General features: G+C 39.9%; 1 protein-coding gene across 3 annotated transcripts; it reads right to left on the bottom strand.

Moving 5' to 3' along the window:
* Positions 1 to 68,990: 68,990 nt before the first annotated feature.
* Positions 68,991 to 133,962, bottom strand: trabd2a (TraB domain containing 2A). 3 transcript variants are annotated; one of them, XM_086152500.1, is made up of 8 exons: positions 133,919 to 133,962; positions 133,549 to 133,658; positions 130,497 to 131,057; positions 105,274 to 105,420; positions 104,387 to 104,561; positions 82,487 to 82,577; positions 75,670 to 75,939; positions 68,991 to 70,265 (listed from the first exon to the last, which is right to left on the bottom strand). In XM_086152500.1, the coding sequence occupies exons 2-8, from the start codon at positions 133,651 to 133,653 to the stop codon at positions 70,067 to 70,069; spliced, it is 1,548 nt and encodes a 515-aa protein (XP_086008626.1). In that variant the 5' UTR covers positions 133,654 to 133,658; positions 133,919 to 133,962; the 3' UTR covers positions 68,991 to 70,066. The 3 variants fall into 3 exon arrangements, with proteins under 3 accessions (XP_086008626.1, XP_086008625.1, XP_086008627.1); XM_086152499.1 differs by having other exon boundaries at positions 133,549 to 133,953; XM_086152501.1 differs by lacking the exon at positions 75,670 to 75,939 and having other exon boundaries at positions 133,549 to 133,953.
* Between the last annotated feature and the right edge of the window lie 10,217 nt (positions 133,963 to 144,179).

Here is a 144,179-nt window from a genome sequence, read left to right as displayed (position 1 = left end):
TTTTCTGTCCAACAGGGAACTAAACCAGACTGAATAAACTTGGGGCGAGTGTCAGGTTACCAGTCTTTAATAAAAAGGTTCAAAGAACAAAAATAATCAAACGTAGAGAGTGAAATATATATTTATAAATAAATATTTACTTATATTTGTTTATTTTCTGGTTACTGCTCTTTGCACCTTTAGTGAGGACCATTTAGCCAATGCTAGCCCTGTGTCGTATTTTTGGGTTGCAGACAGGTTTAATTACTTAAGTTAAACCAGTAATTGATTAAATAAAAACCCCAAAGGACTGGCAGGATTCTGGCAGGACATTGAGAACAAGGAAACAAGTCAATGAGAAAACCAGTACCAGCATACTCAAAATATATGTAGTAATCATTTATCCTTTATTAATCTCTCGTGGAGAAATTCGTTTTTTCAAATTTCTCAACAACACTTCGACACACCGGGAGGAACCGGGAACGTTCGGTTCCAAAGACGACCGCTCACGATTGAACGGGAAATGGGTAAAGACAATAAACAACTGGCTGAGGAGAAGAAAACACCAACTCACTATTTACACCTTTTCAACTCTCACGTGTAAGTATTCACTCAACACTGTGAGGATTCGAAGCTCGGTGTAATTTGCCAACCGCCGCTTCCTTTTTGTATCCCCATCAAGTAGGCCAGTTGTTCTGGGATGGCAAACCAAGCCCTCATTTCACACGTCTCTCAGAGGAGCAGATAGTGGACTCCAAACACACCGCGCTGGTGGTTGTATTTATCCTGGGCAATATAATCTACCATTTATTTTGCACCTTTTGGTTTGGGGGGGAAAAATGGGATTATTGTTAAGCTGGCTCCCGTATTTGTTACGTAATCATGTCTGCAAGATTATTTTCAATGAGAGGATCAATTATTATCTTTAAAATTCTCTCTTTAGGTGTTATCTGAACAATACAATAAAAGGGCATAGAATTGGACACTTGAAGAAATTCAAGTTTTTTCTGCTTAAGAGATGGGATAGAAGTATCCATGAATAAAGATATTTTTGTATTGTAAAGTCCTTTATCAATCAATTAGTCTGAATAAAATTCATGTTCTGTATATGACTACTTTCTTTTGTAACCCTGTGTGTCTTTGCTTATCAGAATGCTAAAGCAGAAATGCCTTTTCATGCTTTCCTAATTATCCAATAACATTATGACCTCATAACAATCTAAACATTAATATTTCTTCTTGTGCCCTCAGCATTACTTTCACATCTCTAAGACAAGATTGTCAAAACGCTGTCTGGATCAGAGTGTATCTGTCGTGTCTGTCGGTGACCTGCGACAGTGAAATAGATTTCTGAGTTGGAAAATTGTCCGACATCCTTAAATAAGACCGAGCCGAGCACTGAGTGGACTTTTATTCTCTATAAGCAGTGAAACTGTATCAGTTATTGTTATTTATCTTACCTTAACCAATCAGGACCTGGCGTCAACCTGATTTGACATCACATGTTTGGTGGACTTTTGTGTCAAATTCACACAGGGTGTGAAAAATGCTAAAAGAGATATTTTAAACCCATTTTTTCCCAGATTTTGGAACAAAGCTCCTTTTCTTAGGAGAGCAATTTTTGATGGGCATCTGAAACGGCCAACACAAATTCAGCATCTCATATCACAACAGGAGGGTTTTGAGCGATTCAGAATATGTCTGTAAGGTATCTTTAATGGTGTATTGGATCACTAGAGGTTGCCTGCATATATATATACGCATATACATATATTTTAAATTTAATGTCTCAGGCGCTTTGAATGTTCCAATAGTTGATATGCGTCATTTTGCAAGTATGGGATCAAAAAGGTGACTTTTCATTTTCAGGCTCTTGTATTAGGCGGGAATTACCTCGACTGTTATTGCCGTTGGGAGTCCGATAAACCTCTATTTATTTGGTGTGTGTTTCCAGCATTTTTAGCTTTGCAGGAAAATGTAAGAATAGAGTTCAGATAGAGATACGGGGTCAGAATGATCAGTTACAGTGGAGGTTTCATTCATTTCAGAAATGGTTTTACATGATCCTTGTCACTCAATTTGCAATTGAATGTGCTATGATGTGTTCGGAGATCTTTATGATAGTGAAAAAAATAGCAAACAAGTAACCTCTCCTCAAAAACACATTGAAACCTTGCAAAATGGGAATTTCAGTTATAAGATGTTAAATGTATGAAAGATTCTGTGCCTGTCCATTCTGTACAATTCTGAAACATTCTCCGCCGTATTTCTCATTGTAATGAAACATGATGGTCCGAAAAAGTTATATCGCGCCTTGACGAATGCAGGATTGTAAAATAAAAACTTCAATATGAGACAATACCTATAGGGGCTTACAAACTCATTTCTCCCTGAACAAAACAATGAATAAGCCGTACTGTTATCTATTCCCTTAAACTTTTTGTTTTTGAAGAATATGCATCGTGCAGTGTCATTTTCTATGCATTTTTTGAGAGCACCTCTACATTGCCTGACCTAAAGAATTTTCTTTTTCTATCTCTTCTTGTAATTTAATTACCGCTCTTGTTTTGAACAGTGTTTTTCTTTCTGTTTTCTGTACTGCTTCTTGCATGGGAGACTAGTCTGGGTTGTTTTTTTATGCGATCTGGCAATCATTTGCCCTTGCTGTTCGCGGTTGCCTACCCGCAGGCTTAACTTTTAGACACTGTCTCTCTGTGCCGCATAAATAAGACAAATTGAGCAGCTCTTAATTCTAACTTTTGGTGAGCCTGTGGCTGATGTATATTTCTTCCTCTCAATATTTCATTGTTTGGTAATTAAAGGCAGCGCAGTTCCCTCGCAGCATCACCAGAGGGAAAGACAAAAGACTTCACTCTCAGAATATCTTCTATTGATCATTTATAATGATAATGCAGAATCACAGGGTTGTTTGTCTATTAAGGAGGAAATTGTTAGTGTTTTTATTAATGCTGTGGAATAAACCAATACAGTTTCATCGTGATTGGTTTGAAATGTATTCAAATTTTACACATTGAAGTGTCTTTTTTTTAAGATGCATTTGAAAAATAACTTTTTTTTTAAATTGCATTTATGCAGGCTTAACATGGATGGAAAAAATCACCGCAATCCGAGATGCATTAATTGTAAAAAAATGATTGAACTCTGCCACTCATTATAATTCCATTTTTTTTTTTTTATTTATTGAAGAACTACCGATGACACCCCGATCTCTGAGATAGTGTCTGCACACCTGTTTCAAGAATTTTTGCTTTTACATACTCTGTCTGTTTGACAATTTTTTGATCGCTTGATTTTCATTGCCTGAATACCTATGAATATGAATATGTCAAACACTACTTAATGCACGATAATGCAGTTTGGTTTTAAACCGTCACCTCAAGGCAGACAAGTCAACTAGAGGATTATTATATGCTAAGTGGCAAATCAGTCAAGAGTAACAGCCAGGAGGACAAGACCTAACAGAATCCTAAATGTCCGTGTGTGTCAATCAGCAACATTTTTATTTTGAAAAGTTGATAAAGCCTTTTTTTTTTTTTTTTTTTTTTTTCAGAAAAGACATCCCAATTCTAAAGCAGAAAAAAAAAAAAGATTTTCAGTGAATCTATCCAGTGGAATGTTGTGGGTCTGTCTCTACCCGTCCCCTCCGATCTGCCACCTCTGGGCTCCCGTCCACCCCATCACTCAGAGCCCACGGCTGCCGATCGAACCGGTCTCGGCTCTTCTCGGTCTTGGCACCTCAGTGGTGGAACGAACTCCCGAAAAAGGTCGGAACAGCGGGGTCGCCGCCTATCTTTCGCCGTGAGCTGAAAACATACCCCTTCTGTATATATGTCTATGGTTTTGAGATGCTTATTTGGTAGAGTTGTCACTTCTTCAGTGACTGAATCGCACTTTTTGGAAGTCGCTTTGGATAAAAGCATCTGCCAAATGACCCTAATGTAATGTAATGTTTCTCCTGGAGTTAAATGCTGTTGGTGTCTCAAAATACAAGCATTCTCAACTGGATTCGACCAAGCACTTCTGGTTTCCCCGGAGCCTGAAACCTCTTACTTTATTCCCACCCATCAGGTTCTGCTGTTTCTGGATGCCGACTCTCTCTCTCTCCGGCGTCTCTCCGCCTTGTTTAAGACCAACCCGAGTTGCATTCTCTGCTTGAAATGACCATCTTAAAAGAGCGGACAGTGCTATTGTGTGCAGCCGCTTTTTAAAAATGCGTAACGAGAGAAATATTACTCTAAGTTGCGTTGGGGAAGGAGCTTCCTCTCCCGTGTGATCCTGAGCAGGCAGGCTTTGTGGTGTGGTCTTGAGGGCTCTGTTGCCTTCATGAAGTTTGTCATCTTTTGTGGGTGGTAGTAGTATGATCTGTTCATTATGGTGTAGGAGAGCCATCAGGACAGCAATAATGAGCAGTGCGGAATTTATATTCCCTGCTGCTCATTATTTTTAATTAGGCCCACTCTTAGTTTGTTACTGCTGCCCTAAGATAAGACTGTTGTGTTAACAACCATTTACACCTGCCGATAACACTAAATGATACCTCCTGAAAGAGGGGAAGAAAACAAAATAATGCAACATGAGAGAGGAAACTGCATTTAATCGTGTGGCTGGCGAGAATGTTTTGGGGAATCATATTTTATTTGGCATAAAACAAACCGTATATACAGACGGCTGTTAAGAAGCTGTTATCTTTGCAGGCTATTCTGCTCTCAAAAGACAAGGAAAAATAAACCACATCTTACAAGATCCACCCATGATATTTTGATTTTTTTTTTGTTTTAATTGCCATAAGACAACAATTTTTAGGATCGCCATTTGCTGTGGGCAGCCCATAGTTCCAGCCTAATATATATGCCGTAATAAATTATGCTGCTATATTCACGAACCCAATTACAAGTGTACCAAGAAGTATGATTTTTTTTTTTCATGATAGTATTCAGCATTTCTGATCACACTCGACAGTCCTAATATGTTATCCAAGATTCCTGGCACCAGGATAATTACAGGGAACAATACTTAGTTGAGTTGTCGCCATGTAGCCGTGTACATCGGATCAGCTGTACGACTTTGGACATTTTTAGTTTGAGTTCATATTAATTGTTCCGTTACTGACTTCTTGTTGGATCAAGAGCATTTGGGAAATATGAAATTCATTCACTTCAGTTACAGGACCTTTCATCCGATGGGACAAATCATTGGTGTGTTCAGGGTATTGAATGAATTGCACCAATTAGAGCATTTTCCTCCTTTGAGAAGGGTTTTCCTATGAAGTCCTCTCTGCTCTGCTACGCTGTGCTTATAGCTACAGTTTGTTTTTTTTTTCAATTCTGTGAACTATGAACTTTTGGATATGTTTTAATAATATATAGAATTATTCACTGATGGATCATATCTGTTAAATTGGATTACAATGAACGCATTCTGCAGGGCATAAATATAAAAAGCATATCTCTAAATTGCTGTAGCTTTGCAAAAATGCATTATATATTCCAGAATCAGGCAGATTTAGCGTGGCGGAAAGTACTCTGAGTAAAGAAGCTGACATTTTAAAGCAAATATAAATAGAATAAGGCATCTCTGCATTATGCAAAAACAATTAACTAAAGTATTTCCGATTAGATTGTAATGCTTATGAGCATGTTTGTGTACGGGAGTGCCAGACAGAAAGTTTAAGCCTTACCCACCCGTCTTAACTTTTCATAAATGGGCGTCATTTATCTGTTTCATCCCAGGCTGGTCAAATCAGTAAATGATATACAGTGAAATAAACATGTTTTGGATCCTTCCAGCTGGTTTTAAGCTTTTCAGCCTAGTTTTCTGTGAATGTGTGAAACAATCTGTCATGTGAGCTAAAGGCTGTTTCAGAAATCCTGCGTCTGCATTGCATCAAGTGACTGGAGCTTTTTCTCTTGATCTTGGCGTTCAGAGAGACACAATCTCTGCCACATATCTGCTTCGCTGCTGCCAGCCCTTTACATCGACTTAGTTTGCCTTTTGATGATTGCCAAAGTTTGTTTTTGTTTTTTTTTTTCTCCAACTGAAGGTCTGCACATGGTTTCCAAATATATGGTGCCACATTTTATACTATATTATCCTGCAAATGATTCGCTATAACAAGGTGGGCTTTGCCCAGGGGTGCTCTTCCTACAAAACAAATTGAAAACAAGTTTTTTTTAAATGGGCAAAATGACTCCTGTTGTGGATGTCCCGCTGTCTGTAGCATACAAACCGTTGCGAGGTCTTATGACCACGCAGATGCGTGAAACATAATTCAACATAACAGTTTTCAACATCTACAATGTTTCCTAAAGATATATATATATATATACAGGACTGTCTCAGAAAATCAGAATATTGCGATAAAGTTCTTTATCTTCAGTAATGCAATTGCTAAAACAAAAATGTCATACATTCTGGATTCAATATTGCAAGCCTTTTATTATTTTGATATTGCTGATTATGGCTTACATCTTAAGAAAACTCAGAAATCCTATCTCAAAATATTAGAATATCATGAAAAAGTACTTTTTGTTTTTTTAAATTGCAATACAGAAGATAAAGAACTTTATCACAATATCCTTATTTTCGGAGACAGTCCTGTATACATACTGTATGTCATAGGTATTCACCCCCTTGCATGTTTTACCCTTTTAGTACTTTCATAAATCAATCATGGTCAATAAAGTTTGGCTTTTTTAACACAAAAGATATTGAGAAAACTCCTTAATGTAACAGTGAAAACAGATTTCTATGAGGTAATATCAATGAAATAAAAATATAGAAAGAAATATAATAATTGTTGTTGACATTAAAGAGTTTTTTCCAATAAATTTTTGTGTTAAAAAAAGCCAAATTTTGTAGACCATGATTGATTTATGAAAGCACTAAAAGCGTAAAACATCCAAGGGGGTGACTTCTTATGATAGACACTGTATATGTATATACATATATATATATATATATATATATATATATATATATATGTGTGTGTGTGTGTGTGTGTGTGTGTGTGTGTGTGTGTGTGTGTATATATATATATATGTATGTATGTGTGTGTGTGTGTGTGCATATATATATATGCGTGTGGTTGTGTATATGTGTGTGTGTATATATATATATATATATATATATGTACACACACACACACACACATACATCTACATTTATATATATACATCTTGTCATATATATATATATACATAAAAGAGCGACGCGTTGGCACAGTAGTCAGTGGTTTGATTTATTCAGCATTGCTTATCCTGCAGTTATGGTTGCAGGGGCACAGAGCCTGTCCCGGTCACTGGGCAAGAGGCTGGGGTCACCTTGGACCAGTTGATCAGAGGGCCACATTGACATAAAAACATTCATTATTATTCATACATTGGGTCTCCAATGAAGTTACTGCATGTTTTTGGATTGGGAGAGGAACCTGAAAGGGAGAACATGCAAACTCCCACAGAATCAAACCAGAGTCCTTCTCGCAATGAGGCAGGAGTAATAACAACTGTGCCACCAGAATGTTTTTTTTTTTAATTTATGATTTAAATATGTCTCGTCCTTTTTTTTCCCTTTAAAGGATTTTGAGTGGAGCTGAAGTACAGTAGGTAATTGTAAACGGAGCTCAAATTGAGTTGGAGCTTGTAGAGGACGCCTGCACACTCTCGTATCGCTTTTTTTGTCCTTCAAATTATTACCGCAATCCTTTTTGACATCAAAACACTCCACATCTTGTCATGCATATTTCTCACAAATACCTTTACACACCTTGTGTGTGTATATTGTAGCATTCAGCCAGAGCCGTCAAGCTTTCATTAAATGGCCTTGAGTCATGAATCCTTCAGCACAGGAAAAAATAAATATGTAATTGATTGGCTCAATCATCTTCAGAAATGCAGGAGAGAAATGACATTCTGAAAGTTTACCTCAATTTTGTTGACCAAAGAAATTCATTTTTATCTTTAGTTTATTATTTTTGTTATTTTGTTACAATATACAATGCTATACATGAATCTAATAATTTTGACAGCCAGAGTGAAACTGAATGGTATACCTTTTTACTTCTAGTTCCTGTAATAATTTACTATACTTTAGTATAATATATCACACACACACACATACACACACACACACACACCTATACACCACAAGCATGCTGCTTATTCCAATGCCTGAGTTTATCTCAACATAATAAGGACATGGCCTTATATGAAATTCTTTTATTCCTGAAAGTTTAAAATGTGGTCCAAAATCCAAATTTTGTCTTTATTCTAAATTTGCTCTCATACTCTCCCATAGGTGCACAGGAATGATTCTCTATTTATCTTGTCACTCTTGCCACCAATTTTGGGCTTCGGCCTCTTCATCCCGCCTGGCATTCTCTCTCTGGACTCTTTCTTACGTCTCATTCTCTCGCCTCAAGTGTTTCAGACTTTTCTCTTGTACTTTGAAATTCTATTTCAAATGAATGTAGGGATTTGCAAAATAAGCACTCTTTTTATAAATTTGGTATTACATAGACGCATAAATTCTCAGTTCAACACACAAATAATGTGACTAACTTTAAATTCTGCAGAATAAGAACAAATTCCAGACTCAACGGTGTCGTATTAGAAATTGGAAAAAGTGCTGACTAAGTTCACAGCGGGTCAGCTTTGGTAATTGGCGGCTGAGCCAAATGTCACAGTTTTTCTCAGGTTTTTCAAATTAAATCAAAGCGATATGTGCAGCCTGGCTTTTAATCGATAGGCGCTGTGGAAAAAATCTGAGACCAAGTTTTTTGTTGATTGTCAGGTTTAAAAAAAAAATCAATTCGGTGACACTTTTGAGAATATTTGTGCAGAGATGGAAGCTACGAGGAACATACAGGACTGTCTTAGAAAATTAGAATATTGTGATAAAGTTCTTTATCTTCTGTAATACAATCAAAAAAAAGAAAAAAATACTTTTTCATGATATTCTAATATTTTGAGATAGGATTTTTGAGTTTTCTTAAGACGTAAGCCATAATCAGCAATATTAAAATAATAAAAAGCTTGCAATATTTCAGTTGATTTGTAATGAATCGAGAATGTATGACATGTTCTCATTTTTGTTTTCGTAATAGCGTTACAGATGATAAAGAACTTTATCTCAATATTTTAATTTTCTGAGACAGTCCTGTACAATGTATGAAACAAACACAACACAGTGCGCTCTTCACTTGCCCACAAAACCCACAGTGCGACCAAGACTTTGCAGTGAAGTAACCACAAATGCACACAGGTCATTTAAAACAAAACAGAGCTGGTTTACAGCACTTCGAATTTTCTCATCACAATAATCTAAGGTGAATGGAATTGAACTTTGAGTTACATTTGTCAGAGGTCAGAGCAGCGGGGGTCGCAGCCCATCTTTCGCCGTGAGCTGAAAACATACCTCTTCACCAAGCACTATCCTACTAATCGCACTCAGACCCCAAACCCCCCCCAAAAAAGGATGAAAAATGAATGTATGTATGTATGTGGTTCTGAGATGGCTATTTGGTTGAGTGGTCACTTCTGACTACTGGTACTTCGGATCTTCGGTGACTGAATTGCACTTCTTGTAAGTCACTTTGAATAAAAGCGTCTAACAAATGACTGTAACATAATGCAACATTTGCAAGATTATCTTACATTTGCTCACTCTCCTTATCAAATATGGTTGAAGAACTCTCTCTGAAAAAGAACAAATTCCAAAGCCAAAGGAAAAACAGTGGGAGGTTCCTGCTCACTCGCAGTTTGTCTCAGACTTTGTTTGTGTCAAAGCTGGACAACTCATAATTGGCTGTCGACAAAATATGACACAGGGGGTGTTTGACCTCGATGGCTGAAGACGTCTGAGCGCCAGCAACCGAGCAGCACTGTTCAGGAAGACAAGATTAGTAATATCGTCATGACTGTACATGGACAACCTCACAGGAAGACCAGTATACAGTTAAACAAAGAGGAACAGCCCCAGGCCAAATGCTGCTTGATTTTAGAGCTCAAATGACATCACTGAGAAAACTGTGGATGGGATGCTAACACCCAAATTCAGTTGCATGAATTTTGAGATGAGATTTCTGCAGCAAACGGTTCTTCTCTGTGATCAGTGGGCCAACTCCAGGTCCGTAGTGAAAATCATGTATGCGTGATCAAAGAAGAATGCAGTGGTTAATTTGCTTTAAATGTGCAAACCATCCAATACACTATAAATACACTATAGTTCACACAATCAGTCCAAACCATGGCTGGTTTATTTTCACATCAGTAATCTTTGCCGACAATGAGCACACAATGAATCTCCTGTTTGATTGCTGACAAGTCTGTTTGTGTCAAATATGGAAGAAAGGTGTAAATTTTCTTGTAACACTGAAAACTGTTGTTAACAAATATGGACAACAAATGGCTTGTTGTTGTTGTTTGTGCAAAACAAATTGGCGTGGTCCAAGATCCCTTCATAGCTCCTCTCCATTCTTCACCGATACATTCCTGTTAACATTCCTGTTATTTCTCGTTATCATTGTTATCTTACCTCGGTTTCCCACCTACTCTTTTTACCTCAGTTTGCAGAGACGACAGCTGTGGTGAGGTCTCTTCCCCTCACACAGTTGCAGATTTTGGTCTTTACCATTCACACACTAACATGCTTTGCGCCGACTAGCAACGCCAGCTATCCCCAACTAGTGTTGACTGGTGAAGACCCTGCCAAACTGCAAATCATGTGTAAAATCGGGCAAAAAAATCCACAGCATAAGGTTCTAGTTGAAATCGCATGGGGAAGAGTCTTTTAAGTTTAAAGAATACATTTTTCCAAGAAGAACAGACTGTTTCCTAATTTAGTTAACACATGCGTATCTGAGTTTGCACAATGAGATATCACAACATTCGTTTCATCTTGACGACCATATGAACGAGTACACTGAGACATTATTCCCATATATGTGTTTTCTGCCATTTGGCTGCTCAGCAAAGCAATTCTGCACCCCAGGTGGTATTTCTGGTCCGGGAAAAAAATCAGGAAGGGTTTGCAGTCATGAATCGATGAATCAAATGTTGCAGCGACTCAGAGCATCTGTCCATCTGTGTGGCGATCAACCCTAAAACTCGATAATGGACACAGCGATAAAGACAAGAGACAAATAGGATTAAGAAAAACTGAGACTCATACAGGACTGTCTCAGAAAATTAGAATATTGTGATAAAGTTCTTTATCTTCTGTAATGCAATTACAAAAACAAAAATGTCATACATTCTGGATTCATTACAAATCAACTGAAATATTGCAAGCCTTTTATTATTTTAATATTTCTGATCATGGCTTACATCTTAAGAAAATACGAAAATTCTATCTCAAAATATTAGAATATCATGAAAAAGTTTTTTTTTTTTTTTTAATTGTATTACAGAAGATAAAGAACTTTATCACAATATTCTAATTTTCTGAGACAGTCCTGTATGTTGATGAAACAGATTAACACACAAAACAAGAGAATATTGTACAGGCAGATGGCCAGACAGCATACCTGAGGCCCTTTCCGATATCATTTGAGCAGACGCAACTATATGTGTGTGTGTGTGTGTGTGTGTGTGTGTGTGTATGTGTGTGTGTGTGTGTGTGTGTGTGTGTGTGTGCGCGTGCATTAACCACAAACTTCTTAGATACTCTTCATAATGGCACATATGTCAAGCTCTGCAGAACATCTTTATTACATTGTGACACTTGGAAAAAAAAAAGGGTTTTGCACATTTTACATTTAAAAACAATATCTGATTTGCTAGATTTTTCATAATCTGCCATCTAGACCAATCTGCTTCGAAGTTTCATCAGATCCGTCTGGCCCTCCAGCCCATTCATGGTGATGTGCCAATAGTTGGTTTGGGTTTTATATTTAGAGATGCAAGATATTTACTAGTTAACGGGGGTATGTGATGCCAAGTCACACCTTCCCTGAGGCGTTTTAGGAACCCGCTGTGACTGCTGCTGCCGTAGTCAAGTAAGTGAATTGGTGGGTAAATCTGGTTTTAGAAATTTAAAACACATTTTCATTGTGAAGAAACATTCATCGGATGAGTATTCAATGGCATTTTGTAGCTTTGTGTCTGGGTTATATGTTCTACATTTCAGTCACCTGTCTTCTGTTGTTATGGCTACATCTTTTGTTAGGGGTTTCAATGATGACTGGTCCTTGTGTTCTTCTTTTTGGACTGTTTGTAAATCTACTCAAGTTTTTTTACTCAAGTTTACTTTGTCTAACGTGGTTTTCATTGGACTGTGTACCTTTTGCTTCCATTTAAGAATGTCCAGTTGTACATTGCGATGCAAGACTTAAAGCTTCAATCAAACATGTCAAGATGCCCATTTATAGACAATATATTGGTGATGAAGGGGAACAAATGTTAAAAATAAATCATTCTCCCAAAGACCTTTGGGAATGATGCTGACAATGGTTGATATCAGACATTACAAACTACACAAACATTTTCCTTGTAAGAAGGAGGCCAAGAGCAGTCCGTGTGGACGTATCAAACTTTAAAACTATTTGTGTTTCTAAACAGTTTTTTCTAACGCCTTATGAATTGAGATCTGTTAAGAGTTGCCAGCCATTTTTTTTTTTTTTCATTTTTTGTGGCTCAATTCTAAGTTTTATCCTATTGTCAGGAAGTCCAGACACCTCTTATGGAGATGTCAAATTTAAGACAGGGGCCAGAGCTGGCGGTAGCAGAAATGAGAAAAATTGAGGTTCTCTCTGAGAGTGAGGAGGATGGATAGGATCAGGAATTAGTCCATCAGACAGACAGCACATGTTAGATGTTTTTGTTGTTTTCTTGATCGTTTATTTTCACACAAAAACTTCAACTGATTTTTTTTTTTTTTGTCTCAGATGTGCTCATTTTGAAGAGCTGATCCGAACCACTGGGATTGCAGGTATGCAGGGTATGCAGAAAATAAATGAGAATTTTTGATGGGAATTTTTCTATCACAGACAGATCAGGAATGAGACTAAGTAAGTGAGCAGAGGTTAGGCAAAAGGCATACTCTTACATGCTCGACTACACTGGCATTAAGTAAAATTAAACGCTCTAGTCCAGTAGGAACATAAGCCTGGTAGACCTAATTTGAGCTGAAAATGAAAAGTGTGATTAAATTTGATCTGAGTATGTGTGATAAGCAGGTGTAAGAAACTCTTAGTGGTTTCCATTCTGCCAGTCAGAGAGAATTAAATCCTGTTCAGTCCCCAAGTCTGGCAGCATCAATAATACATTGGCATGTCTAATAGCACTGAAAGATTAATATAAGTGACAAGAGTGCCTTTAATTTATTTGACATCACTTCCTCTATGTGACAGGGCCTGGGAACATTGCTGCATGCAAAAGTAAGTAGATTATCTTTTGCAATTCAAAAGGAGACTTTAAAAAAATGTTGATGCTGAGTAAAATGGTGTCATGACTGCTGACTTGTTTAGGACCACCCAAGAACTAACTACATTTATTTTAATCAATATGTGTCCTTTTGGCAAATCAGTAAGGTTACTGATAGACCACTGTGTTTCAAAAAGTACCTACAGCTTGGGGCAGAATCTTTCAAAAGTCCTCCCTTCTATGAACTACTCTGATAATCGGGGGAATTGTTTTACACCCAAGATTGCCTTCCCTTGCTTTCCCATTCACATCTCCTTTTTGAGACAACAGTTGCTTCTACGACATGTCCATTGGCACCATGTACTGATAATAATAATAATGCAGAGAAGAATTTTTCCATCATTATGAACACCTGACACATCAGCTTGGTTCAGCTCTTAACACATGGTTTCCCACGCTGTCAAATCCATTTCATTCACAATCACACTGTTACCTTCTAAGACTAGTCTCCTACTGATTCATTGCTTCAAATCGAACCGCTTCCCCACTAGTGATTCATGTGATTCCCCCACTTTCCTTTCAGAAGTTTATCTAAGTGATGCAACCCACCCTTTACTCAGTACTTTCTATTATTCCATGTCTTTCTCATCTGAGTTTTATCTTAGTCTGTTTGCTCCACTCCACAAGTATCAGCATCTGCACCCAACAGTTGCAATCCTATTTTCTGACGCATGACTGAGGGACAGAAAATTTAAAGCATAGTTATGGTGTCTTATGGCTTTTCTTGATTCCACATTTTAGATGTCCATTTTCAACCCTGCCCAATTTTTACTGTTTATGCAGCACAATGTTTTGTCAAAAAATGTAACTAATAGCAAATGTATTACACATGTCAATAGGTACTACAGAATTTTTCCCTCTGGGCATGTAATCGAATGATTACAAAATGAAAGCTGTTAAATACAGTTGCACAAATTAAATGTCAACCTTTATCTGAAGAGGCTGTTTTTAAATTAGATTGTTCATTTTGAATACTTTTAAGCCGACACAGTTGATTATTTTTTTAAAATAAAACAAAGCGTATTTTCTGACATTCAGTGGACAGTGGTTCAAATACTTTGTCATTGGAATAGTGGTGGATACCTCTTGTTCCCCCATATCTCTTTGAAATGATGAAAGGGGAAAAAAAAATGTAAAAAAAAGTAGTCAATCAGTCTCGAGCACCTTTACATCTATACGGTCTTATTTTCAATTGCAAAATATACCAAGAAATGATTCATACAATCTGTTGGATGGAAAAGTAAACTTTGGTCTAGTCCCACCAGTCTCTTGGCAAAAAACAAGCTCCAGAGAACATTGTGTACTCTTAAGGTAACAAAGCGCATCATAATTTTCCTTTCCTTTCCTTTCCTTTCCTTTCCTTTCCTTTCCTTTCCTTTCCTTTCCTTTCCTTTCCTTTCCTTTCGTCACCACAGCAAACCCAAATCCATCTAACCCAATATCTGTATCAATAACTCTCCCTTCATCCTGATTGCAATTTGACAAAAAATAAGTGTTCTTAGAGCTGAATCCTGAAATGAAATTTGGGTCAAAAGAATAGTCCACTCAGAAGCCAAAATTACATTCTTACACTGTCTGCCATAGATATGATTTAAAAAAATAATGAAAACAGGTGAAAAAATCCCATTTGTATTTGATGTGCTAGGTTCCTACAGTGGATATTTTAGCATAAACATGATATCTATGGGTGTTTACAGTTTATTTTGCTTTATTTCTGCATGGATTTCATCCGGGTTCTCTCCTCCCACAGTCCAAAATCATTCCGTAGTTTCATTGGAGACCCTAAATATTATGAATGGCAGTGAATAGATGTATGTCCATATATGCAGCCATGTGATGGACTGGCAACCTGTCCACGGTGGAACATTCCCTGCCCAATAACAGCTGGGATAAGCTCCTGCTCTGTCACTACCCTGACAGAAGCATAAGTGGTACAGATAATGAATGAATGAATGAACTGCCAAGCCTATTTTCAGTTGAATGACCTTTAGGAGTAAAGATCCTTCAGGGCTCCATTTCCTAAACGCTCAAGCCACCTATTCTTCATGACAAGTAGCTGAGTGTGAAGCACGTAAACATTTTTTGAGAAAAGAACATGAGTAGAGGAAAAACCTATGTTTTCAAATTGTCCGCCCATACAAGTGACAGTTGGAGAAACAATCATCCTTTTTGTCCTGGACTGCTCCATCCCCATGTGGAGCAAGGAAATTTAGCGTCAACTCAAGCATAAGATTGTCTTGTTGAAGGCAGCAACGTGAGCTCCGGTTCCAGCCTCCCCATTGCGAGCTTCATACCGAGCAACAATTGGTTAAATCAGTGTTAGCTGTTCCAACCGAGAATGTGATAGTCATTCGGCAATAACAGGCTCACCTCAGAGAGGCACATGGAGTGACTGTATCCTTCTTTTTCTCCCGGGATGTTACAAAGAGCAACATTTGGGCAACGTATTGTCGAAAAAATGGATAATAACATGGGACATGATGTGTGTTCTTAGAGTGGGTTCCTTCTGCTCCATGACAGTGTTAGCTTATTGTATAATGGAGGTTGGTTGTTAGGTTGGTTTGTTGTTCAGTTAGAAACTCACGTCTACCTGGCTTTCAGGTGGATGCCTACAATTTAAATTGATTTTAATCGGACAATCTTAATTTCTCTTAACTATTTTTTGCCAGCTATAATCACTCAATGAATGAATGGTGATTGAGAACGCTCCATGTAGGATTCATCGGAATTAACACATTTCGGCATTTCTAACATTCTATTCACATGATGGTGATATGAGAACGTATGCTTTTTATTTCTTTATTTATTTATGTATTCGAAGGTGAACTACTTACTTATGAGAATATAACAAGCAGCAACTTAGATCTTTTCTTCTTTTCTTTATTTCTTGGTGTAAATGCAAAGGTTCCTGAATGACCTCTGGCATGTAGCTTAAAGGTCAGTCAAACGTTATCTCATGTTTCTGTAACACAAACATGGCACTGATGATAAATTAACCAAGCCAAATGTCAAACCATTGCTTTTATTGGCCCTGTGTTTGATATAGGAACAGGAATGCCGTATACTTTTAGAATTTTTTTCATTGGATGTTGGGTAGAACTGTTACTAACAATGAAACATTGATCTAAGATGAGCTGCAGGATAAGTCCAAGGGGTGTCCCAGACAATGGGGGAAAAACACAATCCTGGAATATTTCATCCACAAATTTTTTGAAACGCATTATATTTCCTGTTTTTTGGTCCACTGCAGCTGTAATGAAGCCCATTTCATCTGACACCATGAAGAGCAAGACTGCTTTGGAGAATACGGCTCCCCTCACATCCTGCAGTTGTAGGACAGATTGTATCCAGAGTTTTGCAGCCAGTTCTGGGATGTTTATCATATAAAAGATAACTGTTTCTCCGTGGTGTGGCTGTCTGAAGCATTTAGAAATTATCTTAAGTTATCTGAAGTTGTGGCAATATCGTTTCCCAATAAGGCAACACAAAAACAAAAACAGATTCGTTTTTTTTTTTTTTTGTGTGTGTGTTTATAGTATTTATATCTATTTTCATTATGTGCCATAGAAAGTGTGCTGCATGCAGCGACCAGGCTTTCAGGAGGTCAGCCATGGTGTTCATCCATCTGTTATTTGATCACAGTAATGCGAATAAGGGTCACCCTATCTCAAGATCTTTAACAGGATACGTCGTCACAGAGCTTCCAATTTATATTTTGTCACGCGAGAGGTGAAACAAAACTAGATTGTTCTCTTGCTGAGAAACATAAGAAACCGATAAAGGTTGATAAAGAAATGGATCGGGAGATATCGGGATGTGGATTTTTTTGTATGCTACCTCGCTGCAAAAGTATATTGTGATTCCAGATGAATCTTGAACCTCCTCTTCAGTCTTCGGCTGGGCCTCCTCCCTGGAAGTTCCCACATTAGCATCCTTCTACACAGATATTCACTCTCCGTATTCCGTACATGTTGAAACCATCTCAGTCTGACTTCACCTCCAAACGTCTAACCTGTGCTATCCCCATGATGGCTTTCCCCCCTTTCCATCCTCACTCTCAAAGATAACACAAACATTCTCATCTGTGCTACCTCTAGCTCTGCTTTTGCATCTTTTCCTACATGCCGTTTCAGTTTTGCATTCTATGCAGAGCCATAGAATTGTTATAATGCCTCCGGCATGTATATATATACACATGCATGAGATGACCAGGTTTTGGGTGCTTCTGTGAACGAGGAAAAATTTGTTTTTGTTGTTCGACTCAAGAAATGACTCTATATTCTACTCTAAAATATTTATTCCACTGATATTATTGTTATGCTTTTATTTTGAATCTTTATCCAGGACACTATGTATTTGGTAATTACTTTATCACCTTACTTTTATTATTAGTGCTCCAAAGTCAAACATAGCAGAGTCCAAACTCCGACTATCCATCAGCAAATGGTTTTGTGGGATGTCATATTAATGTGAATTTTAGTCAAATTTATTTTTGGTGTTGCAGCTTAGGGAGTACAGCATCCCATTTCCTTTCCCACCCTTAATCAGATTAGTTCTTGTTTGTCTTTGCATGTTTGGTCACGTAGTGTTGATTCAGAGCAACATTCATGAACACAGCGACTCGTGCCCCACAAGCCAAGCGCACAACTTAACCTTTGACTTCTGCAAAATAAATATTTATCAGTTCATGTCATGTTAACACATGGCATTCGGTGTCTATCTTTCTTTTTTTTCCCTGTGCTGACATTTTGAGGGTTTGGCCGGCCTCTGTCACTTGTCACTGTTTATGCGATCCTGCATGGCCATTTGTAAATTACAACAAGAGCAAAAAAATAAGTAAACACCCCCCGGAAATCAGAGCAACACAATTTTATTGTGTGAACGGTGAAAATAATTTTCATGCAATTTTGAACTTTGGATTCACCTCGTGCAGGTCAGACATGATCGACTGAGTGGCTTTGCCCTGCCTTCAGGCCATGAAATGCCCCAGCCTGCTCTGGTTGTTCTACAGCCCTCTGTGAAACTGTAATCCATCCCATCTGACCACCATAATTGTTTCCAGGGTACCCCAGAAGCAATGATTTGGTGATATAGAGATTTTCAGTAATGTTAATCACTTCAATTTTACAGTCTGTCTTAAGTAATTAATTGCAATTGAGAGACATCCTATTTTATCCTTTACATCAATGTTGCGATTCTTGTTCGCACAGACTTTCCAAACAGATTTCTCAAGCCCACTGCCAAATATTTTGCTGAAATTATAAAGAGCAGCTGTGGCTCTGTTGGTAGAGCTAGCATCCCTCCAATCTGAAGGTAGGTGAGTGATTACCAGCTCAACCTGTCAGCATGTCAAATATCCTTTGGCAAGACTCTGAACCCCAAGTAGCTCCTAAAAGCCTGGCCAGTACCTTGACTGTTCTGCCACCGTCAGTCTGTAGGCATGTGTGTGTGTATGAATGGGTGAATGCAACCTAGTGTAAAACACTTTGAAACCACCGGGCCTGAAAGTTCAATATAAATATAAATATAAATATGAATATGAATAGACCATATGTATGACTATTTAAGTCATATGTATATATATATATACATATATGACTGAGGAAGAGTTTTGTTAAAAGTGCCTGCAATTGGAAATTAAGAATGACGAGTAAACCACTGAGTGATGGGAGAAGGAAGGCTAATCCAATGAATCAACAGTTGGTTTGAGAACGTGTATTGCCTGCTTGGAGAACACACACCTCTGGGAAGTCAAGGCAGCAAAAGCAATGTGATCTGCTGGGAGCCCTTCGTGTCCTGGCATTCTTGTATATGTTTAATTCAATTAGAGCCATCTGTAAAGTAAATGGAAATGGTGTCTCTGAATATACAGTATACTGTGGTTGTGTGTGTGTGTGTGTGTACGCACATACGCGTGCATTTAACTGTATCCTATTTAGTATTTATTTTCTTAGTTACTATTATTCATTATTATTATTTATTTATGTATTTGTATTTTATTTATTATGTATTATTATTTATTTTTATTTATTTTATTATTATTATTTATTTATTTGTATTATATTGAGATTTAACTGTATATCATGGCGTGGGGGGGTTAGAGTGAACATCCTTGGTGCCGAATGTTCCTGGTTCGATTCTGGGCTTCTCCAAGTGTGTTGAAGTGTTGAACCCCTAACTGCTCCCATGGCGCTGCTAGATTGCAGCCAACTTCATATGATTTACCCATGATGGGTTAAATGCAGAGAGAGATTTTCTGCAAGGGATTAATAAAGTATTAATTAATTAAAGTATTATTAATTAATTATTAGTTACCCATAGAAGTAGAAATATAACACTGAAATGTTTGTTAGTTTAGTGGTTGTGGAGGTAGAACATCTCCTTTTTGTGAGTTTTCAAAAAGTCTTGATTTTGTTGTGCTCCTGGATTTTTTTTTTCCTCATCTTTTCTGCCAGCAAGTGAAATCATACCTGAGAACAAATTATCCTCAGTTCAGATGGTGCAGCAAGAATTTTCCATAAATGCTGTAGTTCTATAAAACTGAAGTTTTTATGAACCAGAATATTAAAATGATAAACATTCCTCTTAAAACAGAGTTCCTCTCACTGCTTTGATAAGTCTTGTAAACAACAGCATCCTCTGTTAGCTTACATGTTACATCTAGAGCCCACATAGAAGCGCCACAATCTTCAACATGAACGTCAGTAAATCAGTGCTGACATTTTGGGGAGATGATATACAACTTTGACATGAAGTTTTGCAAAAATTTAAAGCAATTGCTAAACTGCTCTCATTTGGCTATTCTTCCAGCCGGGAATGATCCGGGTCGTCCTCGACTTTGACCGAATTGGCGGTCTTGTGTTTCACCCAGTGCCCCAGCATGGTGTACATGATTGTCGAGATCCATATCTGTGCCGTTTGTTATGAGCGATCCTTGATCATGTCTTTATAATTACAGTTGCTGTTGGGCACTTTTATCTAGGAACCCCATCAGCACAATAACTGGTGAAAGTTTTTATCTAGCTGTAGTCGCATCTAGATAAAACTGTCAATCCGACACACACTGTGGTTTTATTCAGTCTCAAACCCAAAGCCAAATATTAAATTGATGCACTAACTCTGTTTCCTTCTGTTGTTTTACATTCCACTTCTAATGCATCAGCTTTGTTTTCCCCCGTTCCTCAACTTCTCCAAAGTTGACCAAATTGCTTTCTCGATTCCATCGGGTTCTATCACCCTATTGATGGCGTGATCTTAAACGTTAGTGATTTGGCCGATGTTTGTGTTGCACATACCATTCTGGCCTTCTTAGTAACTTAGTGCTTCTAAAGTAACCCTATTGCTTGTAAACAAGTCCCTTGACACATACTTGGATTTGTCTTCGGACAAAATTAACATCCACAAAAGTTACAAAGACTTTTTAACTCTTTATGTACTATCACAACTTTGATTTTAATGTCTCTTTTGGACCAACATGGTAGTAAAAAGTACTCTACGCTTCTAAAAATCTGTGTTTGAAATTGTTTCCCATGCAAATGTATAGTAAATAAGCATTATCGTCATGTTCTATTCAAAAGAGGTCTACTTTGCCGTTAATACTTTTATTCGCCGAAATTGATGTCACATGCTATTAAAATAATAATAATACAAGGAAAAAACAGACTAAGAGGCTTTCATCCTCTCATTCTCTTCTCAGTTGAGTGCACCTGCTCAATCGAGCTAGAGCAAAGTAGACCAAAACATCCGTGACAAGATGCAATAGCACTCGAGGAAAACGAGTTTACATTCGAGTAAATACTTTCTGTTCCTGCCTGAATTGAAGGATCTTGGTCTCCGGATGTTCCGGTTGTAATTGAGCAGGGTTCATTAACTGAAAGAAAGAGAGAAAGGAGAGTGAATGGTGCACATTAAATAATTGGGAGCCTTAAGGAGTGCAGGCTGATATTTGCAGCCTCTCTCGTTCCACCTTCAAGATCACGGTCCTGAAATAAAAATGCAGATGATTAGTGTATATTTGGCCAGCAGATGCAAAGGAAACACTGGATTAATTACCCACTGCATTTCCAAGTCAAGTTAAGATGCTGAATGAAATACTGAAATAAAATTCTGGTGTAGTTGTAGCTACATGTCATATCTATATTGGTCTTCTTTTGGATTAAGTTAGTTCCAGCTTAGCCATCTGTAACTGTCTGCTGCAGTTCACCCAAAAAAGGCCTCAGTGCAGTGACAAATGTACCTTGGAGGGAATGCATGTGCTAGCTTAGCAAAACTCCCATAAATGTGTAAATACCCCTCTTTTTTGGCTTTCCATGTGCAAGCAGTATTCTAGAACTAAGTATATGATGTTAATAGCCAAAGACAGGAGATATCTGGCCGTTACGGACACATGGACAGTCCATAGGATAAATATGGGCTTGAAAATGCAAATGTTTTGTAAATGCAAAGAGGGCCTGATGCATGCTGAGCACGTATTTTAACAGCACCCAAGATTTAAGGAGATTTGTCTAAATAGTGTTCTTGTTGGCAGACTTCCTTTGCGGCATTTTTGTTTACTGCTGCTGTTGCATCACACACAGCGCTGAAGGCAATGGGTAACACAAACAGACAAGTGGGCAGTTGGCAGATGTGTGCAATCTATTTCAAGAGAAAGAAGTGTATAGCTTTCCCTGCTGCGGGGCAAAGTCCCCCTAAAACTTTATTTCCCGGGCATCTGAAAGTCTAAATTTAATCTAGAGTCTGTTCCATTTCTTTTATGACAGGTTCTAACAGCTGTATTCTTTTGCAGTTAAAAGCATGCGCGCTGTACTGTTGCTGTTATGATTGTAGATGGATTTATTTTTCCGCATCAAGGATTTGCCAGCCTTAATGTCCTTAAAGACCCTCTTTTTCAATACATCCTAAAAAAAACCCTCAGAAAAAAACATGCATATAACCAGGGGTAGCCCAGGATGGGAGACTGGGATAAAGTTCACAGGAGGTGATTTCTTTATTTTTATCCCTGAGATGTATGTGGATACTTGATGAAATCAAACTAATATGTGGCAACAGTTTATCTGTATGTGTTTTTGCACATATCAGTCAGCTCCTACTTAAACCGTAAAGGTTCTTGTCACAAATGTCATTAAATTTTCAGACAGTTAATGCATATCTGGGTTGTGGACATTCTCTGTCAAGACGTTCCTCACCTCGTCATGAAATTGTTAAAGTCCATGAAAAATAAAAACAAAATTTTAAAAAGGAAAAAAAAAAAATTCAATCACGCTTGATACACGCGTTCAATTTTAATCGGAACGATCCGCCATATTCAGCACTGAATCATTCGCTCGTATCCTTACTTTCGAAAACGATGTTGACACAAAGCAAAGAGCGTCGTGTTTCCTTTCCCCTAAACATTCATAAAACTCAGATATAGATGAATTTGACTCTTGTGGAAAAAGACAGGAGAAATAGCTAAGGCAGTGAAGTGCAGCCAGCCAAAATTCATTATGTCTGCATTGGCTGACTGGACTTGGAATAATGGGGTCGGACAAATTGAAAATTGCATTGATGATGTTCAGCTTTCTGTATATTTACCTTGTTAAGACTCTTTTATTCTATTTTTTTTTTTTTTTGTTGTGGGGCTTGACCATCTCAACACCCTTGTTGCTTTTTTAGAAAAAAATCGGAGATTTCCTATTTCTCCGCACATTTACATTTGGAAGATCCAGAGCTTAATGTTTGATATTTCAAATGCATTTTTTTTGTCTCCATATCTAATATTCCCAGCTCAGCAATCTGTCAAATGTGGAAATCTCAATTCTTGCTATGTTCGGCTGTCACAGTCGGGTCACTACTGAACTTCCCTTTTTTCTTGTTTTTTTTTTTTTTTTTTTTTTTTTTCTCATTATCCCAGAAAACCTCTAAATGTCAATCAATCTAAAACCATAAAAATGTTCGGGCGCCCGAGGAAGGGGGCTTGTACTCAAGGTCATCTGGAACAGTCACAAGGTTATACATAATTAAAACCCTGAGGCACCCCAACACAGACAGGAGAAATTGCAGCTGTTATTTTAATAGTACAAAAGTGTATTCTAGAAAAGAATTTATGCCACAAGGATAAATCTTTTAAATACAAAGCTGACTATGGGTGGCACAGCGGAGACACTGTGCAGAGCTTATATGTGGGTTTCATCCGGGTTCTCTAGTTTCCACCCACAGTCGGAAAACATGTAGCAGGAGAGAGTAAAAGGTTGTATGTTTCAAAACATGGCCCTGTGATCCATTGGCGACCGATCCGGGGTAAAACCTGCCTCCTGGCTGGGACAGGCTCCAGCCCCGCAGAGACAGTGAGTCCACGTTAAGCGGGAATGGATAATGAATGAATGAGTGAATGAACAATGCTGACTAATCTTCCAAAACGGTTGACAAAAACCAGTAAAATCCCACAATCAGGAGATCATTTCCCCAGACTCACTTCCAGTTCCAATGAGTTTTATGTTCAATCCAACCCGCTATGTCAGCTGGATCGTGTGTGGGTGCAGCTCCGGTTGCGGCCAAGTTGACCGATCAGTGGCCTAGTTTGTGCTCTTCCCACTGCTCCGCTTGTTTTCAGCCTGTAACAATAGGTGTCAGATAGCCATCCACTTCACTTTTCCATTTTTTTCTTTTTTATATTCCAATTATGGCTTTCACAGATTTCTGAACCTTGCTGAATCGCCTCTGTCTCATCACATACCCTTTGGCTGCAACACAAGAGCGCCAAATTACTAACGCAGAGTTCAAACGGGGGATGTGGGACTGACCAGTTCATCAACCGTGTAACTGCTGTTCCCGCATAGTCCTGCACAATCCTTACATAGGGCTAAAACTGCAAATTCACATCAAATTCAAAATTAAATACAAACCAAATAAGCAAAAACAACATAAAATAAGTTAACCCCCCAATTTCGTTTTCACTAATTGATCATTCTGATAATCTTGCAAAGTTTTTGGGGTGAAATATGAATTCCATGGAATAAATTAATTATATTTATGTATATATACTATAAACTGAATTGATAAAGTTCTGATTAAATAAAAACAGTTTCCATGTGACTGACTCAGTGGACATCACAGGATTAGCTGAATTATATCAGATTTTTCAATGCAGCACATGCAGACTATTATCTGAACTCACTATTGACACTGAATTCGATTTCGAAAATCAAAACGATCTTCGCTCATCAGGAACGAAAGAAGGGATCGCAATAACGCCAACCCATGTGCCGCAAACAGGACGCCTCCAGGAATCCGGTCATGAACGGCAGGCATCACAGTAAATCCGGGAGGACAAAACCGGGGGTGCTTCAGTGATCTGAAGACGCGGTTTCTCTCAATTCCAGCTATCGATTCGATTGGCACGAGATGATGTCATGGAAGGGTGTCATCCCGGTGATGCGCATGTGCGATGTTTGTCGAGACGGTCAATGAGCATTTCCCGCAGAAGTCGAACCGCCTTAATTAATCACGCTGAAAAATGGGCAAGACCTCCCAGTGATACATCACATTTGCCAAGGAGCAGGGGTAATTGATTTCTTTTGGAACGAGCGCAACACTCATCAGATGCTCTGACTAAAACTTAATTCTACAGCGCTCACCTGGGGCTTTTTAAGGCACACACAAATGCAAATCCTCAAACCAGTTCCTGTTATACTGCTAATATCTCAGCAATGCGGTAGCAGAACTTAAAACTTTGGTTGATATATTTATCATTCTCAAAACCAAGGCAAAAGTAAATAAGTAAAATGAACGATTCGCTATGAAAGAATACGTGAATGCCATGATTTATTTAGTCCATCACCTCATCTTTATACTCCGACGACATGCTCTGTCGTCAGTTATCAATCTCACCCCGTGAAAGTAAAAAAGTTCAAAGTAAAAGCTTCGATTGAACATGCATCGCACACTTTGCACGAGGCCATATATCCAGACATGTAGACATTGAAAGTAATCCCTTTAATCTGGGAATACAGAAGCACGAGCTCGCCGTCTTAGCACACATGCACCGGGCCTCCTGACAACTGAGCGATATGCACTAATCTCATTCACCTAATAAACATTAAATGCATGCTATAACAGACTTGACATGCATAGCCAGAAGCTGTAATATAGTCCGCGGACCCAAATAAGTCACACACACCGGCAGGTTAACAGGTGTTTCTTTTACTTTCCCTGTGAAATGACAGACTCCCGCCGCATTGGGCAATTTAAACTGAAAATATCTGACGTAGTGGTTGATGCTTCCATTTCACAGCAAGGAGATTCCTTGATCAACTCTGACAGGGAACATTTTCAGTGTGCGGTTTGCATGTTCTCTCCGTGCATGTGTGGGTTGCATCTGGAATCTCCGGATTCCTCCCACAGGCCATCGAAATATAGTAGGTAAACTAAAGACCCTAAAATGCCCAAATGTGTATATAAGAGAAAGAATGATTGTGTAAGTTGCTGAGTGAATGACAAATTTCACTGTTCCATAGTATTTTGCTTTCTTTTCATGTGTCGATCTGGAAGTTTTTTGGGGAGCAGGCGGATGTGTAGGGTGACACAGTGGCGCAATGTTTAGCACAGGGGTGGGCAAACTACGGCCCGCGGGCCACATTCGGCCCGTTGGACTTTTTAATCTGGCCCGCCAAAGATTGGTACAAAATTCAAACTTTATGTGAATGATTGAATGATTGAATGAATGAATGTGGGAGCTCCAACAGGAGATGATTTCATTTTTGGAGCTACTTGAGAACACTTGAGAATTTTCTCAATGACACAGATTGCCTTTGTGATTGAGCCTTCACTGTGGACATACTGACACACAGGGATGAGCTGGATGTGAAGCTACAAGGGAAAAAAACGGTTTGTGCATGAAATGCAAGCAAACGTCAGAGCCTTCAAAATCAAGCTGCTTTCATTTTCAAAGCAGATGTCAGACCAGTCTGACACGTACTGTTAACAAATACGATTTTTTTTTTGTATGTATCGTATCTTGTGCTGACCCATCTCGTCTGTCAAATTTTAAAAGTTAATGCGGCCCCTGAGTCAAAAAGTTTGCCCACCCCTGGTTTAGCGCTTCAGCCTCACAGCATGAAGCTGGTTCGTTTCCGACGAGGGGACCTTTCTGTGTGGCGTTTGGATGCTCTCCCCATGTCTGCGTGGGTTTCCTCTGGGTTTTCCGGTTTCCTCCCACATTCAAAAAAACATGCAGCAGGTTCATTAGAAAATATTGGGAAAATTGCCCCAAACAAGTGAGTGAATGTTGTCTGTCTTTGTATGTCGCCTTGAGATTGACTGGCGACCAGTCCAGGGTTTACGCTGCCTCTCACCTGACGACAGCAGGGAACGGTGCCAGCATCATCCGCGACCCTGAGTGCAGGATAAGTGGCAGAAGATGGATGGATGAATGGATGCAGAGGTAAGTCCTTGAGGGCGGTGTTGCAAGTTATGCTCTAATGCAACTATCGAAAGGAAGAAAAAGAAAACAAGATAATTGGTGCCACTCAAGTCAAATTCAGTTGGAGCCGCATGGTAGATGCATTTACTGCACTGCCTCTGTTCTCTATTATCACAAGCTCCTCCACCGTCGCCATGATTCCTATTGTACGAAACAGAACTCCAAACTTGGAAGAGAACTCTGGGCTCTGTTCTGCCCTCTGGCGAAGAATTGTCAATTAACCATGGCAACATAAACCACACGGGGCAAGAACATTGGCATTGACAACGTACGAAACAGATGTACCTAAGGGACCTGAGGAGGGAGGTGGCGAAAAATAAAACAGGCTAATTTCTAAATGCATGGATGGATTTCGTTTAGAGACTTTAAATTTGAGTTTAACAGTTTGTTTGGATTGTGTTTGTACAATGTATTTTTTTTTGTTTTATCCAAAACATTTTTGAAGCGAACTACTCTGGAAGAAGCATTTTTTTTTTTCAAATCAGACATGCATTCACTAATAGGTTTTATTGGGAAATCCCATATTTGCATTCTTTGTGATCCATTTATCATGGTGTTCTTATGCACCTGTGCGACTCCTTTTCAATATCTGTTCACCACTTTTGCTCGCCAGGAAGTACAGGCAGACAAGCAAATACACACACACACACACACACACACACACACACACACACTTCTTCATGCAACAGGAAAGTCTCTAATTTGAAGAATTTCATCTCACCTTCAATTAACCTGCTAAAATACAACTGTTGTTGAAACAGGCGAACATATGTCAACTTGTATGCAAGCAAGTAAACAAACCATCCATCCATTGTCTGCCATTTATCCTGCACTCAGGTTCACGGGGGGATGCTGGAGCCTGTCCCAACTGTCATCTGGCGAGAGGCGGGATACACCCTGGACTGGTTGCCAGTCTATCGCAGGGCCACCCAGAACAAACTAATTAGATAAATATAAACTTGGAATAAGTAATGTATACAAATAAATTGGTCAAGCATTCATGAATGTGCTGCACATTACAGTGAGTCTCAAATGTGCATATCAAAAAACAAAACAGTTTCTCAACTTTATTGTCTTACAACATTAATATTTCATTAGAAAAAATTGTCATTTTGCATCTAAAATTTGAAAATAAATAAATAATGGTAAATCATGACAAGCAACAAATTTTCAAATGCAAATTATATTGGAAGTGTAGGAGCGATAACCTCTGGATCATGAGGACATGCCAATGCAGTTTATCTTGCACCGGAGTAAGCTTTGCTCTTCCGGGGCCTCATTACTCAATTGCAAGGAGAGGTAGCCAAAAAGCACATTTCAGCAAGTTACTAAAACTATACACTACAGGTGTACTGAGACATCATTATCTCACCAACCAGACGCCAAGTGTCTGCGTGTTCAGACAGAACACCAGAGGCCAAACATACGAAATTTAAGATGTGTGTATGCAACTTGAAAAGATTGTCCTTTATTAGCGGGGACGGAAATGCGCATCGGCCCATCAGATTTGCAGTGTGTGTATAAATGCTTGCATTTACAGCTTTTCAATGGCCCAGTTAGGTTTTTTTTTTGCTTATAAATGGTAAATGCACCTGAAAGTGATGGAGAGGTTGTTGTTGCTAAACTAATGATTATTGCATGATGAGCATACTAAACAAAAGTTAATTTATGAGGAAAATGAAGGAACCCAAATGAGAACCGGAGTCACAACAAAAGAGATTTGTTGGTATATTAGCAGTATTCCTGTACATGATTGCATTCTCTTTCGGAAATCTAAGTAAGTAGCGGAGATGTGGTCTTTCAGATGTTTCCAAGAGATAATGCCGTGAAACACTTCCTCCACTTTCTGAGAATGTTGAATGATTGAATAAAAATATGTATACATCGTAGGGAAGCGTAGTGTTATTCTACACAAGAAATGAGTAACGGTTCGAATAATTGTGTCATAATCCTCTCTGTAACCATGATCATCTTAGTTGGCACAGGACTGAGGATTTCATTGATGATTTAACATGAACCGTCTCCACTGAGGGTACATGTAGCTTTGGAGGATCTTACAGAGGAAGTTACTATATTTGCATGTATTTTTGTTCATTCATTTATAATCGTGATATATCAAGGTGCTTTTTTTGGTTTTTAATGCAAATTGAAGCTTGGGCAAAAGAAGTCCATATAGGAGATGGATGTACTATAATGGTAGCTGGGAAATGGAACCATCTATATTAAAGTAAACTTTCATTCAAAATGGTGCTTGGTAGTAGAATTACAAAGTGGTCGGAGCACAAGTCAAATTAATCGAGTATTTTCTATTATGTGAAAGTAATTATTTTAGCAAAGTACATTCCCCGGGTCAAGTTGCAAACTTCCCCATGTTCTTTCTCAATGAGGAATTAACTAAATGTGGCTGTAGTGCATTGTTTAATAATGCAGGCAGACTTGGACATAGGTATACAAACGTTTGCTAAATTTCAGTTTCCTGAAACCAAAAAGATTTTGCAGATAATTTTAGATTGGAGATCCAACTGCACTTTTTTTCTTTTTTGAAAAGTTCTACTTTTACTGAAGAAAAATATTCCCCAAATTGGAGGAAGCTCAGGGGCATCACTTCTCTCTTGTTTTACCCCCCACCCTCTCTCTCACACACACACACTGACAAACATACACAATTATCACCAATGTTTTTAATTCAAAAGTCCAACCTCATTCACTATAGTTATACCCCATATGTGACAATAAAAAAAGTGAAACTTGGGTTTAACTCAAACATTGGTTTTACGTCAACTTCATTATGACTCTTATGATGGAAAAAACTCTTAAGTATTGTATAGACTACATGTAAATAATGGACTTACTTATACTCTTGTTCTTGTTTTTCGTAGTAATAATAATAAGGATTAGCATATTATATTATCATCTTGATGATTATCATTTGGAAAGTTGCTAATAAGTTATTTGAACATCAATTACAGTTTAATTTAACTTAAAACAGTCAAAGATCAAATGTTCCATTACCTTTTTAGCATACAAACACCCTATGGCTTTGTGATAATTAAAACTTTAATTAATATAGCATAAAAGTGGAGGCTTATATAAAATGCACTGAGCTCAATGTGGAGTAACTGCATGCAATTTGAACTCTATTTCACAGCTGAACAAACAACCGAGCTTCGTCCCTTAGCTTGCAGCTAGTTGTTTACCAACTGCAATTTTGTGCATGGGACCGACGTGAACGGGTGAATTTTCATTCAGGTCCACTTCTGGTTTAGCTTGGTGTTAAAATGACTCAATGTCTTCATGTGCCACGCTCCAATTAATTAATTATAAGCAGTTACTATTAAATGAACAATGGATTAATTAAGAAGTCCAATGCCGCGGGGGCTGAGGATGGCATGCAGTTGCATCGGAATCAGGGCCCTATCAGAAACTTTCTGATTTATTTCAGTTTCCATAGGTTCTCCAGCCTTAGCTAAGTTATTTTTTTATCAGTGAACTATAATTTTATTAAAATGAATGCCCGTATATGAATAAAATTTCTGATTATTCTGCAGCACTTGCTTTTAATCGCTGCTATCAGACATTAATGTTTGCCGTACTTGTATTTACATGCACTGTTTCTGTTTCAGAGAATGGGAATGTGATGTGAGAGAGAGGCTAAAATCAGCACATCAGGCTTGTCGAGCTAGAATTAAGTTAACTAGGTTAGATTTCTGCAAGTAACTCAGAGAGGATCAGCAGGACCTCGCTCCCCTCCATCCAGGACATTGCAAAGAACTGTTCTGTGTCTTAGCCTGCCGTCACTCTTCACACCCACACCATGGACTATTTACCCTGTTGGGCTTGGAAAGAGGTTCTGCAGCATTTGATGCAAATACTGAATTATGACAATACACACTGCTTCCGACACATTACTGCAGCACTGCAACATATGTCATTCATCTGCTGTAAATATTCACTTTCATTGCTGCTTCATATGCGTACAGTTCAGCAGCATTTTTGTTACATATTTATACATTTAGATATTCATCTGTTTATTTATCTGTAAATGTATATTTCACAGCTGTTAAATGTTTCTCTTTGTATTTACAAACTACTGTCGCAAATAAATTGCACTGCTATATAACTTCAGTGCTGCTGTTAACTTCTGTACATCCATACAAAACAACTGTCACTTACACCTTACTTACCTGCTCTTTACTCTCATTTAAATTTGGATACTGAAAGCTGATGCCCTTGCAAACCAAACATCTCCCTGAATAAACCCTGCAGCACGCAGGGTAAAATTTACCTAAAATACATAAAATGTTTATTAAGAAACAAATTGATGCATATAGTGGCTACAATGGGGGCAGCAGAGCTGATATTCAGTCATGTTTTAAGCAGAATATAAAGACTAACACATCTAGCCAGTGCGGCTGCTGCCATAAAAGTTTAGTCAACATTGTTTCTGCAGCTACTTGTAATTATATAGTGTCACAAAGGCATTTTCATATGTATGCTGCAGATCCTCTTTGAAATTGTTCTTTAATTTGCAGCGCTGGTTGAATAAATCCCGGGATGTTGTGTGGCTGCCTGACTATGTAAAAGGTCCTGGCTTTTAGGTTTACGAGTCCTTGCTGATTTTTCTCTTCATAAATGAGTAGTTATCCTGCTCAATAAATGTTTAGTAGAACAGACAATCCAAAATTTGTAGCGGGGAGGTCTGTAGCTCAGTTGTTAGAACAGCTGTCCATCCAATCAGTTAGCAGTTAAATTCCCGACTCCTGCTGCCTGAATGCTGCAGTGTCTTCAGGCGAGGTACTAAATCCCAAGTTGTTCATGATGGCCTGGTTAATACCTTGCATGGCAGCTCAGCCAAAATTGGTGCGTGTGTGTGTGTGTCTGTCTGTGTGTGTGTGTGAACGGGTGAATGCTATTAAGTGTGAAGCTCTTCACAGCCACAAGGTATGAAAGTGCTTTGTAAGTTCAGACCATTTACCTGGCAATTTCTTTTTTTCTAACTCTTTGGATTCCCAGTTCAGTCAGGTTGCAGAGAGAACACGGCGGGTTATTAAATTCCAGATGTGGCAAATTTGTGGCAGACCATATAGCACTGAACTGCCCTCTAGCCTTAAATGAGAAGAAACACTAATTCACTGTGAAATTGAATGGGAAATAAATGTATGGCAATCAATTTGTCATCAGACAGAGGCCACAATTCTAATGAAAATACTAATTACATTTGTAATAATTCCATTGGGCACAATAGCCATGACCAAACTGGGAAACGAATGCAAAAATTGTGCTCTGGTGCAAATTGTAATTTGGAAGCAAAAACATGTGGGACCGTTCTACTGTGATCTACTTAAAAAGGAAAGAGATCAAGTGGGGAAAAATGGCAAGGGATGAGAAAAGAATCTCTCTTTTAAAAAACTCAAGCAAAAAAAAAAATAATAGTAATAATTTACCACATGCTTCACTGCCACAGCCATTCATAAACATGCACATTGGTACCTCTTGTGCTGTATTTGACCGTGCACGACAACGTCGTGTGTTCTGGTTCCTCGATGAAATAAAGCAAGCGCAGAAATAAATCTGCCCGGGTCACATTAATACGGCAGGTTAACCCGGTCAACCTGGTTAAAAAATGCTGAAAGAGGACATTGTGAAAACATAAAGGACAACAAGTTAAACATAAAGATATCACACATTCTATTCTGGAAGTAATTAAAAGGAGCATCAGCAGGGGACTGCATAAAACAAACTACCCTACCATCTTATTTAATGGCACTCAACTGTTTACAAGCTGAAGGAAATAAATAAAAATAATTAAAAATGCTGTATCTCAGCCAGGACTAAACCAGGAAGTCACACATAATGTGAACGCAAACGTATCACTTGGTGACCATAAACTACTCCACAACAGTTCGACTGTCCAATTTAGTTTTAATAAATATCATTATTTTCTTTATCGATGCTTTGAACTGTTTTATTATTGTTATCATTTTATTATTTCTGTGTCGTGTTTGTCGTAACAGCAGAAGTGGAGGAGCAAACACTATCGTACGAAGGCGACAACCTTCTGGTTTGATTCCAGCGATCGTCTGGGCGCTTTCTATACAGTTTCTCCATTCCCTCCTACGTTGGTTCTTAAATTTCCTTCCACAAGCCAAAAAAAAAAAAAAGGGAACAGGTTAAATGAAGGTTTTAACTTTCCTGGAGTCGTGAATGAGAAAGTAACCGGGTGGCGGATTTGACCTTGGATTGATTGGCGAGCGGTCTGGGGTGAACCTCATCTCACTGTCAGCTGGGATTTTCTCCACCATGTAGGCAGGATAAGTAGTTCGGGGAGTGAATGAACAAACGCATAAACAGCGACGCTATCTTGCCTTATCTTCTAAAGTAGCGCATGTAATTAAAGCCTGGGGAATATATCTGTCTTCAAAGCAAACTGTCGCAGGCTTTTGCTTACCGGTACTGTGCCTTGATCCGCGTACTCGGTTCGGACTATTTAAATCGTCCCGGCTCAAAACGGGGCCTGTCAACGCGCCGCCCATCGTGCCAACTGTACTTTATGGACGATTGCACACAGGGATGTAGAAACATGACATCCTGTTGCCGCGCGTCTCTATTACGTGTCGTTTTATGGGGTGAGAGTCATCAGTGGCCAAAACGAGAGTTGATTTTTCCATAGAGGAATGAATCTAATGTGGCAGCAAAGCCAATTAGTGACTGTTTGGATCACATTCTTCTAACCAACATTCGGAGCGCTGCTGTCAACATCTCTGTGGCCCCGGCTATTTTCGCATATATTCTATTAATTTTAATGACTACGTGATAGACAGCGTGATTCCCTAATTGTTCCACTTGGGATTTCTCAACCTGAATGGCATGGAGTATGTTTATCATCGTATAGCCCAGAGAGGTGTCTGGAGGATACAGTCAAATAATGTCATGCAACTACAACAACTTACAGAACAACACCTAAACAAAATAATCACTTGTAAGGGCAACTGCTGAATTAATTCCCTAGTAGTGACTGGGAAAATGTTACTAATTCATCATTACGCAGTTGTAATGATTTACATAATATAACAGCTTCCTGGACATCTAATGTTACACTGATCTCTTCGGGGAAGTGCAACAGTATGAAATGTTATTATCACAGAGACGTTTGCATGCTAGATTTTTTGCGAAGCTCTAACTTTAACTAAACCCAGGGGGCTTCAACACTTCATCAGGTTGGCGGCATTTATTCAATTTATACCCTTGAATGTTTCCCAAAGGATGATGCGCTGCAGGTTAACGGCTTGATTTAACAGCAATAAACAAGGGAGGGATGGAGACGGCACTTTGACTTCACAGACTACGAGAACGTACGAGTTATCTTCTTCGTCGTTATTTTACTTTTATCCGTCTTTGCTGTTCTTTTTATTCCTTGTCTCCTTTTTAATTTCCCCCTAAAGATATTCTTCTTTGATCACTTCTCCTTTGTTGTCCTTGCCTTATTTTTACCGGCGTCACTGTTTCCGTCTTCTTCAGTCGTCCGTCCTCTGAACTAATTTGCCCATTTGCTTTTTGATCTCATCCGCCTCCTTTGCCGTCGTCTTTATGATCTCCGTTATTGTCACCGCCGTCTTTTTCTTCGGCTCTAGTTTTGTGAGATTAGATTTAAGACACAGATCCCTGAATGAGATGTCTGGTAGAAATAAGTAAACCTTGGTGGGAGCACGGCTTGTTCCTTCTAAAAGACAGTCAGCGGCACTTACGTACCATCATCTACAGCTCCGCTCCAGTCGCAACATTTATCTTTTTTACCATGCATTGCTGTTGGTGTTAAAAAATACCAAGTGAAACTATGCTCTGATATGAACATAATCCTTTGAATAATCCTCCTTAAGCCCATCCGCCTCACAGCAAAATAAAGATCCGCGGTTCGATTCCGACGGGGGGGCCTCTCTGCGTCGAGTCCGCATGTTCTCGTCGTGTCTGTGTGGGTACCCTCCATTTTCCTTTTAAAAGTCCAAAAACATGCAGGAGGTTCATTGGAAACCCTTAACTGCCGTGTGAATGAGAGACTGAATGGTTATTTGTCTGTATGTGTGGCCCAGGGTGAACCCGGCATCCCGTCCAATCACAGCTGGGATAGACTCCAGCCGCCGTGACTCCGGGATTACCGGTATTGAGAATGAATGAATGGATGAAAATATAAATTTCAGATAAAACTAAATTCTTACTTGTTCATAATATGACATTTTATATAAATTCCCACATTGTAGAGAGGTTCTGACTGTGTGTGTTGGTGTGTATGTATGTGTGTGAGTCATCAATATCATTACCCTCGGTCAATAAAAAGAAGATAGATGAAGAAAACTGAGGGGGCTGAGATGGGGGCCTGAAAACAATATTTTTTTTTTGCAAATTCTTTCTTGACAAGTTTCACAGTGTATGTTTTGTTGTGTTTGTTTGTTTATTCATCTTAGTTTGTATTTTGGAGAAAATATCTCTTCCTATACCCCCTCTGCATGCATTGTAATGATCTAATACATCCCTCCGTGTTCTGTCCCTGACAATTTCATTTGAGATAAACAACCACCATGTCCTGGTTGCAAAACAAAACAAACACATTTTAATTTATCTTTTCTTACTTTGATATCGGCCTTGACATGCAGTCTCATGTCCTGAACACTCGGTTGAAGAGAAGGGCGGAGCTTTCAACTGATGGTTCCGACATTGGCGGAGGATGCCGGTCAGACCTGGCAGAACCAAACGTAACGTGAGGGTCTGCTGGGAACATCTAGCAGAGTCCCATGTCAGAAGGAGTTTCAACTCCCGCCTCCAGCAGAACAAAGTCCCGTCCCGAGGGAGGCGGGGGACATTGAGTCCGAATGGGTCACGTTTCATGCTTCCATTGTCGAGGCGGGAGACCACGGAGAAGGACTTCCGGCGGACGTCGAGCAGATTCTGCTCCACCATCCACCGGCTCAGGGGGGGAATCAGTGCGTGGTAGAAATTCTTCCGAGACCTCCTCAACCACGTTGAAGCGCCTTCCGATGAGGACCCCGGAGCAGACACACCTATTTCTGAAGAAATAGGCGACCCGACTCTGGATAAGCGAGGGAAGACGGATGGATGGACGTTGGCCTTGAATGACAAATTCTATAAATGTTGACATATAACTTGAAACTGTCTGTGTGTTTATGCAGTTATCATCGTCATCGATCTTTTAATATAAGAAAGGGCAGCTGGAATCGAGAAGACTATCCCTGCATTTTCATAAACATTTCATCTGATTCTCTCTCTGAAAGGTGAATTGAGGATGCAGAGTCACATGGCTGTGACCACAACTGTATTTGTTCTATTTTTTTTAATTTATTTTACTATCTCATTTTCTTTAAATACACAAATATCTTATTTGCAAATATACATTAAAAAAAACTAGCACTATCAGACTCCCAGGACTGGTAAACAATCCTATGAACCCACCATCTGAGTGTGTCAGACAACCACACTGGAATATGAAAACATAGCTGCATACCACTCACAAACAAACCACATTTCTGTTTCGACGTGAAAAAGCCCTGTCTTGAATACTTAGAGTCTGAACAGCAAATAATTTAAAAAAAGGAAACAAAACAAGTATCTGTATGTATATATATATATATATATATATATATATATATATATATATATATATTTTTTTTTTTTTTTTATACAGTATATATATATATGTGTGTGTGTGTGTGTGTACAGCATATGTGTATATATATATATATACAAATATTTTTTTCAATATGTATATTTATATACAAACATGTGTGTGTGTGTCTACTCCTTGAAAACTGATTTTTTTTGATTAGCCAACATCGTATCACTTGTTGAAGTAGCTGAAGAGACACACAATAAGTTTTTGAGTTTTGTGTTGGAGAGGGAAATAACGAAAAATACCAAACTTGAAAAGAAAAAGGAGAGGGTTGGGGCTGTAAGACATAAGAAAGACATAAAATTCAGCTCACTACTTAATTCTGGCCCAGAAACCTAAAAGTGTATAAAATGTGCATGAGAAGGCATCTGAAGGATTACAGGATTAGGATTTCCCATGCAAGTGGCTGCGCACAAAGTGTAATAATGCTGCCAGATATTCGCTTATAACAAGATAATACAGGTTTTCTAATACATCTAATAGCACTTAGCAGACACTTGGACAACATATAATAACACACACTGTGTTTAAGAATATGCCAACAGTGCAGCGGAGGGAAAGACACATAGAGCTCTTAGCCCAGAGTCTCATGTCATCTAAGGATAATATATATAATTGCGATTGCTATTACCATTGTTTTCATCTCCCATATGTTAAGTGAGAAATCATCGGCTCGCGCAAATGCTGAGGTTTGGGACAATATAATATCACTGCTTATGAGAGGAGGTATTATGCCTATGAGACAATTTTGTTTCGGAAAATCTGAGTTCATGGTTGGGTAAAGGCGGATATGCTGATTGAAAAAGTAGATATATTCATAAATTTGATTACAACTGAGGCTCTGTTTCCCAATTGTCATTTTACTTGCACAATCACAAGGAGAGGGACAAAATTAAGTTTACCCTTCTTGAATTTTGTATTCACTTAAAGTAAGAGCGGGGCTTTTTTTGTCATTTGGAGATGGAGATTTTTGGTTCTCATCAAACCACAACCATGTAAACAGCTTTTCTGCAGGCGACATTTTAGTGGTCATCCCTTTTCACGGATTTGGTTTATTACGGTGCCTTAGTCCCAGCAGAAGTCAGATTATAAATATCCGTTTTACTTCACTTGCCATGTGTGAAACAAGCCTACTCCACTCTCACAGTTCAAGATTTTAATTGGATAGTAAATAACAAAAGGAAATCTTGCCAGGATATCTGTGTATACAGCTGTATAGGGTACTGCTACATCAGCAGTTTCTTGGCCAATGGGTCCTGCGATGGCTTCAATCCGTCGGTTCAACTTTTTAATCAAGTGTCATTTTTCAATGAAGGGGCAGTTAAAACACACATCGATCCAGAGTAATTCCAGTCAAAGAGGATTAATTATTGTCTCCCTGTACAAATATAAACACGACTGAAGGACTGAAGTGTCAGCAGAGAAGGGTGCGTCTGACAGTGCAAGCAAACAGAGATAGATTGCTAAGTATTAGGAAAAGAGACATCCAGTGTTACATTTCTGACAGCTGGAGACACGGGGTAACTGAAAGGCTGCTGTGTGCCGGGAAAATATTTGCATCAACGTCTCCTGCTAATCTGCAGTACCCTCGCCTCTTTAAATACCACTATGGCGATGTCGGTATCCGTCTAAACGGTTGGCACGTGAGATATTCCTGTTCATCAATATCAGCACTGAATGTTGGCAAGCTTGACATGAAAGGTATTTCATTTCAATGCTATTTATTGGAAGAAATTTTATTGAGATGTGGGTAATTCATGTCATAGGACAACAGGCTGTCGCTTCAGATTCTTGTGAAATTCCTCTATGAACTTGCACTTCTATGTGAATTAAGATTTTTAGAGGCAACCGCTTAATACACCTGTGAGAAACATATGGATACCTTTCGGCACGAAATGGATATCTTTTTCAATCAGTCCGCATAATGAACCGTTAACAGATAAACTGAAAAACCGAGACAATTGTTTCATCTTGGCTGTGACCATTTTAGAATCCATGCCACACCTAATCATTTTCCCTTTTTTCATGCTCCAATAGATTTTACATACCAATATTTTAATTGGTTGTGAAACCCTTGAAAAAACCGAAAGGTAGCAATGTTGGAATGTTGATCATTTGGGCAAAAGTTCACAGAAAAGCAAGTAATATTTTACCCGTCCACTCAGAAACAGCATGAGACCAGAAGCTCTCCTTCCATTGCCGTCAACTTTTCTTCAAAGTGAAAGGTTCTTCCAAAATTTGCTTAAAAGACCGATGTCATCCATTTATTTGCATAATATAAAATCTACATATGAAAGCTGTTGGTGTCAAAACTTGTAGTGGCAACTGAACTTAAACATTCTTCTTGAGGTTCTTCCTATTCTCATCCGTGAGGCGGCAAAGGAATTACCCTTTTTTTAGTATGCAGACGTTATGGCTTTGGTGGCCCTTGTGACTGATTCCAAAAAACTACCCTCAGGCAGCCAACAAACTGGTCAGGACTTTCCAAGACAGCTTCTTTGTGCTTAACATCCTTAAAACCAAGGAGCTGTGGTGTGGCAGCAGAGGAATAGTGGGCCATAGCATTCTCCATTTTTTCAGCATCAGCGGTCACTAGGTGGAACAGGGGTGCTCACTTTAATACCCGGGGACTGAGAATGATACATCTCTAACCTTCAATACACACACCGAATATCTATGAGAAACCTCAGCAGTGTCTCCACCTGCTGAGGAAGGTCAGGTCTTTCGATGTTCGTCGGGACACTTAAAATCTCTGACAAAAATTTGTTCTCACCTCCCTGTTATGGCATCCTGTTCCAATTCAGTCACCGCTAAACAAAAAACAAAACTTTACCAGATAATAAAACAGGAAGGAGAAATAATTGGATCCCCCCAGACACCCCTCATAGTATTTTACATTCAGGTAGTTAGCAAGAGAGCCACCGTAATCCCATGGGACTCCACACACCCATCGCCCCAATCCCTCTAGTTACTACCATCAGGTCCCTGTCGCAAAGCCCCGGTGGACTGGAAAAACAAATACAAATTATTTTTTATTCCCACTGCCATCACTACCCTTAACAATTTAAAATAAACAAACACTCCAGTCAAAACCCAACCAGAATCGTTGCTTCATCAGCCATCATGGTGTATCTCTGTAAATGTTAGCATTGTGTTGATTGGGACCCCTAGATTTTTACGTACCATTGCGAAGCAGATGATCTGTATCCTTAAATGCCTTGAACTACAGATGGTACACATACACTTGGTAACTGTCTGGCTGCTGTTAAGAGCTGTTTTGAACTCAACATAGAAAGGAATGATAATGATTGGACTTCTTGCAAGGCTGTGTCATCTGCAGGATAATTTCACTCTGTCCTTGGACAACTGCATTATTCAGTGCAATGACAGAGTTAAGAATCACGGTCTGTCCTTTGACTGGATGCTTTGTTTCAACCTCTGTATTGAAGAAGTCACCAGAGCCACCTTATTCCACCTAAGCAAAACATCACTAAGCTCATATAGCACTTATAGACTTGGACCTGTAAGCACTGAACATCTACCTGGGTACAGAAGAGAGGTATGTCTTAAAAAAAAAAAAAGAGTCAAACAGTTTACAAATTTATTGACTACATGAACAGGGAAAAGAAGAACTCTTCAAAGCAATAACAAAAATAATTCAGTCCTTAGTCCAAAAAAAATTCCATTCATTTTTAAAAATAGCCAGTGGGATTGTATTCTTCTATCTTTGAGATGAGGTGAAGCCATGTGTGCCTGAACATGCACTGCACTCCCAGGGTTCTCGTATTTTGTACGTCCCCAAGTTCCAGAAAAAGATTGTTGGCAAGAGTATATTTTCTTGTCTCTAATGCAATGCTGAAGGACCTACATGTTTGTCGGTGTTTAAGAATCCCAAGTTGTGTTTTTTTTTTTGTTTTGTTTTGTTTTTCTTGGCGCATTGGTGGCACAGTGGTTAGCATGTCCCCCTTGCAGCAGGAAGGTTCCTGGTGAGATATGGATAGCGGACTTGGAGTTTGCATGTTCTCCCTGTGTCTGTGTAAAGGAATGGTAGAATAAATTAACTGAAAGTGTCTTTATTCATTTTTTGTCCTACTCTTGACCCTTCTCACTGGTACGCCACTTTGATGGAAAGCACTCTATGAATATATTTAAAGTTATTATTTATGACATATTCAGATCCTATCAGAGAAAATGTTCCGTTACTCGTGATGGACAAAAGGCTCTATCTATCTCGTTCTAGATATACCCTAATAGCCATTACCTTTTTAGCAGGATAATTTCCCCTGCCAACTTGCGGAAATGGTTCAGGAAAGGTTTTAGGGAACACAACAATGAGTTTGAACGGTAAAAAATCTCAACTCACATCTCACTTTTATCAACTTGCTGTTCCAAAGCACTTCATGCTGGATTATTGCCTTCACCCATTCATATGCATGCTCACACGATAATGGCAGCAGAGCTACCATGCAAAGGATGCAAAGGGGTCAATCTGAACATTTGGTGCAACTTATTGTTCACGGAAACAGGGGAATTTTGATCGCAGGGGCACCTGCTCTACCGACTGAGTCATGACTGATCCAAAGAAACTGGCAAATGTACTGAATGGACAATTATCAGCTATGGAGGCTTTATGTCGCAATTTTAAGGGTTCAGAACACTGCTCGTGTATGTATCGATGCAAGATTCAAGACCACAACTTTATAAGTACTATAAAATGCAATCCATGTCTCAGCTGATCTGACGGCAAAAAGAGGGCAACGACGCAAAATAACAATGGGATTTTTTTTACTTTGCTTTTTGCCTGATTTGCCTGAGTGCTTCACCTTCTTTGTAGTATTTCACCGTGTTTTGGATTTTATCCTGCTCATATCATCAGTTGTTATTGTAAGATTCTTTCTTTTTATGGTCACAGGGGTTTAGACACTGTGAAACTGGCACCTTCCTATTTTCAACCACCATCTTTTTGAAATAAGTCACAACTTCAAAGGTGCATTCAGACTCAGATAAATTGCTTGATCCAGATTAACCTTGGGTTGGTTGATAGATGCCACCTCATGCTGGAGTAGGTAAATATAACCTCCCCTTCTTTTGAAGATTCGGCTCTTTATTTTGCGGGGTGTATTCTGGACAAATCTAATGCTAAGGTTAAAGTTTGATCAAAGTACGGCCTCCAAAAAATGGGACAAACAGATCATGTTGAAAGAAGATGTATTGATTTCTAAACCTGGTTAAATGCTGTGTTAGAATCCATTTCAAAGGTGTGGCCCCTGATTACTCTGTGGTCAATATCATGAAATTCAAAAGTCCAGACTTAATAAAGTTTAATTCACTTGGTCACGACAACTTATTTTGGGCTGTTCAGACTGGAAGTGCTCAGTAGTTGAAGGCAGACTTGTATTTTTTTGTAATACCAAACCCCACTTAATAAAAAAACATCTAATAAAAAAGGTATAACCCGAACAGGTAAACAAACCCCTTAGGAGAGCCCCTCTGCTAAAAAATGACTTGGTTAAGAGAAGCCTACAAGTAAATATGGAGGACACAGTACATTTGAAATCATGTATTTGGACAAATCAGAGTCAGAGCTCAAACATGCAATCAAAGCAGTAAAAATGGTTTGACAACAAAATTCTTTTCACGATATCAAGCTACTTGAGTGACTGTATCTTGAACAGTCATGCCTCAACATGTCTATTAAAATGTTATGGGTGCTATTAATTCTATGCCTTGCACATTTATTTCTTGCCATTCTATGACGCTGCTTAGTTTTCATTCACTTATGAATGAATGAATTTGTTTCTGAAGCGCTTTAGTAAAGAGAGAATGGGGGAAAAAACAGGATAAAGCGAAATAGAATGACACAGTACAACAACAAAAGCTCTTTCTAAATGTAAGGGATATACATGAAGAAAGTGCGATCCTTCTCATTTAACGTCAAATTACTGCCAAAAGCTAAATTCCTCCATACACAGGTTTAACGCCGCTGATCAGATTTTGCTTCCAGTATGTGATCACCTTCGTAGGATGTTCTCTAAAAGTCAAGAAAAACTGTTTCATGATCAGAATAAGTCCCTCTCATCTTAGAGACACCAATTTTTATTTTTTGATACGGTCTGATAACTTTTTCTCAGTTGGCAAATTGTGTCTGTGTGAGACTGAGGGTGATAAGATAAGTAAGAGAGAGAGTGACAGAGAGAGCATGAGATATAAAATGACTTATGGGTAATTTTGTTTTTGCAGAGGTTATGTCATACAGTAAGTGTCGTCTCCTAGCCTGCACCATTGCCAACAGCAAAGCTTGACTTGACATCCTTAAAAACCTAACTGCTTTGATGCAGACGCTTATTCACAACAGCGAACCAAAAACATAATATTTAAACCCTCATATGCATTTCTCCCCTCTAATGTCCCACTCTTTCTCCCCGTATGGTCTAAGCTCTTAGTCAGCTTCTCGGCGATTTTTCAGTTATGTAACATGTTCGGAATTCATTAATTTCAGCAGTCTGTTTGGTTCCAGCCGCCGTCGTCAGATAGGACGGCGCATACGCGAAACAATCTCACCCTGCAGTCGGGAAGTGGAATCCATATAATTGCAGCTGCTACACCGCGATATCCACCTTGGATCAAGGGTTTGGAAAGTTTAGTCTTAAATGGGACAAAATAGCATACAACACAATTATACTGTGTCCTATGTACTTCATACTGGACAACACACCTCGAAAGTGCAACTTTTTCGACAACTTTCTGGGCTGATGTTTGGCCATGGATATTTCTATAAGGGGCGGTTTAAAGAAACAATGGAATGAGATTTGATTGGTCATCTCTCAGGACTAGAAGAAGAGTATTCTGGGGGCTTCTAGAGTAATCCAAGACATAATCTTCGATGTATTATGCATGCAGATTTGGAGTGATCTTAATCTTTATTTATTGTCTATTTGTGATCAAAAGTTGTCACACAGCTAATATCCTCATGCCCCAAATGAATCATTAAAATACACAAATTATCATTTGCTTGATGTTTCCTTGTGCTTTTGGTCTGACATCATATTCAAATTGCGTGTCACCTACAAATGCACTGGTCGCTGCAGCATGCAGTTGTATTACATGCGCACACGTGGGATCCCACAATGGGATGCAAAATTGTTCCCGTTGGTCAAGTGATTAAAAATGCACAAGCAACTGACCTGCTTACTCTACAGCGTCTGAATTTCTGGCCAAAACTTTGTTGTATGGCCAAATATCTGTTGCAAGCTGGGCATCATTATTTCTCCAGTTCCATTCTTTCCCAAACAAGTGCCTCAACGTCTTTACCGAAGTCAATGGCGGGGCTTATTCCACTTCTTTCCCCAGGGGTGCCCTGATCAATACAAAATTGAAAGTTCTCTGTTGCTTTAATCAAGTGACCAATTCCAAAAGGTTAAACTAAGTTTTTCCTTTGAAGTTTTTCGTTTTTTTTCTCCATGTTGTTTGTGCAGTCTGGGACATACCCCTGAGGGGACGACGTACCCATCAGAAGTGATGTTTTGATTGCTCATCAGACATAAAGAACCGCACAGGATTCCAAAAAGCAGATCGTCTAAAGAAGAGAATGAACCTCCGCTGTGGTTTTAAAATGAAAAGCGTGAAATTATAATGAAATCTCTTCCCATTGTTGTTGCTGCAGATCACAATGTGACATACCCACTGGGAAACCATCTGTATAACCAGATGGTCAGTTTGCCATGTAACTGAAAAATGCAATGATTACTTACAGAGGCCTGTGCAAAAGACCTGATGGGAACATTAAAAGGAATATTTATTACTGATGAACTAATAAGGATCACAATAATTAGACACTGTTTCTTTTCTTCTTACCAACTGAATTTTCCAATCCATATGTTACAATAACAAATTGCTATTGTCAACTGAAAATTCACCATCATGGAGTAAAAAGGTTTCAGCAACCTATGAATCTAATTTTACTTGAAGCCAGAAAGTGGCCTAAGGCTGCACCACTGTCCTTATCATTTGTCAAAGTGAACAAATGTGAGGAGAGGGACACTGTGGTAAATCTCCTATTGGACTTGGAAGAATCAATACTGCCACCAGCAGGTCTTCGGCTAATATGAAAGCGATACTCGGAATTTCACTTCACCCTCTGTAGTAATAACCATGGTGGTGAAACGCTAAATGGCTGCAAGCTTAAGATAATAAATTAATAAATATAATTGTAAGAGAGAATCAAAGATAATGATGATTGTGGCAGATGAGGGCTATAAGAGAATAAATTAACATGATCACAAAAGAAATTAACATTATCAGCGCGCTATGATCACCTGCGGTAAGGAACCAGTGTTCTACCCTTTCTGCCTCAAATGTCTCAGCTTGTCTCAGGTACAGTAGAAAAGTTTTATGTAAAGGGAATTCCTAAAAATATTTGGTATTGTTCTGTGTGTGAAAATAAAATACGATGTACCTGTTATGTGACTCTCACTGTCTCGCCAAGGTTTGTGGCAAATCAATCCTTTTTGCTTCAGACTTCCTTTGTTCCTTGGTGATTCTGCCAAATTAATATTCATGGACGCAATGTTGACTGAAACAAGAACACATTCTAAACTAGCAGTTATTTGCATTCTGATGAAATATATCCATGAGTGTTAGATGAAAAGGCAAATAATTTATTTTTTTTTTAATTTATCTATTTTTTGTCACGTCCTCCTGGCACACTTGTCCCTCCAGGATTTCCAGCCAGATGAGCTTTTAGAGTTTGCATTATCAAACCTCTTCGACTACAATGAGCTTTTATCAAAACCGTGCTGTTTTCGTCTTGTTATTTTTTTTTCAATTTCCATGTTTGAACCAAGCCTTGACATGAGAGGGTCACCATTATTTTGAAGCATCTGTTAGATTGTGACAGACATTAAGCATAGATAGGAGACAAATGACTTTGCATGCATACACTGTTGCATATCGCCGAAAAGTACGAGATTGTCGCGGCCGATTCTCATCACACTGCTCAGATACAAATCAGATTTGTCGCCCTTAATGCGTTACAATAGATATATTGCACTGATACTGTCACTATCAGTGACATACAGAAATGTTTTTCCTTGCATTTTCATTGAATACTCTCTGACACCTGAGACATTTCTTTTGTATTAGATGAAAATTAATAAAACTAATTTGCTTTGATTTCCGAAATCTTAAGCTCCCATTCAGCCTGAATATTATTTCGTATTAGTGTCAGATATAAAATAGCATAGACACCTCGGGACAATTGAGAAGTGATAAGACTTGAGACACGATTGAATGGAGAATGAAAGCAGATAGCTCCGACCCTTGTTATCGCATTCCAAACAAGGTACAGAAAACAATATATTCAAAGGGATGGAGAAATAATTTGATTTTGTTTTAGTAATGCACTTAATCATTGTTTTCCAATATCTTAGAAAAAAAAACTCACATATCTATTTTAAATTGTCTATATATCCATACCACTCTGTCTTTAACTGCCACCTAGTGTTAGAATATCTCAGAAAGGCGACGTCTCTTTTTTTTTTTTTTTGTTTGTTTTTTTTTTTTTTTTTTGGATCTGACAGTCGACAAGTGCAAAAGGTCTCCTATTTTTATTGTCATGAATCACAGTGGGATTGTATAAGTTATTAGTTCTTGACAGAGGCAGCCATATATGTTACAGTGATAATCGGCTTTGACGTTTGTCTCATACCTCCTGTTGTGGTGTTTTTTCTGGCTCTCCAGCAGTGTCAGCATGATCAGTGATGCTTTCAGGAGTCGATCGGGTTCATCTGCCACAGCTTTGCCTTGTCAATGTCAGTTATTTGAGCTTCCCTTTTGAATACCAGAGAAGCCTCCAGCTGAAGAATAGGGCTCAGTGGCTTTAGTCCTGAGGTGGAAGAAATAAAATGCACAGAGATCATCTACAATAAAAGATTCAATTTTGCTCCTTGGTTAAGCCCATATGGATAGGCAGCAAATAATTAAGCTGTTTGAAATTATTTCTATTGCTTGGATGGATTACCTTGATTCTTTTTTGAAACTTTAAGCCGTCCGACATGAGCTGAATACTTTATAAGTGCTATACGGCTGCTTGTTAATAGGATTTTCAGGTCAGGACAATCTCTGGTTATATTTCCGATCCTTTCAAAATTATCACCGAGCAAATTAGTGTCTAGACAGTCTGTTTGTAAAGGTGAGGATAGGAACTTAAATGATCTGTCTATTTATATTTAAAATGAAGATTTGGTGCTGAATGACTGAATCAATTTAAAATGAATGTTAATTATCTCACTTGTCTAATGTTACTAATGATCCTTTCTCAGATGGAAATACCCTTGCGAGGACTATCATTATATAACAGCACAAAAATGTATTCTAATTTGTGGAACATCCCGAACTTTGTGTTGTATATCTTTTTATGTTCTAATTTAGCAACAGGGCTTGTTGTGCAGAAAGACGACACAGGGTTACTGGAATCTAAAATTGATTGATTTCTGAATTGTCAGATTATAGGCTTTTTTCAGAACCCTTTGACATCGAAATAAATCTGAAGTTTCAATCCTGTACTAAAATAACACCAATAACAGGAAAAACAACAAAATTCTGTGTGGCTATTGCTCAATGAGGTATCCTTATTTAACTGTTAATTTTGCATAAAATCAGTCTCTTCTAATTTTTATACCAATATTTTTAAAAAAACACAAGTAGCCATATCCCATACTGGCACCACAATGTAGATAAAACTCTTTAAAAATTAAAAATTAATTTTAACATTTCAATTGTATGCTAGGTATGAGTAAAGATATAACACTCGTTTTATTCAGTGGCTCAATAATAGTGAGAAGCCAAGAATTCAGGTCCACAGTGAATCTGGGATCTCCACAGAAACATTAGATATTGCAGTACTGTATATCCATCCAAATTAGCTCTTAAGCATCAGTTTTTGGCATGCACCGCTGCATCTCCAAATTCATGTTAAGCTGCAGTGAAGCTTTCAGTGGCCCTGTGACCTTTGGGAGTCTTAGTGATGCCAAAACAATTGGAGAGGTTTTCCATAATATCTGTTTCTAAATGTTTGAAATCATTTGCATGCTTTTCAACAGGGAAGCCAAAATTTGCAAGATTAGTGTCTCAAAAGAGAAGAATGAGAAAACGTTTGGTTGATTATCAGGCGGGCCTGAGCGTGGACGGAAAAATTGTCAGTCACAATAAAGTTTTCTATGACCTCATTTGACCTCTTGATGTCAGAAAGTCAACAAACACAAGTTCAGTACAGTGAAGACTGACAAGTGGAGCCCTGAGGTCTGCCAGTGGAAGTCTTTCTGAGGCATCACCTCTCGCACCATTCATTCCTTATTAGATTCAATCATTATGCAGAGCGGTCTTGACGGTTGTAAACGAAAACTGAAGCAAAACTCATTACTTTACTTCCCCACTCCCGACTGGTAACGTTGATGCAACAGTACTAACCATTTCGGTCGCAAAACCTTTCGCCGCCGCGTAAAGAAAAGGCATTAACAGCCGCTATATCAATCGGAGATCTTGTCCATTCTCAGGCGGGTTGCTCTTTTCTCCGCATTTGCTGGTCTCCTGAGGTCAGGTTAAAAAATCTGAGTCACTTCAATGCGTTAGCAAGCAGGGAAGGGTGTCCTGGCCAATAGTATCCAGCTTCACTCAGGATTCTGCATCTACACCTGCATGGATGGCCATAAGTGAATTCGTCACTGACCATTTTAGAGTGAGAAACTTGCGTTTGTATGTATGATAATATCAGATTTATTTTCTGTGAGGTCATACCAGTATACAAAGTGAGCATGATACTGGCAAGTCAGACTCTTAGAGCCCTGCTGCCCCTCCTCTCCTGTTGAACCTACTTAAACGAAATTCCCCCATCTATCTTCAAGTTTGTTCACCTGCAGTTGGGGTTTGGCTTTTCCCCCTCAGCTGCCTCGATTGCCATGGGCTTCAGACCTGTAAAGATTGAGGTGAAGGAAGTGGGTCGCTGTCGGCAAGTCATGGGCTGACCACATATTCCACTCACAATGATGTGACCTCCTCCTGAAAGTGAGGTGATTCTTTTATTTATTTGTTTATTTATGGTTTACATGTTGATTTGCGGTTATTTACTTCTTGTTAGATTTCTTGCAAAAGATGCGCGCAACTAGCGCCATTCTCCGAATCTCAACAGCCAGGGTTTCACAGACAGCATCCTTGAGAACACCGATTTGTCATTAACGCTTCTGAAACAATAATGGTGAGCTTACTATCACAGTCAAGGACATGCTTGTTACCTGATTTTTTTTTCCACCGCCCTTATTGCTATGTCCAATTCTGAAGCAAAAGAGTATGAGGAATGCTGTGACCCGTGTCTAAAAGTTGGTTGATTGATGTCAGCATCATTGTTTGTCACTCTATTTCCCCTTTAATGTTGCAATTGCCCTCTCAGTAGCTTGTTCATTGAGAAGCAGATGAAAAAAATGGTAGTTCTGGGGTTCCATTGCCTCCGGCATATAGTACATATTGTGAATTCTGTCATCTGCATGCATCAGTAGTCAGTGGCAGGCTAGATTCAGCCATTTCCCTGACAGTTGCAAAAACGTGCTCAGGGATGTGCATTATGTCGGGAATAGGAGATGTGGGTAAACATTTTGGTACACACTGATTCAAGGGATTGGAGCCAGTGTTTGTTTACTTGAGCTGAGGCATTGGAAGGGTTCAAGCAGTGATCAAGAAACTCATAGGTCATATATGGGGATTTTGGTATTGCTGTTTTAGGATCCCATGTACATTTTGCAAATGGAGGTATGGGGGCTGCTTTCTTACTGGGTTATAAAGCGGCAAGAAAATTGAATTGGGCATGCACAAGCTAAAAAGTGAAAAATTAGTCGACAAAATGAATACGTTAATCATGTTGTTTGCATCCAACATTCACAGCAAAGCAAATTGAAATATTTGAGTAACATTGTAGCAAAAGGGATAGTTTTAGTAAAAGGGTATTTCAAAAATGGTTTAGTCCATTACTTGCTCTCCTTACATTACAAAGCGTCTTTGTGTACCGTGAAAAGCGCTATACAAATCGTATGTATTATTATTATTATTATTACAAAGCAAAACAGTAATAGTGTCAAATGCAATAACAGTTTTTAGTATTCTTTGGCTCCATGGACGCACCAAATGAATTGAATAAAAGTACCCTATAAACTGATGACTTACTTAACATTCCACAGACTGGCAGATAAATCAAAAACATGAAGGAACAATGGAGCTACACTCCAGTGGTCCTATGAAACAAGAAGCAGGTAGCAAGACAAAAAGATTGAATAGGGAGTTGATTGGGAGGCAACAGGGAAGAGTTAGCCACTGAGTGTATTTGAGCTGGGGCATTGGATGGGTTCAAACAGTGATCAAGCACCTCTTAAGTCATATTTGGAGACTTTGATACTGTTGTTTTAGGATCCCATGCACATATTGCATAGGAGGTACAGGGAGCGCTTCATCGCTGGCCAGGTCTGAAGGCTAGTGGACGGTAGCTTGTGAAATATAGTATGTAATTGGGGATTTGATCTAGATACAACAAGATGGTAATTTATCATGCTAATTGTTTGTGTCGCTTGACAAGTTGGCATGAGACTTAGGGCACGGAGGCAGAGTATACATAGCCAAAGAAAGCCTCCAGGCTGGGATTGACAGCTGGAGTGGGGTAATTGGATGGGGGAGATTTTTTTGGAGAAGGCCACCGTCCGTGCAATCCGCGTTGCTGTGAGGTTTGGGCATGGATAGCTTTGAAGTGGCAGGGTGGTTCTGGGCAAGTGCATGTTGGTTTGAGATGGGAAGGCCAGGGCTACAGTTTTCCAGACAGTCAGCGGGAGTTTGGAGACTGGCAGTACTTGGCAGACTGCAATCTGACCTGTTTGCTTGGTCTTGAGACAAGAGTAACATGATGGTTGACATATAGTTACTGTAGTGAAGTTGGTGGGTTAGGCTGAATTCCATGTGGTGGGCTTTTGAGCTGCCTGCCTGTTTAGTGGCTTCATTGGGCAACTGCATTTGGGTAAAGCAAACAATCTCTCTAATAACATTTGGCCTTGTTGCTTGTTTTTTATGTCTGCTTGTGTCAGCATATCGCTTCCCTATTTATGAGGCACAGTAGGGGTCCTGGTGTCACGGCAGCGGGACACCAAAACTTGGACTAAAAAACAAGCAAGGCATCAAACAGTTTTATAAATATGTATGAGATTTTTAACTATTTTTTACTTGACATTTACTGATGTTAAAACACAACTATTTGCTCAAAAGCAACATCAAATATTTAGTGAATAAGTAATATTACGATACAATTCTGTGTCGATCATACATAATATATAAGAGATAAATTAGTCACCAATGGTTAAAAAGGCAAAGTCTAAAAAAGAGCATGTTCATTCAAATGAATCCCGTGAAAAGCCCCGGTGAAAACGCATGATAAATTTCAAGGAAGCCTTAAGAAGATGTCGGAGAAGGGGGATAAGCTGCGCTGCAGTCATTACCAGCTCAAGTCAAACACACAATGAATTGTATCACAGCTGGTAATACAATAAATTGTACCGCAGCTGGTGGTACGTAAAATTGTATCACAGCCGGTGATACGATTCACTTAAGCAGCATAGTTCAAGATTCTGCCGCCGGTCTCTCGTTCTCCCTACAGGAAACATCGCCAAAGATGAAAAGTACTTGTGCCATCCGCTTTGTCCACATCCTGGGACACAGTGTTGCAATTCTGTTTTGAGGATTTAATGGTGCGGTGGGGTTTTACCCGCAGAGAAGAAAGCAGTGGATGTGGGAGTTCAAAAATTGCGGTTGAGTTTCACGCTGTCAGCTTACAGGTGCTTTCTGACACTGCTTGGCCCAACCTGACAGGGTAGTACATTAAATATTGAAATCAGATAGTCCACGCATTTTGAAGTACAGTGCTAGAAACTACTTTCCAGTACCATAAGATGAAACATGATAATAACAAAAGAAATTAAATTGGGGATGTAAAAAGTGAAAAATCAGTCAACAGTTAAAAAATTGTAATAATGAATTCTATATTTTCAGAGATGCACTAAGTGTTTGCACCCAACACACACAGTAAAACAAATAGAAATATTTTGAGTAACAGTGTATCAGAAGGGGTAGTTTAGTAAAGGTATTTAAAAAATAGTTAATATTACAGGGTAACACTGTAACCTAAGAGGTCACGTGCAATAACAGTTTTCAGTATTCTTTGGCGCCGTGGATGCACTTAGTGAACTGAATAGAAGTACCGTATAAACTCAACAGATGACTGACTTAACATTCCATAGAACACCAGATAAATCAAAAAAAGGAAGGAACAATGGAGCTACACTTCCACAGTCCTATGAGACAATAAGAAGCAGGTGGCATAACAAAACGTTGAATAGGGAGTTGACTGGTTGGCAACAGGTCAGAAATAGCCAAGACTAATTAAATGATAACAGACAGGTGAAAACTCAAGTTTGTCCAAAAAAAACAAAAAAAAACAAACACCGAACTCAAAGCGCATTGGTCTGAGAAATAGAGTTTGGGTTTAAATTCACAAGTCTAAACTAGAAATTGTATATTCATTTGTATCATACCATGTTGTGATAAAAATCATTTTAGTTGTTAATTTTTCTAGTACTTTCTTTGATATTCTTCCTTTTCAGTGAAAGTTCTTTGTATGGCCAAACACAGAAGTAGACAGAATAAATGCAGAATAAACAAACAGGAGTTTCAACACATTGGCATCTGGCAGAGAGGAAAACACTAGAAAAAAAATGATTGGACTAAAAAAGTTCTGAGCTACTCTCATTCCCAAAATTTTCGGCCCGAATGCTGTTATATCTATAGTTCTTATATGACAAAGTACCCATCAAAGATATTGGATTCATGCCCTGGTATATTTTCCACTTTCTAGAGTAAACACATGTTTTTCATTCTTTTTTTTAGTGATTTTGCTTCAGGGTTCCCAAAAGCTAAGAGGGGATTGTTGACTAATGGGTTCACAATTTAGATGCGAATTAAACAAATCCAGCCCACCTCTTTTAATGGTAAATCTATTTCATAAAATTGTGCTGGTGTCTTGGGTCAATTCCATTTCTAATATGAGTAGTTGACATGACTTCACATCAGGAAGAATTTTGATGACATTTCTTTTGTCAGTTGTCTGTTCCTAGTGGGAATTTTCAAATTCAAAGACAATTTCAAGAATTTGTCTTTTGAGTCCCTTTCTTACAGAACACTGCGGTGCACGTGCCTGTGAGCACGGGTCGCAGAGGTTACAAAGTAGAGATTGAGCGTCCCCATAAATAGCTCTGACTTTTTTCAGCATGTATTTTTTAGGTGGTTTTAGAATTTTGTGAAAACTGTTGGGTTTTTTTGAAACATTTTTACAGGCTCTGGTTGAAAATTGATGTGGTATAGATGCGAAATTGTCTGCAGGTGGTTTTTTTTTTTATTTTATTCGGTAACATTATCTGCAGTTGCTGTGACAGAACCTGAAGTAAGGCAAAAAGGGGATTTAGAGATACTTCACACAAACATTTTGAGAAATTGAAAAACAACTCTGAATTTCATACAAGGCATAAAGCCATCCATCTTTCAGGAAGTGAAAGATGGAGGGAATGAGCAGATGTACCCTTAAGAGGAATTATTGATTTGTTTTTTTTGTTTTGTTTGTGTGGGGGTGTTTGGTTGGTTTTTTTTTTTGTAAGGTACTCTTGGAATTTAATATACATAGGGCCACTTGTTCAACTTTTGAGTTAATGGCTCTCACTGACCTGAAAATATTTGTCAGTAATAATTACAGTCAAACAACCCAGCCTGCCTCTTCTACTTATTCTAGAACTAAGAATTGCAAAATATTTTCCATTTCTTTCTTCTATGTTGATTTCATTTATACAGCATCACATGACAACACAGTGGGGTCATCACCCCTTACATGTAGAGCAGGTCTGGACTACATTCTTTTAAATTATTTACAGAAAACCAGAATTCCCCAACGAGGCAACACTTGGCAGCAGTGGCAAGGAAACATTGGACAAATCCCAGCTCAGTGTGGGTGGCCTTCTGTCTCGACCCATAGGATTAGTAAGACAAAGTAAGAGCATACGATAGAGTGCTAACTAACTTCATGTCCTCTTTCACTTCATCCATAAATTAGCTCTGTTTCCTGTCTTTTCCACAATGCCACCGTCTCAAAACACACAGCATCCCTGTCTTACACACATTTTCATTCATTTTGGCTGATACTATTTTATCATACATTACCCCTGAAGCTTTTCTCCACCTGTTCCAAACAAGTCGAAAGTGTTTCTTCATCTCCACACTTTCCATTGCTTTGGACTTTTGACCCTAAGCACTTCAAATCATCCACCTTCTTTTTTTCCACTCCCGGAAGCCTCACTATTCCACTCGGGTCTTTCTTATTCACACGCATTTATTCTTTCTTGCTGTGGTTAACCTACATTCTACTTCTGTGGCAATAGCTGAAATTATATGGTAATGATATTCAAATAATAAACAACAATAGTGGGCGCCTGGTGAGATGCTGCAGAAGATCGAGCCATGCCCCCGGTGGTCCTGCAAAATTAGAGAGCCCAAGGACTTAAGAAAAGATATGACATTACTATCCTGCATTGATGAAGGGACATGAGTGAGGGCAGGATAGGGAGAGTTTGAGGAATGAGAGAAATGCATCATGTGATGTTCTTCAATAGAGTAAACCTATGCCAGCAGCGCTAGGGGGTAGCCTAGCCCCAACTCGGAAAGTCGAAGGGAAGTCATTACATTCCAGTCATTTAGCACACGCTTTTATCCAAAGCGACTTAAAAAAATTGCAATTCAATAACAGAAGATCCAAAGTACCAGTAGTCGTTATTCCGAAGTCACCACTCTACCAAATAGCCATCTCAAAATCATATACAGTACATACATTCATTTCTTTGTTTGTTTTTTTTTGTTTTTTTTAGGGGGGGGGGGGGGGGGGGGCTAAGTGCGTTTAGTAGGGTAGTGCTTGGTGAAGAGGTACGTTTTTAGCTCGCGGCGGAAGATGGGCAGCGACCCCGCTGTTCTGACCTTTTCCGGTAGTTCGTTCCACCACTGAGGAGCCAAGACCGAGAAGAGCGAGACCGGTTCGATAGGCAGCCGGGGGCTCTGAGTGATGGGGTGGACGGTCGCCGAGAGGTGGCAGATCGGAGGGGACGGGTAGGGACATGTGGCTTGACCATATCCTGAAGATATGACGGGACTGTCCCATTCACTGCCCGGTAGGCGAGCACAAGGGTCTTGAACTTGATGCAGGCGGCAACCGGGAGCCAGTGAAGGGACATCAGAAGGGGAGTTGTGTGGGAGAATTTGGGACGGTTGAACACCAGGCGGGCTGCCGCTTTCCGAATAAGCTCCAGAGGCCTGATGGTCACCGCTGGGGCACCGGCAAGGAGGGAGTTGCAGTAGTCTAGACGAGAGATGACTTGAGCCTGGATGAGTACATATCATCCTAAATTGTGCAGCAACATGTCTGTGGAGGTTCTTAGTCATCCAGGTCATGGTGAATTCTTGTCGAAATCTTCTTGTGGTGGCGACTGGACTTGAATTTCTTCACTTTCTTCAAGACGTTTCGCCCCACATCCGAGAGGCTTCTTCAGTTCTGATGACCTATGAGGTTTTTTGAATATAACTGCCAAGGTTTTGGGTTTTGTGATCCAACATGTTGCACGCCTTTGTTTAGCTTTACCTATTCACAGTCCAATCCAGGTAATTATCTTTTTATCTTTTGTTCAAACGAAGCATAACAACCCCCTCACACCTTGTTTCTGCAGATCAACTTTTCCATTTACACAATAAGCCACCATAATTTAGACCTGCCCAAAACCCTGGCAGTTATATTTGGAAACTCTCCAAAAGTCATTAGAACTGAAGAGGCCTCTCGGAGGAAGGGTGAAACATCCTCAAGTCAAGAAACACAAGTCCAGTTGCCAAGGCAAGAAGATATAAAAAAAAATGCACCTTGACCTGGATAACTGAGAACCTCCAAAGACAAAGCAAGCTAATATTACTTTCTTACTAGCGTCAGCGTACGCAAGAGGAATCAGTCGTGGCACGTGACCATTTCTGTCCAAAGTTATTTACTTTCGTGCTCCACTGCAACATCTGAGCTGTTTTACAAATTAATTTGTTTTTGTCCACTTATGATACTGATTGCATTGGACAGTAAATTGTTTTGAGGATGACACACCGTGTAAAGGAAATTATACTATCATGAGAAACGGATAAAGCAACATCAGTTTTCCCCTGCACACATAACCAAAGAGGACCAGACCATTTTTCTTTTATGACAGCATTACTGGATTATCAGTTAAGGCAGGGTGGATGCAGCTGAGGACTAAATATAGGTTCAGGGTTCTGAATCTGATAGTCATTCACAAAGCGATGAGAGGGACAAAATATTGCCACAGTGACTAAAAATGCTCGGGAACAACAGAGAGGAAAAAAATCACTGAAAAGCAAAAAAAGACGAATGCAAATTTGCAACAAAGAAAAGGGGAATTGAAATAACTTTGCAACAAGCACCCATAAAACAGGGGATATGAGCAGGACAGAATAAGTCCATTGCCCTGGCCATGGGATGATACTTTCCAAATATTGCGAGGGAGACAATGGGTCAGCAAAGGACACAGGGCCTAAATATAGACGGTGCACACCCAATATTAATGAGGGAAATTGAATTTCACAATGTGGAGAACCTCTGTGATAGACAGTAATTGACTGAATCGTCGCTACATGATCATCAAATGTGTCATAGCAATTTCTGCCAGTTACAAACCCAAGCACTGCCACATATAAGGAGAGCATTATTGCATTACACCACGTTCACTCTAGGCATTATCGCGTGATCCAAATCATGAGTGGACTGCTCTGAGGGGCCTTTTACATTTGAAAACAAATCCATCCAATTCAGACACTGCACATCTAGTGATGGATGAGTCCTGCAATCCAAACAACAAAGATGGTAACGTTAGATTTGTTATGAATTAACGGAGGCAGTTTTGGTGGTGATAAGAAAGTTTTTTTCTTTTGTGTGCTTTGTTGGTCCCTCTAAAATAACGGGCAAAAATAAAATAAAATCCACGTTGACATGGACCAAATAAATGGATGTCAGAGAGCTACATATTATATTGCTATTATTACATAATAACATGTCTGAACATGGACAGGAACAGAAATATCTGTTTTTTTCTCATGGAGGAGATACAGGAATTGTTTCTGTTGAAGTGTATCGTTATAAGTTAAAAATTATAATCCATTTGATTTTGGCAAAAGAAACAATCCATTGTTAATTGCGAATTGCATAATGAATTCGCTTATAATTATAAACAATCAGTCGGAATGTAAATTCATCTGCCATCTGGTTTGTGGACCAATATACTAATTCTGTTAAATTTCTCAGAAATATAGAAGATACAAAAAATGAGTCAATACTGTTTGGGGCTTTGTAAATTTTCACATTTGATTGGAGAAAATTACATTACCTTTTCAAATTAGGAGAATATGTAAATTACATCCAGCCAACCCCCAATTGCATTACTATCTGCATGACTTAGATTTCTTTTTCTATAAAGAATATATAAAAAAACACATGATATACAACAGCAAAACATTCAGAGATTATCCAAGAAATGTTTATGTCCATTTTCTCTGGCCAATCCCCAGCCAGGTCCAAGACTCGCTGCATGTCTAATCTCTCTTCTGTCATTTGAGTTTTTCAATTATTTCTTATTTTCAGCTCTTTTTTTTATCATAACTTTAGGTTATGGTTTTGTTATTGTTGTAGTGATTTCAATTTTATTTTCTATGTGCATATTTCCCCACAATATTAAAAACCAATCAAGAATATTTGTCGAAGAAATAGCACCAGCCATAAAAAAATAACAGACAGAAAAATCCTTTTTACTAAGCAATTGTAAAAATCTACAATTTTGGGAACCGTGGGGCTCATGCATTCCTAATCCTTGCCTGCCAATGAACATGTTAATTCAAGGCCTGAGGTGAATGGAAGTCCCATTAAAAGTGCAAGTGAGGGAAGTAGCAGTAGGTCTTATCAGTCGAGATACACCAAGTAATTGAGCAAGGTCTCTGTCCCTGCATGGTTGTTAATGACCATTGGATTAATTAGCTTTCCTACATGTGGGAGTTTACTCACAAGCAAACTCCAGTCAGAAATAACAAAATTTCCTTTCTTTTTTCAACAGATCTTTAATCCAACTCCACTCTCCCCTATCCGATAATAACTTGTACAAACAGTTCCAGTCAGGTTTTCGCCCACTCCATAGCACTGAAATAGCTCTCATTAAAATCACCAACAACCTCCTTATGGCAGATGATTCTGGACTCGTTTCTCATCCTCCCCTGACCTGAGTGCGGCCTTCGCTACCATCCGTCACAACACCCACTGGGCTATAGCCCACACTCCGCTAGATTGATCACGTCTTACCTCTCTGGCCGCACTCAGTTCATTCAACTGATGTCCGTCAAATCCATCCTTTCCCCTTTTACTGCCGGTGTGCCCCAGGGCTCTCTCCTTGGGCCTCTCCTCATCATCATCCACCTCCTTCCCCTCGGCAACATCTTCCGCTGATCCAACATTTAATTCAACCGCTGCCTAGATGGCACTCGGCTCTATGTCACCACGAAACCTTAGTCCACTCCCCCACCCCACGAACTGATTGCATCAACGAAATGAAAACCCGGTTCACCCTCAACTTAAACAGTAACAAATCTGAGGTTCTCCTCATTGGGCACTAAATCCATCCTTTTCAAAAACTAATAGCTTTTCTTTAATCAGGGATAACTCCTCAATCTCTCTTTCCCCCCAGGTTAAGAGTCTTGGTGTCGTCCTTGACAGAACATTATCCTTTCCGTCTCACAATCGTAAAATCTCCCAGTCTGCCTTCTTTCACCGACAGCAGACCTGGGCACCCGGCCCGTTTTGCTTTTTTATCCGGCCCGCCCAAACTATTCTCTTTAAATATCTTAAGTATTTTCAATCAATATTGAATATAGAAACTCCTTATTTTTTTTCCTCATGTTCAATTTTTTATGGATGGTTACATACGAAATAATGTCGGTACATTTATATGATCATTCATGATTTTAAAGTTGAAATAAAATACCAAAAAATGTAAATTTTTTAAATTGGAATTTTCATTTGGTTCAATTTACATAATACCTAGTTGGCCCGTGTGTAAAAATGAAATAAGAAATGTGGCCCGCCAGCCAAAATAATTGCCCAACCCTGACCTACAGTATGTAACGTTAATAGTTTCCACCTCTTTCTCGCCCCCACACACCTCCATCCTTGCCCACAAACTTGTCATCTTCCGTCTGGACTATTGCAACTCTCTTTTCTTTGGCCTCCCTCACAAATCCCCCCCCCTACAATCCTCAACCGGCCAACACCTTAGCTGCCCGTATCATCACATGAACGCCCTCCCTCCAGCACATCACTCCTATCCTCCAACAGCTCTAATAGCTCGCAGCAGTTCCGTATTAAACTCAATATCTTTCTGTTAACATTCAAGGACATCCACAACCTGGCCCCCCGTACGTGTCAAACCTCGTCCGTGTTCCAACCCTGTCCTGCTCACTCCATACACCTGCCTGTCCTCTCCGCCTACTATCACCTACTCTGCTCCAACCAATGTCTGTTCTTGGTCTACGATTTTATCAAATAAATGCCCCCCCTCCCTAAAATGCGACTTATAGTCCAGCGTGACTTATTTGTTTTTTTTCTTCATTATGAATTTTTTCGGCTGGTGCACCTTATACTCCGGAGCAACATGTAGTCCAGAACATACATTTTTAATATAAGCTCACCTAGAACCTGTCACGAGGCGCTGGGGCAGACTCGAGCAGGGAACCACGCTTCGGGGCAGAGATGGGTTGAAAGCGCTTTTATTTGGTTGAAATGGCGGCGCGGGATGGGTTGCAGACGGGACGCAGGGTCTCGCCAGGACGGGTTGCAGACGGGGCTGGTTGCAGACTGGACGGGTGTGCAGACGGGACTGCAGAGGCTGGGTCTCACCGGCACGGGACGCAGGCTGGACGAGTTGCAGACGGGACAGGGTGCAGGGTCTCACCAGGGCTGGACGAGTTGCAGACGGGACAGGGTGCAGGGTCTCACCAGGGCTGGACGAGCTGCAGACGGGACAGGGTGCAGGGTCTCACCAGGGCTGGACGAGTTGCAGACGGGACAGGGTGCAGGGTCTCACCAGGGCTGGACGAGTTGCAGACGGGACAGGGTGCAGGGTCTCACCAGGGCTGGACGAGCTGCAGACGGGACAGGATGCAGGGTCTCACCAGGGCTGGACGAGCTGCGGGCTGGACAGGATGCAGGGTCTCGGCTGGACGAGCTGCGGGCTGGACAGGATGCAGGGTCTCGGCTGGACGAGCTGCGGGCTGGACAGGATGCAGGGTCTCGGCTGGACGAGCTGCGGGCTGGACGAGTTGCAGACGGGGCTGGACGGGTTGCAGACGGGGCTGGACGGGTTGCAGACGGGGCTGGACGGGTTGCAGACGGGGCTGGACGGGTTGCAGACGGGGCTGGACGGGTTGCAGACGGGGCTGGACGGGTTGCAGACGGGGCGGGCCCCAGGCAGGGTGGCAGACTGGATGGGTTGCGGGAGGGGACAGAGGGTACACCAGCCGACTGGGTCCGGTCGTAACGTGGGAGGGGACAGAGGTCACACCTGGGGTCCGGCCGTGGCAAGGCTGTGGTCCGGTCCTGGCAAGGGCTTCACAGTGGTCTGTGAGGGCCACAATCCCCCGGCGCCAGGCAGAGCGTGCCGCTGCCCTTTATAGGGATCTTGATTAGCGGCATCTGCTGCAGCTGGCGCCGATTACAATGGGGATCAGGTGTGAACCCTGACAGAACCAAGATGTTACGGTAATGCACTGAACCCTTAATAAAGTAAGGTATACAAACATTTAGAGATCCCCTTCTCATGGCCTAAAATAATGAAGAGGAAGTCAAGTTGATGGCTATACTAGCAGTTAAATATTACAAAATAAAATTAGGATAGAAAAAATCACAATCATTGGTTGTAGTTTGTACTTTACAACAAAAATACAAATCTACCATATGCTCTCACAGTTTGAAACAAACAATAAGAGTGTATACTGAAGTCTGGTTTGCGGTTGGAGTGCATTTTCACATATTGTTCTTTAATTTCAGTCACATAAATTAAACATTGCCTCCTGAAACATCTATATAGTCCCTGAAGTGGGAGAAATTTCAACACGTGCAGTCCTGCATCATTACATGTGAGAGCGGAGATGAGAAGGAAACAGTTAAAATGAGAAGAAGAGCATATATATATGAATAGCTGATAAACTTTATTATAATTCTACCTTAGACTATGGTACGTATAGTACGCTTTTCTTTCGATTTTGTTTTGTATTTTGGGAATCATATCCCCAAAGCAACCCTGTAATCTTGTAAGTTGTATGTGGAAGTAAAATATTTTGCTTGGTAAAGGGGGCTGAGTATTGGGCGCTCCCTTCATTCAGCCCAGAAGTAGATAATGCTTTAAAAGCATTATTTATGCTTAACTCTAGCTGATGGCTTGCCACCATAACATTGTGACGTAACCTGACATCGGGTATCGGGTTTATTTGGTTGATGATAGAATGGAATTGTTTTTTTGGTCCATTTGAAGTAGACATTTGGAGAGGGGGCCTCGATTAATACAGATTACCGCTCCATCAGAATTGGACTGAAAGGGCTCTTCCTTTTAGTCTGACTCTCAGCGGACCTTATTAACTGCTTGTGTTTACATCATGATTCCACCTTTTAGTCTGTATAGTGTTAACACTGAAAATAAATGATCAAACAAAGATGAATAAATACACTAAAGTTTCGCTCAGTGTTTCATCAATTAAATTGCCATGTCACTCTCTATAAATGTTTCACATCGATCGCTTCACTTAAGATACGGACAATAAAATGGATTTAAGCCGCTATTATTTTTTATTATTTATATTTTTAGTCTTCCTCTAGGCCTCCTGACAGGCAGTTCCAACATTCTTTTACCCAGATCTTCAATATCCCTTTTTGTGCATGTCCAGCTTGAAGGTTTACCAACACCCCAAAAAAAAGACCACCTTATTTGAAAAATAATTCGCGTTATGAAAACAGTGCCAAAGTAGCCTCCCTTATCGTTTGAACCGGCTGTAACAAAGCAAAATTACTTAAGCTACATAGATATTGTTGAAGTAGTTAGGAAGCTGCAAGGATTTTCAAATTACAAATGACATGACTCAGCAGAAGTATATAGTGTTACCCCATAATGGTTTATCCTTATAATACGAAATAACAAGATGAAGGAGGCTATTGTTTTTTTTATTCTAATCATTTCTTTTAGCTGATTTTCAGGGAGGTTTTTCTGAGTGATATACACTTAATGATATTTTAAATATGTGATTGATGTTGTGTGTTAATTCTATATTAATGCTGAATTCATGTTTATTACTGCTAGCATATTTTCAATATTTTGATTTGATTATATTAATACAAGTCTTCCATGTCCAGTTGTAAAGAAAGGTGCCAACGTCAAGTGTTTGGCAGATGACAGACAGAGGGCAGCATTACACATTTACACAAAAATATCTCGACTCAGAGAAAGGGATGATTTCTTTTATATTTGACATATGCTCAAATAGGATATTGTGTGTGTGTGTGTGTGTGTGTGTGTGTGTGTGTGTGATTCTGATTTTAATTATCCTGTTGTCAAAGTCAGATATCTTCTCTTCCTCTCACATATCCTACCAGGACAAGTAATAATGTTGTAGTAAGAATTGTATTTTATTGATATTTTTATATATCAAAATAGGCACTAAAACAAACTACAACTAAGCCAGTTCAATAACTTGGAAAAGTTAAATTTCAAATTCAAAAAAGTTGATTTAAATTCTCTTTAAAACAATTTAGGCGGATAAATCATCAGGTTTTCCACTTTGGCGGTCAGTGGATGAGGTGAAGCCATGCTTATGACCAGGAATATTTGAGATTATTAATGTAGAACAATTGATAAATAAATATATAAATCAGAATTATTAAAATTCTGTGATGTTTAACAGCAGGCTGCAGCTACAAAATTGAATCAGTACTTCAGGGTGGAAAAGTTTTGACGACGTTAGATCGGGCAACTTATCATAGCTTTATAACCTGCGATATCAGTACGTGACATCATCCTAAACCACTCAGAAGCTCTACATGACCCAGTTGGACTCAGGCTCCTTGGACACATGCTTCTGTCTTTTATATGCATATTCACTTGAAATACTGATCCGAGGAATATTTTATTTGCGGAATAAAAAATATACGTTTGCTAAAATAAACCGAAAACAGTTCAGATAAGGGCTTAGGCTGAGAGGAAAATAAGTGTCTGTGTGTGTGTGTGTGTGTGTGTGTGGGTGTAGTTGGTGTGTTTGAGCACATATAATGCCCTAAGTTTTGATCCCAAACGGAGCATCTTTTATCAATAATACAATCCAGAAATAAGATCTGGTGACTGATATTGACTCCAGCTACAGCTGAAAGGAATTGTTTTGTACAGTATGAACACTTAAATTAATAAAAGTGTTGATTTTTAAATATGCAGATTATATTGACTTTTCTTTTAGTTAAAAGAGAGGAGACATTATCTGGGATGTTAATCTTATGCAGAAAATGTATTTCAAATAACTCTCTCATTCAGTACTCCGCTATGCTTATACAAATGTACTCCAGTAAATAATTCTAATCATAAATAGTGGCCTTTACGATGTAACGTGGACAAATCAAACCTCATAAACAAAAACAATTTCACAGAAAATAAAAGGAATAAATTGATGACATGGTGGCACCGTGGTTGGTGCGTTTCTGCTTGGCTTTCCCCCCAAAAACAAGCAGTCGATTCAACGGGCACCCTAAATTACCAAAATTTATATATGTATGAGAGGGTGAATGTTTATATATCTCTATATCTGGCTCTGTGATTGATTGGCATTAGTTTAGGGCCCAATGACAACTGTAAAGGGCCAACGCACCCCCACGACCCTAAGTGCTTTACAGGAGCGTTTCAGAAAATTAGAATATTGTGATAAAGCTCTTTATCTTCTGTAATGCAATTACAAAAACAAAAATGTCATACATCCTGGATTCATTACAAATCAACTGAATTATTGCAAGCTTTTTATTATTTTAATATTGCTGACTATGGCTTACATCTTAATAAAACTCAAAAATCCGATCTCAAAATATTATAATATCATGAAAAAGTCATTTTTGTTTTTTTTTTAATTGCAGTACAGGAGATAATGAACTTAATCACAATATTCTAATTTTCTGAGACAGTCCTGTAATATCAGCATCTAATAATCCAACGACAAATATCCATTATGAATTGTGATGAGGCCAGTCATTTGTTTTTCTCACTTTTAGAATGGACTAACCAACACTGTGGGATCAACAATGTGTCATGACGAGTGATAAATTTAAAAATGTATAATATCAAGCTGACACGCTTTACCGGTCCACAGAAGATAAGGAACTTTATCACAATATTCTAATTTTCTGAGACAGTCCTGTATAAGCGATAGATAATGAATGTATAAAAATACAAATACCTACATGCTGGAAGACTGCAAACCTAGAGCAGGTTAATCATTTGTGTTTTAGGACAAGGAATCTGATTTAATGTAAATTATCTGAAGGGCGCAGCAAGATGATACATTGCATTTCAAAGGTTGATGCAGACCAGCGGGAAAACAAAGAGACGCTTCGCTTTGAGCGCAGACCGGGATGGCAAGGATGTCAACTTGAGTCTAAAGGATTTGCGATGGGCCGTGCGGAAAGTTGGTTTTCAAGTCTCGCAAATTCCGAGATTAGAAAAGAAGCTTTAGTAGGGGCCAACTGATGGACAAACGGCCTGTTTGTTTGCATCCAGTTCTCAAATGGGTTTTTCACAGTCCACCCTGTGATTGTGTCCCATAATAGCCCTTGAATGGCCGAAATTCAATGTCTTCCTTGATTGTCGGCCAAGCCCCCGGTCAGCCCATGCAGTCAACTGGTCAGTGGTGATTTGAAAGCAGCCCCCAGCTCATCAAGGCCTAGTTTCGCCGTTTCTAGTCAATGATTTTCCACATGGTAATTACTTTTAACGGGTGGACTAACAGCCTGAAAAGAAAGCACCAGGACGTACCTTCTGACTGGCGTTGGACCTCTCTGGCCGGGCTGCTCCGTCGGAGCCGTGATGTTTCAGGTCACACGAGGACAGGTGCGGAGGTAAATGAGGCCTCAAAGCACTCGGAGGTTCGCTTTCTCGACTTCAGGGAAGGGAAAGGAATCTTGAAAGAGTTTATACCTGTAAGGTGGGATGTTATGATTATCGTTATAAAACTGGGAGACCTCCAGGGGTGAGCTTCAGACACCCAGCTACGGTGTTTAACCCTCATGTGATCTTAAAATTGTGTTTACTCCCCTTGTCCTACGGGTCAAAAATGACCCGTAAGACAATCTTCGTACCCTAGTGGTGTACAGCCCACATGGCAACATAAACAAAAAAGAAGTATCGCTTTTTCTACTTATGGGGTCTCTTTAGGAAAAGTCATGAAATTTCAAGCTGGAAAAAAATAGGTTAAGGTGTTTTTTCTACAGCTAAACATGGTAGTGGGACACTTTTGACCCACAAGACAACACAAGGGTTAAACACCAAGGATTCCAAATAAACACCACAATCATCTGTCACATTGCGGTTTTTCCCTTTACAAGACGCCATATGGATGTTCATTTTTAATAGCAGGAGCGTTCTTGTTATGGCAGAAGAAAAGTCGGGAGCAGAAATTGTAGTCCTTACCCTCAACAACTTCCTCATCAATCCTTATAAATATTTGCTTTGACATTCTGAGTAAGAATTATGTTTTTTTTGTTATTTGAATTTGAGTTGGGTTTGTACTGACAGCAACCACCACCTGGATGTTTTTGTCTGTAAGAACCCTCCGAAGCTTCTAATTTCTGTGGCGGCCCATCAATTCGGGATAAATCTAAAGAACCCCTGACCCCGCAGCCACGCGGGACACACGCTAGGAAAACGATTCTGGGAAAATTGATATTCTTTTTCGCCAAAGCCACCCCGAATTCAACATCCGAAATAGATTAGACCATAATTGTTGTTGTTGCACGGTTTCGATCACCACCTGTGACAATATAAATGACACTGTTACCAATATAAATCCAAACTGAAAAAACAAAGCAGTCCTCCATCAACAGAATTTCTCCCACTGCAATCTTCATATCACGATGGGATTCCACACCATTTTTTTCTTAGATTGGATCACGTTCACCGACATCACAAGTACCTCTTTCCCCTTATCTAATTCCCTGCATAAAGGATGTTCCTCGTACATCTTCAGTTCACAGATTTCATTGCATCCCTCTTGCCTGAGTGGACTGATGCCCCTGCAAATTTAATGTATAGTGTTCCTTTTTTATAAATGACTGTTGTTTGTGATAAATGACATCATTTGAAATTGAAATTTATATACTCAAACATGGTAATTTATTCATCCTACTTTATAGCGTACCAGGGATACTATATTCTGCTTGATTCTGTTTAAAAACATGCCGACTTGAATGTCTTTTGAAACTGCAAAACTTGAAATTTCTTCTCATATCCTTTTTTTGACATATATTTATTTTTTTTGCCCTTCGAAATCTTCTTTCACTTTCCAAAATTTGATAGGTAATTTAAAATACATTTAACCTCTCCCCTGGCCTGGCATCACAACTTATTATTCAGACCCAGCTCAACCTCAGCACCCGAACATCGGCTAATCACTGCTTATCATCTTGTTTAAAACATAATGAGATAGCATCCGAGTCAGTGAACTCTATGTACTGCAGTGAAGAAAGCGTGCTTGAGGTGTGTTTGTTGTGTTCCTTTTTAAAATTTAATATAAAATAAAAAACATTTACTCGCATGAACACATCAATGTGTCAGCGCTTCGACTTTAATTGATTAAATTGTGGCATATGATTCAGCTGCCCATGTATCACCCATGATTCATTCTCCGTACCCATTTCTAGTCAGCATTTTGCTTCATAGTTCCAACCACTTCAAGATTACTTCGTGAATTATTTATGTAACTGGTATTGGTGTTTTAAATAAGAATATAACATGAGGCCTCATCTAATTTACTGACTGGGTGTTTATGCAGCACATGTAATCACAGATAATCCATAATGTATGTGTATTTTTCCGCATGAAATTAATGGCAGTTTGTATGACAAACACCACCCTATAGATGGCCCATACATCTATAAAAAAACAAACCCTATTTTTTCAACAATTCAAAATGTTATTTTTCTGTAAGGATCATTTTCATTCATTGGTTCAGGAGGTCACAGCTGTTTATTTATCGGGGGAGAGGCAGGGTTTACCCTGGACCGGTTGCGCTCTGCCATCATATTGAGACATATGCCTTTAACCAACTGAGATGTTAACTTACTTCATATTTTTGGGGAAACCACCAAACCTGGAGGAAACCAATGCAGGCACAGGGTGAAAAAGCAAACTCCGCACAGAAAGCCCCTTTGTCGTGATCGAACCGGAGACCGTCTTGCTAAGAGGTGGAAATTGGTAATTTTAAATTATCCACAAATGCTTATTCAAAATGAAGCACAATATTTCAAATAGTTCCCTTACATACTGTAAACAGATGTGTTTTTGTGTCATGTTAATTCAAACCTTTACTTTCACTTTTGTTATCCAGTGCTGTCTGAACCCTGTGAAGGGTTAATCTGACATTGCGTATGAGAGAAAATACGCTTCACACTCTGCCGACTGATCTAGTAAAACCCCTCCAGACACCAATCCAACTTCTTCAACATCCCCTATTTTGCACGACTTAAAAGTATATCGTATTTTACTGTGGATCAAGTTAATTGTGTTTTGTGATCGTGTGAGTGTGTGCACATAAATGTGCGCATGCATGTGCGTGAGGGGGGAAAAGAAGGAATATGAATATGTGTGTTTACCCTGTATTCTACTCATGGGCAGAAACACAAACTGATCACCTCTCAGCCAAGTTTCTGTTAGTTTTACTTCACTTTTCAGTTTTCAATATCCAGGTTTTAGATCACCCCTTAATTATTAATCAATGCTGCAGATGAGAAGTTAAAAATACCTTCAGACTGGATATTTCACCAGCGGATGAAAAAAAACGTGTCAGATCTGGGTTGATATGTTCTGAAGTCATTCTTTTTCTTCCAGTCATCTTATGGTTCCATTCTATTTTCAGATCCATTAAATGCATCTATTTTGGACTTGATGTGATTGAATGTGCAATCTTTTTGTTGCTCCTGATAAGAATCATGCTGAAATACCTTTCGGCAATTGCGTTTGTAAATTCTTTTACGAAATGAAGTACCTGATTAATTGTTTTTTTCTTTGTCTTTTTTTTCTTTTTGTGCGTTGTGTTATACAGACGCCGGTTATGATGTGCGTTTAATGTTTTGGTTCGCGCCTCGGGCCTCCGTCGTCACTTTTATCAGTGTCACTTGATGTGTGCATTTTATTTTTACGACATCATCACAGAACAAGGGTTTTATCCATGCCATATGTCCATTTGAATATTTCCAACTTTTACTTTGCTGTCATAGTCGATTGATCGGAAGATGTGATAGTCATTAGAGTCTAACATTAATTTACCTTTGCATTCTTTCCGATTTCCAAGCTCAGCATTATTTATTAGATATAAAACCCAGAGTGCTTCCCCCCCCCCAGAAAAATCAATTTTGAATATCAATTGCTGCTTCTGTGTCTCATAGGAGGACTATATTAAAAAGAAAAACAAATATATGTGCCTCGGTGTGTGTTTACATCTTCCTCATTTGACCCAGTATTTAACACATGCCAATGTTCAACTTCAGAAAAAAAAAAAAAAAAAAAAGCTTTTTCCAGAAGACCTCAATGCCCTCCCGTCGAAGTCACGGCGAAATGGAAGGATAAACTAACGGGCCAATTAGCTTTCTTTTCCTGTTGATATAACAAACCAATTAAGTCCCATTTCCTGTACATCTAAAGAATAGTTTAGCTCTGGTTTCCTGTTTGTTTCCTGCAGGATTAAAACATGCCGACAGAGCAGCTGCCTAGTTAGCGGCAGGCCTTACACATACACACATCAAACAAGTTCTAATGGCTGCCTTATCACAGCACATTAACTTCACATAAACATGTCATGAGCACAGAGTCAAGGGCACGGCCATGATTGTGTGTGTGTGTGTGTGTGTGTATGTGTGTGTGTGCGTGTGAGTGTGTGTGTGTGTGTGCGTGCGTGCTAATCAAAATCAAATGCAAAGAACAAATGGCAAACATAGAATCTAGATAAATATTTTATTGTTGTCATGGTAATACTATTACAATCATCTCATGCCGTACGCGGAATTTGACTGCTGCGAGTGTTTAAAATGCGTTATCATTAGAAATGTTTAAAATCGTATGTAAAAAAAAAGGAAAAATGCAACATTGGCAACGTCCCCTCTGACCTGCCGCAGAACTATGGTAATTTAATAAATAAAAAGAGTGATCTCTATATGGAAAAAAAAAAAAACACGTACACACATCATTATAAGTCCTTTCCCTGGACAATACAGACAAGGGTCATTAACACTGATACATGAAGTACAATCCAATCATCTGTCCCTGTAACATTAAAATATAATTACACTGGGATGCGTGACATTGGCTATGGAGGTTAGTTCATGGTTTTATTTTTCAAAAATATACTGCATATCTATTTATATATTTATATAAACAAAGAAGTTTTAATAAAACATTTGATTATTTTCTTTAATTATTCTAAAATACATCTATACCATTTAGAAAGATTATTTACAATTTTTTCCCACGACGAAGGCTTTAATGCAACATTAATCTGTTAACTTCTTCTGATATGGAAGAATAAATTAAGGTCTGTAACGATATAGCTCTGATTTCAAAGGCCATGGTTTCTAAGAGCTGTTTCAGACATTCACACACACACACGCACACACACACACACACAGGCGCACTCATATTCACGCACAGGCACACACACACATACATACGCATACATTTTATTGAAAGTTAATTGACAAACAAGGCAACTTGGATTCTCTGCGATGACTGATTCTCCCTGCTTGTGAGGTTTCCCTCTCGTTCATGCCTCAGCTACTTGTGTCAAACAATAGCAACCATATTGCTTTAATAGAAATCTCTATTGACCTTGACAACATAAACTACTTGAGCTGACATCCATGGAGGGTACTATTTACCTGACACCATGTCTTAATTTCACATCCTTTCTCCAAACTCCCAGTCTCTCGAGTGGCACAACAGTCTCATGATGCAACCTCACTTTATTTGAAAAAAAAAAAAATGTTCGACAGGGCTGAATTATTATCGAGCCCCAGAAAATCTAAAATAGGCACATTCCCCACATTTGCTGGATCACCGTGAGCGCCGCGCCGAGGAGGGTGAGTGAAGAGGACGTCGACGGAGAGGCCGAGGGAATGTTACGGTAGTTGTAGTGGTTGTAGACTCGGTCGAAAGGCTGCACGGTGATGTAGCCGTTGATGATGCGAACGACTGGGGGAGGCGGAGACTGGGCCTTCGAGCTGCACGGACGAAAAGGAGGGTAGAAAAGGTCAGATTCAAAATCTGTAGTCGAGGAAATTGTTCTAGTACACTTTATATCAGGGGTGGGTAATTATTTTGGCTGGCGGGCCACATTTCTCATTTACTTTTTACGCTCGGGCCAACTAGCATGTGAATCATGTAAATCAGTGGATGCCAAACTACGGCCCGGGGGCCGGATACGGCCCGCCTCCACATTTTGCCCGGCCCTGAACAATACCAGAGATGCATTATGATTTTTTTTTTTTCTTCTGGCCACACAATCGTGACTTGTACATGCATAGAACGTAACTTTCTATTCCACCCTTCTGCATTCTGTGCCTTATCTGAAACCCCTCCCTCCAAAAAAAAAAAAAGAAAATCCTGTACACACCCCTGTTAAATAACACGGAATAATAGCGAAAAGATTAGGTAAGAGAAAAATAGATTCGGAATGTCAGAGCTTTCAAAATCATGCTGGTTTTATTTTCAAAGCAAATGTCAGACAACGTTCAGACGAATATATATCGGACGAGTCAGATATGTACCGTTAACAAATGCATTTTTGTTATTTTTTTATGTGTATCGTATCTTGTGCTGACCCGGCCCGTCCGTCAAATTTTAAACGTCAATGCGGCCCTTGAGCCCAAAAGTTTGCACACCCCTGTGTTAAACACATATGCATGTACGAGCTTTAAAAAAAAAAAATCCTCTATGTTATGACTGCAGCTCCAAGTTTTTGGTCTGAAATAATCCCGCTTCAGAGAGTGCAGTCGACCGCGGTGCTGTGTGCGACTCAAATTAGTCCTCAATCGGACTGCCTTTTGCAAACGGCTTCATGCTGAACCCACTCTTTTGCTTGTTTGGCTTGTGTGGTTTAAAAACCGGGGCCCGGTAAGACGACACAAACGCCACTTTGTGAAGTCAGGACTTTTTCATTCTAGCGGGATGCCGGAGCAGTTTGATACGATAATACAATATTATGACAACAACAGAGACAGATTATTGCAAGAATTTGTATCAATTTTACCAGATTGTTATAAATTAGGAATGATACCCCGGCAAGCTGGAAAAAAATGAGAAATCAAGAGACACGATGAGATGGGAATAAATCATGTCCTGAGCCCTAAATTCAACCACCAGGCCTCACCATGACTGTCTGTCTGCAAACAAATACGCTGAAAGGAATTAGTGTTGACAGATGATGGCGAACCCTCTGATATTCTTGGCTGGAGACAAAACCGGATTGTAAAAGGCTCTGCAGCGTTAAGAACCAGTCATGGCAACAATTGGAATATTTGGCTTTTATGAACAATGACTGATGCGATGATGAGCGTCATATGACAACACAGAGCAACATTTAAAAAACATGACAAGAAGGTTAATCTTTCTTTTTTTTTTCCAGTAACTAAATGAATATTAAAAATGAATCCGTTTTTGGGAAGGAAATTGTCCTTTGAAAATGAATGCAACAGAGACGGGAATAACATGGAGCTGAACAAATAAGATCAATTTTAGATAGCTCAGCAGTGTTTCATCTAATTTTAAATTAAATAGCCACGTGTGAGGTTAAATGACTCCCGATTGGCTATTTCAACCTCAAGATGAAGATCCTTCTACCAGATCTTTACTATCCCTCTTCTGAACAAGCCAAAACATCTCAGTCTGGCCTTACCGCCAGAAAATCTAACATGTTCTCGCCCATCAATGGATGCTATCCATCCCAAAATGTATTTATTTCAGACTATGAAATATGTGGATATTAGAAATCATGAATCCAGATCAAAACTTTTGAAAGGTTTTAGCTGATTTTAGCTGCAGTAAAAGCTGTAACTTTTGTGCTGAGAATTATATTCAAAAATATATAATTAACTGAGTAATGATGTTACTAACCATCCTCAGCAGAGGATGATGCACTTCTGATATTTATCTTCACAAAGACCTTCATTTGGGGAAGAATCTCTCCCTAAAACAGACATTGTCGGTAAAAATGAATATATCTTAAGGAAGAATGAAAACAAAAAAGCGATCCTTTTGATGTTCACATACGTCAGTGAGTCGCTTTCAGACATAATGAAAAAATCTATTCTTTTGACTTTTCTTTACAGCATGTATAGGGGGTGTATAAGGACCCCTGGTATGACACAATATTGTGCAACTAAAATGCCAGACACAACAATGGACGCTCATTGAAAGGGTTTTAAACCGAGTCTCCCTTTTCCAGACACTAAAATATACAAACGCATTGACCGTGAACATGTTGCGCCATGTGTATACAAACAGCTCTCCCTTCCAGTTAAATTGTTCAGAGAACACTTTTCTGTAGACATAATATACACAAACAATGACAAACACTCTCTTTTCCCATGAAGAACAGGTGCTATCAGTTCAGACTTCTTCTCCTTTGGAAAGTAGATGATATGCCACATGGAAACGTTAGAATGGTTTAGATAATTCTAAATATTAGATTTGCACTATTTCGATTTACGTGTGCAACAATTAAGCAAGAATGATTGCATTCATCTGGGTTCACCCTGGATCGATCACCAGTTGATCGCAGGGCAACATGAAGAGACATATGACTCTTATCGATCTCACGTGTGCATTTAGGGCCTCCGATGAACCTACTGCATGTAGATTGTGGCTGAAAACCGGAGAAATCTAGTGGAAAACATCCAAATTCCTCTCCGAAAAGCCACGAACCAGGGACATCCTCGCTGTCAGGTGGAACCACTGTGTCACCGAGCTGCACGCCGGTTCATCAGTATAATCTTATATCTCTAATAGCTCCAAAATAATCTGGTTTATTCTGAGCAACTTGCGAATAGAGAACGAAAACCTTTCCAGATGCAACAAAGAGAGTGGAGAAGACAGAACGCTATGCAGAATGATAAACACTCTCCCTCATGTTCATTCAGTGTTTTGGCCGCAGTAAAATCCTACAAAAAACGCACGGCCAAAGAAAGGGTTGCATCTACATAAAATGTCAAGCTGGGTGGAAGCTGCGACCAGGACAAATGAACGTTAACATTAATCAAAGCAAAGGCAGTTTCAGATTGTGTAGATAACTTCAAAACAATAAACATCAGAGTTAACATTTTGCCCTGATATGGCGCATTGTATAGTGACATAAGGTGACTGATAGAGGTTATTCTCCAGTGTATGAAATTAATGTTCATTAATCACTTAAATGGTCCAAAACTCTGGAGGAGGCAAACCCAGTGCAACATATATGTTTGAAACGGGGCCCGTATGGATTCCATCCGAGCAACGTTCAATTGTTATCCAAAGCCTGAGATCCTCATGTTCAGCTAAACAACATTATAAAAGTAATATGGTTAAGCTGATAGATGATCTAATAATGAATGTTACTTATTTTTCAAACTATAGCGATTCACTGGCTTTCTTAAAGCCAATGAAACACGGGCTACGCTCAATATCCCCATACAATTCCCAAAAGCCACTCAATATTTTCTTTCTTTTTCCCCAAACACTCAGAAACTCTTACCTCAGACAAATACCTATGTTTGTAATTGCGACTTACTATCTTTATATAACTGCACATCATTTCCCAAAAAGAGTATATAGGACTGTCTCAGAAAATTAGAATACTGTGATAAAGCTCTTTATCTTCTGTAATGCAATTACAAAAACAAAAAGGTCATACATTCTGGATTCATTACAAATCAACTGAAATACTGCAAGCCTTTTATTATTTTAATATTGATGATTATGGCTTACATCTTAAGAAAACTCAAAAATCCTATCTCAAAATATTAGAATATCATGAAAAAGTAATTTCTGTTTTTGTAATTGCATTACAGAAGATAAAGAACTTTATCACAATATTCTAATTTTCTGAGACGGCCCTGTAATATCAGCATTTAATAATCCAACTACAAATATCCATTATGAATTGTGATGAGGCCAGTCATTTGTTTTTCTCACTTTTTGAATGGACTAACCAGCACCGTGGGACTGACAATGTGTCATGACGAGTAATGATAAATTTAAAAACATATAATATCAAGCTGACACGCTTTACCGGTCCACCGCCCCCCAGTTCTGGACTTTATCTTCACTGTTTCTGGCGAATGCTCGGCTTGAACTCCATATCGACTGATCAGCTGAAACAATGTGTTAAACCGTGAGATGGTTTCAACACAGGACATTGTTCCATGAGGTGTACATAAACTGTATTTTTTGAAAAGCCCTTATTCCTTAGCCGTTTTACCAGACATTTCCTCTTTGGGGAATCCCTACTGCCATCTTAAGTACTGACCCCCCGTAAAAATAAAAAAAAACTGAAGTGAACTTCCTGAAATCAGGCCCTTGAGGGCTGAGTTAACATCATCACAACTAGTTCCAGCACAGTGACCAGTTCCCTTGTAAATATTTTCACTTAATTTTAATAGCAGATCAAAATTCAACCTGCACGCTGATGGCAGGGCGGGACGGCGTAGCAGCGTGACAGCCAATCAGCTGTCATGATGTGTAATTTGTAGTTCATTTGTTAGGATCAAGTCCCAAATATTATTAAAACACAATATGTTCACTTGTACTCCCATATGGTGTTCAATAAACATTATCAGATTTTTAATTGATGTTTTTTTGGACTTCTTGCTTTTTTACCATTAGTTTCAGGTCTTGGTGGTAATATTTTATAGCATTGAGAATGAAGGACTTTTGGATGAGTAAAAGTAACAGTAACAGGAACAGTAACTACACACACACACTCCTGTCACTGCCACTCATCTGATGTGAGCTTCATGAGGACGAAGACGAAGTTGCGTGTTTCGGGCACGTGTGGGCACATGCAATAAAATATTTGACTTTACCACGCCAAACTGAGAGAGACTTCCACATGACCAACCACACCTATGCAAAGGTCCTCGCTTTGTCTGAAAGGTGAGCCTGTTTTGTTCTTTGGTTAGTCCCTGCCTGGAGCTAATGGGAAACCAAAACTAGATACTTTGTAGAAATTCCCAGGCTGCTATTTTCCCATGCGAGACATGTTTAGCAGCTAGGAAGGACCCTTGAATCATAGCATACTGCTGTGTGTGTGTGTGTGTGTGTGTGTGTGGTGATGTGATACACTGTCTGTCTGAACCTGCGGTAGTACACCGGGAGGCTTGGGTTATATTCTACAAACAAGCATCAGACACTTCTTAAAAGTTTCTCTTTCTCCTCACATCCTCTGTGCCATCTTTTAACTTTAGCCCGAGGGCCCTTTTCTTTCCTCTTCTTTTTATCTCCGGCCTTCTGTCTGACCTTCTCTGCATTTCCCCAAAAAAGTCACGAAATCATCACAGAAAACACACACAAAAAAAAAAGGTACAACATGACCAGTTCTAGGCATCCCTTCCTCTTCCTGTTGACATTTCATCCTTCTCCTTGCCATCTTACCTCTCCTCAATACGAACCCAGAGGTCATTAAAATGCCTGTGCCTCTGTTTCTTCTGCCTGCTCCTCCTCTTTTTCTTCAGAATCTTCCTCTCGGCTTTCTCCAGCAGCTCCGGGCTGTCCCGTGGGAGAAGCATGTGAGGAAATGTATCTTCCTCCAGGGGGTGCCCCTGAACCCCCTCCTTGTGGGGAAGCTCGTGAAGGAAAGGCTCCAGGACAGGAGACTCCTTGTGATGCTCTTCTGACTCTGGAGACGCAGATCCTGACATTCTCCTGGTGGAAGCATAAAAAAGCTCACTACATTCGGAAATGAGGAGACGTGTTTATTATTTGTAAATGTTACATGCCCACATTTCTAATATTTTGCTGGAAACCGGTATCACGCTGTCATAAGTGAAAATTTTGTATGATTTAAAAATGGTTGTTTGGGTTCTCTTGGAAATACCAAAAATATGAGAAAAGTTCTTCTTTTTTATCTAAGATGACTGGTGATAACGGTGAACCTTCGTCTTATAGAAGTAATATACTTCGATGGTTTTCTCTTTTTTTCTTTTCTTCCATCATGATATTCCTGCAACAAACCTTTAATATTGCCTGTTTCCATCAAATGTTAATGTAGCAACATCATCGTATTAAAATCAACACTAACTGCAAAGTTGAATGGTGATTTAGAGATTTCTAACATTTATTTACCTACAGATTAAAACTTACCCATGCTTAACTGAGTTGGGTTTGAAACAAGAGCTCGAACCAATGATGATATGATGATATTTGGAAAATATCTGATCTGATAAATGACATCTCAACTCGAACATGAGAAGACTTTTGGCTTCAAAACACAGAACAGCTTAGATGTTTGAATAAGTTCAGTACCTTGTGTTTCATGATGCCTTATTCACAACACTTGTTGCTGAGAAATTATTATCTTGGTATTTGAGAATTGGAAAGTAATTCCCTTCATCTCCACAGATGTCAAGCTACGCATAATGTTACATTAGAAGTTGCCGTACATTTGTAAATCTGTCTATTTATCCAAATAAATACACCGTTTCTGTCCGTTTAAGTTTTTTTTTTAGTGTAACCGGAACAAATACAGCTCCCAGGCTCTGGAACCTTAGTGAAAAAGAGATTAATGAACTTGAATTGAACGTTTCTCTAAAATCTTGATATGTTCGAAAGAATCAGAACTAACTATGCTATTAATAACTAAAGATTTAAGTTCTTTTATTTTCTTACCATCTAGGCAATCGTTTAAGCTGTGACTGTTTCAGCCATTTATAAAATGAATTCAATTTCCTTTTTTATTTTTTTTTAATTTCCATCTCGCATTGCATTGATGATGTAAATGCAGCTGGCTTCAACACTGTGGACAGTTATTACCACATACACGGTGTTTCCCTGGCAACTACTTTAATAGGAAAATTGTTGCGGTAAGAGCACAGCAGTCCCATCCCATATATCCAAATCATCCTATGATGTCATTTCGAACGGCCCTGAAATAAAGTTAAGGTAAAACATGCTGATTAATATAACCGTGCTGAATTTTCTAACACGTCTTTTCTTCAAGGCACCACTTTGCGGTCGATTAAATCACTGATCCATTTGAAAGATTGTACCATATCTGGTGGACATATTCCAAAATGATTTCATACGAATTGTATAAAAATCAAACAATAATAATTGTGCACAAAAATGAAATATACATATATATATGCATGTATGTGTGTATACATAGACACATACATATTCAAATTATAGTTTCAACATATATCACGCCTACGTTCATCTTAATCTTTAAAAAGCTTTCAGGATTTCCGTGTATATGTGTATTCTGTTGTACAACAGGATCCCACTTTAACAGGAGTTTAAATAAAACCTTGGAAAAAGATTACACTTTGCACATCTGGAAAATAAGTTATTTAGTGGGTTGAAAAGAAGCAAGTGAACCTGAAATACAAAAAAACATTTTTTTCACTTGTCAATTTATCTTTTAAATTGACTTTCATATTTAGTATGACATCAAACAATGCTGAATAAGGTGTTTGTTTTTTTTTTACAAAAATCTCGGTTTAAACAGCCAGATTCTGAACAGGTTGAAAAACAAACAAGGCCACACACAGCGGATGTCTGTCAAGCCATAATGGTCAGGACCAGTGCTTTTTTCCCAGGAGGATGTGCAAAAAAAAAAAAAAATGTTATCCAGCCTTATGTCCCTGGTGACAAAATGAAAGGAAGTTGTGTACAAATGTACACAGGAGCACCTTAGAATCTCACAGAATTAGAAAGAAGGCAATGCATACCGAAGAATATTTGTCACATAGCCAAGTTTTCACTCAATACTAGAATAGTTCACCATTGAAGTTGTTTTTTTTCGTGTGAGATCCTTTGTGTTTGCACCATGTCTTGACTGAAGCAGTTTTCTCTTGCAAGTATTTGCATCATTTGGATGTGGGGGGGGAGACACATCTTTAGTTCTGTGCAAATAGATGACTGACAGCATTGGTGCTGAAATAAACTCTGGTAATGCAAGCGACTTGCAGCTCGGAGACCAGCAGTGGAATCGTAACTTTGGATAAAACAGCTGTCGCAAGTTTATTTAAATTCTGTTTCACACTAACATTTCAAAAGATTAAGTTAATGTAGCTCAGTGATTAGTATGCGGTATTTTTTTTCATGAACAGTTTGGGTTCACATGGAATATTAACAACGATTTCAGGAATTTACAACACTTCTGTACATATTTGCATGCTGAGTTGCTGAAAGACTCTGAAATCTTTGTTAAACAAACCGTAATTCTTAACGCATTGAATCATTTACTTCTCAGCAGGGAAGCACGTAAACACGCTGAATAAACACTGCTCCCACTAAACCACAAGGCGGCACTCTCTCTTAATAGGAAGTGATGAGCCTTCTTGTATCAGCAACTCATCAGCTTGGTTGCCGCCTTCAAATGGGTGATTAAATACTTCTAAAGATAAATAAATATCGGGTCGATGCACAATAACCGATGGCTCAATTTTACAAACGGCTGAATCGTTTAAAATGCGATCAAACTGTTCATCCGATTCTGCCCGATGCTGTTGGAGAAGCCGATCTGCACGCCGCGAGGTTATCCGGATGGCAACCTTTAAAAGAATTATCATTTGATAAATGGCCGCTGTGTTCTGTTGGTTCATTTTCAAGTCAATAATTCGTCTTTTCAGAGTTCCTGTGAGAGATGTTTATTTTTCTTTTTGTTTTGTTTTTTTTCTTTTCTGTACGGGCTTGCACCTTTCCTGGGCTGGATAATTGGCAGAGATATTGCACTTGTACAGTCTTGTTGTTCGTTGTAGTGCCACTTTAGATCCATAGCGATATGGACTACATGGTTAGACCAGTCAAGGCATATTGTCTCGGAGGGGGTAAACTAAAACTTCGCTGACAAAGGGGGTCTTTCAGTGGTATCGAACTCATCAGGAAGAGGTCTGCTGTTCCCAAGAAACAATCAAGACCAGCCAATAATGATATATTCTAAAATACCGGATCAGCGATATAAAGAAGCAGAGAAAAAGACCCAAAACACTCCCTCTACAGGCGTTTGGGTTTGCCTTCCAGGATGCAGTCAAACATGAGATCCACCTGGTAGGTAATTCGCATGTGGCTCAGGCCTTCTGCTGTATACCTCCCTGTGTTCCTGAAACTTATAATACTTCATGTATTATAAGTTTCAGGAACACATCGGTGAGAGCGGGTGTTTTCCGGTGTGATCCACGAAGGCACTTGCGCTTATGCCTCACCAGATGTTCCTCATTAGAAAGGCTGTAAAGGTTTTGTTTGGACTTTATGACACTAAACCCAAAGACCCGACGTGATACCTTTAATTTGCCCCGTATTTACATGTTTTTCAACGCGGTGCACAGCAGAAAATCTCCAACAATTACCATCAGGTGGCAGTACACAGGGTCAGACTGTAGTGAAGTCAGACACTCAGTCGCTCTTCACTGACTTAGGATGATGTCACATTGAAAAACCATGATTTTGGTTTGTGAAACCGGGATATAATTCTGATGTCTGTTGAGGATACTCAGACAAAGGTTTCTAAGAAAGTTCTGCAGAGACTGATGGAGAAAGGTCATAATTCAAAGTATAGAGGTGCAACTCTATACAGGGAAAGAAGCAAAAACAATGACGTCACTAATGAAGTTCTACTTTAGCGAAAATGGGTGAATGTCTCTATAGCAACACGCATCCCGGATGAGGAAGAGCACTCTGGTAGGTCTGGTTGAGTGAAAAATATCCAAAAGGGGTAAATGTAGTGAATTGTTTGGCAGGGAACAAAATAATACAGGTTATATGTAAATCAAACATATTGTATGTTTTTGTATGTATTTTATAGAATGTGAAAATCTGCATTTGCTGACGATGTTGATCATACATGTTCAATGTTGCAGATGTGTGCATGCATGATGTCCATGTGCTGATTCAAGACAATGCCTTACGATACCCTGGTATACAGCCAAGCGTATTCTGCACGCTGCCGCATATATTTTTACATTCACATGTCAATATGTGTTCATTTTTATTGTATAAGTGCTACATGAGGTTGACTTTGCTGCCCTTTGCACATTTGTGTGTAGTGAATACAGATGCATCCCTCTTTATGTAGTATAAATCAAAATTTGGACTCATCTCATTCATATTTGTTTATTTTCTACATTGTACAACAATACTAAAGATATCCTCAATTGATTTTTTTTTTAAATCAACATGTCCTTATGCAAATAGATAAATTTCACTACATGCAAAGTATGAAGTAACTCATATGGAATTATGTGGTCAACAAAATATGTTAAACAAACCAGAATATGTTTTATATTTTAGATTCTTCAAAGTAGCCACCTCTTGCTTTGATGGCAGCTTTACACATGCTCTTGGCATTCTCTCAATCGGCACCATGAGATAGTCAGCTGGAATAGTTTTCAAACAGTCTGAAGGAGTTTCCAGAGGTGCTGTTGGCCGCTTTGCCTTCACCTCGTGGTCTAACTCATCCCAAAACATCTCAGTTGGGTTTAGGGTCGGGTAGTTGTGACTGCCAGGTCATCTGACATAGTACTCCATCACTCTCTGTCTTGTACAAACAGTCCTTACATAGCCTGCAGGTGTGTTTAGGATCATTGTCCTGTGAGAAACGTTCAATCATCCAACAAAGCGCAAACAGATAGGATGGCATGTAGCTGCAGAATGCTCATGTAGCCATGCAGGTAAAATGTGCCTTGGATTTTGAATAAATCACTGGCAGCAATTAGACCGCGGAAGTCTGATTCATGCAACAATCGCTGTTGAGATACCTAAGAATACATAATTGTGATACATAAGAAGCATATATGCAGGGCTTCTATCTGCTATTAATTTGCAGTTTCCTAGGATGGTAACTCTGATTAACTTATCCTCTGCAGCAGAAATAACTCGTGTTTTTTTTTTTTTTTTTTTTTTTTTTCCTGGGACCTTTGGAAAGCCGGTTTCATTAGAGAGTTTGACGGTATTTGCGACTGCACTGGGAATATGTCGACTTTTTTGTCTTAAAAGTAATGAGTTTACTTAGTTGAGTGGTTTCTGCTATAATATGGACTAGAACAGAAGTGTGTAGACCTTTTTACCGCCCCTAACTCTGCACAGCATAACTTTTTGTCTCAAACATATTCAGAAATGTACTCCCTCAAGATCTGTTGATTGAAAACCTTTTCACTACACCTATTTTGAAGAAACCGAAATAATATAACATTCTACTGTGAGTACAGCATATTTCCATGTGCGTTACTTCATAGTTTGGGCGTCTTCAGTATTACAGTGTTGAAAATGATAGAAAACAGAAGGTATGAACTATTTATGCACCTACTTTAAGGTTTTGAATTCGAACAATACGCTTCAATTCGACATTTAGATGTTGTCCGGTAAAGAATGACAGACACAGCTGCGGACTGCGTGTCAATGGTGAATTCCAGAAATTAACCCATGGCAGAAGTCTTGTATGAACGGGTTCATCTAAAGCCTGTGGTCCCGCATTGGAACAGAGGTGTGTATGTGAAAGTAGACTCACTCATCCGTTCACTTACACACCGGCAATGATCTCCAGTGAAGATAGCCACCCACGCAGAGTGCCACATTACACTTAAGAATCCAGAGTGAGAACTCTGCTACACTGGCCTTTTCAACTACACATCCTGAATGGCTTTAGCCGTGTTCCGGAAAATCTATCCACCTTCAATGACTCGAAGAATTACCTGAACATTTTTATCACTGAAATTTGATTAAAAAAAATGTGCCATCGTTAAATCCACCTTGTTCCATAACGTACAGAAAAGAACTGAAGCTGATTGGTAGATGTAAAGCTGAGCAGCTCTGTTGTTAAGTCACTATGCTTTGCCTTCCATTCGCATCGAAAGATTTTTCTTTAGTCTGTATTTGCAGACAATTTTATATTTGCTTTTCCTTTATTTTTTTTGGTGAGTCTGAAGTGCCTCATCAGCTGCGCGTACATTCCCGTTAACATACTTGTAGATAAACATTATTGTTTTCTTTGGTAAATCTTCTAAATCCACCAGCAGGTAGAAAATACCATCGGATTCTGTGTTGCAGGAAAGTCAAACTAGTCGATAAAGTTTCCTTTCCTTTCAATATTTGACGACAACTGGCAAAATTAGACATTCATTCAATTTTAAGAGATAGGTTAAACACACTGTGCACTGTCACAACAAATCATAAAACCCAGTAGGGTGTGTGTGTGTGTGTGTGTGTGTGTTTGTGTGTGTGTAATTAGAGGTATAGTTTGTGGTAAATTTACCAGTTTATGGTCTGCCCGGCAGGAGTGTGCTCCACCTCGTATCCTTGACGACGAAGAACGTCAATAACGGTATTGTTGCCCAGGAAGTGACCTGAAACCATAAGAACAAGAAACTTTAAACAAAACTTCTAATTTGTAATGATAAACTATTAGATTGGATAGATTGGATAATTTAATGACAGCAGCCAGGAGATTGTAGTTCATGTTGATTTAGCATCACAAGCTCAATCCACCTTGTGATGATGGAAACACTTTGTTTTTATTGTATGCATAAATATATCATATCGAAGTCTGTTACCGACTGCAGCAGACGGTCATGAAAAATATACGAAAGTCAGATAAGAGATCCAGCACAACAGGTATTTCCTTATTCTTAGAATCGGATCGTCTTTCATCCTTTATTCACTTGTTATTACCAAAAGGGAATACAATGCTCCATTTTTTTTTCTTTGCGTCCGATCTCTAGCGCCATACAAGATTCAATACCACTTCTAACCTTCCTCTCCTTATCTCCTCGCGGAAAACCTTAAGTTGTCGTTCCTTTTCATATCGCTTCCTCGCCCTCAACCTGGTGCTCCTGGTCACGCTTCTTTGTCACGGCTTTTGTTAAAAAATTACTTATTTTCTCTCCGGTCGACGTATCCGCTCTACTCATCTTCATATCATTCTTCAGATAAGCCCCCCCTGCTTTCTTTTCACCCATTTTCTACCCTGTCTGCCCATTTTTTCCCCTCTTCCTTATCTCAAACTTCCCCCTTTTTTCTGTCTTTCTGTGACCCGCTCAGTTAGGTGAAGTGGGGGCATCGGGGCTTCAGGTTGCCATGTCAAGAGGTCTCCATTCTTCCCCTCACTCTGACAAAGGAGAGCAGGGGCTCATTGTTTGGGGCTGCTCAGCCGTGGCACCACAGAGCTGTGTGAACAATGTGACCCGGCACTTTAATCAGGCCCCGAGCCGTCCACACAGAGAGGCTGGCCCGGCCATGGGTGCCACGATGCTTCCCACCATCAATACAATCAAGACGTATCGGACAAAACTACGCCTGGACAGATGTCTCTATCGGTTTTCAAGTATATCATTCAGTGACTGGGTTTTGTGAATCCGTTAAATTAAGCTGGGGGGGGGGGTTAAGTAACTTGTGTCCAGGCGTTTCCATCTAACCTTGATGTCTACAGTGCACATCTGAGAGAGAATGTATCCTCTTTTGCATCTCCTTAAAAATTATCTTCCAAATCTGGGTTGGATTTAAAAAAATTGCATAAATTTTTCCTCGGTACCAACACTACTTAAATCTGCATGGATATAGAGGATTCGAAATTAACTGCTTGTTAACACTCGGTAAGATTTAGAGTGGTAGGTTTACCCTGCCTGCTAATGTCGAGGAACAGCGTGGTGTGATTTATGTGAGGTTACGTCAGGGGATTAAGGTGGAACAAAACAACACAATGTAGAGCTGCAGAGGGATATGTGAATTCCAAAGCTTCAAAGAGACACACTGAAAATGCACCTTGACATGCAGAAAAACACATGGGCTTGTACACACACACACACACACACACACACACACTCACTACTGAACACGTGCATGCACCCCCATGCATGGTTAGGCACACACACACACACACACACACAAATTTTACGAGACTATAAACCACTAGTTCTGTCATGATCCATCCCTGGGGCTTCAAAGTTAAATAGTTCCATAACAGCAGCAATGATGTTTCAGTGAAGATAAATAAAAATCCAAATACAGATGTAAAGGTTTGGCTCTTTTAAACTCCATTCAAATGACTTGTGATTTCTGATTTTTTTTTTTTTTTTGTATAACATAAAAACATAAAAAATATATGGCCATGTGGTAAACATCTTGTGTCCAACAGTTAAATTTAATATACTTGCCACTTACTGACATATAGAATAGAATAGAATAGAATAGAATAGAATAGAATAGAATAGAATTTAAGTGCTGTATGAGGTTGAATCAAATGTATCGTCCATGTCAGTTAAAACTTTGCCAATTGCAAATCTATAAAACTGTCATACATGATCTAAATCAAAGTATTTCACACAGAGATTAAGAGTAAAAATGGTAATAATGTGTCAAATACATACGATATTCTATCATTTTTAACCTAAAACAACGAATGGGGGAACAGTTTGAATATTTGAACCGTTTCTACAAATGCACATTAGATATGCAATATTGAAATATTTTTATTACTCTCAATAAAGTGTGAGTAATTATCTTTTGGACTTATGGAATCCGCTCGATCGTTGATTTCAAATAATAATAACGACTTATTTTACTCAGCTGATGTTTTCCTTTTAAGACACCTGTTGCTCTTATCTTTAAATGGATTGAAATTTGATATGTAATCGTGGTTGGAGGCAGAAATATGTGGCCTTTGGGCTGCTTACACCTTCATTCAGTGCAAAATGTTATTCCTGCAGAGGCTAATTCACATCATGAAAAGCTTTACCGACCACAATACGCAAAATGGGCGGCTGTATGACGACACACAGTTGCCCACAATCATTGATTCTGTTGCACTCGATTCACTTTGGATTTGTCCTGGGTAGGTCTTTTACAGTAAATTGAAATGTAATGAAAAGTGGGGTTTTTAAGTAAGTCTTTGGGTGGATTCAAAAGAAAGTACTATTCGGTATGCATTTTTGCATTGATTCAGACATATAAGTAGGCCACATTAACAAGAACATGTTTCTTTCCAAGGGAAAAAAAAAAAAAAAAAGGACAAACTTGCAGCAGGCTGGCGTTGCCAACATCCAGACATCTTTGATTAAAAATGATTGATGAATGTAGGAATAGAAAAATGAATTTTTAGAAGGTTTGCTTTTTCTTCAAATTAGACCTCAAGTATCATGTGGCCGTGCCCACTGACATCTACTCAAGAGTCTGAAATATGCCAGGTGATTTGCAGCAGCTGCTTTTCACTATTCCGCTTTCTCACAACGAAAAGCCTGTCTCCTGGAAATTACTACTCATTTGCAACGGCGAGATCATTTTGACGGAAATGTACTGTAAGGGCCACCTTGAAGGTTTTCCATTAGCGCGGCGTTGAAATTATTAACGGATCTGAGAGAACATACCTGTAAACGATTAACTGAGAACATGCGTTTACCAAAATGTCCGATTCCACAATGCAGCATTCACTTGTAACATCTTTGCAATATAGGAAAGCTTCACAGTGATTTCGCGCCCCAAAGCACTTTGGACAGCAGGAAAATGATTGGCTGCCCTTTAATGAAGATATATGACTTTTTCTATGCATGTTTAAAATCATAGCAGGTCAGTGAGTTATTATACTCAGCAACACCCATGTTTATTTACATTTTCCATATAAGCTTTAGACAAAGCAAATATGAACCCTGTTTTCAAATTCGTCTTTCTCGTATTACGTTAGATTTCTGCAATGGCGGTTTCTGCAAGTGCAATTATGTTTTGCACCTCCATGGTAAACGATAAAATTGCTATTTTCACTCATCTAATATTGATCCCAACATGTTTACATTTATATTACATTTTTTTTTTACAATTTGCACCATCATTTGTGTATGTAGGGCTTTAAGTTTTGTCATATGAAAAAATTCTGTGCAGTGTTACAGGCCTTTTTTATCATTTTCTACTTGCACAACCTGTCCGCCCTTAAATAGCGGCGCCCGCATTAACAGAGGCTCTTGCGGGGCCCGTCGACCCCGTTATTAGGGTTCAGCTCACAGTTAAGAAATCACTTTTGTCACATCTGACATGCATTTCCACAGATTATTTATTTAAGCCAATTTCATACATTTTAAATGTATAAAATTAGCTACAAACGTTTATGTCCATGCACAATATGCTCAGTGTGTGTCTTTCCAACACCAAGCGAGAGGAGATGGTAGAGATAAAGAGCAGAGACAGAAGTGAAAGCTCTTATTCACAGCTCGCCTCTCTGCGGAGCCATATTTATGCACCGGAGCATTAAGTTAAAGGGTCACAAATTAGTCCATGCCATGTCATAGAAACTTACAGAGTGTGCGTGTGTGTCTGCTCGACTGTTTCCGTGCAATGACAAGCTTTTCTTACAGTGCCGTAGTATCCAATCATAACGAGGTGGTTTGGTTATCTAACTATTATTACACAAATATTTGCTGAACCAAAGAGACTCTTTATTAAGACACATAGTGCTCTTTGTTGCATGAAAAATCACTCCGAAAAAAAAAAAAAAATCAAATAACTTCAACCTCCCGAACTTATCCAAGCCTGAAAATGAGAAAAGGGGGACTGATGATTCAAAGCTTTTTTTGTTGTGACAAAAATCAACAACACCATAATTTTGTATGTCTAAGCTGAAAATGTAAAAACTCATGAAAAGTTGTTTTTATACAATATTATAATCTTTCCTGCTTTCTTGAAAGAGAAAATAACTTATTTCTGAGTTTGCAAAGACATTAGCAGTGTTCATACAGTTCAGACAAATTCAAAAAACACAGTTCTAAGAACTGCACAGCTCAAATTTTGTTCAAGAAACTACTCTCGTCCGTTTTTAGTTTTTGCATTTGCTCCTGAAATCCATTTACGGTGTAGCTTAAAGCGAAGAGCTCATCGCTCCATTTCACACTTGTTCTGTCAATTTTTTCGCAAGTTACAGGAAAGCAACAGACCAATGATCACAATAGTTTATAACCACAAGAATAATCCGTGTATGAGCCTAGTTTATGAGGTCTACCAATCACCAGACCTTTGTCATATGAGCTCCTATGTAACCAAAACAAAAGTCTTGGAGTAAAATGGTTCTGGGAACTGAGGTCCGTGCACAAAAACACGGACAAGTTCCTGAAAAAGCTTCAGGAACTCCAAAAAGTTCCAACGGTGCAGAGCAGTAGTCTCACCGCTTCCCCTCTCCATGCATATTTGAAAACGACAGACAAACTTTAGCACCTTTGATTCTCATTCTATTGTTTTTTGTTTTTTTTTTGCTTCGCTATTCACCACCTTTCTATTTTTACAGTTACGTCACCGAAACTGTCTTTCTACCGTCTCGTCTCGACCGGAACTAAACAGAACACATCCTGACAGAGGCAGGTGAAATCAAATGGTTTCAATTTGGGTTACTTCAAACAGCCCTTTAAAGTGATAAAAGTCTCCTGTATCTGTCTCGTATTTGATCGCTGTCATTATGATTTAAAAGCAATCAATTTTCATATATTTCAGCATCAAAATAAATCTATATGTCCAGTTACGGTTAAAGTTAATGATGTAAAAGTCACTTTGGAGAGTTTAAAAAAAAAAAAAAAACACAGCGCACAGTTTATAAAAACAGAATGGAAAATGTGAAGAAAGAAATTAATTTAAAAAAAAAAAAAGAAAAATACTGTGTATGAGGAGTTCTGGAGAGGCAGAAGTATGTTAGAGCGGTGCAGGACACGTATGAGAGCCGCGAGACGGTGGTGAGGTGTGCTGTTGGAGTGACAGAGGAGCATTAAACCTTCTTGTTTGCAGTGCTGATGGACAGGATGACAAATTAGGTCAGACAGGAATTGGCATGGACTGTGATTTTTGCAGATGACATTGTGATCTTTAGTGAGAAACGGAAACAGGGTGAAGGAAAATCTCAAGCGTTGGAGTTCTGCTCTGTAAAGGAGAGACACTAAGGTTAGCCAAAGCAAGAAAGACTTATGTGTGTGAAGGAGACACATAAGCCAGGCTGAAGGATGAGGTTGCAGGGAGTGGAGATAAAGAAGTTGGAGGGGTTTTAATTACCTACGATCAACAGGCCAGAGAAATGGAGTGTGTGGACAAGAGGTACAGAAATGCGTGGGACGCGTGGAGAAAGTGTTAGAGATATTGTGTGATAAAAAAAGAATCGGACAGATTGAAAGAAAAGGTGTCAAAGACGGCGGTGAGACCGGCAATGCTGTCTGGTTGAGAGTCGAAAGGAAAATAGGAGCGAGACTATGGAGTTCTGAGTTTATTCCAAAACGAATCAAACACACACAGCTTTTAGCTTTTCTTTCAGAGTAAGATTATTATCCTAATATCTGTGTAATGTATCCAATGGAAAGTAGAAGGGAGAATGATGGACATTCATTCATTCATTCATTCATAGTCTAGACAACTTATAAGGACATTTGAAACCATGAATACTGCTGATTTATTCGTTCATTTATTCGTGTATTTATTTTTCTCCTTTTTTTTTTCTTCCTTTGTAAGATCAGTTATATTACTGTTGCTACCAGTGGAGTTGCCATCTAAGGGTCAGTTTACAGGTTGCAATTTTAACCCTCATATTATGTTAAGGGTCAATTTGACCCATTGGGTCAATGGGTGAAATGGGTCAAATTGACCCTTAACATAATATGAGGGTTAAAAAGCAATGCACCAAATGTCTATTCATTCATTATCTATAATACACAACCTGCACTCAGGGTTGCTGGAGCTGATCCCACCTGTAATTGGGCGCAGGGTGGGGTTCACCCCGGACCGGCTGCCGGTCGATCACAGGGCCACTTGCATATTAATAAATATAAAGCTATTCACGCTTTCATTCACACATCTGGGCAGTTAAGGGTCTCCAATGGACTGTGGGAGGAAACCGGAGAACCTAGTGGAAACCCAAGCGGACATGGGGAGAAGGAGACTCCGCACAGAAATTTAGAATCGAACCAGGGACCGTTCTTGCCGTCTTACTTAGAGGACCACCAGAAGAACCGTAGAAGGGAACATACTAATGTCCCGTGACAAAGAAAAACCCAGTCTCCACAATCATCAGCTCAAATTATTAGAGCATATGGGAAGCCTTATATAGTAGTCCTTTTCCATACACATCAATATTTACTTTACGATGTATAACCGGGGCTCCGGCAGCGGCTCTCATGACATTACTGCATGTTAGATAAACAAACACTGCAGGCATCGCTGAGGCCATTCTGCCCAGAAAGCCTTGTCTCGCTTTTCATGCAAGCGGCTCAGCTCGGGGTCTGGCTCCTGCAACACATCACCATCACCAGGCAGTGAATAAGAGGATGAATGAATGAAGTCTTTATTCGCTAAAATCAGAGTGAGGTGTCGGGTACTTTTTTTTTTTTTTTTTTGGGTGAAGTGATTTGGTTTCTTCCTAGAAGTTGACATGTATCGCCAGAGTTGTACAACTACAAAGATTTGGCTCAAATATGTTACATATAGCCCGTTCTGGTCTTGTGTTATCAGCATTAATTCTACATTAAACATGCAAATACAAATACAAAGAATTACGGGGTGAAATCGGTGGGGGTGAAAAACTAAAAAACGCTGAATCTTACAACCGTCTCTCACGATATGGCATTTCTAGGACGTCCGAATCCCAAAGCAGCCAAGCGCCTCGATGGAAAAACCTGTCAGCAGCCGGGCAAAACCCGGAGTGTCTTCAACTGTCAAAAAATTGCAATCATCCATAAAAGTGACACTCATGTTAAGGGCAAATAACAGGAAAATGACTGGTTATCCGCCGGTGTAAAGTTCACTCATCCATTCTGGTGTTTTTCAAACCATGCCAGCTCTATGTTAATTTACGTATCGAGTTTCCGAAGCCGTAGTCTTGCTGCTCGTGTATCACCGATGCCTATCCCTGGTTCAATCAGACTGTTTTGAATCACGCAGTTCTTCCTCATTATTAAACATAGTCAGATGTAGGTTCTCTGAAAGCAACTCACCGAATCATATAATTTCGGGGTGGGGTTTCTTTGTGTTTTTCTGGTTCTTGAGACTTCCTAGTCCGGGGCTAAAGGGGTGGCCCGAGCGACAGGCTTCCTGCCATCCCGCTGGCTTCTCTAAAAATGCCGGATGACATACGGGGACCGCAGCGTTGAAGAACCCGAGCGGTTTGCGCTAAGTGATGCAAACCACAATTCGATTACTAAAAAGTTGCCGTAAACATTTCTTCTTTTTTTTTTTCGACTAAAACGTTCATAATTTTAAAGTAATGGAGCCTGCTTGTGGCGTTGAGAGCAGGAGGTTTTTGCGACTTTAATATAATATTCATTCTCACAGGCACCAAGGTTCTTTACCGCCGGACGAGTGATGGAAAACATATTTTGAAAAATGAATGTTTTTGCCTGGAATCAATTTAGCGAGGAGATGCCCCAGTTTCCCAGCCTCTGTTGAAACCCAAGTCCTTCACTATTGGCTATCTGTCGATACCAGGCCCAATCAGATACTGCTAATTTGCACCACGGCAAAAAAAGAAAAAGCAACGTCAATTTAATAATACGCACGTTTACAGAAGCAGGCTCGCCATCTGGCTTGAATCATAGATACAGACATCATTCAGAGTAACTGATCATTCGTCACTCTTCTGAGGTCGTCGGAGCCTCGGCTCGCTTGTAAGTCAGCGGCTTCAGAGAGGAAGAGCGAGAGGCGGCGTACCTCACACACGATCTTTGGCTGAGGCGCAAACACCGGGCTGAGGAGAATCCATTTGATTTTTGTCTGCGATAAGATTACCATCGGGATTAGCTTTCGTCGAGAAAACTTAATGGCCCGCCGCTGTCAACGCTATTGGCAAATAAGAAGCTGCGCGCTGAATATACGACCTGCAACTGCATACGTATTTTTTATCTTAAATCCCTGCATGACAGGAATGGACTTTGACTTGAAATGAAAACTATAAGCCAAAACTAGACTCAATTATTCATTCAGTCATTCACTTATTATGCATACCATTTGCAGGAGCCTCTCCGAGCTGGACCGGTCGCCAGTCGTTTCACAGGGTCACACATAGAGACATAGAGCCATTAACATCTGGGCCATTTAAGGTCTACAAAGAACTTATAACATGTTTTTTGGACTGTGGGTCAGAGGAAACTAGAGAATCGGAAGTCAAACCAGGGACCTTCGTGCTTGGAGGCAGAAGCTCTAACCAATGCTACCTCAAAACTGGCAAAATTACTATAAATAAATATTCAAATATCTATATCAAATAGACATTTTACATCCAGTTCTAGTCATCTATCGTTTTTTTTTTTTTCCTTTTCCTCAGTGGGCAAACCGAAAAAAAAGAAGGGAAAAAAAAAGAAATGGCAAACTCTGAAAACAAACCTACAAGTGATTTAGCTTCGCTTGTGTGTGCAGGATTAAGATATAAAAACATGGACTTTTTAAACAGAACCAGAGAAGTCCGGTTTAAGGGTGAAACCACATGCTGAGCCAAACTAAACCTCAGAATGTTGTTTTAGCCTTTCTAGCGCTCACTCATTAATGACCTACTGTACAAGCCTGCTTGTAATAATGATGTCAGAATTTCCTCATAACTGATGACAAGGTGGCTGAAAATTTCAGATCTCTATAGTTAAACACTGATTCACTAAAACCTGATGGAGGAGCCTTAACTTTGAACCAAACGACAGCAAAATTGCACTATTGAAACGACTACAATATAGGTCGTAAACATTTTAAAAATTGTTTTTCATTTGATCCGTACACCATTATCGTCCAAGTGAAAGTGCAGCACGCACTTGACGCATTTCGATCTAATCTGAGCTCCTATTTTGAAGCAAGGTTCTTTCTTAAAATGCGCCGACCAACGCTCAGATCTCCACCAGCGGCCTATTTTTTACAACACAAGATATTTCTGTTGCTTCGATGGGCCTTTTCCGTAAAACCTGATGACAGGCAGGTTTCAGTGGGCGTACAGTGGAGCCAGATGTGCAGATGGAGAAAATAAGACGAAAAGCAAAAATGTCAACTAGCTGCCGCCGTTAGACGCAAAGCCTAGAACGGGAGCAGAGACAAAGGGGTGAAAGACGTTCAAAACATCGGAGGAATGTCATGTTCCAGACAGCGATAGCCGAGGATAAGAATGTCCTGCCGGGCCCTCGGTCCCGAGCCAAAAACAAAAGTATGCCGAGACCATAAACTGTAACTTGAAATGCTGCCTATATAAAGTCTATGCAGGATGAGAGCGGGGCGACGGGGGGTGGAGGGAGGGGGACTCGCTATCTCACTTTGGCATAAAGACTTTCAAATTTCATTTTTTTTTTTTTTTTTTTATGCCCTCATTCACGGGAAAGCTAAATCTTAATCTCCGAAGAAATGTAAGCACGGCGATATAAGCCGAAGCCCTTCGTATCTTGAAATCATATATTGCCAGACTTTAAAACATACAGTAGTACTAGGTTACCCCCCCTTTTCCCCCCCCTGCGCCCCAACTCATTCATCATTTTCACATGTGAGATTAGCATCTTTGCTCATCTATCATCTAGCAGCAGACACAGCACCAGGCGTCATAGCGGCAGATCAGTGTTCTCTTAATAACAGCTCATTTTAAATATATTATTACAATGTGCATGCTGGACAGTTTAGTTTTTGCGGGAACGTCATTGGAAAGAGGAAAGAAGAGAGAGGAAAAGGTTTGTTTAGCTTATACAGAGCCAGTAAAAGAGAAGTGTATAGCGTATAGCGTACATCGGGGTTTTTTTTTGTTCGATCGCTGTGCAAGGATCGAACGGAATCATATTCAGCCTTGTTTTTCCTTCGGGTGCGAAAACGGCCACGGTAAGAGGTTTTCTTGAGATCACGCTGAGCGACTTTAGCTTTGAATTTACGGCGAGAGTAAATGAGAAGCAGAGCTCATAAGAGCCTGTGGTGCGAGGTTGTTTTTTAAATAAACTCTCGCTCAGAATTTGCGGCAGCACGCAGCACTTGGGTGCCATGTTGGGGATTACATCTGTCAGGCAGCAGTGGTCTCTCTCTCTCTCTCTCTCTCTCTTTTTTTTTTCTCTCATTGCAGTCCTTAGTTTGCTCCTGCCAAGAAATTATGGCACTTAAACACACCATTCATTGTGGTCGTGTGAAAGAGTGATCAAAGATAGAAATTCTGTAAAAGTGAGCAGTTTTTTTGACGAACAGCACTGCCAACATTGAGAGTGTCACTGAAAGCCGCTGGATGTCTCGTTTTACTCGTAATTATTGTCTCGGTGGATATCTTTAGCAGAAAAGCAGCTACCAGGGGATTTTATTAGGGATACCTGCATATCTGATCCAGGCTACTATTATTTATTAATCTATTATTATTGTTATTTTCACATTTAGTTAGTTTTAAATACTTTACCAATCACGTTCATTTCAGCTAAATTAAAAGAATTGTTTCAATGTCTGTGTCAGTGTAGTTCCGTTTCTGGCATTGCTAGTAAAACTGTGAATTTATCTTTAATATTGCTAAAATATAAATAATCTAGCACTGATGGAGAGTGGGAAAAAACCCAGCATGAATAGAGATCTATCTTCATGAGTTTAGAATTCATAAGGAAACTGAACTATGTGCGCATTCAATACTGGAAATGTTAAACCTCCGTTATCAACCTTCATGAAACAGTTACCTCATGTTGGCACTATGATTGGACTCTTGGGAGATCTTTTTTTTTTTTTTAAAAAAGGAGGGAGGATACAGTCTGTGAGCCACTGAATAGCATCAACTTAATAATGCCCCCCCGCGGAGCCTGGCCACAAAGTCCTTGTTGTTGTTTTTTTTTTTTTTTTATTTGTTTAAAAGATTTCTCATGGCTTCTGTTTGTGTTAACTGTTTATGTTTTTGAGTTTTCAAATAGAGTTTATGACCTGAAAAATCAAAGAGGGGGAGTCTCCACAGTTTAGTGGGTTCTGGGGGGTTGACATTATTGGGCCTTAAATTTGGGTTTTTCACCCACATAACTGTGCATGCATGGGTGTGCATAAATTGTGTGTATTTAATGTAGAAGGAACCGTGTTTTGATGACAAAAATGTATTATTATTAGTAGCAGTAGTATTAAAGGATGGAAAAAGCCTTTAATGATAGGGAATAAGGAAAAAGCTGAACCATAAGGATCATAAAAGTCATCATTAATTCAATAAATGCTACATTGTTTTAAAGAACGAATGAAACCATCAAAACCCGTAACTGATTAATTGATTGATTTTCATTTGGTTAACCAGATTTTTCAAACATTGTAGCCGTCATCACAGTAGAGTCGCCAACCAGCAGTTTAGAAATTACGGTATTTAGGAGCTACAGTACGTACCCAATGACAATCATTAATTAACTCATTCATTTATTTTTCCTGCACTAAGATTTAATCTTGAGCCGGTTGCCAGTCACTCATGAGGCCACAAATAGACACATAAAACCATTTTCTCCCATAGTCCAACGCCTGGGCTATTAAGGGTCTCCACTGCACTTCCGCAATGACAATCAAAGAGGTATTCCAACCAAATCGATGAGGCAAACTGAAAAATATCAACGTGTTAAAATGTGACCAAACATATCGACTGTTCGGGATATTTAGTATATGGCACAGAAACTGTAATGGGGGGGGGGGGGGGGGGGGTCCTACCAGATGTCAAATGCAAATGGATTGAATTTGCTCTGAAAATGTTCTCAGAACAAATTTATTTGTAATCAGTTAACCAGATGCGGTTAACTTTAGCCAAAAACTGGACATTTTTGCATCCCCTGACCAGTTAAATATTTGATTTTGTTTCAAGGACAATAGAAAAAAAAAGGGGAACTTTGTTTTGTGTTTCTTCTAATGAGGATCAAACATCGATTTGAATTATAGGGATGCACAACAGCAAACAATATTTTATTTGAGAGTGTATCTATTCCCGCTAAGTAAGTTTGTTGTTTTAGCACTCATGAATAAAATCAGACAATTTCACACAGCTTGCGTTCTGTTCCAAACTCATTATCTTAGGAGTTTTAGAAGGAAAGACACGGCGAATCCTAATTCCGTACAAGCAGATTATCAAACACTTCGAAATTAGTTTTGTTTTTTTGGCGTCATGACAAACACCTGCTTCTCCGGTATATCGGAGCAGCGGTGATAATATGGGCTTTCACGTTAATTCAATGGGAAATACAAGAAACATTAGAATAAAGCTATTTGTGCTTTTTTAAGATAAGATAAGATAAGAACAACTTTATTCATCCCGAAGGAAATTGTTGTGCCAGAGTAACAGAAAATATAACAGTAATATATAATAAAAAGAAAAAGGCAGAATTAGAAATAAAAATAAACTATAAACTATAAAGTGTCTCAGTGAAACTATAAAGTGTCTTAGTAAACAAGTGATAAAACTATAAGTGTCTTAGTAACAAGTGAGGTAAGGAGTGCACAATAGTATGATAAAAGGAAAAATTGTAGTATAGCTGTTATGAAATGAAATATTGCACAGTTCTGAATATTGCACAGCTGAAATGAAATATTGCACAGTTTTTTTGTTTTTTTTTTAGAACCATGCTTGAACTAATGTGAACTCCTGATCTGATTTTTTTTAAATTCTCACGTACATGCCAAACCGGTCTAAATGCACGAATATAATATGGTTAATAGGAGTAAAACAAGCTTAGCTTGGTTCTCGGCGGTGTCTGGTATCAAAAATAGCATTGAATAAGCCACAATTGGAGAGAATAGGGGCACAAATCACACAAGTCATATTTTCCTCCGTCTCTTCAGACCCTCCTACCCCCCTGGGCAGTGTGTTGCTCTCCTTTAGGTTTCAGCTCTCAAATGAAAGGGGACAGCTCCTTCATAACACTCAAAATCATCTGCTCACTGGTGAGGTATATAATTTTCCTTTCCTTTTTTTTCCCTTTCATGGGAGCGAGCTATCTCTGGTCGAGATGAGAGTTCAGCCCCTGGGCAGGCATGTAAATAGCTTGCTCCAGGTGTATGTGGAAGGTTCTGCTAGGTTTGAATGGGGTCAGGGGTCAGGAGTTCAACTCTTTCAATAAATCACCCCGGCCTGTCGTGAAAAGCCCTCACTCGTAGGACTCCGAAAGAAATGTTTGCCGTACGTATGAAATATGTCTCCAAAGTACAGAGGCCTCTGACCCGATGACTGCGTCAAAATGTATACGGTTCGGCGGTGCTCAATCAGCAGCTTAACAGCCGGGTGTTTAGAGCCTGACGGGTTTATCCTCTCGTTTAAGAAGAGACAGACATGTGCCAGATGATACGTCGCGCAAACTCCCCACGGCTTTAACAAAACACCCACGTAAGTGTTTTTCATGTTTATATATGTTTCTTTGTCTTTTATTTATTTGTTGTGCTAATTTTACCATCAGATCTAACACGCAGGGTAATGATAAATATCACGGATGCGTAAACAAATACGGATATAAAGAGAGCATCTATACATGAATCCAGGGGTTCACCCCGACCGCCACATGTAGCGATATGCAACCATCCATTTATTCATTCACAAAGGGCAATTTAAATCCTCCGATGAACCTTCTGCCGTGCCGTATCAGGTAATTGGTTATTGAAAGGCAGTCGAAGGAAGTGCGGGTATCTATTCCATCTTACATTAATCATTTTAGCCGGATAACAAAAGCAGATTAAGAGCCAATTTTGAGAGAAACCATCTATGAAATGTGATAAAGCTGATTGAATGTGCTGAATATTTAGACCCTGACTGATGCTAAGATTTTGGTGTATGGAATATGAATAAACATCTAGAAAGGTACTGAAACAATAGCATCATAGCGAGTGCAAAAAGTTGCTGAGAGGAAAAACCCACAAAAACTGCTGACATTATTTGCCTTTAAAACCGGACTTGAAAAATATAAACATGCATAGAGTTAATTTTTTCCGATTTTAACCGTCTCCGGCGCTCGTTCTGCACCGGCCTCCTCGTTTCCCCATCTGAGCGCGCGGTGGGTCCGGCCTGAATTTTAATGGCACTCCGTGACATGTGTGTTATCGTGTCAACGACTGACCCAAACAGTTGTAAACTGGCTGTTTACGAGGGAGAGGTGTTGCGACTGTTTTTGACTTTCACACCCTCCGGGGGTGAAAGTGAAGGAGGGGGATCCTTGATGGTACAGTGCTCGGTGAAAAAAAAAAAAAAACACACCGGGCAGGTAACAACAGGGTGGGTTTGGGGATTTTTGGACATGTGCTTGAAAAGGTATTTTAAATAAATTCCACTTGGAAGACTACTGTACACCTCACAGAGGGGAAGTTAAAAGCATACTTTACGTCACTGAGCAGTCGCAACGACTGCGAAATAACCCAACAGTATGAAATGGTAGAAAATTAACAAATGAGTAAAACTGGGTCAGTTCGGCAGCGGTTTCAATGTTTCCAACGTTTCCGTGACTATGAATAATCGCATTCATCTTCAGAAGTAGAGCGTGCAACTTTTACTCTCTAGCTATTATCAGAATGTCTTAAAGGTCTGCCGGTCACCGCTGTCTTTTTTTTTTTTTTCTTTTAAGCACAAAAAAACAATCCTCTCCCGATGTTTATGACGCAGACCAGTGATGTAGAAAGAGGGGCCCTTTTTTTAACCAGATAAGATCCTTCACCTCAAAAGGCCAGAGTGAGAAAATAGTCTGGTGAGACGACCTTACAAATGGGGAGAAAAGTGCAGTTGTTCATTGTAGGTTTATATTCTAATTAAAAGCAGACGCATTCATTACTTTGTTTGACAGGTGCTTTTTTTGAGCTTATCCAACAAGATTGGGTTCAGCGAGAACTTTTTTTTGTCTTACGGAAAAAGAAAACACCACCAAACGACTCATTTTGAATTTTCCAAGACTCAGAGAACCTCAGCCTAGTTAACATATGTCAGGGCCGATGCATTGGTTATCACTTTCGCTTAACGGATAGTGAATGGGGAGAACTGGGGCTCGGTTGGTTCCGATGGGAAGGTCGGCGGTTTGATTCGAAGCGTCCTCGCGCAACACACTGACCCCAAAGTTGCTATTGATGCCCTGGTTAGTGCTTTGCATGGCAGCTCTGTCACTAATGGAATATGAATGGGTGAATGCATTCAAGTGTAAAGCGCATTGGAAATGCCAAGGTATGAATACGCTACATTAGTTTAGACCATTAAACCAGGGGTCCCCAAACTTTTTCCTGCAAGGGCCAAATAACTTTTCCCTTCTCTGACGGGGGGCCAGCTTGTAACAAAAGTGTGACGATCGCAGAGGTTTCTAAACGTTGACATTTATTGTTTTCCAAAAAGCCACAAATAACCAAAAATTAACCCTTCCTGGGATCTTGACAGGAAAAAAAAAATCAGAAGATTAATAATAACATTATTAGTGAATACTGTCTTTGTCTCGTCTCTTGACAGATGAGACAAACAGCCTTTTCTTTGAATTTAATAAAAAAATAATTGTTTGTCCACTTCAAGTTAAATACCCTGCATTCTGAATCTATTTTTCTCTTACCTAATCTTTTTGCCATTATTCCGTATTATTTGACAGGGGCGTGTCCAGGATTTTTTTTTTTTGAGGGAGGGGTTTCAGATAAGGCACAGACACAGAAGGATGGAAGAGAATGTTATGTTCTATGCATGTACAAGTCACGATTACGTTGCCAGAATGAAAAAAAAAATGAAAAAAAATCATAACGCATCTCTGGTATTGTTCAGGGGCCGGGCGAAATGTGGAGGCGGGCCGTATCCGGCCCCCGGGCCGTAGTTTGGGGAACCCCGGTTTAGACCATTTGCCACCGCGTCTCTGGTTCAGCTCCTACAGGGGCCCTTTTTTGTGTCGAGTTTCTATGTTCACCCCATGTTTGCGTCGGCTTCCTCCAGGTTCTCCGGTTACCTTCCAAAGTCCAAAAGCACCCAGTAGTTTCACTGGAGACCCTTAATTGCCAAGACATCCGAATGAGAGAATGAGTGGTTGTATATTTATTTCTATATGATGTGTGAATGAGCCAGTGAATGGTTATTTGCCCCGCGATCGACTGGCAACCGGTCGATGCAAACCGCCCCTCTCGACTAATGCAACCCTGACAGCAGGATGACTGGGATATACGATGAATGAATGAATGAATGAATATACTAATGTCATGAGTCTTCTTTGTATCAAGTTACCCGAATACAAAGATGGTTTACATCGTATTACATTTGAATCTGGATTGCTGTGCAGACACATTGCACACACACACACACACGCACAAAAATTAGGCTTATTGTAGACTAAAAATTGTATTTTACCCAACCATCCGTCAGCCTGAAGAGTGGGGCCTTTTCATAATTCTATGTTGAGATTTCCCGAGAATAGGAATGTTTGACGGCGCTGGACAGCACTTTTTCGATACATAATACATTTAGATAATAACTATGTCAGCACATGGTGGATTCAGTAATTACAGTTCATCAAGTATGATTTCCGCTCATCTCGATCCAAACCGAACCAGACAAAGACAAGTCACCATACGATGTGATAAACATCCATCAGCCTCTGTTATGAGCGACTATCCATCAGGATAAGACATTTCGATTCACAAAAGCAGTCAAAGCCTGCCCGCGGTAAAAATGCTCGCCGACCAAACGTGAAAGCCAAATGAAATGATGGTGTGTAATGGTGAAGTCAAAAAAAAAACAAAAAAAATGGAAGACTGTATCGTAGGTCCTGACAAATACTGAGCCCCCAACTGTACGTCAACACATGATCTTATTAAAATGAGGTAGGGCAAGGATATGGCAGACCATAAAGAGAACATAGGTTCAGATTGTATAAACGGATTGGGTTACTATACCGATGGAGTCGAGCAATAACCATTTCCATATGCCTTTCAGAGCATGTGGCACATTTTCAACATCATCATTTATGGTGATGGTTGTGGTATTTAAGATGAACATATGGAGAGAGATAAAATTCCTGGGAGGTATTAACTTTGAGTAAGCCGAAAATAATCGCGGCATGACCATAGCTGATACTAAAAGTCAGGTGACGCAGCAAAGAGGTCGAGCCTCATAACATGAAATACTGACAAAAACATTGCATTTGTTTCCTGAAATGGGCTTTTCTGATGTTGATGCGTAATATGAACAATGGAACAGCAATCTCCCTTTCATATAAAGGGGACAAGAAATATAGGGAAAGAAATATAGGATGCGGACAGCAAGCTTAAGTTGATGCGATGTAGGTTATTTTTCGGTTGTCTTTTTTTGTTTGTTTTCCAGGTGCCCTTGGCTTTTTGTAAACACGGCGCCTTCATCAGACCAAACATTTGCGATAATACTGAATCTGAGTATCAAACCAAGAACAGTGTGCACAAACTTGGTGTAATTTAGGTGTAATTTAAGGGAAGGTCAGCACAAAGCAAAAATAATCAAACAGAAAAGATGTGGTTTGGTATTTATGCTGCAGGGTTTGTTTGTTTTTTGTTTTTTTCCTCACAACAAACCCAAAATATCAAACCACATACTTTCTCTCTCACCATCTCTCTATGTTTGTGTGTCGTGTGAATTTAAAGAGATGACCATTGACCGCTGCTGTTTGCTTGTCTGTTGCCCTTCCAACCGCGACTCTGACCAGACCACTGGAAAACAAACAACTAATTTCCAACGCGGTCTGGACCAGTTGGTCAAAGAGCCAAGTGTACTGATTCTGGAACCAAACAAGCACTTTCTTAAAAAAAAAAAATTTGAGCATCTTTCTTGCTTTTAATTTTTATAGCTTCACTTAAAATAAAGCCCGATCAATTTTTCTTGATAACCTTTGCTGTTTGGTTTTTATTCAATTATTTATTGAAGGTATTACCCGCCGGTCTTCTTTAAATTCACCGCAACGGCTCTAGAATAACAACATATATATAATATGACATTTATGCAACGCATTATTAAAGGGTTTTCTGTCATCACAGCTGGAAATACAGGGTCTGAGACATGTGGTTTCCATTAAAAAAACAAATAACCAGGACACCCAAATACCATTAGACGTGTAGCGTCTTCATCTCTGTTTCTTTTGGCGAAGTTTGATATGTATATAACCAGACAATTTCATGTAAATCATTTTGCATAAAGTGTTTAGAGAAGTTGTTGAAGCAAAAACAAAAATGCTAATTCAAGACAAAAATGAAAACCAAGGATGACAAATCCGCTCTCTGCAGGCATACGCCATCTTTCCACCATTATGTGGTTAAATTTCATAGATCATTAGAATTTTTCTTTTTTTTTAATTTCAATCGGATTCATCTGGATCACTTTTGAAAAAATGTATTGTCCATAAGCTCACAGCTTCAGGTTAGATTTCCTGGGTCAGCTCACGCTGACTTTAGAACATGATTTGCTGCTAAAAAAAAATAAACTGCTGTATAGAAAATAATTACAGCCTGACGGCAAAACGCCGAGAGGCCTTTTATACAAATTCAAGGTCTCAGATAAGAGTGGGTTTCTGATAAGACTCGTTTTACAAGTGATTGTAACAGGAAAGTTGAATAAGCCAGCATAATGAGCTCCATTGTATTGTGTGTGTGTGTGTGTGTGTGTGTGTGTGTGTGTGTGTGTGTGTGTGTGTGTGTGTGTGTGTGTGTGTGTGTGTGTGTGTGTCCTCTGACCCCTACAGGGATAATTAAGGACACATTTTACCCAGGCCTGTCTAGGAGGCTCCAGGCATGTTTGTGTGTGCATGCGTGTGCATGTGTGTGTGTGTGTGTGTGTGTCCATATGTTTTGCACATGTGCATACACATTACTGTGCCCCATCCCATTGCTTGTACACACTGACCCAACCTGCCCCCTGTATGTCTAAAACGAGTGCTTCTGGGCTGATTGGTCATATCACTTACACTCACCAGCTCAGACACACACATAAACACACAGGCACACACCTTTTTAGACCAGGCCCTTGTAAAAGCACCTCCTTGGGGACTCTTTGTGAAGTGTACTCCTTGTTAGGGTTGGGGTTTTTGTGTGTAGCTGCGTACGGGCAAGGGTGGACGTCTGCTTTTTCTCAGCTGTTTCCCTTCTGCTGGGAGAGCGAGGGACTGTAAAGGTCTCCCGGCTCAAAGTTCATTTCTTTTTTTCCCACCAAGTGACCAATAAGGCATTGGATATGAGCGTTTCTGATAAATCAACATGAGGAACTATTTACTTAAAGATTGATGGCACTACAACTTGATCCTCGACAATGAAGGCAAATTACGGCGGACCAGATTCTTTCGAGGGTATTGGATTTCGTTCTCCAAAAAAAAAAAAAAAAAAAAAAAAAACATAAACTCAATGACCAGTTCATACTGGTCAACCTGGTGAGTCCTTTTTTTCCTCTTGAGCAGCAACTTCCAACAACTTTTCAATATGTAAAGCTGCTCAGGCGCAACTGAATTAATATGGAAAAAACATTTCTTTTTCACATCTGGTTCTGGTTCTAACACAGTGGCTTCCCATCTTCCCTCTTTGACATTTTATTACATTGACCACATTTTCAGCGATATGTTCTCCTCCAAAATGACCAAGTAAAGTTTAGAGACTTTTGGTCACAATTACAAACTGGAATCAATCTTATTTACCCTTCATCAGAATTTGCAATTACTTATCCAGGGCTGGAGATGGATGTGCATGCTAAAACTATTTATTCTCCCCCATCATTTTTTGTTGTGAACAAACAAAACTTTGACTGAACCGACGGAGAGCAAACAATTCCAACAAGATTCCAAGAGGACAAAGACTGTCTACTGTAGATATAGATCGCACAAATCAAGAAACCCACACACACACACACACACACACACACACACACACACAAAGCTGTCTCTCTCTCATTCTCCTTGTTTTACATTATGTGTCCTATCAGGCAGGTAGTGAGTCCTAAACAGGTCAGTATTAAAGGAAGGTATTGAAACTTTATGAAAACATGTTCAGAGTGTGTTTCTTTGTCTGCAGTGAACTCGTAACAGATGCCTGTTTTGAACCCCTGAGAAAGATCGGATATCGTATTTTGATATCACCAAGGAGTTGATGATCTGTTGCGGAGCTGTTTTTCACCACTTGGTTCCCCAAATCCACTGCAGCACAAAGTCGACCGACGTGCGTTTACGAAACTCACCCGAATCCAAAATGTAGAGCGGCTCAAGACTTTACCGTCAATTGAAAAAAGAGGGTAAAAAAAAAAAAAAAAAACGCACAGAGACAGAATTGTGGGAGCAGAACACCTTGCTATTATGCCGGCAACATCAAATTTACATTTGTGTTGGAAGGACGGCCAAGCTGTCCGTGTTTACATGCAAAGGTTCTGGAATATCTGAATAATGTATAAATTCACTCACTGGGGCGGTGCTGTTTTGGTCGTGTGTAAACAAGCATTGCAGTATTTCAGACAGAAATAAAACACATCCTAAATAAACAGTGGAAGACTGTTGTCTGCATTTTACATGTGAAGCATTACATGACACATTTTTTGCTTTTGGAAATAAGCAAAGGGAATGTCTGCGATTAGCATCTGGGATTTACTTTCTCTGCGTTTGTTTTGACTATCAAGACTCTTTTTTTTCAGAAATATTCTGCTAACAAAGCAGTATATCAGTTGTACGAATAAACACAGTCTGGGTCATGAGTGTGACCTGGGAATTAAAAGAAATATCTCTTTTTTGCTGCTTTTAAGTTGCACTGGTTAGCACTTTTGCCTCACAGCAAGAAGGTGCCTGGTTCGATTTCCGATAAAAGGCCTTTCTGTGTGTAGTTTGCATGTTCTCCCCGTGTTTGCGGGGGTTTCCTTCAAGTTCTCTAGTTTCCTCCCACAGTCCAAAAAACTTTAGGAGACCCTAAATGGCCCAGAGTTTAAATGAGAGAGTGAATTGTTGTATGCCTCGATTTGTGGCGACAAATGGTGACCAGTTCAGGGTGTATCCCACCTCTCGAACGCAGGAGAAGTTGTGTGGATAAAGAATGAATGAATGAATGAATGAATGAATGAATGAATGAATGTTTTACCCAGAGAAGCATGCTAGTATGAAGTATGTTAGAAGCATGCAAGAAGTATGCTAGAAGTATGCTAAAAATACAACTTTCCACATAAGGTTATTGACAAGGTAACCAGAAGCCTGCAAAGATGAACAATAACAACTTTGCCAACAAACATCGCACCTTTTTCATATCCCTTTTTTCGTATTTAGTCGTTTAAGCGTCAGAGAAATCTGAATACACCGACCTGCTCCGAAGGCAAAGAAGAAACTCTTGTCGGGCTGCTCTTCAAGGAGGGCTTTCACCCTGTTGCCCATCCTTTCGTTCCGCTTGTAGATGAGTTCTTGACGGAAGTAGCTGTCTATTTCCTGGGCAGTCAACTGTTCGTTGGGGGGGAGAGTCACGTTGTTGAAATTTGGGACCTGGTGTTGAGAGGGTGGAAAGAGACTGAGTTACAAAGAGGTGGAAGCTGAGGTAATATAGCGCGGTTTGTCTTTACCAAATATTCACCGGTTTCACAGAACAATTTCAAAATTTTGCATCAATTTCTTGGCAAAATAACACCGGACACAACTTTTAAAAACATTGGCAAAGGGATTCATCCTGTATGTGTTTCATTTATATTGAAGTAAGAAATGGGGGTGTAGAGCATCATGACAATAAGAATAACAGTATCAAAGGTGGAACAAAATATTTATATACAAAAGTTCAATGGTACTATAAAGGAGGTTTGGCCAAAGATGGCAAATTTAATGACCAAGGCTAAGAGTAATACTCTTTTGCAAGGACAAAGGGTCAAAATGACTTTTTCCGTGTTTTTAATTCCTCTTCCTTCAGCCGAAGGGAATATTCAAATCTTTGTACTTTTTAGCCTTGACTTTGACACTTTATATTTTATTTCTATTTCTTATTATCCCTCCTTCCTACTATTATCTATTATTGTTATGTTTTACTTGAAACTCTGGCACAACAATTTCCTTCGGGATAAATAAAGTTGTTCTTATCCTTATTTTTAAACCGAGCGATATTTTAGTCAAAAATTTAGATTTAAAGGTTAGGACAAAACACGAAATCAGACCCATTTGGTCGAGACAAAAGCGATATACAACAGAGGGTACGTCCATTGTATCTGACCTGTGACGTATCGTGATTGAAGATGATGGAGTTGAGATCCCCACAGTTGTAGTGTCTGATGAGGTCTTCGGTGGTGTACGGGACCTGCAGGCTTCCTGCCCTCAAAGACTCCTGCTGCAGTAACGTCTGGTTCAGGGCAAATATCACCTACAATGAGACAACGGGAGTATTGAATTCATTTTCTATCCCGACGAAAGACACAGAAGTCCAAATTCGCACGGGTTCGCCGTTCACTCGTTCAACTGTGCGTTGGAAATGGGACCTGTACCCGGGGAATGTCCATATGGGACAGCGAAAGCCTCCCTTGACCTTGATACGTTCCCCCACGGTAGAACACAATGTTCTTCACAAACCGAGCAACAGATTAAAAAACAGATGGCACCGCAAAAATCAGTGTGACATGTCGATGGCAGCGGGCCAGCAGGGTGGGCAGCTTTTTTTTTTTTCATTAAATCCCTTAATTAAAAGCATTATAGGACTGTAATTATGTTTTATAAAGGGTCAATAGCCTCATGCCTGGTCAGTGCCCTTCAGGCTTGCAGCCCCCTAATTCAGCTCTACGCCATGGCTCACATGAGATTTACACTTGCTTTTGTTTTTTTGTTTTCATGCCACTTTTTGGAATGGATTGTACCATGCTGAATAATTATGCCTTGCATTTTAAGCTCATATTATTTGGATTTCCTGGAAAAAGAACGACCAACTTTAGTTTCTTTTCTAGCCAAGGCTGCTCAGCTGTACTGCTTCTGCTTCAGCTTTTGTGTGAGCGTGAAATTGGCAGTATTTGGTAAGAGGACCCCGGTGAGCCCGCTGCCTATGATCTGCGTGGCAAAGACTGACACACGCATACATGTCCACACAAATACACACACACACACACGGACCGGGGCGTCCTGGGTTCGCGCACAGCGTGACTGTGACAGACTTGCATAGAAATCCCAGCCACATCAGCAAATGATCCCTGTTTGATCTCCTCACTATACGCATACAAAACAAATTCACACACAAAAAAAAACACATACACACACCTTCACACAGCATACCAAGCACTTTGGCAGCTAAAGAAAGAGTAAAAACAAAACACAGAGTAAAAGAATTTTATTTTTCAGTCACTTGTTATTTTCCAGGCAGAAGAATTCACAGTGTTTGCTGTGGAGTGTTTTCCAGTATGTGCACATGGCCATGTATATGTCTTGGTGCATTTACTGTTGTGCACACACACACACACACATTTTTTAATTGCATACCCATAGGCCTACCAAAGCAACTCCGAGTGGCTCTCTTTCTATGTGATTTTTTTTTTTTTTTTTCCTCTAAGGTGCTCTGATGACACTTTTTCCTCCGGATTGGCCCATTGTGGGAGTCTTGGTGTAGGAAAGGAGAGGAGGGCAGCACGGCGCAGATGCCTTCTTGTCAGGAGACAAAGAACCCCTCCGTCACCGTCTCTTCTCTCTTTTGCGCTCCCTCCAGCTTTCATCAGCCGTGCATCAAAGTGATGCTCTGCATATGAAAAGGGCCCCGTCTTTATGCCACGCAAATTAGCCTATCGCCGCCTCTCCCCGACTCATTTCACAAAAACACCCTCACATCTGTGCCACGTCCATGAAGGGAAGGCCCTCATCTGCACGATCTCCCCTTTTTTTTTTCACCTCTCCCTTCTCCGCTTTCTCCATTTCAGACCCTTAAATTATGGCTGTGAAGGGAATGGGGGGGGGGGGGTCGGTCATAGCCGGATACAAAGAGACTAAACCGGGAAGGTCGGTTGGAGATAGAAAAAGACGTAACGGAAGAAAACACAAACAAGCCAGGGAGGATACGGAATCGGAATAAAAGAAAGAATCCCTTGCGAATTATTTGCTTTTGTTTTTCGCCGCGATCCCACCCGTCTGTGCGTGCACTCCAGGTCAGCGGGACCATTTTCCCACTCAGCTCCTTTCATCAGCTCTCCCCCGTTTCTTCTTCTGCTTCTCTACGGCCGCCCCCGATTCCAACCCCCCTTCCCCGACATGCACACACATACACACCACTCGCTGATATCAAAGCAAGCGGAGCCAATGAAAGTCAATAATTGTCCTTTGTCATGGAAATCTTCCTTCTTGTTGAGATGGAGTGGGGCGCCGTGTGCGCACAGAGCAAACATCATCACACTCGGATTCCCACATGTGGAGATTTGGAGTGCACGGCGGCCCGGGCTGAAAAAAAACTCTCACGGCTCTCACTCCGGAGATCGTTGATTTAACTCGGGATTTGCAAGACAAGTGGCAGAGTATCTCTGAAGGTTACATTAGTTGTTTTGAGGAAACGGCGGTTCTCGTGTCTTACTGGAACTGTAATTACAAGGAAAGATGGCAGCGATTTTGTTTGAAATGTGGCTTAAACATTACGCATGAAAATGCACAGACTGCTGCGCATCACGTCAAAATAAGCGTTTGAACATCTGAGAACGTCATTATGTATAACATCTCTAAACACTCACGCAAATGGAGATGAGGTTAGATTGTGACTGGCGCTGGTGAGACCTCTGGTTTAATGTGACATTTTTTTATTATATATATCATTTGATCCGACTCCTGTGAGATTTTTACTGAATTGACATTGAATGCCTCCGGAGCCATAACTACCAAACATCACTCGGTCGGAGATCCCGACGGAAATGAAACGGGATGTATCGTTACGACCAACTGATCAATATTGTAATCGGAGGGGGCGATATTTATTTTTTTCTCAGATGGTTGTAGTTAAGAGACAGCTGACAGACCACAATAAACTAGGTGTATGTCCAAACAAATCTTTTTACTCTCACCATAGGCCCTTTATTCTTTGCCAAAACCTCGTTGTGATCCCGTGACAGAGCTTCTCCAGAGTTTGCAACATGTCAGCTCATGTTTGAAGAACACTAACCTTCGGCCAAACACGTCGCTCTGCGGGGCCTCAAGCCTTCGCTGTCATCACTAATTCTAAAAGACAATGCACAGGGAAGCCCTCCTTCAGCCAGGTTTTTATTTCTTTCTTTAATTTGTTGAATGACACAGCAAATTTTTACATTTGGACGACTGCACTGTTAGACGATGACTGTGGGGTCTAAAGTTAAATAAAGCTTCACGCCAAATTGTTGTCGATGTCAACATTGGCCCGAAAGGATAAACCCCTGTTGTGACGTCTGACCTTCAATATGAACATATTGGACTACAGATGGAAATTAGCTATGAGCTATAATCTGGTACAAACATCTCTGCCTCTGTGCTTAATGTATTTGTACACTGTCCTAATAAACTTCTGAACAAACAAACAAACATTTTTTCTAAGCATTATTAAGAAAACACATGAAAGTGACTGAATTGAACTTTCAGTGTCACTTAAACTTCTTTTCCTACGTGTTTCATGTAAAATACATGCGCGCTTTTGAGGTCTGAGGTTCCAATATAAAGAAAACGGGAAGAAAACTCTAAGACACTATCCTTGTATGGTAGAGTTTGTGATATCGGTGGCTGGAACATGATTAAGAATGTTTAATTACCATTATTTCTAGCCCTGCTAGTCATTGTCTTGTTACCGCTTTGTGTTTTTCATTGTTTTTGTCTGGCTTTTTTTGAGAAAGGAGAGAATTATGTTTCTGTGTAATAGAAGAACTCTCCACTGTATGCCATGTGCAAACAAACACACACACTTACGCACACACAGTTATGCACGCACACACAAACACACACGCACATAAACGCACGCACACGTGCGCACACACCCCGGTTTTCAAGTAAATGAGCCTTGGCCATCACCCAAGTACAAATGAACACTTCCAAACCTCCCCTTTTTTTTGAGTGACTCTGTGATGTTTTGGTAATACAACTCTCCTCCTCCTCTTCATTACACACACACACACACACACACAGACACACACACACACAAATGTGCGCGCGCACACACACTCACACACTGTAGCCAGGTTAGTCAGCTCAGTCATCCGGAAAACAAGACCTATCCATAGCAATCCACAACACTGCTGTGATTTTACAGAGTAGTGACCCTGGTTCTTGTTAGCCTGAAGTCTCCAGAGACCTCCTTCCATCAAATTTTTTACACTGTCTATTGAATATAAGAAGATACATTTTATCTAAATCCATTTCTCACTTTGCCATATACCGCTCCAGTGCTTCCAAGAGGCCAGCTGTGTGACGAGGCCTACTGGACCACAATGTCATCAAAAAGCAGAGGCAATTTCAGAGTCACCGCTGCAAATGTGTTCAGCGCCGTGCCAAGACGAAGGACGCAACTGTCCCAATGTTTGGAAAGAGGTTGGATGGCTCCTGGAAATTATCTCGGTAGCCCATACTCCTGCTTCACCCCTTCAAAACTGCCAGTTGGACATATCTGCTTGCCTTGCTCACTTACAAGAAACACAACTGGACGATGACACGAGACTAAACGAAACAACTTCTCCACTGCTCCATGAGCCACATCAATTTTGCATCGGTCCTCAGAACTTGTCTTCCATCGTCTTGGCATTCTCTTTCTCAGGTAAGTAGCGCAATACCTCTGTTGCTGTTTGCCAGGCTACAGGCTCCCGTCCTGACTTCCAGAAGACACCTGCATGATATCCAGCTCCTCTCGCACCTCGAGATGAATCTCACACACGTGAAAGGCCACTGAGGAGTTTCTTGACGACTTCAGTAACCTCCACCAAAGATGTGGACAAAAGCTCTACAGAGTCAGGGACTCTAAGACAGAGGCGTCAAACTCAAGGCCCGTGGGCCGGATCAGGATCGGGTTTAATCCGGCTCGCAAAGCTAAAAAATACCAGCTTTGAGGAGTAAATTGAACAATAGGTACTAGCAGTAGTTCATATGTCATGATTTTACTGATCCAGCCCACCTTAGAATAGATTTTCCCCCGTGTTGCCCCTGCGCTAAAATGAGTTTGACACCCCTGCTCTAAGAGCATCTCACTTGGGAGTAGAGGTAGCTCAACATGTTCCCTCCGCTGCCCGGCCATGTCCCCAATGGTGGTCAACAGGTCTTCTTCCCCGCTGTCAACCTCCAGGGAGCGTCGCTTCCCTATCCTGAATCACCAGTCAGTTTACCTCCTTTCAAAGGCTTCTACAAATAATGTGCACATCCAGGTTTTGCCTCACCAACCACTGATGCCTCTCTAGCCAACCAGAACAGGTCAGCGATTTCAAGAGACACCCGAGGCTGCTTCTTCGTCTTCTTTTGGCTCACCACAGCGAGTCAACTTTCTCCATCTAACCCTATTCTCTGTATCCCCCTCTCTCACACCAACTACCTTCATATCCTCTCACTACATCCATAAATCTTCTCTTTGGTCTTCGAGACCTCTTGCCTGGCAGCTCCAATCCCAGCATCCGTCTACCCCTCCTCTGTACATGACCGAACCATCTCAGTCTGGCTTCTCTGACCTGCTCTCCAAAACATCTAACATGTGCTGTTCCTTTGATAGGCTCATTCCTGGGCTATATGATCCCAAGAAGGCCTCCCTCTTCTGCTTCTTGACCTCCCCATGTCACGATGTGCTGGGGCGGACTCGAGCAGGGAACCACACTTCGGGGCAGAGATGGGTTGAAAGCGCTTTTATTTGATTGAAGTGGCAGAACGGGATGCAAACGGGACGGGTTGCAGACGGGGCTGCAGAGGCTGGGCCTCACCAGTACGGGCCGCAGACCGGACGAGATGCAGACAGAACTGCAGAGGCTGGGCCTCACCAGTACGGGTTACAGATGGGACGAGTTGCAGACTGGACAGTACGAGATGCAGACTGGACGAGTTGCAGACTGAACGGCAGAGGCTGGGCCTCAACAGCACGGGCCGCAGACGGGGCGGGCCCCAGGCAGGGTGGCAGACCGGACAGTACGGGATGCAGACAGGACGAGTTGCAGACAGAACGGCAGAGGCTGGGCCTCAACAGTACGGGTTGCGGGAAGGAACAGAGGTCACACCGGCCGACTGGGCCCAGCCGTGACGAGGGAAGGGAATAGAGGTCACACCTGGGGTCCGGTGCTGGCAAGGATGAGGTCCGGGTCGTGGCAGGAGTGAGGTCCGGGTCGCGGCAGGAGTGAGGTCCGGGTCGCGGCAGGGCCCCACAGTAGTCCATGAGGACCACAATCCCCCAGCGCCAGGCAGAGAGTGCCGCTGCCCTTTATAGGGATCTTGATTAGCGGCATCTGCTGCAGCTGGCGCAGATTACAATGGGGATCAGCTGTGAACCCTGACACCCCAGTTGGTATCCACCAAATGGTGTTCAGGTTGCTCCCATGACAAGCACCGATGGCCGTCTGGCCGCAGCTCCCACGATGGCAGCCCATAACATGACTCGTTCAGACTCCACATCCCGAACCACAATTTCCACGACAAGGCCCAACTTACCACCAGACGGTGATTGACTGACAACACTGCATCCGTCTTCACCGAGGTGAAGATGTTCTCCATAGATCAGACACCATGACTATAATGTCTGTCATCGGTCATTTTCCGAAGGTGTTTTGACACCATGTACATTTATGAACAACTCTGTGTTCCGACATGATGTGTGTTGCGACACATGCTTTTTACATACAATTAAATGAACTTTAACCTACAGGATCAATGTGTAGAGGAGCAAATACAAATATAAACTGTTGACAATGTTCCTTGTTCATTCATCCGGTTTTCAATAACACCGTTCAGTCACTCACAAGTAAATCTTTCATCACTGCACAAGTGAGGTTTGACTCACAGGCTGAAAACACCCCATTTAATCAAACATACACATACCTGTCAGTTTGAGTAATCTCTATTGTTTCTGCACCTCATCCCAATATCCTTCCCGGTCTACGTACTTTTCCCGTTGTGTCACCCCTTTCTCCTTGTCTCTCATTTCCCCTCATGAGCATTACCTCTGGTTTTTCTTTCCCTTCACCAAACATCCACTCTCACTCATACATTAATCCCATGATTTCACTCATCTCTTCATTTCCCCTTTGATCCTGTACATTCACTTCCTCGTACGCCTTCATCCATCCATTCAGCAAACTCCCTCCTTTCCCCCCGTCTCTTTTGATGCTATACATCCCCTCTATCAGCCAGGTCTTTTAAGATTTGACCTCTGCATTCCAGGGGTCACTAATGACCACCCCGCAGTGGGTTTTTGTGTGTGTGTGTGTGTGTGTGTGTGTATGTTTTCTTGCATGTAAGTATATATACACCTGTACAAGATTAGGACTTTGCTCAGTGTGTTTAAATATACATGTATGTAGCATTATTATCTATGTCAGGATATGTGCGTGCGTGTGTGTGTGTGTGTGTGTGTGTGTGCGTGTAAATGCCTTCATCATCTACATCTTTGAAGACAGGCTTATGAATTTTCTTACACAAGCAAAAACTAGGGGGAATATGGGATCTGGATTTCCCAAACATGAGCGAAGACAGAGAGAAAAAGAAAAAAAGAGACAATGTTTCTTACGCCAAGCCACACAGTGAAAAACCCCAGAACTATATCTTTCAAAATAATAAAGTCCAAAAATTGTTTTCCCAACTCTTTTTGAAAGGAAAATCTCTCCATTGATATAATTGATGTATCCTATTCCCTCGGATCATTCAATTGATGGCTGTCTATCAAAGTGGACGCAGAACCTTCAACAACCTTGCAGGAATAGTTTTTCACCTCCATCTAACACGTTGCGCTTTCGCCCTTGTCTTTCCGTTCCTTCCTTTGCTTGTCCGTCCACAAATCATCGGAATTATCGCGATGGAGGGTGTAGCTAATGCAAGGTAAGAAACCCCTTGAATTTTGGCCGGATCCGGTTACAGCGTGGATTGGCCAGTTGATGGCATAAGAAGCCCAGTGAACCCTGTGAACTTTAAAAGATACAGAACAGGGCATTTTTCTAATCTGAGAAACTTCAGCTGATGAATCTTTGATTTTGATTACTTTTCTTGCTTTCATGACATTTCGCGAGTCATTAAATGTAAAGGGATTAAAGAGAGATAGCGCCGGATAGAATTACATATCCTCAAGAAACATATGTGACTTGACTCGTGCTCTGTACCGTTAGTACTATGAAAAAAAAAAGAAACGGGTGTTTCTATCAACTCCAGGTTCTTCTCGTTTAATTCTGTGTCATTTCAGAATCTAAACTAAATGAATCATGCTAAAAAAAGTGGCATGAGAAGTCATTAAGTTACAGTACAGAAAGTCCAACTCAAAGCCAAAGATTGAGTTGCAACGCAATATTGACATACACATTTTATTTTGGTCCATTAAAAATCATACACACATCCGTGTGTATCTCTTTTCAGTTGCATCCATTCAACAATTTGCTTGTGTATATTTTCTGATCATCTTCTTTACCTCGATCTCGCGGCGCTCAACCACTTTGCTGTCCGTCAGCTTAGCACATGCTCTCCATGTCGTTTTTTGACTCGGGCTCCAAAAAGTGATGCAGATGGATGTTGAGCGGAGTAAGGATACTTGCTTTCCAAATGTTATCTTATTAGTTTCTGGCAGGTTTGGGTCAGACGGATCCCATGAGCCACGATAAGCTGTTCAGATGAGTGATGGAGCGATATTTGATATACAATGTGTGACTGGATTTAGTCGGTTCCGTAGCCTCAGACTGGCCGGACCGCCCAGGTGGCTACACTGAACCGGATACCCTTTCACTTGTGTTCACTCTTCTTGTTTCTCTTAAATGAAAGTGAACATTTGATCAACAGAAATCACAATTACTGCTCTGAGGCCAGCTGCCAACACGCAAACCACATCTGTATGAACGGAGCTCTCTTTCCCTTTCTTTCTGTGTGTTTTCCCTACTTCTCCCTCTTTATCTCATTCCAAAACCTCTCTCTTACTCCCTCTCTCTCTCTCGCCCTGTAAAAACATTCTTGCAGGGCACATTTACCTTGGTGCCCGGACGCGGCCAAATGTTTAGGCTGTCAAAGGGAATTAGCCTCAGACCAAAAGGCTTGGAGGTCTGAGCCAGTCGGCCATAGTATTAGTGTATGTGTGCAAGTGAGGCTCACTGAGGATTGTGGTGATTGAAATGTCAACATCTCAAAACCCCTGCACCATCCTTCCAAGCAACAGCCCCACAAACACACACACACACACACACACATGCATACACATGCGCGCACACACCTGTGACAATTATAATAAAAAAATGAATGGAACTTGTTCATGTAATTGTGAAGTCTAAGAGCCACATTTTGACATTATTTTCTTGATCGTTTAATTTGTCGGTCGTTTTCATAATTATACGATTACTTTTTTTTTGGTTTTATATGGAGTGCGAAACTGGTTAGAATGTCAGTCATATGTCTGTAGCATTCGAGGTCGCCGTGGGGCTGCAGCCCATCCCAGCTATGATTGGACGAGAGGCCGGGTTCACACCGGACCGCTTGCACGTCAATCGCAGAGCCACAAAAAAAAGAGACGCGCGACCATTCACTCTTTCATTTACACATCTGGCCTTCAAAGTCCTCAATTAACCTCCTCCGTGTCTTTGGACTGTGTGATGGGAACTAAAAAAATCAAAGCGGACGTGGGATAAACACGCAAATTCAACAGAGAAAGGGGGGAAATTGAAACAGTAACCTTCTCGCTGTGAGGCGACAGCACTTACCACCTTTACTGTGCCAACCGGTAAAAGACATGAGCGTTTTCGAAAAGCTGAGATCCTAAAATCTTTTCAGCCTAAAATTGATCGATATACTGTCACGCAGAATAATTGAGAATTAAACAAAGTCAGAGTTTTATATTTTTCCCTGAATGACTCAAAGTGATTAAATAAAGTAATCAGAACAATTTCACTGCCAATGAATCTAAAAAGTTGACGCCTAATAATGCAAATATTTAATTAGTTAATCACAGTAAATCTAAAAAGAGTGTCTAAAAAGTGAAAGTAACCAGAGACATTATTGAATCCTTGCAAAAGCCTTATATATTTTTATTCCCAACAATATATCTTCACATCTTATATTTTTCTACATTTTTTGTTTGGTATTTGTGACTTTAATTGCATTCTTACCTCGGTGTTCCGCAACTTGTAACCTGCACTTTTAAAGGAACAATCCAATAAATATTGTCATTATCATAATGATCATTATGTTTATTTTTATTATGATTATTACGACTATTTTTATCAGGCGAACGTATGTCCATGGCGTGGTATCTTTTCATATCTCCTTGGAGCAGCAGAGGGATTAAACATTAAAGTTATGAATACACGCAAGCAAAATGTACGAGACCTGTCAGAGATGATATCTCCAGACATCCGTTCCTCACGCACTTTAACTGCATATGTCTCTCTCTCTCTCTCTCTCTCTCTCTCTCTCTCTCTCTCTCCGGGAGTTTCCTCTCTGGCTCTTGCAAACACAGGCAGACACGTTCAAAATCCCACAGAGCAGTCACAGGGTCCGTCCCTCCAATAAGAAACAACACCAGGGTCTCGGAAACACAGCGAGCACCAAGGAAAACAGTCATCAATCTCCACAACTGTCTGTCGACCGAGCTGTTATTCTTCAAGCCGGGGCAAATCAAACATAACGTGGGCATAAAGATTCAGAGCGTACTCGAAAAGCGGCGACCAAAACAAAGCGTCGCATTGTCTTCGCTTTCGACCGCATCCACACGCTCACTTTGCTGTGCGATCCTCTTCAATCGGAGAAACCAAAACAGTTAAGTGTCGCTGGGCGTCATTTTTACGGCTGCGTTAACTCTGCGCAATATCATTTTACTGTGTGTTAACTGTCACTCGACTTTCTATTTTTTTTTTTTTTTTTTTGTTCCTCAAGCATGTACAAATACTGAAAGTGGAGTTTCCCCTGAGAGTTTCTCTCGGGTGTCACATCGCTGAACATCATTCCAGCGACTGGAGCAGGAGTTTATCCCGATCTTTGTCGGGCGAGAGGTGGGATTAATCGTAGACCCATAGAGACACACAACCACTCGCTCTCGTCTTCATACGTCTCCAATTTAGGGTCTCCAATCAACATATTTTTGGATTGTGGAAGGAAACCAAAGAACCAAGAGGAAAAATAATGCAGATATGGGTGTAACATGCAAATCACACACAGAAGGGTCCCCTGTTGGAATCCAACCGGGGATCTTCTTAATGGCAAGCAGAAGTAAAAGCCACCGCACCCAAAATGTATTTTAAATCCATTTATATCATTCAAGAATGTGCTGCTGGGCAAAAAAAAAAAAAAAATAGCAGACAATGGATTCAACTTTTGTTGAATTGTCAATGCAGTACCGGGAATAAATTCCCATCATTTGACACCGCAAGAGGCAGATAGATAGAAGCAGCGTGATTTAAAAAAAAAAAAAAAAAACTCCACCAGGTGCTATTTGAGTATCTCTGCTTTTCTAAACCTCCGATCGAGATTCCTAGTCTGAGTGCCGGTATGAAACATGATTTTAAAAGGCTGTGCGAAAAAAAAAAAAAAAAAAAAAAAAAACCCAGCCACGGATGTTGACATAAACATTTTCCATCATCTTGTATCATTCCTCTTGTTCTAAATGACAGCGAGTGAAAACCAATAGTGACAGCAGTTGTTGAGCAGACATATGCAGACCCACAGCCACGCAACCACACTTGCAGACGGCCAACAAAATATGACAAGCATCCAAACACGCTAAATGTATTTTCGAATGTCTGTTTGTATTCACTGATGATGGCACCAGTTATAAACACGGCTACAATAACAACTGTCAAAACGAAATAAAGGATATGAGAATCACTACAAAAAAAAAAAAAAACTTTCCACCAATTTTAGATCGGCATATATTTTGCTGTGGGAAAAGAAAAAGAGGGTGAGATACACAAGTGGTTTCTGTATATGCAAAGTATTAGAATCCAGACGGATTCCTTTGCATTTGAGGAGCAAATAGATCATAAATTTCAGTGAGAAAAATGTGAAAATAGAAGGAAGGAATGCATATCGTGATTGCTCTTTTAATTCCTTTTCCCCACCAATTAAAGATAAGACATTTAAGCATGAATAAAGCCTTAATATCTGTGTACTTTATCATCTATCATTCATTTATTCATTTATACATCCTATATCTAGACCACTTCTCCTGCACTCAGGGGAGCAGGAGCCTTTACCAGCTGTCATTGGGTGACAATCGTTCACTTTTTTATTCAATTTCGCAATTTTGGGTCTCCAATCAACCTACTGCAGGAAGAAACCCACGCAGATGCGGGAACAATATGCAATCTCATAGAAAGTTATGAGAAAATTATGTTTACGAGAAAACCGTCGGAGAAAACTTTCTAACATTATTATTGACCTTTGAGTTTTTATCATCCATCAACTCTCCCTACTTTCAGTAACGCTTAACTGTAAGTACTTTGTCCTAGATTGTACACACTTATAATAAAAGTGATGACAGTGTTATTTTGAAAGTAAAACGAAACGGACAAAGAGATCACAAACAGCGGCGGTAACCGAAACGACCGTTCCGTGAGGGTTTCGGGGTAGGTTTTTACCGAGCTGGTTAAAAAAACATCACCTATTGAGTCGAAATTCCTGTTCGTGCTCAGAGGCGGCCGCTGTATGCGCTTGGTGCATGTGAAGATATGCTAACGCTGTCCAGGTATTTTCCAGCCTGGTCAAAACATCTGCGGAGAACAGCAACATCCCACAAAACCCCTCCTGTGTCTTCCTCACCTCTCAAATTCCTCCAAAACCGCCAAAGATTTTGGACTGAAAACACGGTCGGCTCGGCCGAAAGAAAAACCTGGATGCCGGGATCGTATTATTTCTTAAATTACAGGTGGTAAGAAATTTCACACGTTTTACAAAGTGATCAAAGGATTTTTTTTTTTTTTTTTTTAAATCATCACTAAGACGCCAAGACCAAATTCTTTTTATTATTCGAATAATAACATGCTTGTGTATCAGTATCGGCTGGTATTCCGGGAGATGGGGGAAACTATCAAACGGCGACGTCGGAGCTTGCAGCCGGCTTCGGCCCCCGCGACGCTCGGCTGAAATCCAGCAAGGTTTGGCTGATTTCCAGAAGAGCTAAAGAAGTTGGATTTCATCCAGACCGACAACAAACCTGGCCAATTTAGAGAGTCCAACGCAGTTTTCCTGTCAGACTGCGAGAGATTAATGTTAAATTGAAACTTAAACTCGTCCATTATATATATAATTTTGCTGTCATTCTTTTAGCGTCTGATGATGGTTGTTACAGTGTTAAAAACTCCCAGAAGCTGAAATGTTAAAGTGACGCTGACATGCAAATTACTCCTTAAAATGGCATGTAAACAATTTCCTATCTGGCTATAATTGTTGACTGTACAGAGATAAAATATGTACCAGAATCTTTGGGCAGACTTGGCCTGAGCAGTTATATGACCGTCCATTGGAAAAAGAAATCTGTTAAGTTAATTCAACTCCTTTTCCTCAGACGGTCCAACAATCTTTTGCTTCTTTTGAAGTATGATGTTAATCTGTGGCCAGTTGGTAGAGATATAATAGATCCAGCGATATAGAATTCTCAAGTAATTACACAACTTTTGTGTTGCCCAAATCAGAATGCGCTATTAAACATTACTTTGCTTCCTTGAGAACATATTTAAAAAATAAGGATTTGCTATTAACAGTTATGCCTAGAGGGTGTTTGTTAATATAATACCCATTATTCTCTCCTCTGATGTTTGATTTTTTTTATTCCACTTGAGTTCACAAAATCTTAGTTTGGTTTCTCTGCACGGTTTGCAATAGATAAGATTCTTAAATCCAGTGTTTATTTCATTATGGCTTACCTAAAGGTAATGTTGTAAATAAGGATCGCCCCCTTCGATGTGTAATTCTTAACAAACCCCGCAGGGCTTAACACGAGAGGATTTGTATCTTTAAAAAAAACACAGAAAAGGGACATCTACTTTTTAAAATAAGGTATGAAATATCCTGGTCTTTACTCTTCACTTGCAAATGTAAGGGCAGTGTAATAACAATGCAATACACATGCATGGAAAAACACATACGTACACATGGGAAGGGTTTAGATTTTAAGCTCTAAACACATTTGGAGGCCGTGTTCTTTTGGCTGACATTCCTAAGGAGGAACGCCAGTATTCTCTATCAGATGGTAAAGGGAGTAAGGAAAGCTGCTTGTATAGATTTGAACATTTTAAATATCAAATCTGTAGTATATTCAGAACAAGCCCGACAACCAAGTCCTACCACATTGTCATTATCGTAGAACTGGATAAGGTGAAGGATCGGGCAGGAAGTAGCCCAGCAGAGGTTGTGCGTTATCAATCTAAAAGTCTTTTAAAATTGTTAGCGCGAACTTGCCATGCAAGCAGATCTGAATGGACGGAAGGTTGTATCTTCTTTATATCTTACATTGTCATAAACGGTGCAAATAGTGGTACAAGACAATGGTTGGAATCCCTTTTGATGACTTACAGTGACGGGATTTAAGGTACCTTCACTCACTACAGGGCTGGCGTGGGTTTGTTTTCATTACACGAGTGATTATCAAACTTGCCGCCCTTTTAAGGTTCTGCATTGAAAAGTATGGCAACTCTCATTCCCGTATTGTGCACTCCTCGATCTGTGACCCGTTACAGATCAGAATGCTCCACGCGTTGCTACCTTCTAGCGCTCCTTTTAGCACTATTTACATCATGGATGTTGTGCTGTAAGACTGAAGTTTTACCAGATTTAATAGCAACCCCTTTAATTGTGCGCCAATATACATGAATTTGTGTTCACAATGGGGATGATTGATTCTAATACCGTGGCTTTAGGTCATTTCCTCCGGCAAAGTGATAAACTAGTTATTGAAAATGTCATAAATGATACTTCTTGTCACCAGCTTGAGGAAGATCCTGATCACCTGAGGAATGGTGCACTACACTTCCAATACGGACGGTGGATTTGAACCCTGCTCGCCATCAAATGCTACATAGCCGCGCGCCGCCCTTGCCAGTCTCGGGTTGGAACGATCCACGGCAATCTTTCCATGTTAAAACTGAATCTCAGCTTTGACAAGTTACCAGATCTTGTGATATTTGTTAAAATTAGATCATGTGGGGTTAACTTCCAAACTGTGGTGTGTGGGGATACGTAGGAATTTGATCAGTTTTGATGGAAACATTAGCCATTGGGCAAAACATTACATTTCCATTGTAAGTCATCACCAACATCTTGAGGTCTTTGTAACCACATTTTTCTCATATTTTCCAGTGGCTACAAGGTGGTGCTGTGATTATATTTTCAAAATGGCTTTCTCCAGATTCTTTCAGACTTGTGTATTTTGGACCAAATCTGACATGGAGTCGTGAAGTTAAAGTATTGGGATTGATAATGGAAAGTCAGAATTCAATGTCTGGCTAAGCTCATCCACTTTGACAAAACAAAAAAAAAAAAAAAGCTTGCCGCAACGCTCAAGCATTTAAAACAATTATTGCAGCCACCAAGAGGTTCTGCAACGATTTCATTAATTTATTCATTTATTGCTGTACTACTTATCTTGCATGCAGGGTCGCAGTGCAGTTGAAGCAAATCCCTGCAGACTTTGGCCAAGAGGTGGCGTCCACTCTGGACAAGTTCCCAGTCGATAAATGTTCATTCTTAGATGTGTTACACCCTGATTCTTTTGAATCATATCATTTGCGTACAAGGGTCAAACCTTTGGATTCCGGAGGTGGCAGTACAGATTCTGACATTTATTGTCTTTGGCCAGCAGGGAGCACTTTCTTTAGTACACAGAAAGCAGCCTTTTCGTCTTTCTCAACCGATCAGGGCCTAGAAGGCCAATTTTAATACGGATCGTGTCAACTGGCTAGCTGAAGCAAATTAAGGTATAAACAAGACACTTCCTCTTGTCACCAGATGGCGCTCTGTGCGAAGGTTAAATATCGATGTGAAGAAGTACGAAAGCCACGCGCACTCTGATGAAAACTAAGTGTGTTATAATTTAATATTTTCAATGTCTTTATTATGAATTGATGATCATTCGGCCAAATCAGAGGGCCAAAAGGCTTTTGCGCCACATAATAGCAATAAAACTTTTTATATCTTCATCATGATAACAGTAAGTCCTTAAACTTCAAAGGGCACTTGCACCACTCCATGATCAGACCCTAAAAATAAGAATACTTATAATAATTGCATCCATTTCAGTTTCAAAAGCACCCCTGTGCTACCTCTACCTCACTCGTTCATACCTCACGTCCTCATTCGGTTGTCCTTTTAATTGTCTCTTTTATTAATTCAAATTCATATTTAATGTTATTGTTGCACTGCTGTGACAAAAGAATTTCCCCCATGGGAATCAATGAAGTGTTTTATTAAATTGTTAAATACGTCCAAATGAGCAAATACTGATATAGTTTCGACATTTTCCTATCACCTCAGGGTGGTTTTGTAGCATACTGAGTACCAAACTATCAAAGTTTTATAGCCCTGGCAAGGGATTTTGAGAGAAGATCAAAACAACAAGGGCCAAAATACAACAGTTCAATTTCCTAAATGATTCTTGGGGCCAGCGGGTGTTTCTTTAGCCAGATGGGAGCCTGTAAATACCTTGAAGGTGGGATCCACAGCAAACTTGACACCAGGAACGACCAGCTGAAGCACAGGTTTGACGGATAGCGTCTAATTTGGCACACATCAATCATTCATTCATTATCTACCACTTATCCTGAACTTGTCACGGGACAGTTAGTTCTACGGCATGTTATAAATACAGATCTGCGTACGTGATGATTTATCTGACCGTGCGGAGCCATGTTACAGCCATGCCATGTTCTAATAATGGAAATTGTTATGATTACCAGATATGATAACAATCTGATCAAAACCTCAGGAGAAGTTTTTCAGAAAACCACCCCTAGAACAAACAAATAAAAACAATTGAAGGGCAACTTCCTGTTGGGTTGGATCCTGGCAGCAATGTACTGTCTGGCTGGTCTTCAAAGTTTTTTTTTTTATGCATCACTACTAAATATTGGTAGCAAAGAAGCGGTTATTTTTAACATTTTGATACAGTCCAAAGGGGCTCCACCAAAGCATTGGCATGACCCGGAGCAAAATAATTACCAGAGGAATCCCTTTTCAGTTGCAGTAAGGTCTTTGAAACCGCTCGGTGCTCGGTGCCCAATTCAAAATAGCTTTCGGAAAAACCTTCACTTTCAAAAAGCCCCTTTCACTGCTTGGCACTCACTTGGCCCCAATTACTTTGATTCCTCCCCCTGTTATCGTACCTTTATCACTGCAGTCGATCGCCGGTTACCGCCGTTTCGGTGATTATAATGGTTATCTTCAACAAAGCATTACTGTTAGTCTCATTTGCGTAATTGGAACTGATGTATTTTAACAATGGAGGCATTTACGCTGATACATAAAAGGCAATGCGAGAATGTGTATCAGTGCATTTGCACTTTAGGTGGAGCTGAAGAGAACAAGCGATGATTGAATCCAGTACTATGGAGAGAGGAATTTTCTGTTGTGTATCAAAATCAAAATGAGATAAAAAGTGGCAATGGCATTTCAAAATGCCATGGGTGTAAAGCCAATTTTTATATCCTGCTGATTTTTAAAAACTGTTGAGTGCAGATAAATCATGCAACCGTGCGATAAGCCAAAGGAACTGCAAATTATCCGCTATTTCGGGTACTTGGAGTTGGCCGTATTCCAGTGTGTTCGATGTTTAAACGAGTAATAATCTTGCAGCACGGGCTACTACATGGCCAGTTCTAAAATTAGTAACTGTTCATTTGTATTATTTTATCATGATTGCAATTATTTCTAAAGTATGTTGGCATGTTTTCCTTGCTTTTTTATGGGTTCAGTATCTGAATTGCATCGTCAAGTAAGGAGTGATAATGCTTGTAAACAGCCTTTTCAAGGCAATAAATATCCTGTGGAATTAAGTGGCATAGATCACAGATACACAAGACAGAAATCCAGGAAATGCGATAACTAATTATTTCTTTTCACACATATTTGCAGAAAAAAAGCTATCCAATGTCATTATTTTGTGATAATTCTGACCAATTTGTAAAATTTCATCAGGAAAGCTGCTGCTTAGTAATTGAAAACAAATGGCCAAGGATCCCCGTATAACTAAAACATAAAAATTAAAAAAAAAAAAAAACACAGCAGGAAACGACATAATTTTAAGCTTTAGCCATATCGAGATAATCAGCAGACTAAAGCAGTCTTATTTGGAATATGATTCAAATCTAGAATGTTTAATATCTAGAACTCTAATCGGTCTCTTGGATCTGCAGACACCTGACACAACAAACTAAAGCTTGATCAATAAATATCCCCGATCTTATCTAGATGCTTGCTTTGATAAGGAAAGCTTCGAAAAATCAAGACAAACTAAATTCAAGACCAGAGTGTTACTTTACATATGCTCACTGCAATATATAAATAATGCAATTTGACTTCATGGTTAATTTATTGGTGTTTGCTCAGAGGTATATAATACAGTAATTAAAGGGCAGCCGCCTACATAACCGGATTGCACACGGAATTGCAGACGGCTGACGGTGCGGCTTCTGAGCACTTTCTGTTCTGCGACTTTTAACTGTGGTAGCTTGTTGACAGTGTTTACGCTTCCATTTCTATCCATAAATCTTAAGGTCTTAAGGAAAGCGTCTTCTCCGGTGTCACGTCTCCAGACAAATGGACAGATAGCGTCTGAGGAAATGCCAGACATCTAAGATGGGACTGTTTGGTCAACAGCTGGGAGGAAATCAAGCACCTCAGCGTGACACATAGACGCACACACTCTGAGAAGGCTGTCGGGACACATTGGAAACCGTATATATGTATATAAACACAGTCTCGTTCGTGCGCAAATATGAACTTTTGCAAAAAAAAAAACAAAAAAAAAAAAATTGGCTGCGTAAACAAACATTCATCCAAACCCAGACACAAACAATAATTAAAAGATACAAGCAATTACGGGACAATTGCATGCAGGACAAATTAACCTATTTAAAGAGGGACTGTTTACTTCCTCTCATCAAAGGGAAGTTAACATTAAGTGGACGATGATATCATGATGAAAAATGACATCATGTGCACCGGCCATGCTTTTCAAATTATGGAACGCTGCAGAGCCGTACACTCAAGCGTCCGGTGGCCGAGAGCACAATAACACAAGTCGAAACACGGCGAAAAAGTAAGCTGTGCAAACAGCTTGGAAATTATCAGGTGTGTTTATCTAGCAAAGCATCCGCTTCACATACTCCATTTCATTCACAAACTTTTTCCTCCAATTTTTGAGAAATCACGCCACTTACACATGTTCCCGTACTTATCTTCGATTTGCAATCGATCACTAATCAAAAACATTTATTTTCTTTGATAATGTCTGCATTTAATTACAGTATACCTTTATCAGTGTTGTGTATTTCGGTAAAATTTGAGCCTGATTGTCGGTCTTGTCTAATGTTTGGCTGTACTTTTCATCGCCTCGGGTTATTCTGCTCCGACGACGACTGAATCAATGGAACAAGTCGAGATCTCTTCCAGTGTGACAGCGAGATGTAATCAGTGTTGCCGGCTGTGTATTACAGCTCGATACTGTCATCATGCCAGCATGTGATAGAGTTGTCTTTCCCTCTCTCTCCTCTACACACACACATGATCACCCTCATGCGTGAGCACATACACTACCCCGCCAGTATTCACTGAGTTATTGTTTAATGGATCATTATCCGGAGTCGATGTTTACCCTTCACCGCATTTGCACTAGAATATTTTGCCCCGGCATCATTCTGTCGTCGTCCTCCGGCTCCCGGTCTGCCCGCGGAATGCTTGTCAAGTTGCACTGTCCCGTAGCGAAAATACTGATCAATCATCCCTATTTATTTTAAGTCACATTCATATGAGAAAGAGACATCTTTTCATATATATGAAAAGATGTCTGTGCATCGTGTATTTGCAAGTGTATTCGCAGTCCCTATGTCCTCTATTATAAGTCGCTTTGGATAAAAGCGTCTGCCAAATGTAATGTAATGTAATGTAATATTTATATATATATATATATATATATATATATATATATATATATATATATATATATATATATATATATATATATATACATATATATATATATCGTCAGAGACTGGCAGTCAGGGGAGGCAGGAGAGGCCGGGCCTCACTTGCCAATCTTGGCAAGAAAAAATGCAATGTGTTTTTAATTTAACTTCATCAGTTTTAAATTATTTTTTATTCAAAATTACTGGATTTTCACATTTACTGTTCAAATACTGAGAACAGGCGTGTGGTGAGGCAACCGACTTTTGCGCCTCAACGTAGATTGCGCAATGACGACTGACTGCTAATATGCTCTGCACTCAGATCGTATCTCTCTGTATTAAAATGTTTAAACACTTTTGCTCGGTGAACTACATTTCCAATGTGCAGTGTTTTTTTGTCAACAACTGTATGTGTGTTTCTAGTTTCTTGTGCTGAGCAATCATAAAACAGTTGCAAAGAGCCACTAAGTGAGGCACGTGGTTCTCCTGCCTCAGTGTAGGGGGGCGCTTGTGATTCCAGGGATCCTCGGCTTACTCTGTGAATGAGCTACTCTGTAGGATTCATATGTTTGTAAATCTGATTGTGATGAAGGCAGTGCCTATCCAGCCATGAACCTCGGTGCACGTCACTGATATACAGTATCTATATATGTGTATATACATATATCTATATATATATCTATATATATGCTTTATATTTAAATGCTCTGCCATCACTGATAGCTGCTATCTTGTCCTGTGTACAGATACGTTTTTGGACCATGTTAAAATATCTGACTTGATCCTAATACACCAGGACGGGATGTTTCGAGAAATGCACTATGTGAGCAAATGTGTTTTGGAAAAAAGCGATTCGGAGATGGGAAATCTGTATTCATGAGTATGTTTTAGAGGGACAAGAAATTCTCCTGTTACGTAGTGTTTTTCTTGGGACCCTTTGATACTTTTTAAAGCAGTCAGAGATGCAAGATATCAGCTTATTCTAAGTTGGTGAATGAAGCATTTAACTGCTCACTTGCTCTCAGGTTAATTTAGTTCTTTAAGATGGAACAGTGTTGGAATTTTGCTCTACTTCACCAAACTCACCCCATTTGTTTTAATAAAAAAACAAAGATATCAAACAGAGGTGAGACCTTCCGTGAATGTCGAGTCATCTTCGATGCCTCTCAGCCGACTCACACGGTACCGTCTTCACCGTGAACATACATTTGGTTCAAACGGTCGTGCGTTCTCGCAGATGTACACCGAAACCGTTCTTCTCCACCGCTCTGCGCGCCATTACTCACAGCGACAGGAGAAGAGAAACAACGGCAGGACCGTTCCGCTGAGGTGTGGAATGTCCTGCAGGTTTTCAACAACAGGAACAGGGAGAAATCCAGCCTTCACACAGCTATTGTTGTGCTCAACAAGCTCACTTAGTGTAATGGGCTAGGCCGCGGCTGCCTTTCTAAAGACAAGGGGCAATGCGCAAGAAAAAGAGCAGTCATGCTTAGCCAGATTAAAGAGTTGAGTGGAGAAAGCAAAATCCGTTGTGGTTCAAAAATAATGATCTCAGTGCGCTATAAACCTTTGGCGTCTCCCTACATAGGCTTGTCTTGCAGATATATACCAAATTTTTGATTCATATCTGTGCTGTGTCCATGGTTAGGTGAGACCTTTGAAAAGGTATTTGTTTGCTAATCACGTAATCGTTTTTAAGATGTCGAAAAAGTTACGTTGTAAATAACGTCAGGGTATTTTGCAATCCTGTGCAGATTGACAGATAAGCTGTGCCCTGACCATAAATGCATGAATGAAGAGAGAAAATAGTCATACATTTCAAAACAGTATTTAAAAAGTTTACCAGGATTCAAAGTCTAATGTGTTATGTGCCGAAGGCTAAAGAAAAAGAATCGAAATTGAAGTCTCACCGATTTCTGTCAGATGGAATATGAACGTAAGGCCTTGCTGTCGATGTCATTGGGCTATAATAAAGCTACTACTATGAAAAATGATCAATCTCAATGCAAAACGGTATCTCCATCATTTCAATAACAACACGTTCTATTAAGAGCAGGAGTGATGAATAGTAACTCCCCGCGCCGACGTGCACCGTCGAAGAGTAGCGCGAATTAAACCACAATGTAGTACGATAATGGATCTAGCCGCCAGGCATCGCCGCTTAACCAATTTACCTTGTAAATCCAATCATCCACCACAGCACCGCCCTAAAAGATGATTCAGTCGAAGTGGAAAGTACCATCTTAAACATAAATAATTGATTGGAATAACATGAGGACTCGTGGCATCACAGCTGCCAATAAAGCAAATACTTCAAATGGAGTGAATTTTATTTCCCTTTCCTACCTCCACTGACAAGTCATCACCCCCCCTCCCCCCCCCCCCCTCCCCCCGTAATTGCTGGCATCCAATATCCACGGCCTCGGGGCGCTGTGGGTAGAGAATTATTTGGGCCAACGGGGGCTACTTTAAAAATACATGTTTGAGTAAATGGTCAAGTGTAATCCCTTCAGCTCTCAACCGCTATTTGGAGGAAATTCCTTAATAATACGCAGCATGCTTCTGCAGTGACTGCTGCGTTAGTGAGATGTATGTAATGCCATGAGGGTCACGGGGGGGCACAGACAGATGGGGAGGGCCCACAGGGGGGGGCGAACAGATAGACTCAAGTGTGTTGCGGGGATTTGGGAAACAAGGTTCCTTTATTTCTGGTGATTTCAGACAAGAATCATTAGGATCCATTTTTTTCTTTCATAACAAAGATGATGGCGGAGACGGCTGAATGTTTATACAGCTGATTATTAAACACCACACCTTTTCTCCACTCGGCTATGTGCAGCAGCAGGGACGGCTGAAAACTACAGCGACCTAAAATAAAAGACCAATTAGACTTAATCTGCGTATTTTTTCCACAGGACAGCTCGCCGTGATCATAAAGAGGTTGATACTATGCGTTGTGGCTGCAGAAACCCCAGTTCGAACGCGGGTCACGGCATGTTTAGGAGTGCCGTGGCGCGGCTGGTAGAGCGATCGTCCTTGAAACGTTCCTGATTCGATTGCCGCCTCCTCCTAGTGTATCGAAGCGTTTTTGAGCAAGACACCGAACCCCTAACCGCTCCCCTGCCGCTGCTGGACAGTATGCCAACTGCTCGTGGTTCATCCATGATGGGTTAAATGCAAAGAACGGATTTCCCGCAAGGGATTAATAAAGTATACCGTAATTTCCGGACTATTAACCGGAAATTATTAGCCGATCGCTATCTTGGGCTTCTGCCTACGGGCTGAAACGGTCAAAGTCGTCTTATTCGGTGTCGGAGTCGAACGGATTCAGAATTTCCCGGTCGTTTCATCGGTCCGATGTGACGAGGATAAATGTTTTAGCGGCGTGAAGCTCATTAGCCACCACCCAAAAAAAATCTATGTATTAGCCGCATTGTTGTTTAAGTGAAAAAAGTTGCGACTTATTGTCCGTAAATTACGGTAATAAGAATTGATGTTTGTCCATATTATTACATATTTTAATCTTTTCGATAAACCTCTTGAGATAATTGATCACTGAAGTGTTCCCCATCATCAAACTGTCAGAACACGCATTTGCGTATTTAATTTTCGTCGGGTTTAACTTCGGTGTCTGGAGTTTGATACGGGACTCAACCGGGATTTAAGCATTACGCATATTTTCATTTTTGAATAAAAGTAAAAGTCTGTTTGACATCTTTCCAACTGGTGCCAGCTGGGAAGAATTTCAGAGGATAAAAAGGCCTCGCCAGCAGAGCAGATTGAACATCAACAGCAGTGAAAAAAGTCTCAAAAGTTCAAATAAATCTCATGTGTTGGATATTATTATCACAGCATACACTGGATACATCATCTAAGAAGGGGGAATTATGCTCCCATGCACCGACAGAATGGAGTTTGTACTGAGACTGTAGAAAAAAAAAACCTTCCCGGGCCTTAAAGTAAATCCAGGAAGTTCAATTTGAATAACACATGTATTGCATTAAAGACTTACGATCTGATAAACCACGGCTAAGAAGTGCTGTTGGAAAGTTATCACAAAAAGCAATTACTTAGTATTTAGAGACGCACGGTGTAATTTCTCCATTCACCATTTACCTGGAATTTATGTTACAGTCCAATAAAGGGTCCGGCCTATCACGTTGTGGAAAAATTGAAGCCGGTTTCGTCTTGACTTTTACCCGCATGATTTATTGTCTTAACATGTTATTCTGAGATAACGTGAGAAAGTTGCATAGTTCCTTTGGGGTGTAAAAGTATTCGGTTACCCCAGTTCAATATGCAACTCCGGTTTGAAGAAGTATTCCGGTACGTTTTCGTCTCGTGACAGAAACACCAAATGCGCTAAATATGAATCTTCTTCTTTGTTTACCCACATCGATCAAAAGTGTATACCTGACCATTGTTGTGCTATTTTATAACTAGTGCAGTTCTGCACCTGGGAACTGTCTTTCATTCATTCATTCATTCATGGATTATCTACTGTATTGTAGTTAATCCTGCACGCAGGGTCTTTGGGGATTCTGGAGCCCATTTGTCATTGGACAAGAGGCGAGGTTCACCCCGGACCAGTCGCCAGTGGATCACAGGGAATCCAACCATCACTCTCGCGTTCACGTGTTCAGGGCAATTAAAGGTCTCCAATAAACCTCCTGCATGTTTATGGACTGTGGGATGTAACCGGAGAACCCGCAGGAAAGCCACGCAAATACCGGCCGAACATGTTAAATCCACACAGGAAGGCCCCTATCTCGTTATGAGGCGGAAACACTAACCACTGCGCCCCCCAGTTGGGAACCTAAAAAAAAATGCCAACGTTTTAGAAGGGAGTTTGGGGATGGAGAATGAACCAAAAACTAGACAAGAGCATAAGAACCTCTTCACAAATTTCAGCTATTTGCTTACACTAAGTAACTCGTTACATGCTTTTCCCAAAACTGCCATTCATGACCTCATGAACTCAGGCAACAGAATGCCTGACATATTTAGCGTTGGACACACTTGGGACCACACAAGTGAAAAGATGTTGAACATGCAGAAACATGAGGACTAAAGCAATTGAAGAATTGCTTGATGGAGACTTGAGGCCACATCGCCCGACTCTGGTATCGACATATAATAATGTCACGAAACCTCTGATTGTCGCTGAAGCATATGCTCGTGCCGGCCGAGCCAACGTCAAACTCACCTGGGAAAAATTGAGCCCGTTGAGTGGATGACACTGTTCCTCAACCTTCTCCACCGCCCCCGTCCTTTTCCGCATCCTCTCCGCCTCCTGGGCCAAGTAGAGGTCCAGCACGGGCACCCCCCGTGTCTTAATGTCCGCCTCGGTTAAAGAATTCACCATCAGCATCACCCAAACCGGTCGCTTCCTCTCCCAGTTCCCGGCGATAGCGTTGAAGAGGTAGTCCGCATAGAGCCCCTTGCCTCTCTGATCTGGGGTCATCCATGAATGCATCATGAGCTTTACATATTCAAGATGTCTCTTGAGTCGGCGATAAATGTCTCTTGGCAGGACGTCCTGCAGATTCTCCCCCTGGGGCAGGAGCTGGCAGCTCGTCAGGGCCGAGATGGTGTACGGATCCGTCAGGTCCAGCTCGAAGTAGACGATGTTGCTCTCCTGGAAGGCCTGCTTGGAGTTCTCGGGGATAAAGTCCCAGACACGGGTGTACGGGACATGAATTGTTCCATAGAAATAAGAGGGGGGGTCCCTTTTGATAGTCCATAGGAAGGAGTTTAAGTCGGTTTGCTGTGAGAAAACAACATGGATTTTAGTGGACAACAGATGGACTATTAAATAGCACATAATAATAATTTATCCTTTATTAATCCCCATGGGGGAATTCGTTCTCTGCAAATAACCCATCATGGATGAACCATGAGCAGTAGCCATGCCATCAACCAGCGCCAGGGGAGCATTTAGGGGTTCAGTGTCTTGCTCAACAACACTGACACACTAGGAAGAGCCGGGAATCGAACCAGGAATGTTCGGTTCTGAAGACGACTGCGCTAAATGTATATGTATATGTATATGTATATGTATATGTATATGTATATGTATATGTATATGTATATGTATATGTATATGTATATGTATGTAATGTAATATATGTCATAATGCAGGGGTGGGCAAACTTTTTTGCTCAGGGGCCGTATTGACTTTTGAAAATTTGAAAGACGGGCCAGGTCACCACAAGATACGATGCAAATTAAAAAAAAAGCAAAACGCATTTGTTTTTAACATTACATATCAGACTTGTCTGACATTTGCTTTGATAATAAATCCAGCTTGGTTTTGAAGGCTCTGACGTTTGCTTGCATTTCATGCACAAACTGTTTTTTTTTTCCCTTGAAGCTTCACATCCAACTTATTCATGTGTCAGTATGTCCACAATAAAGGCTAAATCAAAAAGCCAATCCATGTCATTCAGCTCAGGAAAATTCTCAAGTAGCTCCAAAAATGAAATTATCTCCTGTTTGAGCTCCAACATTCATTGATCCAATCATTCAATCATTCACATCAAGAATGAATTCTGTACCAATCTTTGGCAGGCCGGATTAAATAGACCAACAGGGCCGGATGTGGCCCGCGGACCGTAGTTTGCCCACCCCTGTCATAATGTTTTATATATACATATATATATATTCATTCATTCCTTTATATATATATATATATATATGTCTATATATATGTGTGTCTATACACATATATATATATACCTATGTATATTATTACCCCCCCAAAAATTATTAATAATAATTAAAGTGTTAATTGATAATTAAAATAATTTTAAAGCATTTTATGTAAACATCTGATCAGGTTGTGAAATACAATATCTTGGCAAGAACACACCTGGATACCCTGGGTTTGATAGAAACAGGTATGTGCTCGAATGGAGGCTCAGAACGTTAATGTTGGGATATCTGTGGTGAATTTGTTTATTTTTTCGATTTTTAAGACATTTTAAGTTGTGTTCACGTACCTGCATTCAGCATCCTCCAAACATCTGCATACTTCTGGCATTAAACTGAGGCCTCTGATGTTGAATTGCAGCTACTTGCTAAAAAGTTATTCCAGGGTCTCCATTATGAAGTTATGTCTTGGACATGACAACATTAAAATTGGGCTTACGTGTGACATGAGTTATATAAGATTTAGAAAAACTATATTTTTATTAAATTTTACAAACAGTGCATGTGGCTATTAAATATGAAATATCTAATTCAGTATTTGTATTAAAGTGCGAATCATTTGTAGATCATATGTCGGAGTGCTGCACGGACCCACTGGATGTCATTCTGCATCTCCCATAAAGTCCAATTTTGTGCCTAATTTTATCTTGAAATGTGTTTTAAATTGAAATGTGTTTTAAATCTCCAATGTGTTGTCGAGTTTAAATTGTTTTACCTACACCTCTAACCAATTTGGCTATAGTTCAGCCGTGTAATGTTTTAAACAGAGAAAGTAGCATAAACATTTCTTAAAAGGTTTAAAATGTGGATAAAGTGATTGGATTTTTTTAAAATGCTGTACAGTATATATTGAAAAGGATATAATTGACCAGAATATTCTACAATCAGAGGAAATAAATCAGAATTTATTCTACAATCAGAGGAAATAAATCAGAATTTATTCCACATCGTGCACCTCTCACACCCCCCTAGAGGCGGCTCATTAGACAGACAGTTAATAAAGTGATAATGGCTTATTAACAGCCCAGTTAGGACAAGAGTGTCAACAAACAATACACACGAGAGCCGGTTTAAAACTCCTATCACATGGAGGCTGGGAGGGAATGCATAAATACAGGAAGCTACAAAAGACCCTGCATTTGTTAATTAAAAAAAACAAGTACCTGACAGAATATGTCCTAATTTCAAAAGTGAGCGTAAAGACTTTTTGTCGGCCTGTAGAATTTATATAGAAGTTATACATTTTTGAATTCGACAACTCTATTAAGCGTGAAGAATTTATCAATTTTCCTTTTTATTCTCAATAAACAAATTGAAAAATTCACAATTTTGCTGAAGGGTAAAGTTCATTTATCTCATTTCACATTTCTGAATGTAGCAGGAGGAAGAAACAAACAAAAAAAAACAGTTGAAGCAAATATACTTGCAACTATTGTGACTTCATAAAAATTGATGTGAGAAAGTGATGACACTCTTTGGCTCATTTTCGGATGTTAGTGTATATAAAGCACATGTGCATATAAATATATTACTTTTAATCAACTTACTTTCTTGGTCAGGTCGCAGTTGACGGAGTCCCTGACCCTCCACTGATCTGCCCGCACCAGCAGGATCAGACAGGAGTGGACGAAGGCGCCCAGCGTGCCCCGCATCGTAGCTGTCCACGGAGGAAAAGGTTTCACGACGTGTTTCGGTAAACTGTCCCCCCCCACCCCCCACCCCCTTTCCCACCCCACGGGAGAGAAACGGTTTGCCAGAGATCACGTGAAAACGCGCCGAGGATTATCCGATGGAGCGCTAGACGGGTTCATGCCGGCGTGCGCCGCGGCGCGGACGCGGTGCTTGCGTGGATCACGCGTGTTTGCGGAGAGAGAGAGAGAAAGAGAAAGAGAGAGAGAGAGAGGAAGGGGTGCTCACTTGAGGAGACCCCCACGGGTCACATCGTCGTCCCCGTTTTGGCAAGCGGCTCTGTTCCACGCACCGGCGTCCCCCCTCCTCCTCCTCCTCCTCCTCCCTCCCCCGCGTTTGGGCTCCGTTTTCCGAGCAAGATGAAGCGTCACGCACTTTCGGACTCAGAAGTTGTGAGGATGGAAAAAGAAAAAGAAGAAGAAAAAAAAAAAGTTGATGGAAACAAGTTTGGCGTGACTGTGGAAACTTGAGAGAAGCGAGTTTAAAAAGTAAACTTCTTGGCGCGGCCGCTTCTTTCCCCGGTCTGCGCAATCTTGGCTTTACGGATTTGCATCTTTCTCTCTCTCTCTCTCTCTCTCTCTCTCTTTCTTTCTCTTTCTCTCTATGTCTCTCTCTCTTTCGCATCTCCGTCGTGCACCTCCACCCCAGTCAACCCCCCGGGTCGCGCGTATCACCCCTCCCTTCCCTCCTCCGTCTCAATGGCTCTTTTGCGCGCCGTGCTCCCAGTCACATCGTCTTTAAATCTCCCTTTTTTTCGTTTTTAATGTTATTTTCAGTCACTCCCTGTGTTGCTGCGTGTTTAGGGGGAAAAATATTAGTATTTACGCACTGTGTGAGAAGCGCTCATACGTGGACGCGCACAACGGTAACCCGAAACTCTCAAGCAAATCATCTGGAGAGCCCAAAGCCAATTCCAACGCAAGACTTATATTCCAAATAAACCGATTAACAATCCCAGTCGGCCCGATTTCACTTCACACCACCGGTTTACTTTTCAATCTTTGTTTTTTGCCTGACGAGGTGCCTTGTTGCCGACCCGCAGGGGGCCCCGCAGGGCCATTAATGGAGATTCACCCCGCAGATTATGTGGCCCCGGTGCTTAATGGCCAACAAACAGAAGGCATTAACACCACAATCCCCCGCTGAAACGACGCCTCGCTCTGGAATCCTCTCAGTCCCAACTGGAGATCGGCTGATACCAGGCAAACATCCCTGAATGAAAGAACATTGAAAATTTGTCTTTCATAAAAAACAAAATAACTAAAATAAAATCAATAAAATGTCATGTCTTAAAATTAAAGTTTAAAGTCGAGTTGAGTGCCAAAATAGTACCAATGGGCCATGCAAGATACATTGTCATTAACATAACATAACATAACATAACATAACATAACATAACATAACATAACATGACATGATATGACATTACATGACATTACATAACGTAACTTAACATAACATAACACAACATAATATAGCATAACTTAAATTAACATACCATAACATAACACAACACAACACAACACAACATATAATTAAATTGAATCAAATTTAAGTCTAAAGTTGAGATGAGTACCAAAATACGACCAATGGGCCACGAAAGATACATCGTCATTTACATAACATAACATAACATAACATAACATAACATAACATAACATAACATAACATATAACTAAATTGAACCAAATTAAATTTTAAAGTTGAGATGAGTGCCAAAATACTACCAAAGGGCCACTCAATTGTCATTGATTAAACAGTAGTCTATGAGGTGTGTTTGGTGAATGGGTTGAAATTTTGATAAATTATTTGATATTTTTTGATATATGTAAAGTAGTTTTCTTGTTCTACTCTTTTTTTCCTTTCAGCTACTCCATGAGTCGCCACACAAAATCCTCCTCCCTCTAAGCTTATTCTCTGTATCCTACTCTCTTACAATAACTAACTTCATGTCCTATTTTACTACATCCAGAAATAACTTCTTTTGTGATCATTAATTTTTTGGATTGGTTATCATAAAATTACTGATTTATTTAGATACAAGATGATCCAGATGAGAACAGAACAGTAGATTCCACTGGTGTGGAGGTCGAGGCCTCTATAATTGTATCCGTGGAAACTCCTGCTTGACAACATGAGTTAAAAAAAGAAACATATTGAGAATTTTGACTTTAAAATTAAGTTTGGTAGGGAACATGGACATTTAGATAGATGTTGAACTATTTTACAATTTTCGACATTTAACATTTCAAACTGTGAAAGTGAAAGTGCCCGAGTCTCAAGGGACGTATCAGGGTTTTAATGGGATTATATCCCAGTTTAAGCTCCTCCTAGTGGAGAAAACCATGTCTGCCTCCACTTTGAGCCGCCTCTAAAGGTGTATTTAAATAGTTTCTGGGTCCATTTATTTAAGAGAGGGGATTAAATAAACTAATTATAACTGAACTAACTTCAAATGCAAAAAAAAAAAAAACAAGAAGATACAGGGGAGGTATGGAGATAAATGTAGTTTATCAAAATAATTTTATAGAAACTTCACAAAAAAGCTTTTTGAAACTATGTTTTACTGTAGTAAGATATCCATTTCCTCAGTTGAGTGAACTGATTTATAAACTGAGAAGCTGAAAAGCCTTTTTTGATTTGTATCTCAGCCCGCCATGGATTGTTAAAATAAGATATCAGTTCCGTTTTGTTTTCTACTTTTTTATGTGGTCGGTTTTCATTCATAAATGTAACAAGCAAGAAACAACATCATCAGTTGCAGGCAGTGCGCCGCGAGACAGTTACACTTAATGACTGAAATCATTTCTTTTTTTTTTTACCAATTTACTAGTATTCCAAACTGAATATAAAGAAAGATAAAACACAGAATGCCATTCATACCAAAGTGCCTCATAGTGGTTCAAAATTAATGGTCCTTTCAAAAAGTACAGGTGTCTTTTTAATGGAGGGGTTGGCTTTCAGAAGCCCCCTCATGTTTTCAAAGAAAACTTTATTGCTCCTGATGGGCAGTCGTAATACATAACAAAGCACGGGCCGATATCTCAAACACTGTGTCATGAACCATTGCACAAACTGTGAAGTGTGGCATAACCTATTATAATCCATCTATTACCCTATGGAGTGACAGCCCAGATGTTTTCAATCAGACAGTCAATGTCCATTTAAGTGATCGACGGAACATTCACGGTGAAAGCCCGAGATGCACATATGGATGTCTGCCAGGGACCCCCCGTTGCCCGACTCCCCGAAGACCTCGAACATTTCGGTTTCAATCTCAGACTCAAAACGGAGCTGGTAGGTCACACGAGAGCAGCGAAAGCACCGCCGCCAGATGCATTTTATGCTTTGTGCGGCCTGGCAAAACTCCAAAATAGGGGACCAAAGACCGGAGGTACCACATGAAACCAATTTTAAATGAATAGGTAGACCTCGCACAGCTCAGAGCGGCCTGTGTTAGACAAATTACCTGCCGCAGAGGTCCTGCTGCACATACCACTTTACCTGGCAGTCATGTCCAAAATCTTGTAATTCGCCTTTAGTTAAATATTGAAACAACCCCCTGAAACATATTAGGAATTAACCACGTGCCTAACCCAGAGAACAGAAATCTCCATGAAAATCTGCCAACTCCACCTGGCCAAGGGGTACCCTGATTTGGATTTAATCAGTCACTGGAGTAAATGTATACTAAATTAAACCCCAAGACGAAATCGATCACGGGCAGAGGGCAAAAACGATCATAAAAACATTAGAAAAACAAGGATGGTCGTCTCACCTGCTCGTCACCATGTGTCGACGTTTTCCGACATGAATTTAAAAGAGACACAAATGTTTCCGGTGGTTAAGACAACATTTCCAGATGATAGAGTGAGAGGGTGAATGGTTGTTAGCCTCTATATTTGGCGACCAGTCCAGGATGAAGGGTAGATAATAGGTGAATGAATGAATGAATGAATGAATGAATGAATGAATGAATGAATGAATGAACATCAGAGTTCAGCAGCTTGGTGGAGGTTGAGGAACGGTTAGTTTTGTGCAATGACACCAACGGTCTTATTTTAAATGTAGGGGTTTGTGTTCGCTGGTGTTTTCTTAGGAAGTGTGTTTGGATTTGATTGCTCTTGCTTGTATCAATACTCTTCACCTGTGAAGGCTGTTCCATGGCACTCCATCCGGAGGACAGGCTCACTGTCTTTGTCAAGGAATAGGCCTAAAATCTTTTGTTTTGAGAGGGTTTATAGTGAACCCCCACAACCCCTTGAAAAAAAAAAAAAAAAAAAACAAGGAAGAAATTGGTGATTTACCTATGATTAAAAAAAGAAATCGAATAACATCATTTTCACCGTTGTGTTTAATTTATGAGATAACACAGAAAAACAGAAAATACAGAAAAAAACAGAAAAAAAAATACAGAAAAAAAATGGAAAAAAATGAAAAAAAACTGAAAAAAGAAAACAGAAAAAAAGGATGAAATGTATGTATGTATATATATGGTTCTGAGATGGGTATTTGGTAGAGTAGTCACTTCTGACTTCCGACTACTGATACTTCGGATCTTCGGTGACTGAATTGCACTTTTTGTAAGTCGCTTTGGATAAAAGCGTCTGCCAAATAACTGTAATGTAATGTCGAAAAAATGTAATGAAGACTAGGTTAGCCGCTGAAGGATATCCCACGATGCACTTCACTCATTTCACCTACTCGTCCTATCCTGTCTGCGCTTGTGTTCCATCATCAATGCATGATAGCAACTTGAAATCTTCAACTCAACCAGTCCGGACAGAGGGGCCACCCACATTGAGCTGGGATCCGTCCAAGGTTTCTGTCCGGTAAAAGGCAGTGTTTCCTCAACGCTGTAGCTAAGTGCTCGCTCATTGGGGAACGCCGGGCTTCTGTAAATCATTTTAAAGAGCGCGGTCCCGACCCGCTCTACATGGAACATGTCACGAGACAATCGTGTTGTGATTTGGCGCGATTCAGATAAAAATCTCACTTGGATGCAACTGGAGTAAACGCCAGCTGCCATCGGGTAAGAGGAGAGGTACAGCCTGTTTTTCTTGGTGAAATATTGTAAAATTTTATATGACGCTGACGCTGCCAGGTGGCCAAAGACCAAAATGTGCTGCGGACAGAACCGGGTGGATCTACGACCGGCCGTAGAAAAAAAAAGCACGGGATTAAAAAACAAAAACAACTATCGGGTTATCATAAGGCGTGGACTGAGGCGCACACTTGAAGATGGAAATGTTGAAAGTCCAGCAAGAACGGAAGCTTCACGCGTGGTTTTATTTATCTCCAACATCAGCGGTCAGAATGGCCACAGATGAAAGAGCCCTCAGCAATGGCTGATTTGACGCCGCAGAGTCCAGTATCTATTTGCCAGTCCCGTATCCAGTCCGCCCACCCAGCCCAAGATAAGAGCTCATGAAACCCCTGGAAATTGGAATAAGCGGGAGGGCGGCCAGACAGATCTCCAGGGTGAAATGAAATTTAGGCTTGGCAGATTTGCCTGGTTGCCAGGCTACAAAATTTGTCTTTCATTCCCAGAATGTAAGACACACACCGCAGAAAGTCTCAGGAGTAGTCCTTTTTGCTAGTTCGTTGTCAGAGTAATGACGTCAACTTAGAATATGTCCTCAGCACTTTTAGCCCCTAAATGTTTTTGTCTGGCTAATTAATCAAAACAATAAACAGATCGTGGCAAAAAGGAAGGACTACGATGAAAGTTTTATCCAAATGTTCACATATGCACAGCCTTGCATTTTGGCCCTCCAGAGTAAGTTAGACCCTTCAAATGTTGCTAAACCAGACCGAAAAGAGACTACCTGTTTCCAGAGAGAGTAAATGTCTGATTCTGGATGGTTCTATGGGTGAGGTATTTAATTTGCGCACCGAAACTAGATACAGGACTCAGGCGGGACGTCTGGGTGTCGTTCATCACAACATCTATTATCACGACTCTCCAGTCCCTCCAGTCTGAACCCTATGGAACAGCAGGCTTTGTCCATACTGGGGAGATTGAACTATTTTGATGCCAAATTGGATTATATCCATAAATAGTCCCATGAATGTAACGGTTGATATTACGGTCAAAACATTCACGATGTAATCCTTTCATTGAATAATAGGGAATTCACCTGTTTTGGACTTTTGCGATCCTCGTCAGTACCGATAAAACGTGACATCTGAACATTTCCACTGTCCACTGTGAATAAAGATCAAACATGGGGCCTTAGGAGGGACCTGAGCAAGCATCTGATTGTCTATCCGTGGAGAAACCCTCAAAAGGATTTCACAATATGAAAATCTGCACATGTGTTTCATTTTATAAAGACCGGGAGGCGGATCCTGTCAGGTGACCCCTGCAGCTCACCCTCCCTCTCACTCTCACACATATCTGATGGTTGAAAAACTCAACCAGGTAAGACAACCGAGGGGGGCGTTTAAGCATTTCCTTGTGTTCTTGCATACCAGCGGACAACCCAGAATTTCAGTACAAGAGGTAGGGTTAGGAGGGGAAAGGAAAGGAAAGGAAAGGAAAGGAAAGGAAAGGAAAGGAAAGGAAAGGAAAGGAAAGGAAAGGAAAGGAAAGGAAAGGAAAGGAAAGGAAAGGAAAGGAAAGGAAAAATAAGATAAGATAGATAAGATAAGATAAGATAAGATAAGATAAGATAAGATAAGATAAGATAAGATAAGATAAGATAAGATAAGATAAGATAAGATAAGATAAGATAAGATAAGATAAGATAAGATAAGATAAGATAAGACAAGACAAGAACAACTTTATTTATCCTGAGGGAAATTGTTGTGCCAGAGTTTCAAGCAAAAACATAACAATGATAGATAATTGTAGGAAGGAGGGAGAATAAGAAATACAATAAAATATAAATTGTCAAGGTTAAGGCTATCAAGTGTTTTAAGGTCTTAAGTACAAAGATTTGAAGATTCCCTGCGGCTGAGGGAAGAGGAATTAAAAAGTCTGATAACCTCAGTTAGGAAAGACAAGGAAAGGAAAGGAAAGGAAAGGAAAGGAAAGGAAAGGAGAGGAAAGGAAAGGAAAGGAAAGGAAAGGAAAGGAAAGGAAAGGAAAGGAAAGGAAAGGAAAGGAAAGGAAAGGAAAGGAAAGATAAGATAGATAAGATAAGATAAGGTAAGATAAGATAAGATAAGATAAGATAAGATAAGATAAGATAAGATAAGATAAGATAAGATAAGATAAGATAAGATAAGATAAGATAAGATAAGATAAGACAAGACAAGAACAACTTTATTTATCCTGAGGGAAATTGTTGTGCCAGAGTTTCAAGCAAAAACATAATAATGATAGATAATTGTAGGAAGGAGGGAGAATAAGAAATACAATAAAATATAAATTGTCAAGGTTAAGGCTATCAAGTGTTTTAAGGTCTTAAGTACAAAGATTTGAAGATTCCCTGCGGCTAAGGGAAGAGGAATTAAAAAGTCTGATGACCTCAGTTAGGAAAGACAAGGAAAGGAAAGGAAAGGAAAGGAAAGGAAAGGAAAGGAAAGGAAAGGAAAGGAAAGGAAAGGAAAGGAAAGGAAAGGAAAGGAAAGGAAAGGAAAGGAAAGGAAAGGAAAGGAAAGGAAAGGAAAGGAAAGGAAAGGAAAGGAAAGGAAAGAAGGAGAGGAGAGGAAAGGAGAGTGTGAACATCTGTATAGCCTTCCAACAACAGCTTCACTTCCTGACTCAGTCCATTATACGGTCAGTAACATCGGGCCGAGTGTAAACTTCCTTCACAGCACATTAAGCTGAGGGGAAAAAAGACCTGAAACATTTTGTGTTCCTATCACTGCCCTGTGTGGCAGGTTGACATCATCATTTAAGGAAAAAGTGGATATAGTCTCGTTTTTGGGCAAATCATTCATTTTCTTTTTCTTATCATGCACAGAGGGGCAATGCCTGCAACACATCACCTGCCAATCACATTGCGAGATATAAAAACTTATAAAAACATTCACAGTTCCAGTAAACCTTCGAGTTCTCTGTCAACCTACACAGAAAAACCAGGTTTGAATCAAAACCATAAGCTTTCCTGCTGGGAGTAAAAGCTGAGCACTGCACCAATTGAGGAGTTGTTGTAATTATAGTATATGGATTATATATTGGATTATTGTTGGATTATTGTTGGATTATCCATCATAGATGCCCGAGCCTCCTCATCTGACTCCTTTCTATGCGGAGGAGCAGCGGCTCTACTCCGAGTCCGTCGAAAAATGAAACTCATCTTGGACACTTGTGATAATAATCACAATAATTGTAATAATAATGTGTCAAGTCAACATGTTCTCATGTCTGCTTGTGTTTCCTCTGGGTTCTCCGGTTTTTCTCCCACGGTTCAAAATCATGCAATAGGTTCATTGGAGACCTCAAATAACCCAAACGTGTAAATGAGAGTGAATGGGACAGCTGGGATCGGCTCCGGCCGCCTCACAACCCAGAGTGCAGGATAAGCAGTATAGATAATGAATAACTGAGTGATGTAATGTTAGTGTTGCATAATGCACTAATCCTAAAAATATATCCCCAAAATTTCAGGCCACGGGTTTTCCAACCAATGCAGCATCATCAGCATCATTTAAATACATAGTGGACTGCAAAGTCTCCCTTTACATCCCATGCATCTATTTTAAAGAACAGAAAAGGAGCACATGAATGACTGACAAAGAAAGCCTGATGCCCTTAATTATATTTGTCTTCAGAAAATTGACAGCAGAAAATAGAACTTTAAGTCTCTCAGCTGAATGAATAAGACACTCTGTGGGTCTGTGAGTGTCATTTGTGAGGGGTTTTCTACGAAGGAGTGGAGAAATAACTTTTATTTAGTCTTTGCCCCTGAGCCAAATGAACAGAGATTATAGACTTCTCTGTCCAACCGGCAGCACATAAAACAGCAATGAACTGCAGTGGGGGCTGTTTTTCGTCATCCTGCCGCTCCTCTGGCGACTTAATCACCGTATTAGCCGTGTCGATGTCAGGTTGAGATTAATATTTTGTAGTTCCAGGCTAAAGTCTGCAAGAGCTATGCTATTCTGGTACCGCGCTTTACTTTAATGGACTTGTATTCATAATCATAATCCTAAAATGCTCACTAAGCATTTGCCACTTAACTATAAAGTATAAAAATATAAGTAAGTATAAAAATATTCTTAACTGTATATTCATCTCACCCCACCTTCATTTCATGTGCACATACACATACACATGTAACTATACATCTGCGAAAGCATAAATATATACATATAATGTACATTAGCAAGAGCATATGCATATACATATACATATACATATACATAAACATACACATATACATATGTGTATGCATAGACATATACATATGCATATGCATATGCATATACATATACATATACATATACATACACTTACACATACACATATACATATACATATACATATACATACACTTACACATATACATATACATATGCATATACATATACATATACACATTCACATATACATATACGTATGCATATACATATACATATACATATACGTATACATATACATACACTTACACTTACACATACACATATACATACACTTACACATACACATACACATATACATATATGTATATATGTATAAGTATGAATATACTTATACATATGCATATGCATTTCCATATACATATACATATACATATACATATACATATACATATACATATACATATACATATGCATATACATATACATATACATATACATATACATATAACATGACTGTTTGTGTTCATAAGAATGAGCACTTTCAACAAGTGCCAGATGCACTTGTTGAAAGAGTTCTGCAGTTCTCCTCCCCTTGACATTGGTGAATAATGTGGTTCCTCTGTTTTTAAAAGTAATTTCACGTGGAACAAAGATCGGGCTGTGCTGAGGCCAGGATATGGTTTTTGCTCTGATGCCTTTACAGAGAGCTGTGAGTCAACCTTATTCATTTTCCCCCTCTAAAACAATTATTTGACAAGACTTTTTTTCATGATCTTACCCCTGCCACTTATGGTAATCCGTTTTTTTCATATATATATTTACAGTATTTTAGGCTTTGAATACCCAGCGCCAGCAAGGAAAGTGTAAGGATTTAAGAAGCCGATTTAAGCAACAACCTTTGTGTTTTAAGAGGCCACACAAACCACAGGATTGTGTTTCATATTCACAACACGTTCAGTTATCTGGTTCCTGAAAAACATCTCGGGCTTGATGTTTCAAAAAGCAAATGTGACATTAAATCCCGGTGACACACAAGAGCAGAAATGGCTCGACACCGCGGCGTGTTGGAAGTGGTTGTGTGACTACGATGTTAGTCACAGCATCAAAAGAAAAGGGAGAGAAAAAAAAAAGAAAACAAAACACTTACCAGAACCCGGCTCGTCCGAGCAGCAGTTTGTCAGAAAGGGTTAGTTGGGAGTTATTTTCCTTTTTTCATAAGGCTACATTTTTGTGA

Source organism: Fistularia commersonii, chromosome 9 (genome assembly GCF_037954325.1).
Source record: "Fistularia commersonii isolate RoL2024-O1a breed Wild chromosome 9, RoL_Fcom_v1.0, whole genome shotgun sequence".
Taxonomy (NCBI): Eukaryota; Metazoa; Chordata; class Actinopteri; order Syngnathiformes; family Fistulariidae; genus Fistularia; species Fistularia commersonii.
Note: the sequence above shows the minus strand (reverse complement) of the source record. Positions and strands in the feature narration are given on the sequence as shown.

Coding starts and splice junctions, on each gene's coding strand:
- trabd2a (XM_086152500.1), bottom strand. CDS start 133,653: ATGCGGGGCACGCTGGGCGCCTTCGTCCACTCCTGTCTGATCCTGCTG. Junction 104,562..105,273: donor TCAATCACGATACGTCACAG/GTCAGATACAAT, acceptor TCTCAACACCAG/GTCCCAAATTTCAACAACGT. Junction 82,578..104,386: donor CTTCTTTGCCTTCGGAGCAG/GTCGGTGTATTC, acceptor TTATGGTTTCAG/GTCACTTCCTGGGCAACAAT.